At 49.5% G+C, this 143,702-nt stretch overlaps 1 protein-coding gene across 2 annotated transcripts; it reads right to left on the minus strand.

Moving 5' to 3' along the window:
- Positions 1-6,601: 6,601 nt before the first annotated feature.
- On the minus strand, positions 6,602-105,912 carry ITPKB (inositol-trisphosphate 3-kinase B). Of its 2 annotated transcripts, none has more exons than XM_057727911.1 (8): positions 105,642-105,912; positions 102,129-104,265; positions 22,365-22,464; positions 20,829-21,042; positions 16,248-16,452; positions 13,732-13,833; positions 12,060-12,131; positions 6,602-9,813 (listed from the first exon to the last, which is right to left on the minus strand). In XM_057727911.1, the coding sequence occupies exons 2-8, from the start codon at positions 104,031-104,033 to the stop codon at positions 9,598-9,600; spliced, it is 2,814 nt and encodes a 937-aa protein (XP_057583894.1). In that variant the 5' UTR covers positions 104,034-104,265; positions 105,642-105,912; the 3' UTR covers positions 6,602-9,597. The 2 variants fall into 2 exon arrangements, with proteins under 2 accessions (XP_057583894.1, XP_057583895.1); XM_057727912.1 differs by lacking the exon at positions 105,642-105,912 and adding an exon at positions 104,393-104,687.
- Positions 105,913-143,702: the final 37,790 nt, after the last annotated feature.

The following is a 143,702-nucleotide window of genomic DNA, read 5'->3' on the forward strand; positions in this document are numbered from 1 at the left end:
CATGGATAATAATACTAACTACGCCCTCAACTGGGTGTTGTAAGGATTAAGTGGGGTAATGGAAGTACTGTGCGCACCACCATTCCCTGCCCCCCCAAACGGTGAACCCTCTGTAATGGCTGTTGGTGATTCCTCCATCGTTGCCACGGCCACTGCATCCCTGTTAGTTAAGATGTAGCTAGGCTGGGAGAAGCCATGAAAGGAAGGGAACTTTATCTCCCCCAGGGCATTCCTGGGGGACAGGAGGGGAAGGAGTTTCGCTGAGCAGCCAGGCTCCCAGACCTGTAAGTTAAATGAATTCTCCACCCATCTTCCTTTGCTTCATGTACCTTGTAGTGCATGTGACTGTCCAGAAGGGGGCACCCTCCCCTGAAGTGGCCTTATTATTTCAGCACCCTCTGTAGGCTGCAGCACGTGTTCTCGAAAGCATGACTAAAATTGGGCATTTTTTCCCATTGAACTAAAACAGGGCTGCTGTCGACAGCAAATTGTCTCAGTAACACACTGTTTGTCCATGATTTGTGGAAACTATTTTTAAAATAACCCAAATACATGTTGCCACATTGCAAATAACAGAAGTGAGCATTGCAGGCCCGACTCCCACCCCCAAACTGCTTTACACACTCACAGGTTTGGGAGGTACAGGTCTGGAAGGTGGAGTTGGAAACGGTCTCTGAAGTTGGGTAGCCAGGAGCTCTGTTATGGACTGTCCGTGTCTCTCCCCACCCCATTCATACGTTGAAGCCCTAACCCCCACTGTGGCTGTATTTGGAAATGGGGCCTGGGAGGACCTGACAAAGGTTGAGTGAGGTCATAATGGTGGGGCCCTAATCAGATAGGGTGGTGCCCTTAGAAGAAGAGGAAGAGACACTGGAACTGACTCTCCCCAACCCAGCTGCTCTGATGTGTGAGGACACAGTGAGAAGGCAGCCACCTGCAAGCCAGCAAGGGCTCTCACCATAAACCAAGCCCTGCCAGACCTTCGTCCAGGACTTGGAGTCTCTGGAACTGGGAGAAAATAAATTTCTGTTGTTTAAGCCACCCAGCCTGTGACTTTTGGTTCTGAATTGAGACAGGTATCTATTGAAGGAAGCACTTCCCTTTCTTATATTATTATTGTTAGTATTCTATCCAGCTAGTTATTTTCTTCTTAAAAAAAAAAACCACAAGCCCTTACCTCTTGCTAAAGTGTGAAAGCCCTCTTCTCATGCAGCACTTTCCACTCCCTTCCTGACTTCTCTGTTGAACTTGTCATCTCAGGCCTGCACACGGCACACTGAAAGCCAGGAGCGGGCCATAGCTGTCTCAGTAAAGAGAGAAAAACGACACACGCACTGTTTCCTGATGTTTCTGAAAGCTAGGATGAGTTTTCTGTTTTTCCGTGGAAAGACATGTGAGTCAGCCCGTGAGTTGGCACATGAACTTGGCTCTGCACAGTCTGCTGCAGGTGGGGTGGGGGAAGCAGCGTGAATCTGAGTGTTGGTGTCACCGTGCTTTGTAGGCTGCACTTCCCTGCAGGGTTACACAGAATCTAGAACAAACAGCACCTCGTCAGGGAGCGCCTGATCCAGGATGCTCCCCTACTCCTGGCTGGCTGGAGACCAGCTCCAGTCTGTTGGTCTTGGGGGCTCTGCAGTTCAGCCTCAACCCCTAGGAGAAGGGCGTGCTTGGGATTAACATTCCCAGGGCCTGGTCAGGTTTATAGCCACCAAAACCAGGACTCATGACTTGACAACAGGCCATCCCAGCGATCCTGTGATGCAGCCAGGTGTTGCTTGGGAGGCTCAGTCATGCAGGGTCATGGAAAGATCTTGAGCTTTGGTTCAAAGCTTCGTCTGCTGTTTATCAGCTGTGTGATCTTAGATAAGTCACTCCCCCTCTCTCTGTGCCTCTTCTTTCTTGTGTACAAAATGGGATTAACTAAGTTCATTTCACGAAGTTTTTATAAGTTTTTGTGTAGCCTTAAGTCACCTGGTATGGTGCGTGACAGGTAGCAATTCTTCATCAGTGGTTACCATTATCCTGAGGAAGATTGGAGGACTTTTTGGTAAAGGGCCAGTTAATAAATATTTTAGGTTTTGCAGCTGTTCAGTCTCCGGCAACTACGCAGCTCTGCTGTTTGGTGGACAGCAGCCATCAGCAGTACATAAAGGAGCGGGCATGGTTGTTTCCGGTAAAGCTCTGCTTAAAAACAGATGGCCCGTAGTTTGAAGGTGGTGCCTGTTCAGAAGGCTGCATGGTTAAGGGAGGGGAAAGGAGGGGGTGCAGAGGCCAGGCAGGTCTCCAATGCACAGAGCTGTCCATGCAGTGAGGGAAGGGGGCCTGTGTCTCTAATGTATTATTAGGAAGGGCTAGTACAGTCCAATGGTTCTTAACCCAGGGCCCATATACCATCTGGGAATTTTTCAAGGGGCTTTGGGGGGTGTCTAGGAGTCCCTGAATTTTTATATACATTTGTTTGTGTTTATGCTCATGAACATTTTTCTCGGAAGAGGGTTCATAGCTCCCTCTAGATTATCTCAGGCATCTGTGATCCTCAAAGGTGAAAAACCACTGTGTTAAGCCTCATGACTCCCCAGATTTCAGTGAAGTACCCCAGGAGACCTTGGAGCCATGGCAGATGTGGGAGGAGAGGTCCCCTGGCTGAGGGGGCCACAGCTGCTTAGAGGCAGGCAGGGGTCTCCTGGTCCCTCCTTCAGAGGTCTTCCCCTAACTTCTGGGTCTCAAATTGGCTCAAAGAAGTTTTCCTGTTGATCCCTTGTCCTGAGACAGCATCCTTTTTACCAAGACAGCTGAGAGTTCTCCAGCCAACCCTCTGTAGACCCCCAGGGAGCTCTGTTATTTTCAACCTTTCTTACTTCCCCAGACCTGGCAGCACTGGGAGGCAGCTGGATATGACCCGCTTTCTGCTCAGTTGGGTAAGGGGATGAGGCCCTCAGTCAGGGAAATGCAAGAGGCAGAAGGGATGACCGGCCTGAGGGTGGGGGTCTGATGGGTGCTGCCCTGCAGGTATTTATGGAAAAATCTGATCAAACGTAGTTCCCACGGCACCCCAGGCCAGAGCAACTCAGCAAAGCCCTGTGCTGCCCCCACGGTCCCGGAGCCACATCACACCCCCTGCCCCCACCACACTGACCCACCGGGGACGGGCACCTGCGCATGGTCTGCTGGAGAGGCTGACGGGGCCCCCGCAGAGATGCCTGCCGATGACCGGTGGGAATGCACAGTCCGCCCTGTTCCCCAGGACCAACCCCCAACACGAGTGCGCAGGCCTCTCTGACGCGTCCCCTTGTGTTGATGTTGGCTTTGTCCCTGCCTCGCCGCCCCCCGCCCACCCCGCCCCCTCAGGGCCGCTCTTCCCCGCGATGCGCCAGCTCATAAGCTTTCACCTCGGGTTCTGGGTCTCAGGGAACCCAGTCAAGGCAGCTGGTGCCAGAAGTGGTCCTGGGAAGCAGCAGGGTGACTGACCTTCAGGTTCCCCACGACGCAGGACTGTCCTGGACAGCCGGTCCCCCTCGAAAGCAGAACACTGGGGGTGGGGGTGGAAAGCTGGCTTGCCCCGCCGTCTGGAGGCAGGGAGGCAGCCGTGTCCACGACCATGGCTCTCCCCCAGGGGCCAGTGGAGCGAGGGGTGGGTGGAAGGTGAGCAGGGGCAGGCCCCGGTCAGTGGCCGGGGTCTGTGAGCCGACTTAGTTCTGGAAGGGTCTGCGCTTTCCCATTGCACCAGCCACCCGTCTTCTGGGGTCTGCGCTAACAGTGCTGCCTGAGACCTGAAAGGCCACCCTGGGTCTCTGCTTAGAGAGGGGCTTATAGAGCCCATGAGGCGAAGGCGTTTGGGCCCCACGCCATCTCACCGTGAGTCCAGTGGGGCTACAGAGCCAGCCTGGCCCCCAGGCATATAACTGGAGTGGGTTTACTCTGCAGCGGATGGAACCGCATGTGGGCTCCTTAATTGGAATAGATTCTCCCAATGAAGCAGACAAACGTGAGCGGCTGCTTCAGGCTGTCTGGTGCAGACGCCCGGCCAGGCCAGCCCTGCGAGAACCACTGAGGGAGAGAGGCAGCAATCCTCCCTGCTGCTGGGACCAAGGTCAAACCCTTCTGAGGTGCTGGAGTGACGCAGAGCCCCACCCCCACCCCACCTCCGCCCAGGACGTGTGGGAACTGTAGGCAGCAGGCTCCCTGAGCTCCACTGGTTCACACACCAACTCTCCCTTCCCAGGGCAGGCAGGGTTTGACCAGCCACCTTGGCCACTGACGTTTGTCTGAAGCAGACAGAGAGACCCAAGAGCCCATTAACTGAGCCAGAGAACAGCTCTTCCCCATCCAGGGGCCCGTGCACCTTGGTGGTGCCCAGGTTCCTCTAAGGATCTCCCCATGGCCTGGGGTCTGGTCCTTTCTCTGTGGCCAGCGCCTCTAGGGGACGTGTGGGGTCCACCCCAGGTTAGCAGGATGAGGGGTGCAGACATTGAGAAGGCCTGGATGCTCTGGTTCCCTAACTGCAGTGCTGGAGAGGAGCTCCCATCCAGCAGGCAGCCCAAGTAACAGAGCAGGGAGGGGGTGGACAGAGGCACCAGCTCTGGAGGGTTGTAGTAGCATCTCCATCAGCCTGTGCCCTGGACACAGAAGGCTGAGCAGGGAAACCCGGGGGGACACAAGAGGCCGGTGTTTCATGGCCACAGGGTCTGCACACAGATTGGGGATGATCACAAAGCCCTGTGTGTCGGGGGGCGGGGTATGGGGGGAAGGGGGCAGCTAACCACAGCAGAAAGGATGGTGAGAAGAGGGAGTGACACTCATCCATTCCAGAAAGTACTTGTTGAGTGCCTTTACTGGTCAATTACTGGCAACGGCAAGATCTAGAGAAAGACACTGAGAATGGATGGCTGAAAGGGGTGCAGACAATATTGCAGGAGAGGACCGCGTCCAGAGAATCCACACCAGCTGGGAGCTGTTCTCCTGCCTAAGAAGAGGTGTCTGTGTGTCCAATTGCTGTGGTCACCCAGGGTGCTCAGGGACCCCACCAACATTCCCTAAGCACCTGTGCCTGGCACTGGGAGACGTCAAAAACAGTTAAAAGGTCCAGTCCCCACTCTCCGGGGCAGTGTCTCAATGGAGGAGACAGACCCCAAGTCCTGTAGTTGGTTTTTGAACACTGAGCAAGTGTGTGGGAGATGAAACAGCGCACTGAGCGTACGGCTAGGGTACGCTTGCTTTAGCTGGGGGTTCAGAGACCTCGCCAGAGAGGCAACATTTGAGCCAAGATCTAAACAATGGTATCTCTGTTCAGGCCCCACAGGGAGCAAAGCCTGATGGGGAGGCTTATTTCCTGCTGCTTTGTCAGACTGCAAGCCCCACTAAGATCAGCTGGTTATTTGCTCTCATAGGAACCTCGGGGAAGCCAGTCAGGCTGCATCTGTCAGTGAGGTGTGTGGTGAAGGGGCAGGGCGCTATCGACCTGTTCTCATCTCCCACTGGGGAAACATTTATACCATGGGGTGGGGTGGTTAAATCCCCCAGACTTCAGCGTTACATGGGCACGGGCCTGGGCACATCTCAGGGCTCTGGGCTGACAGAGAAGGAAGGACAGGAAGCAGTTCAGTGAACTTGTGTAGACAATGGTTGGAGCCCACAGAGCCAGCTGTGGGGACACTGTACGGGGCAGGGGGGGGGGGGGCACTGTAATGAGATACAGGTGTGAGAATCTGGGGAGAGCATAGTTATCACAGGATCATCTGGGGAGAGTAGTCTGGGCAGAAGGGACAGAAGGTGCAAAGGCACTGTGGCTTTTGTGTACTCCTGTCCTATGATTTTTCAAAATGATAAAGGAAGGATGCACCAGCCTCCAGATACAGAATTCTGAGTTCTGCAAATGACGCCACCAGCAATCCAGAGCTGGGAGAGGCCTGAAGGGAAGTGCATGGTGCATCCTTGATGTACTGCAGGGACTCTTGCTCTCAGCTATCCTCCTTGGCCAACCCAGCCACACAGCCATTCATTAGTCCACCAGACCCTCGCCAGGCAGCTACTATGCGCCAGGCCCGGTGCTCAGCGCCTGGGATGCCGGGCAAAGATAAGACAAGTTCTCTGCCCTCTAGACGCTCCCTAGGGAGGGAGGAAGACAGAATTGCTTTTGAAACCAGGCAAATTCTGGATCTGAATCCCTGCTTCCCAATTATCACCCAGGTCAAGGTATTTGTTCTAAGCCTCAGTTTCCCCATCTGCAGACATTACAGCTTTATTCACGGAGTTGAAACAGGGATGGAAGGGGACTACAGATGCGAGCACCCAGTGCCTCGCACAGAGTGAGGCTCTGCAAGCAAAGGCTGCTGGCAGCTCCGCCAGCCTGGGAGGGGAGCACTTTGTTGCTTTGTCCCTGAGCTATTATGTGTAAGCTGTCATGGAAAGAGTAGAAAAGAGTAATGTTGAAGAGTGTTTAAAATCCTTTGCAGATTAAAATGTTACCCAATCTGACCCCCACACCTGGAAGGTTGTCACAGCCCTAGTGGATCCTCCAATTTCCAAAGACTCCCCTCAACCCAGACACTCCTTGAGGGCTTGGGGTGAGAAAGGACCACACACAGACAGCACCCAGCACCGTGGTCTCCGGGGCCTTTATTCAGGAAGGTACAGAGCATCTGCAGTCTGGTTGACAGGAACTGTGCGAGGCTTTGTAACAGCTCAGTTTTCTCCAAAGGGGTGGCAGGGAGAGGGGTGCAGAGGGAAGGAGAATGCTCAGGGGAGTTCTCTCCTCCAGAAAAAGGCACTGGCCGGGGGTGAGCACCCTGCTTCTTCCCAAGCAAGGGCCTGGGTTATATACACATGAGGGTTGACCAGATGCAGAGACACACAAAGCTAAATACAGCTAGGCGTGGGAAGAGTCCATGGGGCAGGGGGTGGCCAGGGCTGCATCCGGGCTCTTGCCACTGGGCAGGAAAGGAAGTTCAGAAAGAAGGCAAAGCTTTAAAGGAGAAACAGAATCCAGCCTCTCAGACTTAGTGTTTTGTGCAATTAAAAAAATCTGACAAAATAAATATAACTTAAAAACTTCTTACATGACACTAAAGGCACATCTGGGACAAGCAGTTGAGAAACCGCCCTCCACTGCTGAGCAGTGCTGAACCCCAGGAACCCCGGGGCACCATGGGGACAGGGCAGAAAGGGCACCCACTCACCTGCGTGCGGGCGCGCATACCTCATCCCACCCTCCTGGCACCTGCACGGCCAGGACTCAGGGAGTCCCTGCCTGGTCCGGGCTGGCTGGGGAAGGTTTTCAGACCACCCAGACAAGGGCTCTAGGAAATCCCATTCCAGGATCCATCTATCCCGCTCGGACAACGGAGTGGGGGACAGAGGGGAGAAAGGGGTGGGAGAGAGTAGGTGTGCAGGAGAAACAGCACGGGAAACATAAAACCCCCAACCCCCTAAGTAACAGAATAACCCTAGAAAGATGCCACTTTCTACCATTCACATGTATACTGTAACCTAAAGCAAAGGATTGCCAGTAAGAGGCCCTATGGACCTCCTTTAATATACAAGTCACTTGCATATAAGCACATTATTTGCAAGCAACGGGTGCCTGCTTAAAGTGCTCGGAAAGTTTGTTCTCTGAAATTGGTTAAGCTGGTCCCCTGTAATTTTTCTTCGTGGCATTTACTTGCTTTAGCAACCTTTCTTCGTAGATAGAATGAGGGTCACTTGGCCAGCCCATAGTTGTAGAACTTTCACATCTGAATTCATGAGGTCCCTTCCCTGCAGAAAGCTGCAGCACAGACCCCCGGGGTCCCTTCTGACCCAGCTGACTACAGCTCCTAAGACCCCAAGCTGACTTTGGTGCTCCTGCGTTTCAGGGTCATGTGGTGTCACAAGGTCTCTCGTGCTCAGCCGGGCGGGGGTGTGACCTTTAGCAAGTCAGCCCACACAGGAGCTCACTGCTGTTCTGAACAAGAGCCAGGAAGTTTAAAAGTGATTTCCTTTTTTAAAATCTGTACTTATACATCCTCATGTGTCCCACCCTCCACCCCCACCAACCGTCAGTCACCCAGCATGAAAAGGGAAATGTACGTGTCACGTGGGCAAGTCAACAGTTCCCCCAGAGACCCTGGGGTGACAGGCGACAGCCCAGGTAGGCCTCTCTCTGGATTGGTCCTCCAGGCGCACACACCTGGGGACACATCATCTCCACGTGTCCCTGGAGCAGGGGGCCCAACCTCCGGCAGCAAAGGTGGGCACGAGGGGCACAGCTCCAAACGGCCACAGAGCTGAAGTTTTGTTCTTTAAAACTGACACAAAATTTACATTCTTCTCAATAATATAGAGCTACTTGCTTTACCATTAAAATAAAGCTTACAACGGGTTTCCTGTGAATCTTCAAGCAACCTAGAGACCCCAGGAAGAGATGCCTGGCACCCTCCACATACTCTGGAAGCTGCCCGCACCCCACTTGGGAAACGGGTCTCAGACCTTCAGGTTGTTAAGACTTATTTCAGGGGGAAAGTGACGTCAGTAAGCCAGCCTCTTGCTTCCTCCCTGTTCGGCACTGGCCTGAAGCTCGGCCCCGTAACTGCTGGGGACTCTGGACTTCATGAGAGCCCTGGTGTGCAGCAGGCAGACCACCTGGCACCAGGAGGTGAGAGGACAGGAGAGGAGTGTCTTCTGCAGGTTCTTTTTTCCCCTGAGGCTTCCTGGGCCCTGGCCCACTGCCACCCAGCCCTCAGGACCTTGCCACAGCAGGTGGGGAGTGGCAGGCACAAGTGGCTCTGGGGGTTGGGTGGCATCCCTGGAAGCTCAGGTTTGCAGAGTGTCCCTCTGAATTCATGGGCGAAAACCACAGATGGAAGAACACAGCTCCTGCCTGACTCCCCCTGGGAAGGCCAATGTCAGAGAGCACAGTCAAGTTGGATCTGGACTTCTGGCTCCTGGGTCTGTCCCAATGCTGGAGGGTTTAAATACTGGTTGGGTGGCATCCTGCTTTAGCAGCCCTACAAAGGCTACCACAGCATCTCTAGGAGTCCCTAGGCTGCTAAGCAGAGGGTACTTTATTCATGGCCGACATTCGGTTCCCAGTGGTTTTGTGCCCCAATTACCAGAAAGCCTGGCACCAGGCACCTATTTTTACAGCACCAGCCCATCCCCAGGCTGAGAGGATGGGGCAGAAATGGGCTGTGCCTAACAGTGGCGCCAATAGTACTGGCCACCAGGGGGCAGCAGGCCCCCGCAGGTAACCTGCCCTGAGGCTGGTTGGAGGGCTCTTCTGTTAGGGTCCCTTCTGCAGCTAGGAGCCCTACAGCTACCTGAGCCTCCCTCCAGACCTAAACCCAACTGGCCTCCCTGCAGGTGGCCAAGCCTGGGTTTGGGCATTGCTCTGCCAGTAGGAGAGCCTACTGACAAAGGAAGGTGGAAGCCCCGGCCTCAAGCCCCTCAGTTAGGAAGTAACTAGAAAAATCTCATCTCTTCTACGAAGTGTCTTGTAGTGCCATTCGGGAGGGTCAGTTCTGGGGCTTGCACCCAGGTAGAAGTGAAGGAAAAACTCAGAAGGAGAAGGAAAGCAAGGAGAGAAGAGGCCAGGGTGGCAGTGAGGGGGCGCAGAGGGTGACCTCAGGCGAGCGGGGTGCCCGGGCACATTTCCGTCAGGATGTCGATGAGGTTGTTTAGGCCCGAGAGGTAGCCATCCTCCCGGTTCCCCTCCTGCCACGGGATGTCGTGCTGCAGGGTCTGGCCCTCAGGCAGGGGCGTGGTTTTCCCAAAGTCGATCATCCACACCTTGGCCTGTTCCTTCTTGTCGTGGATGAAGAGGAGGGAGCTGCCGATGACCTGGAGGGGAGCGGGGAGGTGAGGTGGGGAAAGGCTGGGGCCCCGCCCTGCCCTGCCCTCCACACTGCAAACTGGCACCTGAGGGGGCTTGGAAAAGCCTGAGCCTCAGAGAAGTAGACAGAGCTTTGCTGAGGCAAGGCCCAGAGCCCGCAGCTCCGTCCTCCACCCTCGCCTGGGCAGCAGAGCCTGCCCGAGTGGCCGTGCCAGGGGCAGAGGACACGGGATCCAGAACAACGACCACCCTCTGTGTGGGCGGTGCCAGGGAGGAATATCCAAGATGGCAGACCCTGGCCCACCCCCAGCTCCAACCTGCACACTTCCCTCTAGTTCTAGACCACAGCTAACCTTGGGGCCTCACCCCATCCCTCAGCAATTCTGACTCCTCCCTAATACCCCAAGTGGGAGGCACACTCCTGTCTGCGGGGGAGCGCGCCAAGGACCGTGTCCAAAGGCACTCACAGCCCCCGAGGAGGGCAGGCAGTCAGGCCCAGGTCACCCCCAGCCCAGCAGCACATGCCCTGCACGTCTTGGGCAGACAAGGCCTCTGAGGCTGGTCTCTGCCCGTGGTCCCTGCCAGGTTCCGCGAGCACCAAGAGCCTCCTGCTGTGGCCAGGTGAGAGCACCTGCAAGTGCTTTCCCAGATATGAACACACACCCTAGCCCCCGGGTCACCTGTGTGAGGCCCGAAGGAGACACGGGGGTGTGGGGAGGGACTGAAGTGTCATGATAGCTCCCGGGGCCAGGCGCAGGGCAGGGAAGACCCCCTAGAAATGCTGAGCCCGGAGAAGGGCAGCTTTCTCTTCCCAGGTGGAAAAAAAGCAGAAGCCCCAGCTAATTCGGCCTCTTTCTAGACCTGAAGTTTCCAAGTGAAACTCCAGAAAGAGTACAGCAAAACAAATTTTCAGGAAATAATAGCAAGGTGCTGAAGAAGGGAGCGCAAAGCCAAGAGACGAAGCCCGGGGCCGCCAAGTGGGCAGCAGTGGGTCCTTCCGCCCACGCAGGGGGTCATGGCGGCTCTGCGGCCTCAGGGCCTTCCAGGCTTGGCCCCAGGCAGGCCTCCCGAGGAAGCAAGCCAGCTGGAGGAAGCAAGCCAGCTGGAGGAGGCTCTGCAGGCTGCACAAAGCTGGGAAGACCGAGACCCCAGGAGGAGCCAAGGACCCAGGGACACTGGGCTTCAGAGAGGACGAAAGAAGAGGGCATTTTGAGAATGGCCGGACCTAGTGCAGCTACACACAGAGCCAGCAGAACCTGCCCTCTGGGCGCCCCACTCCTTCCTCATGGGCACCTGGGCACATCTGTCAGGGCCACCACATACAGTGGGACAGCTGCACCCTGGTGGAGGGAAAAGTCAGGGATCAAATCCAAGCACAAGGCCGGCTGTCTGCCTGGAGAAAGGCGGGCCTGGCCCACCACCTCCCGGGAAGCAGCCCCTGCCCGGCTCCCTGGGACCAGCTTCTCTGGTTCCTCCTGCTGGACACACAGCCCTCTCTGGGGGAAGGGCTCCCTCCATACAAGAGCCCTCAGGGGCTGCCTTCGTGAAAGAGCTGCAAGTCCGCTGGGAGTGGTGGGATCCCTGCTTCCCACACACCAGCCACAGCAGGAACCATTCCAGGAGCTGCGGCGGTGTGTGTGTGAGTGCGTGTGTGAGCTTGCACGCACGTGGGCCTGGGAGCCCTGGGCTCCCCAGTGTCAGGATCTTATAAACCCCTCCAGGGAACTACTGACAGTCCTCAAATCCTCTCTCTCAGGTGTCTCCGCTCCTTGTGTGCTGCCGACTGCCCCGCAGATGAAGGCAGGAGCCCTGCTCCAGAGGGGCACCCAAAGACCTGCCTGCCCCTCCTGAAGATCTTGGGGTGGTGATGGGGGCCTCCCTGGCTACTCCAGCAGCTCAGAGACCCTTGGGTGTGGGGGACACAAGTCCTGCCACAGCCACTCGGAATGGATGAGCCTCGGTGGCTGGGAGGGAGAGGGAGAAGGAAAAGGGCACTGATCACAGCTCTCGGGCAGGACAGCCCTGAGCGGGCGTCCAAGGGAGCCTGGCACAGACAGCCGACATGGCTCCTGCGTGGAGCGAGGGGCTTGATCTGGCTACACACATCCTGAAAATGCCCCTCGGGCTCCGGGAGGAGCAAGCAGGTCTGCTCGTGTGGGGGGTAGGCCCACAGCTCAGGCGGGTGTGCCCAGGGGTCGTGGCGGACCACACGGAGCACAGCTCCTTGCCCCAAGGACAAAAGCCTAACACCTACCTCGTGGCACTTGAAGAAGGGAGAAACTTCCAGGGTGGCCCGAATGTCCTTCAGCCGGTCCCGGTAGGCGACCTGCAAACAGAAAGATGGCCAGATTTTTAAACATGTGGGTGTGCAGGGCGGATTTTAGGTGCTATTTGGCTCATTGGAGACACGGAGTGTCAGTGTGAGAGGGATCTTACACCCCGATTATTCCAACCTCCTCATCTAGAAACGAGGAAACTGAGGCCCAGAGAAGGCGGCGCAGCTGGGACCCCGATCCCATGCTCCCTCCACCCGGCACTGCTCTGTGACAGGAGACGCCGGGTGGGGGGACAGTTCCCGAACAGCCAGGCGGCCTCCAGGAGCCTCTCACACGGGGGTTGGGTCTGGGAACGCCAGCAGTGTGGGGGCAGCACCCCGTTGCCGTGGTGTGTGTCTTCCTGATGATACAAACTTCAGTGCCCTGAACTTTTGAAAAGGACAGAATAAGAGAGCCAGAGCCACAAATATCTCTGCCAGCGGCCTCTCCACAGAGCCGTGCTGGCCCTGGGGGTGCCCGCCCTCCCCAGGGGCGGCGAGGGGAGCCTGTCGCACACCAGCTCACAGGGTCCCTTGACGCCCACGTGCAGCAGGGCCAGCCTGGGGCCTAGCGCCAGGAATAATCCCTCTCGTCCGGGCGCAGGCAGCGCGAGTTCTGCAAAAAAGCTCTGCTGAGGAGCCGGAATCCTCCCCAGCAGGTGACCCAGGGACCCGAGGCATCAGCTACGGAAGATATAGGGTGCCTGCCCTGTGACTCAGCCCGGGCCAAGCCAAGGCTCTCCGCTGGAAAAGGCAGGGGGGAGACTCGCCAGTTCCAGCCGATGCCGAGTCTCCTTGGAGAAAGGCTGTCTGGGTCCAGCCCTCCCCACTCAGCATCCCAGGAGCCTGTGCCTCTCACGGGGGCTCCAGGGCCCATGTCCCTGGCGTGCCTGTGTCTCTGATTGTCATGGGGCGCCCTGTCCTTGGGGTGTGGGGGCTCAACGCACCCTACCTCAGCTGATCCCAGTGCTTAGAGCATCGGTCCAGCCTGCCTGCGGCAAATCAAGTCACTTTGTCATCAACTTCTGCCGCCCACACCTCCAGGCTCAGAAAGCCCATCAGTTCTTGCAGGGGAGGGTGATGTGACACCCACACCCCCAAACACACTTCCCTCGCTCGGGCTCAGCCTGGTGGAGGCCCAGCCAGGCCTAGAAGCGCAGAGAGCAGCAGGCTGCTGGCCCACCTCCCTCCCCTCTCTTAGCTGTGTGCCCTGGACCCCTCAGTCTCCTTATCTGTAAAATGGGGACAAGGATGCCAACAGGCTGCAGGGGGCTGCTGGGAGGGTTTGGTGGCACTTGGCACAATGCTTGGCCTGCAGCAAGTGCTAGAGGAGCACAGCATCAGAAAAGGCTGCTCTAAAGGGGATGGAGACATTTTTGGGAGCTGAGTTGCTTGGCTAAGGGGAAGAGTGAATGCATGTTCACCCGCCGCCAAGGGACTGACAACCACACCACCTCCCTCTCTACCTTCCACGGGGAAGTTTGGGGCCAGGGTTTTCTGCGTGGGCACCATGGCTCCGTCTTGGGTCTGGGCAAGAACCTCCAGAGAGGGTGCAGCGACCCCCGCCTGGAGACCGCACGGCCCAGCCCCATCGCGGGGGTACCCGACTCACCAGGATGTTCCGGTTTCCTTTAGTGAATTCTCTGAAGGCCTCGATCACCTGCTCCCTCGTTTTGGTCTTCTTGAAGTCCCGGTTCACAGAGCCATCTTCCTTCTGAGGAGGACGACACCCCGCCCAGGAGGCGGTCAGCAGAGGGCCCGGCCCGCAGGCAGGCACCGCACTCACCCTCCCAGTGCCTCAGAGCCGCAAGCCCAGGCTGACCCCTCGGCGGCGAGGTGCCCACATGCGGCACAAGGAGGCAGAAGCCCACCCGACAGGGTGCAGCGTGGTTAATCAGACGGCACGGCAGAGGGGAGCCTGTCCTGGGCCCTTGCTGAGGAGAACGTGGGGGTGGCACCAGCATCCCAGGCAGAGTGAATGGCATTAGGAAGGCCCGGAGGCCTGAGGGGCGCTTGGGCCAAGACTGGAGGTGCGAGGCTGCGGGAGCCGCCCGTCCTGAGGGTCCTGAGTGTGAGCAGCCAAGGGGGGTGCACGGGCCTCGGCGGCCACTAGGGGCCTGGCCCCTGGACCCGGGGTGCCTGAAGGTCCCTGCTGCCCAAGGACGCCCTCCCTCACCACAGGAGAGAGGCGCTCTTTGTCCCAAGTTCAGCTCCATCCCCTTTGTAATTTAAGGTCTCTTACTTAGCTTCCCTGAAAGCCTGCCCATCCTCCTCCCTGCCCCACTCAGTGCACGAAATGGCTCCACTTCCTGAGCCTGGTGCTACATCTGGTCCAGGCTATTCAGGCAGCACGTGCGGCTCAGTATCTCTAGGAGGAAATCTGTTCTTCAAGGACAAAGGGTGAGGGGCTTCCCTGGTGGCACAGTGGTTAAGAATCTGCCTGCTAGTGCAGGGGACATGGGTTCGATCCCTGGTCTGGGAAGATCCCACATGCTGTGGAGCAACTAAGCCCGTGTGCCACAACTACTGAGCCTGTGCTCGAGAGCCTGCAAGCCACAACTACTGAAGCCCACGCACTCTAGGGCCCGTGCTATGTGACAAGAGAAGCCACTGCACTGCAATAAAGAGTAGCCCCCACTCACCACAACTAGAGAAAGCCCCTGAGCAGCAACAAAGAAAAAAAAAAAGAAGACCCAAGGGTGAGAAAGGATGGTTCCACTAGGAGCCCCCAGACCAGGGTGGAGATGAACTAAAGCATGGGGGCTGCCTCTGCAAGAACGGGCAGGACCCTGGGCAGAGGGAGAGAGCTGAGAGCTGGGCCTTCCCCACAGGTGTTCTCTGCGGGGGCCTTTCCTGGACCAAGGGAGGGGAGAGGCGGGGGAGGGGGTGCTGGTGAAGGCAGCTGGCTTCTCTCAGAGCTGGGGGTCCCCAGCCGGAGAAGATGGGCTGTTGGCTGTTCTTGCAGTGGACAACGGACAGTGACCAGAAGATCCAGCTTGAGACGCAGAGACAGGTAAAGGGAAAAGCAGATTGTTTCAAACAGACCCAGAAGGGAAAAGCAGTAAGAGGAAGAGGATGAACATATAATTTGCTCTCACACTGGATGCAAAAAAATAGCAAAAGCTGATTTCAGAAGACAGGGGAGGGGCAAATGTCTTTTTCAGCTTGGAGCTCGTAAAGCAGCTGTCCTGGGGAAGGTGAAAACTTTCCCCCATTTGAAACCATCGGCAGCAAGGCACTGCCCTGCAGAAACTTCCACCCAATGCCATCTGCAAGGAGGCTATCCTGGCTTCTCAAGCTCATGAGTCAGGGCTCCCCACTGCCCAACTCTGGCTCGAGGGCTGGCCAACATGGGCCAAGAATGGACAGAGAACAGAAACCCAAGAGTGCTCAGGACTGTCCTCTGCTCGACAGGGACAGCTGCCTGAGACCAAGGGGCCAGAGCCTGCCAGCCCTGCTCCAGGGTGAAGTGCGTGTCTGAGCCGGCTCTCAGATCTAACAGCAAAGGAGGCATGTAGGAGCCTGGATCTAGGGAGGGCATTCTCAGGCCCTTTTCGGAAGGAGGAAGAGGGAAGAAGAGAGAATGAGGTGGCTCAGAAGCTGGGGGTGGCCTCGAGGCAGCCTCCCCAGTGGTGTTTGGGGACCCGGAGCAGCAGTGCCTAGTCCTGCCTAGACGGCTCAGATGTCAGAAGCAGCCGGCATGCTCCCTCCCTCGCCTGCACCTCACTGATTTTCGGACCCTGGGCAGAATGAGCCAGCTCCCAGCACTGGCATCCAGCGAGCTGCCTCCTGGGTGAGGTCGCAGTGTCGGGCACCGTCTGGGCTAAATGTAGGGTCTTTGGCAGAGGGCTCACTGCTGGGTGCGGCTAGAAGCCACCCCTGCTCCAAGGCCCCAGCCCCTACATGGCCATCCCACCCAGACCCAGACCAAGGAGTAGGCCAATTTCCCCAAATGTCTGTCCCTGGGGTTGGCTGCCCATGCCCTGGGCCCGTATGGGGAGGAATCTTACAGCCTCTGAAGGGTCCCGAGGGCAGTCAGGACCCCTGGGGTGAATGCTGGTGGAGCCCAAGGACCCAGTAGGAGCTGGGTAGCTCAGGCAGCCTCAGGCCACACCTGGCTGTCCTCACCTTGATGCCCTCGATCCTGAACCCAAGGGTGGCCGTGGAGCTGATGGTCTCCCTCCACTGCATGTACCGCGGCTTGGTCACAGCCCGCTGGGCTTTCTCCTCCTCGGTCGGGGCCTCTGGGTCCACCTCAATCATCTTCTGGTACATGTCCTTCCGGAGGCTGGGCTTCTTCCGGGCCTTGGTGAGCTCCTCCTCCAGGTAGGTCCTGTGAGGGATGGGAGGCCACATGAGGGCCGCTGGCTGCAGCGTGGCCCACGGGTGCCCTGCCCGAGGGCTGCAGTCAGCTTAGCCAAGTCAGGTTCATCAAGGACGGGCACACACGTTCGGTTGGGCTGGGCCTGGCTCTTGACTGAAGAGAGGGCAGGCTTGCCTAATGGGAGCAATTCATTCCAAGACCACTGGGAAAGGCCCGACGAAGCCCCAGGAGCTCTTCCTTCTAGGGGAAATGCACAGGACCGGCAGAGGAGGGAGGAGGACACAGGGCAGCTTGGCAGCTCAGCCTCCTGGGGTGAGGGTTGGGGAGGGGTCTGAGGGCAGGTTCACTCGGGGCCCAGCTGCCCCCCCTTGGCTACCTGGGACCCTTCCACAAAGCGAGGGCTTCGGAAGCCGGCCCTGTGTGGGTTGGGACGTGCGTCCTGTCTTCCCACCCCACCCTCCCTGGTGCTCCGGCAGCCCAAGGGGTCTCCCTGAGGAGGAATATCTTCAGGCCAGAAGGCAGCCTCTGCAGGGGCCTCAGTGCTGGAGGGAGAAGCCCATGACAGGGGAGAAAGCCTTGGGGCTCCTTTTTTCTCCCGAAGAGACATGCCGGGCTCTTCCTGCACCTTGGACACCAGGCCTCGAGAAACTGAGAACCAAAACCGCTCACCACCTTGCCCTCCCCTCATGGGAGGTGGGGCCTGCAGGCCAAACTGGCAGGGGTCCCCTAGAAACCAGCGGAGGTAACAGGCGTGGGGACAGTACAAGATCTGGGCAGCCCGAGACTGCCTGGCCCCAGGCCGCCTCCCTGACCCCCAACACCCGCGGGGTGAGTCACCCCTGCTGCACATCACAGACGCCCACCTCCTCCCTGCTCCTATTTTTAACTCCTCTTCTCCCCCACACCCGGCTCAGCTGCTGCCTGTGACCCTTCCTGAAACAGAAATCCACAGCGTCAGTTGAGTAGAGGGACGTTTTCTCCCTGGGCCTGCGTGGGTGGGAGTGGCCCACACGGTGGCCTGTGACAACAGGCCCGGCCTCCACTCTCCATCTGTCCCCTGGGAGCCTTGCTCTACCGCGACCCACCACACCTCCAACCTGCCAATGTGGGACCCAGAAGAGACTGGTCAAATCTAAATCCTTGATAAGTTTCCAGAACCACGGTACCAACTCTTACAAGAAAAAAGCAGATCCTTGGATTTGAACTTGGGTCCAATCATTTAGGACGTTCCAGTGGGTGATGGAGACCAGAAGGAGGTGATCTGCCCTTGGCTGTGCTTTTGCGCGCGTGCACACACACACTGCTGTATGCACGTCCATACACACACGTGCATGTACAAACACTACTGAATGCAGAGCCCGGTCAGCGATGATGAGAGCTTCAGGGCAGGCTGCGAGGCAGGATGCTTTTGCATGCATTTGTGTCATGCTGGCCTGCGTGTGTGTTTGTGTGTATTTGCGTGTGTGCTGTGGCGGGGGAAGAGTTTGCCATCCCAAATGCTCCTGAGCTCGCTGCAGGGGCCTGCAGGGTGGGTGGGTGGCTGCACTTCTGCAAAGACTTCTCAGTAGCTCCTTAAACAGGAAGCAGGCCTCAATGTCAAATCCCTTTCCACACGGGGCTTTCCCTCTGAAAAGGGCCCGTGCAACTCAGTCTGGGCAGAGCTGCTCACCCTCTGGGAGAGGAAAGGGGCCGGGAAGAGATGCCCACAAGGGTCACGAGCCAGGTGGCGGGGTCAGGGGTCCACGGGGAGAGGAGCCACACAGCCTCCCCCGCCCTGGTGTCCTGACACTGGCTGGACCCACCTCGCCCACCCCAGCGGGAAGGTCACACCTCCGTGTCCCGTGGGGGAGTAGTAGCCTGCTGGGTGAAGCCACAAGACTAAGTAAAGGGAGCGTCCCTCTCAGGAAGGCAGCCAGCCCACGGGGAGCCAACAGGTGACACGCCAAAGCCACCCACTCCCCCCACGCTCTCTCCAACCTGCTTCCACCAGGGCAGGGGTGCGACAGACAGCTCTGGCCTCCACCTGCCAGCCCTGGTCCCGAGGTCAGGAAGACACTTCTGATTCTCCACGGCAGGCCGCCTAGCACACAGAGGCACAGGCTCAAATCTAAGAAAAGCCCCCAGAGCAACATGAGCCTATGTCCACGTGGAACTGAGGTCCCGAGACACCCCCCGTCAGGGCTCGTTAGGACGCTACGGGTGCCTGCGTCACCTTCTCCTCGGGCCCCACGGTGGCTGAGGCTGGGTCTGCTGTCCAGCCCTTCCACCCATGGGACAAGTCTCCACCTCTCATGCCTGGCACTGAGGGTGTGTGGTGGCCCTGGGCTCTGACCTCTTCCCTCTGGCAAGCACAGAGCCCTTGGGAAGTGCCAAGCTGCAGCCCAGGCTCAACTGGCAGTCAGAGGCCTGGCGCAGACACCTGGCTAGGCGGCCCTGCTGAGTGCCTTAGCCTCTGGCGTCAAAGTCCTCCCGCGCAGACTCGACGGTAGCCCAGCACTCAGAGCACAGGAGGCACACCCCTGCCATCCTCAGGAGCCATGAGACAGGGAAGGTGGGGCTGGGTTAGGACTGGTTCTGGGAGAGCTACCTGCTTTCCTCCACATGGAATCAGGGCCTCCAGGCCCTGCCCAGGACTGGGTTAAACGTGTCCCAGCCTTGCTGCTCACTCTGGGTCCCTCCTGAGAGCCCTGGGGTGGAGTGGGACAGAGGCTCCAGGTGGCAGAGGGATGGGGCAGACGTGGTAAGAGGGGGGCTCCTGTCCCAGCAGCCTCCCGAGGAACCGACAGGCACACCAGCAGCCTTTTAGGACTGACCAGCCACGCGTTCTTCCCACGGGGTGTCCTGTTTTTGGCCACGGTCTGAATGAATATCAATCAGAATATTTATGTGCCTCCCCTTGAGATAACGCATCCTGGTGCATCACGGGAAGGTCTTCCGGGGACAGAAATAAGACCCTGGGGAAGAGCAGTGGCCAAGCAGTGGCTGGAGGGACACTCTGTCTCCTCCCTGTGGGCTGGAGATGGTGAGACCCCTGGATGGAGGGAGGGGGAGGCTGGGGACAGTGCAGAGAAAGAGTGGGATCTATACGTCCCCACCCCTCCGTCCCTGCCCTGGGGGCAACGCCAAGGGAACACAGCGGGTCAGCTTGCAGGGTCTGGTTTTACGACACAACTCCCAGGAGGAATGAGGAGGGAAGGAAAACTGACTGGCTTGGCCTGCTTCTCTCCTGGCCTCTGTCTCTCTTGTGTACATACACACGCACGCACACATACATACACACACACACACACACACCCCCCTCTTTCTCAATCTCCTGAGAAATAAAACTGCTTAAACCATCGCAGCAAATGCAGGCTCCAGCTGTGAGCGCCGCGTCTTGGAGCCTGCTCTCCCCGGTGGGAAGGCGGGCCAGATGGCGGAGGCCAGCATCTGGCCATCCCGTGTGGGCACCGCAGCCGGACGGCTCTCTGAGGCCTCAGAGGACTTCACCACCTGCTGCCCCGCCAGGGAAAAGGAGCTGCTGCTCCATGACTCCTGAGATGGAACGGTCAGAGTTTGAGAGAAGATAAGAAAACTGCTGCCAAAGCAGGGCCCAGAGCTCAAGGCAGCCAGGTCTCAGGTCCCCCCAGCTCTGCTCACGCCTGTCTCCTCCAGACCATTCCTCCTGTCTTCCTCCCTCTCAAGTCTTCTCTGGGCAGAGCCTGGGGCAGGCATGGGGGACCCAATCCCACACAGAGGCCCACGTACCCATCCGGCCCCGTGCACTGGGCGTCGGGCCACACAGCCACCAGGCTGGGGTTGCCACCACGCTCAGCCCAGAAGGCAGGGAGCCGGTGCCTGGTGTCAGGGCCTCTCACGCGCCTGGGCTCCCTCCCCCACCGCACCCTTACGGCAGGTGCAAGTCTTTCTGGCCAATCAACACGAACGGCTAACCAACCCCCTCTTCCCACTCACTGGCTTGGGGTCGAGGTGCGGGGGCGGGAGGGTGGGTTGAGAAGAGCCTCTCCTCCACCCTCCCCCTCACAGCCCACATAACAGGAAGCCGCCCCTCTGCTCCCCAAGCAATCCCACCTGACCAGAGGGGCAGTTCTCTCTGCCCTCTCCTTGGGGCGGCTCCACACCCACCAAGCTCTCCTCCTGGCCCCACCAGCTCCCAGCTCCTGTCCGCTCCCCGCCCCGGCTCACCAGAGAGGGGAAGGGGCCATCCCGGGCAAAGCCAGCACACACGTGCGATGACCAGGTGCGGTCCAACCAGACTCCCGGCCTGGCCTCGCCCACAGGGACAGCCCGGAAAGCCCGGCCTCCTGAAAGCCTGGAACGCCACGCTCAGGACCTGCCGCCCGGCCAGCTGGGCAGGGGCGCCCCATCCGAGGAGCCCGGCTCACCTGACGCCCATCTTGCAGTCCATCACACACGGCGCGTCGAAGTCGGCCAGCAGGTCGTCCATCTGGTTGTAGCGCTCCCCGTCCTTCACCACGTCCCCGTGGTAGGCGGGCACGAAGGGCTTCAGCACGTCGGCCATCAGCCGGTCCAGGCAGCGCTGCTCCGACTCACAGTGCTTCTTCAGAATCCTGCCGTTGGCAGCCGCCTTGAAGCTTCCTGCAGAGCAAGGTGGGAGGAGGCCCTGGGTCCCCAGCCTGGGCCCTCCCTGCTCTGACCCACCCCCACCCCACCAACACGCCCTCCGTCACAGGGCCCGGGCCTCTCGGGGACGCGGCGAGTCTTGCCAAGCGCTGGGCTGGAGGTGTGCCCGTGTCCCCGCTGGTGGACCAAGCCCTTTAAGGGGAGTGGGTGCGAGTCCCAGTACCCGCCATGCCCTGATGGCAACTCTGGGCTTGTTCCCTAACTTCCCAGACCCCAGGCTCCTCCTCTGAAGATGGAAGTACACCAGTGCTCACCCCTGGAGGGTGAGCAGGCTACGTGAGAGGTCTGTACCAGGACCTATTCACCCCTCTCCGTGTGACTACTACCCCCAACCCCACCATCAACCCTGCTTCCCAGCCACGAAAGTGTCTCTGGTCTCAGTGGAGGAGAAGTCCTGATAGAACCGGATTTAGTGCCAGGAGAGGGAGACCAGCTGAGAAGCAGGGATCCAAGGCTCTGTCCGCCTGGGCAGTGTTCCTTCTGAACCACTCCCTCAGGTAAGTATTGAGGAAAGGTGTCCATCCACCTGCCTTGGGCTGGGCCAACGTGGTTAAGGATATAAAAAAAAAAGACGTCAGACCCTGTGCTGGCCTGAAGTCCATGGGCGGCCACTGAAATGTCCCCTGAGGATGATGCATGCTGAAGGGCCACCACGAGTGGGTTAGACAGCTCTAGACATCCTCCCCTGTCACTGAGGGCCACCTGGAGACCTCATGGCTAGCCCAGGGCCTGGCCACGGCAGCCAGCACTCCACACCGTCTTACACTCGTGGAGGGACCTGCCTGCCTCTCCCACCAGCTACGAGCTCCTCTGGCACAGACACTACAGTGCCACTCATGCTGTCACCCTGAGGAGCCCGGCGACGCACACATACAACAGGGGAGCACTTGGCTTTGTCTCTTTGCCCGGGTGACAAATGGCGGGCAGGCTATAAAGACTGATGACTTCATCTCTTTTACTGAGTTAAAATAATGGAAGAGAGATTGAAAGAAAAAGATGGAAAGAGACAGAGACTGAGGGGGGATGTGTGTGATTTGTGAAGAGGTGGTACAGACTGTGGAGAGGGCAGTTGTCCGTGTGCATCTTCGAGGCAGTGTTAAGGCCCGTCTCTCAAGTGTGCCTGCGACTGCAGACCACGAAGTCTCTCAGGGAGCACCTGTTCAGATGCTTCATCTCCGGGAGCATCCAGGGCAAGCCCCCTCCCCCCCACCCCAAGCACTGGACGCCCCCCCAGAGATCGGACATCCCATCGGAACGTCTGGGAGAACCGTGGCTACCTGCGTGTCCTGCCAGCTGGATCCAGGGATACTTCTTCTTGAAAGACATGACAAAGGGAGACCAGTGCACCATGTTTTTTATTTTCCTCCATGATTTGCTCTGGAAACAAGCAAACAAAAAGCTCTACATTAGAAACAGAACTACTATTTTCTGGTTAAGATGAATTCAAAACCAGGTAACCTGCTGCCTGTGGCCACAAGACAAGAGCTGAGTGGCACGCCCACGGCACCAGCGGCTCCAAGGACTTCGCCTCCATCATCTATGTGGCATACATCTATAGCCTTTGCCTCATTCTACAAACAGGCTGAGAAAAACACCCAGAATCAAGGGGACAAGGATCTGACAGGCTCTGGGAACAGAGGAAGGGGCGGACAGAGTGTTCTCCATCCAGGGACCCATCTCACGCCACTTCCCCATCAGGGGACACCTAAACCCACGATGCCCTTCTTCGTGCCCCCTCTTGGGGCCTCAGTTTCCTCACATGTCTAGGAAAGGATAGACAGCTGGTCCCCCATGCTCTGTGGACTGGTGGACACTCTAGGACTCTGGAAAATGACCTCCTGCATCCCAACAGCAAGGGCCCCTCGGAGGAAGACTAGAGAGGCCACAATCACCCAGCTGCAGTGTGTCATCTCACACTGTATTTGCAGATGCGGCGGCAGCAGAGGCACCTCTTGCCTGCGAGAGGTTTGAGGAGACTTTAAAGGGAATTCCTTGGGACAGCAGTGCCTGCAAGGCTATGGTGCACACAGGGGTGAGCAAGCCCTCAGGACTCTCTCTGCACTGTACTTCTTCTCAGGTCATTGCTTAAGTAAAAACCGTGTGTGTGTGTGTGTGTGTGTGTGTGTTTGTGTGTGTGTGTGTGTGTGTGTGTGTGTGTGTGTGTGTGTGTGTGTGTGTGTGTGTGTGTGTAGGAGGAGCTCCTTGGGCAGAAAGGAGAACTAACATTTATTGAGCACTGTCTCATTTTATTTTCACAGCAAGCATGCAAGGTAATCATTGTTACTGTCATTTGCGAAACCGAGCCTCAGACAAGTAAGTGACAAAGCAGCACTTAAACCCTCACCTATACGACTGTTTTAAAAAAAATCCTTTTTATCCCCAGCAATAAACAGTTCTCTCTATAAAAATATCCCTAAGTTAACTTTAATAAGAACAGGCTGTAGACATGAAGATCAAGTGTCCCCATACGCAAGCCCCTGAAGGGGGTGATGAGAAGTGAACTAAGAAGGATTTCAAGTTCCTGAGAAGCGGAATCACAGACAATAAACCCCCAAGGCTCTGTGCCGGGAAGGAGAAGCTGGGAATTCTGCAGAAGAGGGAGGTAAGGAGTGGTCCTGCCTGGACAGTGGATCCCTGGAGGGGCGGCTCCTCATTCCCTGTCCTATAGCGTTCACCAGCGGCCACCCTGAGGATGCCGGGCCAACTCCAGCTGCTGGAACCCAAGGTCAAATCAAGGTTAAAGCAGTCTCCTTTGTTTTTTCCTCTCTGGTGAGACTCAGCTGCTTCTGTCATCAAGTTTTCAAGTTAAAATCTGTTTAAGGAGAAGAATTCTTCCCTACCGAACCTGCAATGTTTACCACATCCCAGAAACCCTCACTCTACCGCCAAGACCTAGTCTATCCTTAATAGAGGGCAGCGCTCTGCCAGGCCATGTGACAAAGGGCCAGCCTCACCGACAAGGGTGTTTTTCCTAGATCCTTCTGATGGAGATCACCAAAGAAGGCTAAAGGAGCGCCAGCGTTTCTTATCTAAGCACACAGAAGGCTGCATAAATACTCAGGGCAGACAATGCATGAGGGCAGCAATGCAAAAACCTCATTACACGAGATGACCAACCAAGTGATGGTTTGTTCAGCCCACGGGGAAGACGTTTAGGTGGATCCAGAAGAAAAGTGCACAGCCCGTCACCCCCTGCTGGTCTCACCCCTGCAACAGAGCTCAGAGGGGACGAGGGTCTGACAGGTTCAGAGTCAGGTAGGAGGCGGGGGAGGGCAGATTGTTCTCCATGCAGGGCGGACCCCGTCCCACACCACTCCTCCATCAGGGGGCGATTAAGCCCACGCTGCCCTTCTTCGTGCCCCCTCTCGGGGCCTCAGTTTCCTCATCTGTATAGGAAGGGATGGACAACTGGTCCCCCACGCTCTTTGGACTGGTAGACACTCTAGGATTCTGGAAAATGACCTCCTGCATCCCAACAGCAAGGGCCCCTCAGGGGAAGACTAGAGAGGCCATGATCACCCAGCTGCAGCGTGTCATCCATCTCACACTGTATTTGCAGATGCGGTGGCAGCAGACCCAGGGAGGATGTGTCCTGCTGCCAGGGTGGGGGTGGGGTCCTGCAAAGACTGATGCCTGCTGAGAAGACAGGCCGTCATGGAGGCTGACCCCACACAGGCAATCTGGGGGCAGACTCGAGGGAGCAGAAGGAGACTGCTGCAGGCAGCGGGGCCTGTGGGAACAGAGGCCCGGGACCAAGATTTGGAGCAGTCGGGCCAGATGTGCTGTGAATGGGAGCCAGAAGCAGTGGTTGATAAGGGTGAGCAGGAGAGGCCGGCCCTGGATGCTAGGCCGAGACCCTTGCACTAAGGGAGTGTGGTGTGGGGGAGGCAGGATGCCCTTGGCCTGAGTCCTGGCTATGTCCGCTCCTCCCTGACTGACCTTGGACAAGTTCCTGAACTTCCTCGAGGTCCTATTATCTTACCTGTAAAGTGGGAATGACTTTAGATAGATTCCTTTGAGGTAAAGTCTCATATACAGACGCATAGATTCCAGGAGGTAAAGCCATTAGAAGTTCATGGGCACAGGGGTATTTGTGGAAGAGTCTTAGTGGTCTGAGTTCAAGGAGGGGTGTCCCTGGAATCACCCCAGGAACAGTCAGTCCGGAGTCAAGTGGAGGTGTTGCCATGGTTACTGAAGAATTAAAGGCCACGGAGCCTGGGGCTGGACCAAACTCACCCTGTCAGGATGCAGCTCTCTGGGGACCCACAGGGACACACTGGGCAGTGGGCCTGGGACCCAGGAGGCAGGAGGGAACAGACGCCGGGTGAGAAGAGCCAGGCTTGAGTCTAGCAGGGTCATCTGAGCTCTGAAACCTCTAGGTCCCAGAAAGCTCTTCAGAGGTCCAGAAAGGAGAGGGATGCTCCAGGGCGGGGGTCCTCTGATGGCTCATGGGACCCAAGAGCCTCCCAACATGGCTGAGCTCTGAGTAAACGGGGCACTTTCCTGGGCAGCTTCTGCTTTCCCACACCTCCTCTACAAGGAAGCATTTCTGCACCATGAAAATGGGCCCCACTTGGCCAAGGCCAAAGAGTTCCCCCCTTCCAAGATGGAATATTCCACTGGGGCGGGTCTGCACACCAGGGGATTTCTCGACTGTGCTGGCAGCAGCCCGCAGGGGATTTTCCTGTGGTTTTTAAATAGCAGCACCCAGGCAGTGCCTAAGGTCGCTGCCAAACACTAAGCAGAAAAGCAGGTCCAGGTACAGGCCCAGGAAAGGAGGTTGCAGGGTGACCACTGTCCCTCACCCCCAGCCAATAGGAGCAGAGAGACACAAAAGGGCAGGAGATAACAGACAACTGATTCCCTTATGATGCCCAGGAGACCAAAGCACCCATTCAGGAAGCACCCACTCTAGGTAGAAGCTGTTTTCCAGGTGATGGGTCCCAGCGGGCCAGCTAGGCTAACAGTCTCCCTCCAGGCCCCTTGCTGGAGGAAGCCACAGTCCTCAGAAATGGATGTCAGTCCTCTTGCCCACCTAAGCCAGCCGACAAGGCAAGAAAGGAGGGCAGCCCTACAGCCTGGAAGAATTCCATCCAGAGGAATTGATCACCTTTCCTCTCCCGGGAGAGTCTCAATAGCCTCATTCACTTCTCTGGAATCAGACCACAGTCCCAGGTCTCGAATTTCTCAAGCTGAGCTTTGTCAGACACACAGGCAGCCTTCAAATGCCTTGAACATGGTGTGGCAAAGGGCACCTGGTCCCTCCCCAGGGCAGCGCTGCCTGCCAGCTGATTTCACTGGCCCCATTCCTCCATCACCTCCCAATCACCAGGAGCATCTGGACACCCTCTGCTGACCCTTCCCAGAACGCCCCCAAGGCCCCACATGCCTGACAGCCCCCCCCCCCCCCGGCCTCTCTGGGTGGCAGGGTCCTCATGTGTAAATAGCAAGCTCTATTCTGACACTAACTCACACGAAGATCTGGGACTGGCCTACCTAATGGATAAGCTGGGATGTTCTTCTTAAGTCTGCTGAGCATGACAGAGCAAAGGAATGGCTCTTAGAAACTCCCTGCAAGCTGGCATCAACTGTCATCTCACCCGGAGGGCTGATTTCCCTGGATGTGCAACAGGACGGACAGCTAACCTCCCCTAGCACTGGGCCTGGTGTGTGCCTTTGGGACGCATCACTTATGGGCTCTCACTATGTGATGAGAGCTGGACCGGGCTCTTCATGGCCTCGTTTCTTATCTTCAAACAACCTGGTGGTGGACAGGGGTATTTTCTCTGTAAGATGAAGAATCTTACAAGTTGAGTTGCTTTCCCAGTCATTCCATTCTCCTCCCTGCCAGCTCACCTTGGGAACCACAAACCAATTCACCAACTGCCATGCCAATCAACAGCAGGGCCCCTTTCAGCCCAGAGCACTCTGGACGGGGGGATGGGGACAGAAGATTGGGCAGGAAGGACAAAGAGATTTCTTCAAGGTGGTTCCCCTGGGTGGCCACGGGGAAGCTGGGCTGACAGGACACTCTGCGCGGGGGGAGGGGGTCTTTTGGCTGCTTCGTGGGCAGAGGAGCCCAGAGCCTTTGGGAGATGCTCCACAGCTGGCCACCCAAACCCCAGAGAGGTCCCATTCTGGGGGCTGGACAGGTGCCACTTCCAGCTTAACTCTCAGGGGACACTAGCCTCTCCCATGAGTCAGATGAGACCAAGCTAATCGCTCCTAGACTATAGCTGGAATTCTGTACTTCGGAGGTTTTTGGGCGGCACGTCACGGGAAAGGCAAGCGCCACAAAGCTGACTGCCTGTTGAGCACGGAAGGGGCAACAGGGTGGGCTGCAGACACCCGGCTCTCACCTTGATTCTGCTATGGGTGTAAGCCCACTGCAGACCAGGAGCGAGGTTTTTCAGGTAGCACCTGGGGTTTATGGGCTTGGTTTCGGTTTTGCTCTGTTTTCTACCTGCGTGCAGGGCAGGGCCTCCTGCTGCTGTTTGTTACAGCCCTGACCTCATTCCGTAAGAGGTGGGGTCTTATTCTCTTCTCCGGCTGCAAAGGAAAAGGTAGGGCCCTAATTCACTCAGAGAAGTTCAGAAGGATCCGAAAACAGCCAGACCTGGCAGTGTGGGGGAGGTGGGGTGGAGGTTGGTCCTTTAAGACTCAGAGTGGATGGAGATGTCTGGTGCTCTGAAGCTGCTCTGGCCAGTTCCCTCCCTTCATACCCGACTTGACAAGAGCTAAAATATTCAGAGAATGTGGAGAGGGATTTGTAGTAGGAGAAAAAAACCTAGCAGCAACAAAACCCCAACCCTCTTCAAGCTTGAGGTGACAGGAGCCACCTGGAAAGGGAGTTTCAGAATCTGGCAAACACCCACCCAGCCCTCTCCAGTCACTGGTGCCTTTGGGATGCTAGAAGCCTAACACGTTCTGTCTTAGCCTTTCCTCCTCCTCTTTGCCCAAAGACTTCTGGCCTCACAGCAGATGCAAATCTACCCCCTAGAGGCAGATACCAAGGTGTGGTGACCTCTCCACCCAGCACGCGGAGCCTCAGAGCGCTTGGGGCGGCCCTGGCGAGGAAGGCAGCATCTCATCCCGCTGGCCCGGACTCAAATCACCCAGAGCCCTTGAGAGCCCAGACCGGAAACAGTCCACCAGCTAGCAGGGGCCCAAGGGAGGAAGCCTGGGCAGCGTCTCTGATTCTGTGTTTATCTAAACCAGACTCCAAGCCTCCCAGTGATGCTAATGGCTCCTGGGTAAACGCCACCCTCTGGTTGGTTCCCCCAGCCAGTCATCCACCTCGTGCGGCAGGGAACACTGTCTTAAACAAATAAAAGGGCTAACAAACCAAAAAAAAAGAAAAAAGAAAAAAAAACAAACAAACAAATAAAAGGGCTAAATGGGATAACCTCAAAGCTGGGCCTTTGTCTTCCCTCAAACAGGCAAAAAGGACTGGTGGAGATGGGGAGGAGGTGGAGATGAGGAGGAGGAGGAGGAAGGCGGGGAAGCAAAGACCCAGAGCCCAGGCGGGGACGAGGCGGCCTCAGCCACCCCACCCATGGGGCGCTTTAGCTGTCGTCAGGATCAGCTGCATGATATACAGGGCCCAGAAAGGGTAGTGCCACGGGGGACAGATGCTCCTTTGCTGAAGGACCGCCTCACACTCTGTAGGATGCTTACAGGCCTAGCACCCCACCCCATCCACACACAGAGCTGTCTGCAGTTCACTAAACACACGTTCTCTCAGGCCTGTGAGATGCTACAGACAACTCCTGGCTCCAAGCACCCCTCCCCAGCCACTCTCAGACACGGCGAGGTTGACACTTTCTGCACCAGGGATTTTTTGCAAGCACAGGTGCAGAGGCAAAGGACTCCGGCTAACCCCTAGGTAGCTCAGAGACCCCGGAAGCCCTTTCTCTGCTTCAGCTGTCCCTCCTGGGTGTGCCCTGGGCACGCCTGCACCCCAGCTGTCCTCCGGGCAAGTATAACCCTCCCAAGAGCCAGGACCCACAGCACCTGGCCCCACCAGATACTTGGCAAATCCTTGCCGGGGGTCCCGGAGAAGCCTGCAGGCTGAGCCAAGTCCCACACAGCTCAGCAGGAGGGGGACCAAATCCAACGTCACCCTTCGGGAACCTGGTCAGAGACTCTCTAAGCAACTTGAAGTTCCAGGCCGCTGCGGGCTCTGCTCCCCTCCTCTCAGCCCCAGCAGTGCCTGGACTGTCTCAGAGAAGCAGGCCTCCTGAAGATTGCTCCTCAAAATCCCACTCTACCCAAGGCAGCTGGCCCTTCCTGCAGCTTCCCTTCCTGCTGGCTTTGCCAGGTCTGCCACTGTTTCTGCCCTGCAAATTCAGGCTGAAGCAACGTACCCGCCCCCTCTGTCTCGAGTCTGTCTAAAATCCTCTGCCTCTGAGGCAGGCCACAGGGTTGGATTCTGTTTCCAGAAGACAGCACAGGACCCAGGTTTTGGAGCTAGAATGATCCCTTACTCTGCCGCCTCCCTGGGCAGCTGTGAGCAAGCCTTTGAGCCTCTCCTACCTCAGTGTTCTCATCTATAAATTGGGCACGATAACATTTCACTCGCTCTGACACACACTTTACCTGATCAGTTCTAAGAGAACTGATGAGGTAATAACACACGTACACAGGTGCTCTGTATACTGTCTTTGGATAGGTGAACCTTAGATGTTCACTTTGTACTTCTGTGTCTGTTTTGTTTTGTTTTGTTTTTTCCAATTGAAACAGTTTTTTCCTCCAGGGCATAAGAAACTGGCAAAAATCCACTGGGCACTTCCAGAGGGTCAATCATTGCCAGTGGCAAGAAGGTGAGCTGATTGTGTGATTAACTGCTTACAAAGCTTCCCTTTGGATTTCTGTGGCAGCTGGGAACCCACAGGGCAGCTCCTGGGGCCTCTGTGCTCTGTGACTCAGGGAGAGCAGAGCTGGTCAGAGCCCAGGTGTCTCGAGACCAGTTTCTGGTTCAGAAGGTCAGTAAAGTTGCTAAAAGGAGAAAGAAGAGTTTCTCAAAGAATCCCATTTCACACATGTGGAACTCTGCTAGGCGCCAGTGATAAATAGGGAGACTGCTGAACGGATTTCATTTCATACAGAGGGTTTACACCCTCTTCTTAACCCCATTCCCACCTGAGTTGTTGTGGCAATATTCTACTCTTTCCTTTCCTCCAGCAATTCCCTTTTTATTTAAATAGATCACTTGGCTAACTTTTATTTTTAGATAATTATAAAAAGTCTCCTTTGTTTTTTTTTTTTGTTTTTTTTTTTGAGCAAAAGAGATGAAGGGAAATCTCTAAAATATCAGAAAGAGGAAATTATCTCTGGACCCCGTGACTCTCCAAAGCAATTCTGCCAGAATCCTTTGCCTCCTGTGTATATGCCTGTGAGTATGTGCTGGTTAGGGGTGATAACCTGGCTTGTCTGGGGAACGAAGCAGAGAATTCACATATTAAACGCCTAACATGTTGCTAGGTACTATGCTAATATTCCGTGTAATCCTCACTCACAACACTGATACACTTATCTCCACTCTGCAAATGATGAAACACGTTCAGAGAAGTTAAGTAACTTTCCCAAGGTCACACAGCTTCCTGGTTTGCTCCGAGGATTTTGTTTTGTTTCAGCCAACAGGATAACTGGGCCCCCATCATCTCTCCTCCAGTTAAAAAACAGCCTCAGATCAACAGCAAGTGCTTTGTCAAAAGAGTGACCTTTCACATGGGGCAGGCCTGAATAAAGACCTGCCTTGCCCTCCTTTCCAAGTCATTCCCAGAACAGCCTCACTCACACACACTTTGGGAAGGCACATTAACAAAGCGCTGAAAGTGGCCGAAGACACCCCTGCCCGGGAAGGTTCATTCTGTGTCAGTGCCTTTGTTCCACTCTTGCAGAAGTCAGAGTGCAAGGCATTGAGCTGTCCGTGTTTGGAAAAAATGCTTTTTTCTTCCTTCTTTTCTCCTTTCGGTCTTTCTGAAAAAGCAGTTTGGGTTTCCCTAGTGATCATTCTTTCCTCCACTGGGGAAAAGCCTGTGCTTCTCCCAGGCGGCAGAGGCAAGGCCGGCCAACGTTGTCCATTGTATTCGCCCTGGCACAGCCCTCCTGTGACGGCAGCTGGGTGCAAGCCCAGGCAGGTAGGGGCCCCTGGCTCAACGGCTCCGTCCTGGAGCCCTCGTTAGAAACCTGGCTGGGCCCGAAAGCGAAACCTGCGCGTGCCAAAGCGAGCTGGGAGCCTGGAGGGGAGGAGGGAAGGCCTTTCAAAGCCATGACAGCAAGGGTCGGGAAAATGAAGCCCAAGGACTTGGCAGGGCAGGTAGCTCTGGCTAAAAATACAAATCCGGATTTTAAGCCGAACCGTCTTTCCCTTTTAACAAGTAAGAAAACTCCCCTAAACACCAAATGCAAAACCACGTTTGGAGAAAGACCTGAGGAGTGCTGACTTTAATCCCTATCCCTCCCCAGCCCCCACCCCCACGTGATGGTCCCACAAGCTGGGTGGCTCAGCATACCTTCCACAGCGTCTGCGGCTGGCTGGCGCTGCTTTTCCTCACCTGTGGTGTGGAGCGCCCCGCTGCGGAGCGTGGGAATCACACAGAGAGGCGTAAGGTGGGAAAGCACCTCCCCCAGCAGCAGAGGCTGCGCTAGGGCAGCAGAAGGAGCCCCTGCAGGCCCAGACCCCGTGGCTACCGCGGGAGCGAGAGGCAGGAACCAGCTGCGTGTTCTCAGGGTGGGGGCCCCGTCCTCTCCACTCCCGATCGGATCAGACGGCTGCTCTGCTCCGGGTTTGGAGCGTAGGACCTGGTCAGGGCCCGGAGCTCCTGAAGCAAATGTTTAGCTCGGGCTGGCCCTTCCTGAGGGATGCCACCTTGGTGGGTCAACTCCCAGCAGCACATTCTGGCCAAAGCCAGGAGGAAAACCCTAAGCGGCTGCCCAGCTGTTCTCTCCTGAGCAGCTGCCTTCTTCCTGTTGCAAGCAGAGGCCCAGTTCCTGGGACAAGGGTAGCACCCAGATTGGCACACAGGGGTCCTCCCTTCTGGACACTCTCCCCACCCCCCATCATCCAGAATCTCTGGCAGAGGAAGCTGCCCAGGCCCAGCTGGCAAGGGCAGGTCCCACACCAAGAGCTCCCTGACCATCTACAGGTGGGATCAAGGCCCCACCAGGGACCCAGGGCCGCCCCAGACACTTGCCCACCCTCCTTTCCCACGATCACACTCTCGGACGCCCTCTCTGATCCCAGCCATCTTCTTGTCCCACACCTGTCCCATCCCCAGGTCCCTGCTCACACAGGTACTCTGCCTGCAGTGTTCTCCCTCCTCCTTTCCTTGATCCACTTCCCACCTGCTGCTCCAGCTGATGGTGCTGGAATCTGGGAGCTGACCCTACCTCCATAAAGCTTCTCAGACCAGCCACACACCATTCCAGGAATCCTCCCCCTAGCAGAATAGGCTTTGAGAGCTTTGCGATTCTTGTGTCCTGTATCGTGTCTCCATCTTCCTGGAGAACCGGGAATTTGTCCTAACGCTGCTGGACGCCCACCCCCCACGAGGCTGGACACAGAGTAGGAGGAGTACAATACTACCAGCCATGTGAGGGGTGAGAAAATTTTGCATGCCCAGCACACAGCAGGGGCTCAGGCCCTGCTACATCCCATCTCCTAGAAGCTGAAATACACCGAAACCAGCTCCTACATCTCTACACTCACATGCTTGAGACTGGATCTTTCCAGAGACACCTCAAGGGGGCATCCTTGTGGGGGTTTCCTGTCCATCTGCCTGTGGTTCACTGCACACCGCCGGGCTCCAGGACAGTGGGGCCCAGCCCTAGGGGCCCTTTCACATGCGCCCTGAGGGTCTGGAGGGTGCCCTTTCACTCTGGTTAGTCAACCCAGGAAAGAAAGCACTTCTACAAACGACTGTTCCAGATCCACCCTCATTCCCTCTTCCTGACTTTACAGGAGCTGGCAACCAAGGGGCTCACAATCTTGCCAAACCAGCCTTTTTTTTTGGTGGGGGGGGGGGGGTGGTACCCAGGAAAGGAGGTATCCTTCACCCAAAATGGAAATGCTCTGAATACTCCCTAGCAGGCAGGCCCAGCAAATGCTCCATCTCTGATCTAGAAGGTCACGGACTTGGCTCCTCCTTCCTCCTCCCTCCTGGACTTCATCCTCTTAAGAACTAAAAATAATGGAGAGCTAGAGGAAAGAGGCGAGAGAGGGGAAGCAGCTAAAAGCATAGGAAATGCTTTGGTGCTCAGAGGCCTAGCCTACCTCTCACACCAGGAGCCTGCCTGGGCCACTGGAGCAGAGGTTGAGGGGAGCCAACAATTGCAGGAAACAGGGAGTGGCCGGGGGGCTCGGGAAGAGCCTTGTGGGGTGCGGGGTGGCAGCCTCTAGCAGCTGACTTCCTAATGGACAAAGCTCAGAGGACAGAAAGGCTCAGCCTTTCCTCTGGGAAAGGGCATCCAGGGCCTTGCCCAGCGGGTGGGGGCCACCCCTGCGACAAACACCAGGTCCCTTTCCTCCTTTCGCCTCATCCACCCCTCCCCAGAGATTTTATTTTTACTTTGGTTAAAATGCAAACAACAAGGCCGAGTTACAGAGGGTGGAAATTCACTGACGGTCTTTACTGGTCAACAGAAAATTGGCGCCGAAGGCCTGGGACAGCTGAGCACTCCCAGTGCCCCTCCAGGGCCATTTCCTCACAGGGGCCAGTCAGGACACCCCCAGCCCCAACACACTTCCTCCAGCTCAATCCCTCCTTCTCAGACCCCCAGACATAAGGCCAGGCAGGCAGGGGGGTGGAGCCAATAGCCACGCAGGCTGTTGTGGGAATAAACAGGTGATACGTCTCAAGTGTTTACTACAGCTTGATACAATGCTAAGTGCTTGACAAGTATTAGGTATGCATAATATGAATATCTCAACCTGTCACACAGGTCATCTCATTAGCCCATTTTACAGATGGGGACACTGAGGCACAGAGAGATGAAGCAACTTGCCCAAGGTTCTACAAATGGCAAGTGGCAAAGCCAAGATATGAACCCAGGCAGTACGGCTCCAGGGTCCAAGCTCTCCATCACCCTGCTAGGCTACCGCATTGGTCACTTGTAACATGTAACCTTATAGCCGTTATGAACCCAGGTTTAGATCCTGTTATTCCTGGCTGGTGGTATTAGGCAAGTTACCAAACCTCTCTGAGCTTCAGTTTCTTCCTCTGTAAAATGGGAATACTACCTACCTGGCAGGCTTGTTTTCAGGATTAAAGGCTCTCTATGCAGCGCCTGCTACACGGACAGAAGCCCTCAGTAGAGGCGAGCACTGCAAACCTCTCATGTGTCCAGTCTGGTCTGTAAGCCGCCTGAGGACAGGAGCCTGCCTGTGGAATGAAGTTCACGGAGGGGGCTCTGTGACGGCAGCAGAGTCTGATCACCTCCTCCTCCATCCCAGCCCTGGCCCTCGGGGCCCACCTTTCCAGGAGGAAAGTGCGGAGGGTGAAGGCCCAGCTGGCAGGCAGTGGGTCCCCAGTAACAGGTCGATTCCTTGCCATGAAACAAACCCTGGAGGAGCTGGGGGCTGGCCTTAAACAGAGGCTTTCTGGAAGTCCAAAACGCCCAGGGGCCCTTCTAGGACAGGTGTGAGAGGCAGTGCAGAAGCAGGCAGCCTGACGCAGAAGCCACCAGTGCTTATTCCATTTCCTGCAGACCCTCCCTTCCCACCCCAGTCCTCCCCCAGAGACCCAAAGTCTGAAAGAAGTACCTCTGCCTGTTTCCAGGGAGACTCAACCAGGCAACAGGACCTATGGGCTCTGACAGGTGGCCCACATGGAAACAGACTTCTTCATCCCACACCGGACGATAACATTTAAAAAGCCAGGAATCTTGAAAGCAAGTTTTCTGCAAAATGTGGAAGAATCTAAAATGTTCTTTTCTCTGCCCCCAGCTCTCACAAGCACAGCCCTGCTTATGGAAACATGCTTCTCTTGTGTGAGCAGCTCTTGTATTTTCTCAGAGATTCCCTGAGACTGAAAATCTTCTGGTTATAAATTTAAGAACCGAAAGATCCCACTGTGTACACAGTGGAAGGGACAAGATTTCCTCAATCTCCAGCTTGCTAGAAATTTACTTCTCTAGGCCAAGAACATTCACAGACAAAATACTAACCTTTCTGAGAACCCAGAAAGCACTTGTAAGGGATTCGGTAAGGAGGTTTACTCTAGACTAACTCCAAAATCAAATTTTGGGGGAACTCCCACCAAAGGAATTTCTAACAAGGAAATTTTTCAGGAAGAGCTGTGAACACCACATGAGAACAAATCATGTGCAATATCAAATATTCAGCTATATTTAGAAAATAGTTCCAAGCAACACACATTGGTGCAATTCATTTTTCTGACAGATTACACTGATTTGCCTGTGGCCGAATGGCGCTCAGCAAACGGGAAGGCAGACTTGCAGCGGCTCAGAAACCCAGCTGCTGCAGCCCTGCGCACCAAAGGCTGAGACACAGTTCTGACTCTGGCTCTGAGTCACCCAGCCTCCCTCTCCTGATCAGGGCTGTTCAGGGCAGCGGCCTGTCTCAGTGAGGCAGTCATGCATCTGTTCACGTGTAGACTGCCGGAGGCACAGGAAACGGGTGGCCAAAAAGACACACCACCAGTGAACCCCCAAGTATGAGCAAGCCGTGTCAGCTCTCAAAAGCGCAGCTGTCCCCCGGGTCATCCTGACGTCTGTGTCGGTATGTGTGATTTTCATAAACAGATTGACTCATCGCCCATCGCCTGCATCTCTGTCAACTGGGGCCCTGAGTGCTTACTTAGCACTTTTCCGTGTAGCAGGAGCCTCCCGGGGCCCCGAGAAACAGGCAGCGAACTCAGCTCTCATTCCCTGAGCAGCATACAGGGCCCCAGCCAGGCTTGGGTCCCAATCAGGGAACAGACTTGGGGCTCCTGCCCCAACTCTTCTCCCTGGCAGCCTGCACATCCAACTGCAGGGCAGTCTCCCACACACTGGAAGCAAGGACACCCCACGACCGTTTCCTTCACTGTTTTGCTTTAGGCCAGAGTGCATTAACCTTTATTTTATATTGAGGTATCTGACAGCAGCTCTTGGGATAATTACACACCGGGACCGACCTTCACAACACTGAGGCGGGCATCTCCTGTGTTAGAGATGGCAAAGCCGGCTTCCGCTGCAGTTCCCCCCATCCTCTGCCTCAAATTAACAGAGAAGCTAACCCCCAACCCAGCGTCAGCACCTGCATACGGATGGTACCTTTTCTATCTAAGGTACACACCACCCTCTACCTCAAAGTTTGACCCACAAAGTCCCCCTCTTGCCTGCACGGCTTCTAGAATGCTTCTGGTTCTCTCAGGCGTGTTCCGTCCCCTTCCTCCTGAGTCAGGGGAAATGAAATGTTATGAAGAGATGCGAGTGGCTTGTCTGAAAAATGTATTCTGCGATGGCAGAGGCGGAGGAACGGGCTTAATGACTGAGGGTCCTTCCAGCCAGTGGCCCTGAACCAAAGGAACTGGAGAGACCCTTGGCGGACTGGGCTGCTCAAGACAGACTGGGCTTAGGTCTCGCCAAGCTCTGGGCCTCCAGGCACAGGGAAAAGCCAGGAGCTGAGTGAGTGCTCTGTCTGCCAACCTGTGGCGAGCACAAACCTCCTTTGCAATGCCGGGTGCTGGGAGTCCAGCAGCTAAGCTGGAAGCCCCGACAAGGCGTGAGAGCTGCCTTCCTGGGTGAACAGAGCCGCAGGGACTCAGTCCCAGAGAGAGGGACACTCCGGAGTCTCACGATGACCACGGCCCCGCTGCCGGCTCCGCCCCCACTCCCGGGTCTCTGGGGACAGCCCGCATTTAGGAATTGTAACATCACTTCTAGGGAACAGAACCAGCTGGCTGATTTATTCCCCTCCACTTTCAATGCTATTATTAGGGCACATCTGTCTCTGAGTGAGGTCACCAAGGAAAAACCTAAATGAAGAAAATATTTTCAAGCCGTCGTCATTTCAATCTTTGGAAAAGGAAGCAAGGTGATAAATCGCCAAAGAACCCCAGAATTCAGGGTGACCCAAGAGGAAAATGGAAAGTATCTGCCCTGGGAATGCAGGCGGCTGAGCTGTTTACACAGTGCTTGGCCAGCACGATGTGGATGGACTGGCAGCTCCTGGGACAGTTTCCTCCTTCCTTACTTCCCAAGCTTAGTTCTCCACGGCCATTTGCCAGGGAAGTCAGTTGGTGGAGTTCCCCTCAACCCTGAATCAGACCCAGAGGAGAGCCACTTAGTGACCAGATGATGCAGGGCCGAGGTTCCAGCCAGTGGCCAGCCGGCTTATTTTCTTTGGCAACGCCGTTGCTGTCGATGTTGTTCTAAATTAGTTGCCAACATTTGAAAATCGGGATATTCCACACAAAAATCCAGAATTCCAACTTTGTGTCAAATACTGGGCCCACGTTCCTGGTAGCGACTGTCTATGGGCTGGCGCTAAACTGCACACCCTGAGATGGGCCTTCCGTCCCATGTCACCAGGCCCTGTTCATATGCATCCCCTGTCTGGCCCCCAAAGGCATGCGATCTGAGCCCCTGGATGACAGACGAAGGGGATGGAGTGCCAAGGACAGCCTTAGGACCTCGACTGGCTGCTGCCACTGCCATGTAGCGTGGTCAAATCACCTACTGCCCTGAGCTCTGCTTCTCCATCTGCAGACAGCACACAGCCCCGCCCCCACCTCTCAGACTGTAGGGAGGATGACATGGGAAAACCAGGGGAGGGCTCTGAACACCTGCCCCTCCCCTCCAACAGGCAAGGTGAGACATGGCCATTTAGATCTAAAGGATAAAATAAAACTCTAAAAGAAAGTTGGCCTCTCTGATTAGATTAGTAACTGGGGGGGCGCGGAGGGGTCAAGAGGTGGCTCAGTGGTTGTTCATGGGAGCCGAAACAGAACCTGGGACTTCTGAACCACCCAACCGGGCCCTGCCGGCTCACCAGAGCGATGGGACATCGCTTGGTCACGGCGGAACAGGACAGGCTCTGATGGGCCCCTAATCAGAGCAGAATTTAGAACTTGGGGTGCCTGGCACTTGGGATTGCCAGCTGTGGCCCAGCTTTGGGGAGGAGACACTCACCATGGCATCTGCGGTGGGTCAGGAGGAAGCCTAAGGTCTCGGCCATGAAACTTAACACTCAAATGCTCGGGGAAAACCGGAGGGCCCCACAGCCTCTGAGTATTTCACAGGGCAGTCACCACACCAGAGACAAAGCCCCTGCCCATTCTCTCTCTTCCCCAAAACCTGCTGAAAATAAGCATGAGATGACAGACTCGATGGTAGAGGGCTAGCCACCAAGAGCCTTCTTCCAGACAAGCAGGGGTGTAAGTGATAAATGCCTGTCCCACATCCACCCTGAAGTCCTCCCAAAGGCAATGCACGAAGCACATGCTTTCTGCAGGGAAGGCGGGGGAGAAAGCGCTGTGAAACAAGAAGAGCAGGGAGCACCGGATGGGATCCCGTGGCACGTGTGCCTGTGGCCGGGGGCTGGGGACGCAGGGCCACCCAATCAGGTTGCCTCCCACAAAGCCAGAGGCGCTCAGAGGGCGGAGCCCCAGTGCCCACTGCTCCTGGGGTTACCAGCTCCTTCCCAGAGCATCCAGAGGGCGGGAGCCCCACTGCTTGTCCTCATACCCAACTGGTTTCCTGGTGGCTGGGGCTCAAGGGGCTCTGGGCAGAGTCCTGCTCCAATATCCACCCTTGTGGCCCCCACCCAGCAGGCCTGATGGAACTGGGTGGAACTGGGAGGATCACAACTTTGTGGGAAATCCTGGGATCGCCCCTCAGGGATGCTAAGGAGACTCTGGCCCTGCGTTTCCAGGACATCCAGGAGGTCACCAAAGGCCCCCGATTCTACCACCCTGACAACTCTCCCATCCCTATCCTCATCATCTCTTGCTCTTCCCATCTCTCGTGGATTAGACAGCTTTCCCTTTATCCAGGTGTCCCTCCTGCAGTCCCCTCTCCACACCTCCACCTTGGAGATCTTTCTTTCTTTCTTTTTTACAAATTTCTTTCTTTATTTATTTATTGCTTGCATTGGGTATTCATTGTTGTGCAAGGGCTTTTTCCAGTTGTGGTGAGCAGGGGCTACTCTTCATTGTGATGGGCGGGCTCCTCATTGCAGTGGCTTCTCTTGTTGCGGAGCACAGGTTCTAGGCGCTCGGGCTTCAATAGTTGCGGCACATGGGCTCAACAGTTGTGACGCACGGGCTTAGTTGCTCCACGGCACGTGGGATCTTCCTGGAGCAGGGATCGAACCTGTGTCCCCTGCACTGGCAGGCCGATTCTTAACCACTGCGCCACCTACGCTGGAGATCTTTCTAAAACGTAAAGCTCATCACACCAATTCCACCAGATCCCTCCTCGCTTTAAACCTTCAAAAGCTTCCCCAAAGCCTTCCGGACAAAGACCAAACTGCTTCAGATGGACCTCTCAAGAGCTCCTGCCCAGCCACGCCCCTTTGCCCCCTATGCTGAAGAAAAACTGACCTATCTGCCAAGACACGTCTGGCTGCTTCATACTGCTGAGCCTTTGGTGCTGCTCCCTCTGGCTGGAGAGCCTTCTCCTAACCTGCCCAGAGAGCTCTTCTCCATTCTCTCAAACCAGGCTCACTTATCACCTCCTCCTTGCCCTTCCCCAGACCCCACTTCCCCTTACCCAACACATGAAAAAGCTCATCGCTTCCTCCTCTGCAGAACTGCTCCTCCATACCCTGTATGTTCATTTGCTGCTCCCTTTAGAGTATATTCAAATCATCTGGTTGTACCACGGGTGTCACCCCCACTACAGTGAGCGATCCTTGAGGGCAGCGGACAGCTGAACGCCTAGGCCCTAGTACACTACTTCCCCAGGCTCAGGAAGCAATAAACGCCTGTTACGCTAAACTGTTGGGAGCCCGCTAGACTCAGAGCCTGGTTGCGAAGGCAGAAGGGAGACTTGCCCAGAATCCGCAGCCCTTACTGCAGAGTCTGGCCGAAGGCTGGTGTTCCTGAACCAGCAAGGGAACCTCACATACACCCAGAGGTTGAGAACCAGAGGCAGCGGCCTCTGAGGCCTGCATGAGGTCCCACCACCAGGGTCAGCCCTGGTGACCCCAGGGGAGAGCCCCAGACCCATGACCCAGGCAGGTACCCCTGGGTGGGCTCCCTGGCCTCCCCCCATCAGAGGCTGGTCATAACACCTGCTGGGTTGGCTTCCTCCCGCAGACCTAGGGCAGGGCTGGCCGGGGGGCTTGGACACATGAGGAAGGCAGAGCCCCCAAAGGCACACTGTGTGATACTCTGAACCCTGGAGCAAGAAGCCGTAGAGCTCAGGCCACCCTGTGCTGGTCCATCACTGCAGAGAATGCCCGGAGGGAAGGGACCCGCCCAGATCACAAGCTCGGCAGAGAAGAATCCAGGTCTCCCATGCCCAGGCCAAAGCTGGTTCCATAAGTGTATCACCTCCCTTTGTCATCCCTCCTCTCCAGAAGGGTCTGTCCTTACTGAGCGCAAACAGTCCAGCTGTGCTCTCTCCACGCTCCAGGGCCTCTCGGCCCTGTTCCGCCTGAAACAGCCTCCACGCACCTCTCCCGTCCGTGAAATCTGAAATCCAGTGGCCCCTGATGCCTGCTCCCCCTCGTTGTGCACCCTGCCACCCAGGATAGTTTGTACCCATTCAAATTCAACGACACGTACCAACCACCTCAACTATGTCCCAGGTTTAGTGCTGAGTCCACTACGGGGGATAAGCTTGGGCCTAAAAAACTATAGTAGAGGGTAGAAAATGCCGGTGATTTTACAGAGGCACAGATAAGGGCTACAGGAAGTTAGATCCTTTGAGAGACGGGAAATAAATGAAGGAAGCTTCAGGAAAAGCTTCAGGAAAAGGTGGCCTTTAACTTACATCTTGAAAAATAAGGACGATGAGTAGGGGGTATGTGTGTGTCTGGGGGAAGATTTCAGCCCTGGGAAAAGCATAAGTAAAGCAGAGAAACAAAAAGCACATGCAGAACAGCAAACAGCCCAGCTCAGCACCAAGGCGGGGCTATGGGGCAGTTTGCCTCAGAGGCAAGCAATTAAGAGGGTTAATTGTCTTCAGGGAATTTACAACAATAATAAAACCGAACAGCTTTTTATTATCACCACCAGCTGGCAATTCTGATTGAATATATTCCTAACCTAACATTTTGTCTAATTCCTCCAAGCCTCTTATCTAATTCTAAACAATTGCTTGCATTACTGTTTAATTTTAATAACATATGTAAGCTTCAAATTCAGGATATTACTTATCCTTTAATAAGTTTATTGTGTTCTACACAGAAGTTAATTCAGAGAACTCCTAGTTATAAAGTCAGCCCCAACACACACGGAGATTCAGCAACACACACTACGAGGGCAAGTTCACAGGATTCAGAATCATTCCAGCTCAATGTGGGGCACGGTTTGTGTCCTCAAATCCCATAGAACTACAGGGTCCTGAACTTCAAGAGCAGCTCAGAAATCAATGATGGTAGCAAAGGAAAGAGACAAAGAAACAGAACCTGGGCTGCTTCCACCCTGTCATTCTATAAGACCACGTGGAGTTTTTATTTATGTTTAAAAATTTTCAACGGCAGAGACATTTAATCGATCCCAAAGGAAGACAGATAGGACAGCATTACAGTTTCTGGATTTACTGTGAAATGGGAAAATGGTGAATTTCTGCCAAATATACCTTCATGTTTAAGAATTTTTTCTTTTTGTATATCTGTTGTTTCATTTGAAAGAAGCTTTTCAAAATTAAAATCAATAAAGAGTTCTCTACAGCCAACTACAAGGGAAGATAGACCAAGAAATCTGGCTCTGTCTACTGAACGTGAATATGCAAAGCAGGTCAGTTTTTACCAAGTCTCACAAATTTATGCAAAGCCCAGAGAAGCTATAATGTTATTATTCATTATAGCTACAGACCAATATGTAAATGCAAATTTTCCCTTTTTTCCAAAACATGCATTAACATATTTAACACGTATTAAATCCACTACTAATCCCCTGCCCCGCCAGACACACAGTTTGTATTTACTGGCATGATCATACACACAGCATTCAATAAGAGAAAAGTTTCACTGTCTGCAATTCTTTTCTGGCCATTTTCATTCTTTATCTCTTAATTATCACTGAAAATAACTCTGTCATACAGAAGAGAGGAGGGTTAAAAAAATCATTCATGCCAGGTGCCAAATATGCTAGATGTGCCACTGGTTCAGCTTCCTGACAAGGAGGTTTCAAGAGGAGAGCAGAAAGTGAGGCTTTGGGAAAGGAGAACCAAGCCAAGATCACCAAGGCCTGGACTGCCAGTCTGACGAACTTGGACTAGAGTCTCTAGGGAAATGGGGAGAAATGACAGAGGAAATTAACAAGAGCTTTGACTACCCCAAATGTAAGACTTCTAGGTATCAAAGGCAAAGAAACCCCCAAATCAAAGTCAAATAAACTGGAAAAAAATATTTTACAAAATACATTATGGTGGACGGCTTAACACATTTTGTACACAAAGAACTCAAAAAAGTGGGTGAAAAAAAACCTCTAAGATGCCAACAGATAACTTGGCAACGTACACAAAATTCAACAAACACATAATGAAAATAATATGATTTCCCTATTAAATTAGCAAAAAACAGAAAAATAATCAATACAAATGCTTGTGAGGAATGGGACATGGTGGAAGGCTGCTGGAGACATCCCAAGTGCCCAGGACCCTTGGTGAAATCAGCCCACGAATATGTTTCAAAGGCTATAAAAATGTCTGAACCTTTTATTAGTTATTTTACTTCTGGAAATCTACTTAAGGAAATACTCTAAAATATGGAAAAAATTACAAGCACAAGAATGTTAATTAGGCTATTGTTTATTTAACAATAGCATTGAAAATAACCCAAGATCCAACAATAGAAGAGTGATTAAATAGATTAGGGGTACGTCCTTGGGATTCATCATTCCATCCTGAACAATAAGAGTAAGAGGGACATATGGAAAATTTGGTATAATGTTAAATGGAGGAAAAAGCAAAATAGTCTATGACGAATGTGCATATTTAAAAGGCCAGGAGGAAATATACCAATTCATAGGAAGAGCTGCATTAGTATGCATTTTTGCATATTAAGTTTATACGGACTTCCCTAAACCTACTTAACTTTTGCTCTGATTTCTTAGCTATTATATTCTATTATACTACATATAAGTTTGTAAGCATCCTCAAATCCTTTTCGAATTAAGATGGAAAAGAAATAACCAATGAATGAATGAATCCACAGAATCAATAGATTTAGTTAAAATGGTAGGGTTATGATGATGGTAGGGTTATGGGTCCACTTTTGCTTTATTTTAAAAATGTCTGTGATACGGTTAGTTTGCTTTTACAATTTAAAAAAAAATGTACACATCACACTCACACACACACACACACACACACACACACAAAACAGGCGACATGAACACGCTACTCCCCTATCTCCTCCAGCACCTTTAGTGCTTCTCCTTGCATTTGATCTGAGAACACAGCCCCCTCCAAAGCGCCCCTTCATCTGAGGGAGAAGCAGCCTTCCTTCCCCTCTGGGTAGGCTCCTCAAGGTCCAGACTGAACACTGTTCCCTGAATGGGGACCCTATGGAACTCCAGAAGCCGAGGAACATTAGCGGAGGATAACAAACAGCTAGCATCACAAGGTGAGTAGCCTTTCCAATATTCAAAAAGCACAGGCAAGAAAAGGGGTGCTGAACAGAATCATGTGTGAAACCCTCCCACAGAAAAGAGATCAAGATTGTGCAAGTAAGGCTGTCAAATTCACCTTTGTACCCCTTGCTACAAACATGATGTCCAATCAAGAGCTCAATAAATGCTGCTTTGGACGAATATTTATAGAGTACCTTCCACTCGTAGCGTCCTAGGCACGGGGGATGCAGCAGTGAACACAGCAAAGCCCCTCCCCTCCAAGTGGAAAAAGGCATAAATATATAAATAGTACACTGTATAAATAAATACACAGTACATGGGATGGCAGCAAGTGTTTTGAAGAAATATAAAGGGAGGCGGAGGAAAGGGTGTGGCCGAGGGCAGGGGGAGGGCGTGCTATCTGGGCCGGCACTCAGGAAAGGCCTTCCTGCAGGAAGCGAAGGACTGAGCCCTGCAAGAGCCCTGGTCCTGGTTAAGGGAACAGCCAAGTACAGACGCCTGATGCAGGGTGTGCTGGGCAGACTGGAAGGCCAGCAAGAGCAACAAGGTGGCTGAATGGAGTGAGAAAGGGGGGGCGTGGAATGAAACCAGGTCCACTTAGGCAGAGCGCTTCAGGCTGCACTGAGGATCTTGGATTTTATGTGAGTGAGACGGGAAGGCACTGGAGGGTTTTGGGAGAGAAGTGTCATAATCAGGCTCACTCAGCCTGTGAAGAACAGACCTGGGGAATAGAGACCAGGTAGAGAAGAGAGATCAGTTTTGAGGCTGCTGTAATTGTCCAGGTAAGAGAGACAAGTGGATTTTAAAAAAAACCAACAGGTCTCTGCTTTGGACCGTAACTGCTGGTCTCTGGGTGTGAGAGCACAGTTCCTTCACATGCCCACTCTAGCCTGGAGGCGAGATCCCTGTTCAAAGAAGGTGCTTCCAAAGGTCTTGGCATCCTGGCAACAGGGAAGTGGGAAGGAATCTTGTGCCCGAGATAAGAGCCTGTCTGTGGGCTGGTAAGGGGTGCTACCCTGGGTGGGCCTCGGTGGGAGGTGGGACCTGGAAGGAATTCCACGTTTGATAGAGGTGCAACAACCTCACTCCAGTCTGCAGCTCCTAAGAGATGTGTGAACTTGGCAGGCAAACAGGCATAAGGTCGCCCTTGGTTTGTCCCCCAATTGCAGTGATTAGAAACACCCACTACGCCCAGAACACTGGCCCTTCCTAACCAGATCCTGATTCTGACAAGTGGAGAATATGCAGAACGTGCTTTGAACTGTTCCAAGTGTACGACAAGAATGTTCTTCTAGATATTGCTATTTTTTAAAACAGGGATGCATTGGAGAAATTGTGGAAACAGGATCAGTCTTGCTCAGGAGTGGGGATGATGTGAGGAAGGCCAACACAGAGGCCTCAGTCGGTCTAAACACAATCACAACAACCAGTGGCAGTACCAGTTCAGCCAACTCCCAACCTGTAGCCAGTCTCAACTCTTACCTATCAAGAGATCCTCCTAAATTCTTTAGATGTACAGAAATCTTTGATAGGTCTTCTGGAGCCTACAGAGTACAGACTATAGCATAGCTATAGATTGATATGTAACACACATCATATACATTAGATGTGTGTCATATATTTTTGTTTCTTGGCCTTTCAGGTTTATTCTCTACCTGCACAAAGTGCGAAATGTTACAAGCCTGTGTGCACTTTTAGTTCCTATATCTGGATTGTCCTGCAAACCTTCCAGAGTTGCAGGAAGCTCCTGCTTGTTCTGCTGAGAGATCTCTCCCAGATAGGCTCAGAGATCTGCTCTTTTACTGTTCTATTTAATAATGCATAAAGATTAAGCACAAACACACAAAGAGTGGCTTTACTTTTTTTTCCCCTTCTTTGGCTCTGTCACTGCATAACTGGAGAACAGAGTCAGGAGGTTTTATAGCCCATACTTGCCTCAAACTCCTGCACTTCCCGCTCTATCTCAGCTGCCACCCTCTAAAGGCAGGGGAGATCAGCTCTACAACACAAGCATCTTCTGGTGATGGGATTCCATGGTCTCCAAGGCTCTAAGAAAGACTGGGGTGGGTTCATAAGTTCTTGTAACCCCAAACCAGCAACTACAGGTATTTTTTTCAATATTAAAGTCTTTTTAAAATATCTAAAATCAACAGCCTCTCTTCAAACATTTTACTCACCCTTTACTGACCTTTTCCTTACATCCCCCACACCCTTTTAATCTCTCTGGAATCCCTATGTGCTTCCTTTTGTCATTACCCAACCACCAAGTCCTGCTCTTCTCCCCTTGCCGCTTTCAAAAAACCACTGCAGGGTCTGTTCCTTATCATTCCTCACGACCTGACCGTGGAGTCTGCAACCGACCCCGTGACGCAGTGTGTTCCCCTCACCCCCCACAATTAACGGCTCCGTACTCCTACTAATTTGACTCCAACCCTGTTCCCACCAAAATGAAGCAGGATGACAGAGCACCTCAGGAGACCGGCATCTGACCTCGTGTAAGTTTTCTGTACTCCAAAAACCCTACACCAGAGGGGAAGGAGACCTATCCTTCAGAGCCCTGTGTGTGTATTTAAAGACGAGAGGAAAAAACGGAACCCAATGAGGCTCTCAGAAGGGAATACGCTGCTGTAACCGGTGTTTACCACGTTCCATTGGGTGCTGAGGAGGAAGTGGTTACTGTAACCCCAAGGGGGAAATGCTTGCTTGAAACAGGAAAATGGAACTCTTACTACTTTCCACTAGCAGCGTGCAAGAAACCAGCCACACTTGGAAACGCTTGCACAGCACTCCCCACAGCTGAGTGTCTGAGACTCAGTCCTGTTACCCTGAACCCTAAAAAGCACAGATCAGGACCCAGATACAGGTCCACTTTTTTCCAGAAACATCTCAGCAGTGGAAAAATTCTCACTATCACTTCCCTTACCTCTAAGCAGATGGATGGCCAGGAGCCCCCGGGTGGCTGAGGGGAGGAGGAGGGGAAGAAGGCTGGATGGTGGATTGGAGAGAGCACTCAACTAAGCAAGAGTCGGAAGACCTGGGCTTTTGTCCCAGCTCTGCCACTTACTAGCTGTGGAACCTTGAGCAAATTACTCAACCTTCCTGCTTCTTGGTTTCTACTTCCTCTATGAAACAAGGATATTATTAACTGCTCTGCTCACATCCTTGGTTGTTGTGAGATTGATATGGAATAAGGCATAAAGGTGAAGGTTCTCTGGACACCCATGTGCTACGCCAATGCAGGCTGTTACCATCAACATGAATCAAGTCTTTACATAGCTTTCTTGAGCGCTGACCTCTGGCTCCTCCAGCTCATCCTCTCAGCTACATTTCCACTTGAGTACTTCCCCAACTCATCCTTCTGAGCCTTTTTGATTATCCTGCCCATAGTTCTGCAGAATTTCAGTAGAATACCCTATAGAGTCTGATCAGAGGAATCTAAGCAAAACCAAACAGAATAAGTGGGGAGAAATAAACAAAATTACCTGACCCCGGGCCCCTGCTCCCACATCCTCTACAATCAATCCAAAGACAAAGACCTCACCCTCAATGGCTAATTTGCCTGCTTGGAGGGTCAGAGTAGCCCCAGTTCTGAGTCATATTTTCCATTTATTAAAATGAACATCTGGCTGCTGCCTGATGCCTTTTGTGTACAGTCTTTTAACTCACGATTACCTGCAGGGCAATTCTGATGTGTAAAGCAATGCAGAAAGAAGAATCACGGACACCCCCACGCTAATCCACGCCACTGTGCATGGTGCAAAAGCAGGCTGGGCCTGGCACAGTGGAAGTCAGCCATCTTGGTTTACATGCAAATTCTAATGAAGAAAAGCCACAGCCAGCAGGTCCACACACTCACAAAGAAGAACTGTGAATTAATTTAATCCAAGAACACCCCCCCCCCCCCCCCCCCACGCCCCAGATCTTAGGTCCCAGGAACCATCCTGCTGTGGGAGGCAGACCAGTTAAGGAAAGCCTGAGCTCAGGGCCCTCTCTGCCCCTGTGTGACCTTGAGCAGGCCATTCAACCCTCCAAAACCTTGGCTTCCTCATCTGTGAAACAGGGATAATAACAAGACATGCCCTGCCTGGCTCCCAAGATTATTGTGACAACTAAGTGAGAAAACAGATGTGAAAGTGCTTTGCAGACCACAAAACATCATCCAAGTGCAAGGTATTATCTAGCAAAAGTGCTTGGAGAATAACCCCCAAATCTAGACGTGTTTTATTTTTATCTATTAATGGATGTGTATCCTACCTTGATTTTAAAAGAATTTAAGGTAGCTCCCTGGAGGGATGCTTAAACGATTTCTAAAGACGTTTATACATGCAAGTTACAGAAATCACCGACTAAATTGAGTAGTAGGCTTTGGGGATTTCTTTTTAATAGGAAAACTGTAGATCTTTTACTTTTCTTTTTTCACTCTAATTTCTGCTTTAGAGCCCGGAAAGGGACAACATAAGCATATTGTGTTGCCTTTTAGGTAGAACTATGCAGCGTAGCCTCCTCACATTCAATCCCCCCGCCCCCCCACTTCTTTCCCCAGCACCTGGGGCAGCAACTTGGCCAAACCTGCAACCCTCCCATCCCAGCCCCCAGCTGGGTTGGAAGTCTGAGGCTATTTGAAACTAGGTTTCCCTAGATCTCCAGGCCAAAGGCATCCCCATCACCCTTCCAGGAGGGTGTTGCCCTCAGGGAGGGACAGCAGGAGTTTCCAGGACACACAAAGGCTTATTCTGCTCACAAAGGCTATTTACCAAGTCAGCCCTGAAAGTTTGCCAGGATCACAGTGAAAGAGCAGAGCTGGGACAGCCTCCTGAATGCACTGCTTGGCAGATTTACCCCTCTCTATTATTAGCACCCAGGCAAGATGCCACCAGGCTGGGGAGAGACCTGTGCGTCAAGGTGGAGAAGGCAGGAAGAGGTGTGTGTGCAGGAGAGAAGCCTGAGGAGCTGTTTGAGGTGTGAGGGGGAGGGAGGGGGGTTAAGGCAGTCTCTGCTTCCTCCTCAGCTCTCTAACCTCATTTGAATCCCAGACAAGCCCAGCCCCAGGATCAGAAGGTCTGGAATTCAGACCCAGACCCACTCTGGCTGTGGCTCGAAGTGGGGGAGGCTAGCTCCCACCCATCTTCGGGGCCTGGATGGGAGTCACCAGTAGCCGCTGCCCACTCCCCTGAGCTCTGGGCTGTGCCGGAGGCTGCAAGACCGAGGGGCCTGCAGACACAGAGCGAGTGGGAAAGCTGGTGAACCCCTCTTTCCACGGCAAAAACACAACTTACTGCAGCCCTAATGAACATATGTTCCCACCACATAACAACTACCATTTTATTCATTTATTTTTATTGAACTATAGTTGATTTACAATGTTTCAGGTGTACAGCAGTGATTCAGTTGTACATATACATCTATTCTTTTTCAGACTTTTTTCCATTATAGGTTATTACAAGATATTGAATATAGTTCCCTGTGCTATACAGTAGGCCCTTGTTGTTTATTTTATATATAATAGTGTGTATCTGGGCTGTCTCAAAAGGCCCCAAGGTGTGGGGGTGGTTAGTTTTTATGGGCTGGATCATTTCATAGGCTAATGAGTGGGAGGGATTTCTAGGAACTAGGGCACCACCCACTTTCTGGCCTTTTATGATTGGCCACAGAACTGTCATGGCGCCTGAGGGTGTGTCATTTAGCATATACGAATGTATTACAAGGAGCATATAATGGGGCTTCAAGGTCTACTGGAAGTCAAATCTTCTGCCATCTTGGGCCTCGTAGGTTCTAACCAGTTTTTGTGGTATCCTGTTCTTCTCCATGGTTATCATTCTTTTAATGGTTGTGCCTGCCCCCTTCCTTCCAGTCTCACAGGTGTTCATTTTCAATATCATTACCAGTCCCAGTCAGACAGTAAAAGAGTGAATTATCTATTCAAAAAAGAGCTAGGCTGGGCTAAGGCTTTGGTTGGGTTTTCACATGGTCTTGACAAGCCTGTCCACAACAGGCTTACCCTAGGCTGCTCTCAGGAAAGAGGTTTCCTGTGTGAAGAGTGAGGCCTCCCAGGAAGTGACAACAAGGTGTCAATTAATACTCCCAGCACGAGAAACAGTGCAGGCACAGAGCAGATGCCAGGAAGAGGAGCATCCCCAACAGGCAGGCCCCAGTGGAGGTGCTAGTAACGGCGGAAGGGAGAATAGTGGCAGCCTACAGGACAGACAAGCAGGAGAAGGCACACAGCTGTCAGGACTTAGGCTAGAGGAGTTTGGGGCCGACTTCTTCATAGACCGTTTCATGTATCCCAGAGAAATGGGCACCTCTCTAAGACAGAGTCCTCTGCCTCTCTTTGTATCTATCTCCTTGCTTACGTTTTCTTCCAATGGGGACAGCATCTATTTAGAAAATCTCATTTTATTTCCATTTGTAAAAAGAAATTAGAGTGCATCAAAATTCCAAAGAAAACCATCCTTCTCTAATGTGACTGCCTACTTTCCCTCTGCCCTTCTCTGCCTTTCTTATTTTAAATTTCCAACCTGAAAACGAGTTGTCATATTCAGCGCTCTTGGAGTTTGGGGAGGTCTGCAGCTAATTTGGCAACACCAAGCAAGTCATGTCACTTCTGAGTCTCAGTCCACAAAATGGAAGGATTAACCACATAAACGCAAAAACAACAGCTGGCTCTGAAATTCCGTGGTCTTGGGATAATCTCAAAAAAGGCTGAATTGTGGTTACTGCCCTGCGTTAATATTCTGCTTCCCTTCTCAAGCGGTTTTTAAGAGAGAAAGCAGATAAGAGAGGAAAATTTCTACCTTATTGGAGTAACCCAAAAGAGTATACTTAAAATTGCATTCTGACAATATGAAAGCAATTTTTTTTAATGCTTAAAATTGTCTAACACGGTGAGTATAGATGATTTTCATTTCCTTATAGTTTTCTGGATTTATCCAATTGTCTACAACGGACGTACAGCGTTCTCAAGAAACTTCAAAGTTACTGTTCTATATTTTGCTGGAGACAGGGTTAAGAAAGCATCTGACTTCAGAAATCCCCCTCTTCACCACTGTGAACTGCCCTCACTTCCAACCAGGCAGAAACCTGAGAAGAGTTAAACTGATGTCAGGCGTGGGAGAAAGAGAAGTGCGAAAAGCCCCCAAGAAATCTGTTGTTTTCCAACTGATAGGGACACCTCGGCCTCGCGTAGGTGCCTCTAACCTGCTTACAGAGACCCCCTCCAAGCCTAAGACAGAGCTCTGAGCCTGCCGCCCTGCACCCAGCAGGGGGACTGAAGTTTAACCCAAATGTCAGAGGGCCGAGCCTCCAGGCCTCGCAACAACCACGTGACCACGGCCCCGCCCCTGCTTTTGAGAGTCGCGACACGAGGGCGGGGCGCAGAGCGGGGGGCGGGGCCGGAGCGCAGGGACCTGCGCATTGGGCTCACAAGCCGCCCGTATTATTGAGACCCCAAAAGAGCGCCACGCTTCTGGAAATTTAATTCGCATTTTCTTTGAGTTTTGAAAGGCAGCATCGAGGTTCTAACTCCCTTTTGGCCGCAAGGTGGAAGGCAGGAAAGCCCAAGGGCAGCTGAATACCCATAGGAGGAACAGAAACTCTTCCCCTAAAGAGTTAAGGCTGAATGCTTCAGGGTCCTTATCCAAGAACAGAGGATGGACGAGTTACTGGACAGGTGACTTTACCGTGATTAACTGTATTAAGTTATTCACGATTTGTATTAAAAAAGAAAATCAAAGTCTCACAATTTGGGGAGGAAGCAAAAAGGGGGCCTAGGCTTTTTAGGTTAGTTGGGATGCAACTCAAGCCAAAGAAAAGTCAGATCAAGGGAAATAAGCCAAGAACTGTTGTCCAGGAGACATTTTACATGCCTTCTCTCACCGCAGGGATTTATGCTGCCCTCTTGCCTTGAAGCCCACTGGACATAAGGGAGTTAGCCTGTCTCCGCAATAAACAGGGAAGAATGTTCCACCTCATGCTGGGTGAATGCAAGGCCACTCTCCACCCCAACACACACACACACACACACACACACACACACACACCCCTTGTGAATAAGCTAGGTAGGTGTGTTTCTTCATACGCTGAGAAAACATCCCCAAATAGGAAATGGTCAGCTTGTGAGGTGAAATCATTGTGCCTGACAGTTCCTTTGAGAGGTTCTGTCTTCTGAAACCAAAATTCACCAGGGATGGCAGAATTCTTAGTGCCACCTCCAGCGGCCTTTCAGCTGAACACCTTGGTCAGAAAATTAACCATCCTCTTCCTTTTACCATGTCAGACCTGGTGATCTTGAGAGAAGATCTAACACTGGGTGGTGGGCTGTTGCCCGTTCCCGTGGAGAAGCCAGAAGGCTCCTTTCTTCCCAGCCTGTGGATCCTGGCTAGACCAGCCCACCTACTCTCGAGAAGTTCTGCTTCACTTACCAATGGGTTGACCCGCAGGTTTACTATTGCAGAGCAGCAGACATCAAAGGGGGGCAGAGAAGGAAGGGGAAACAATTCACAGGCGTTCAGTATGCGTTCCGCACCTGGCACTGCGTGAGAGAGACTGTGTCCATTCTCTCAGGCTTATTGGCCACCGGGGCAAGGGCACAGAGTGGGTAAGTGTAGAAATTCTGATACATCCAGAGCCCAGATCTAACCCAGCTCTGCTAGATGTCAGGCTGCCTCCCTGCAATTGCCTGGGGCACCTACATCAAGGTAGAAGATTTGATTTAAAAATTAAATATAGCCTTTTATTTTAAAACTCAATTTGCATATTTTTGCATTGTACAGATTTGGATCTGTGCTCATCCTTTCCCACCTGCAACAACATTTACGTGCCTCAACCTGAGCGCTGAAAGAGGGAGTGAACGCAGCTCTACTATCTCGCCGTCTTTTTGGCATCCCTGCAGGACACAACTCTCCTGACAATTCCTCACCTCCCTCTTCAAGACAAATACCCGCATCCCCTTATCTGTCTTGAGAAGCCCAGACTGGGAGTTTCAGATGCTGCTTAAAAAGCTTATAGGGTGACTGACACCATTACATAAAAAGTCAGTGGCAGAGCTGTCTGGAAAGAGCGTAGCAGGCATGGAGGTGGGCCACCTAAAGGGCTGGCTGAAGGATTTCTCAGCCTCCTGAAGGCTCTCAGGCAGCTGCCACCATCTCACCTCTGTTACTCAAATGAGCGAGAGGCCTGATGAGTGAGTGCAGCCGTCCTTACCCTTGGCTGCACAGCATCACCTGGGAGCTTTACAACCATTGTTGCCTGGGTCCCACTCCCAGACTGTCTGACTTATTTGGTTTGGACTGCAGCGTGGCATCAGGATTAGTTCACGTTTCCCATGTGCAGCCTAGGGAAGAACTACTGGGCTAGTGTTTGATCATAGAGGCCCCAAAGAGCTGGGAAAACAGAAGTAACATTCAGCAAGCCATTCAGGGTTCTCGAGGACTTCTGTTGATCAGCAAGGTGTCAAAGGTGAGGTGGCAAGGTGGGGCATAGGTTTTGGAGCCAAGCAAGCAGAAATCTGAACCCGAGCTCCAGCACGTGGCCCACTGTGTGAGCTAGGCCAAGCCACTTAATGGTTCTGAGCCTTAGTTTCCTGGTCTGTAAAATGGGGGTGATAATAACAACACTTCCCTCACAGGGCTGTTTTAAGAACTAGCTGTACTAGGACATTGCCTGGCATGTACTAAGTCCTCAGTAGATGATGCCTGTGACTGTGAACAAACCGCTGGGGGTTCATTCGCACTTGGTATGAAGAGAAGAGATGCGATGGGCTGACAGCACCCTTCAGAGGGGCCCCCTTGAGTAAGTGAGATTCATACCTCTCTGGGGAGGAGCCCCATGAAGCTGGAAGTGGTGTGGGAGATAGGCAGGGCATCCCTCCAAGCCTCCAGGACACCTCCCACTTTGGTTCCCCATCTCCAGTCCCCTTTTCACTTCCAAGTTCAGGCTCAGGAGGAGGTGTATACTTAGGGGGAGAATCCAAGTGCATTTGGAACGTAGGCTACAGCTCTACCTCCCAAAGTGGGTGGCCATCACACTGGGTTGTGTCACCCTGGGTTATGTCACCCGAGGCAGCACTGCCCAGGACAGGTCTGTCTGCCCAAGGACCCAGGCCTCCTCCCTCCCTCCTACTTTACTCCATAATGCTCTGAGGGGAGCCAGGTCCCGAGGGGGGCAGCCATACCACTGCACCCTGTCACCTGTTCTGCACAAATGTGTGCAGACCTAGGTGGAAGAGACAGAGCTTGGGAGTCTGTGACAGGTGTCTCAAGGCAGAGAGGAAGGAGGGAACCCCACACTGGAACAACAGTTCCCCATTCATGCTCTGAGCAGCCCAGCATAAAAGACCCTGCTGCCAACATGATTATTTCTCCTTTTCCTCTCCTCTCTTTCCTCCACATCCACAGAGTTGATGGAGCTCTTTTGCATATATTATGTCATATGATACTCAAAACAGCCATGTGAGGCAGGTGATGCAGGGACAAATTACCCCCATTCACTAGCAAGAAGGCAGAAGCTCAGCAGAGCCCATGATTTGCTCAAGGTCACAGAACTCATCAGGGGCAGAATCAGGATTTGAAGCCATGTCTCTGTACTGAGAACCGATTTCTCTCCACCATGCTATGTCCCCTTGCCCCCTACCCATTTCAAAATCCCTCCGCGTGCTCCGTAGTGTTAAGTCAATTGTGAAATGGCGGGGGGCGGGGAGTGGTGAGGAGAGGGGGCTGGTTTGATTTTCAATTCCAAAACTGTAAGTTTGGGCAACCATCATTCCCTCTTTTCTATGCCTCTCTCCTATCCTCAATTGAGAAATTGCAAAGCCACCCACCCAAGGCCAGGTTAAAGGAAGACTTAAAAAAAACCAACCACCAAGTCCCTTACAAGGTCTATGCCCCAGAGCAGAGCTTTAATCTTACCAAACTTCATTTTAAAAAACTAAGGAAATGAGGATAGCGCAAGGTATTTTGCAAAGAGAGTTTATTAGTTGCTGGTCCGAAGCAAGAAATGTTAAGTTCCAGCCAAAGAACGCACAGATAGCCTGCTAATTCCCCAAGGCATGCTCCGTATTAACAAACCATCCGGCTTTCTGGGTCTCAGGGAAATGTCCAATACAAAGAGTAAATGAACTAGTAGAAAAACAGCCCCTGTACAGCTCCCAATTCTCACCTGCAGAACTCTCTCTCACCCTCAGCATGAAGTATTGATTTGGGGCTATTAGGAACAAAACCAAGGCGGATGAACTAGAACCAGTGCAAACATTACCAGAAGGGAATGTGGGAGAAGTGCAAACTCGCCCCCAGCCCCCAAAAAGCTCAGGGCAGGAGAAACTCCTGCTCATCTGTTACCAGGCCCTCGCCAACCAACCTGCCTGGCACAAAGCTTCCAGAAGGAGATGAGCACCAGCCAGGGAGCAGAGCAGCCAGCCCTTAGACCCCAACAACCTCCTTCCAAAGCCTGTGTGGAATGCCTACATTTGGATTCACAGAGCAGCCCTTCTATCAGTGAGTGCGAAGGGGTGGACAGAAGATAGCACCTTTTTTTTTTTTTTTTTAAACCCAAAAAGGGACACGCACAGGTACAGTCCATACAAACTCGAAATCACACTCTTCCCAGAACTGGGATCTCTAAGAGCCCTTCTCCTCAGGCAGAAAGTCCTTTCCACAATGGAGGAAGCCAGTGAAAGCCATTGGGAGGGCCAGCTACAGAGCTACAAATGAATGCATGTCGGAGTATCATTTGCCATTCAGGGAGAATCCGGAAGGTATGCAGCCATTCACATCTACAGGCAAGAAAACCCAGGCACAGGAATCTAAACAACTTGCCCAGAGGCGCACAGGTGGGTTCAGAGGCCACGGTACTGTCCTCTCCATCCTAGCACCCTGCCTCTTGCCCTCCGCTGCTCACACCCATGGGTCAGCATTCCTGGGGCAGCAGGATATACAACTCAGAATCAGACTGATCCACACACCCATCGAAACCAAGGTAGGGAATGAAGGAGGTAACCTTCCAGGTACAGGAGGAAGTCCTTCAACAGAAACAACACGGTCAGGGTTGCCTCTCTACACCTACATGTGTTGATGCCATTTTCAAAACTCCATGTGTCCTCTTGTCACCCACAGGACATTTTAATCTCCTAAGAGTGATGCCCGTCAAAATTCAGCTCCCGTTGAGCTCAATATTCAGTACACTCGGTGTAGACACTCCGGCTCTTCCCCACCCTTGTCCCCCAGTCCTGGGACACTGGCTCACTCACCATTTCCCGGTCCCGCAACCTTCTGTCAAGTCTCTTGGCTGCTGGATCTTTCGGCGTGGAATCTCACTTCCCTCCCTGTCTAGCCACTGATGTCCAGCTCACCAGTAAAGACATGGGTCCACTGTGCCCGAGTCCGAGTCCAGGAAGCCTTCACCGATGGCTCTGGGCTGGATGCTTCCCGGCATGCCCCACGGCCCTGCCCTCCCTCCCCCAGGCTCCTCATCTGATTGCACCTCTATGACCAGCTACACTTCCAGTTCCTCCAGGGCAGGCATTGGGTCTTGCTCAGCTGGAATGTTTAGCATGTAACAGGTGTTTATAAAATGACCTAATGAAAAGTCTAAACACACTGTAGAAGGAAAAAAAAATCCTCTTTTTTGGTTACAAAGTTCTAGATCTGGGGAAGTGAAATGGCTTGCTTCTGAGTGCCTGGGGCACTCAGAAGGACAGGGGACTGATAGGCAGTCTTCGGGAAAGGGCCTTCCCTGGGCAGATAAGTGTGGAGCAACACGGGAGCTGATGACGGGTGTAGGCAGCTGGACAAAGAGTTGGGGGAAGATGATGATACCCACTCCCAGTTAACAGGACAAGTTGCCACAGGAAAGGGAATCGCTCGTCCGGCGTGGTAGATAAGGCCCATGCCCACAGGACTCCCAGAGAATTTCAGGAGAACCCAAGGGAAAGCCTTGGGGACCAGCAGGCTTCCCAACTGGTTCTGTCTGCTGCAGGAGCCGGTGCAGGCGGGTGAGCAGGGGGCAGGTCACAGAAGCACCTGCCCTGAGACCAGCAGTGAGGCTCCGGCTGGCTGGAGAATATTCCCAATTCCTTAGCCACCCAGTGGGCCTACTTTCACTTCTGGGCATGCCTGATATTGACTGAAAAGGAGGTCATGGCTAGTTACCAAAGGATACGGAAAAATTCCCTCGGGTTCACAGAGATACCATTACTGGACTCAGATTTTTGCAGTTCAGAGCTGGGAATCTACCTCGGGCTTTGGGAAAATGGGGAAAATTCAAAAGGATCAGACTATTCAAGCCTCCTTACACCCCGTGGGAAAATATGACGCTCTTGCACCGTCCCTCCCCCAGCCTCCGAGAGTCCCGGCTTCCTCCAGCCTGAGCTGTGAGCGCTCTCCACCCAGCACCGACCAACCCAGCGCTAAAAGTGCCTGCCGCCCACCGATGATCCCTTCTGAAATGTAGTACTAGCTACGCACGGTGTTGGAAGGGACACCCAAAGGGTTTGGGTGTATGTCTCATCTTCCTAAGGGTTGTTCTGTACGCTAAGTATGCACGGGCCACCATGCCCGGGGCTACGTGTGACTGGTTTGTGGTGATGGGAGCGGCTGGAGCAGAGCAGGAGGTGCAGAAGGACACGTGGGGAGAAGAAAGGTGCTGCTCTGGAGGATCTTACCGGGTGGCAACAAAAGCCCCCGGAGGGCTCGCCTGGCTGGGTGCGCGGCCCAAACCTCTAAGGAGTGCTGCAGCCTTGGACCAACTCCTGCCTCACTGACACGGCACAGGTCATCTGCTGCTTTGGGTTTCCAGTTCTACAGTCTGTGAGCAAAAAGGAATACCTTAGAGAGGAATCTTTCTATAGTGTCATCTACACATGGGCTGAAGCAAGTTCAGGGTGGAGCAAAGTAAAGTCTGGTTAAGAGGAGAAGGCAGAAACAGGGCACAGGAATAGGAAGGAGAAATGCTGCCAAATATTTCGCCCATGAGATACAGAACCATAAATCATCTCTGAAGAGAGCTCTTTCAGAGTCACGAGTCTCCAGCTCCCATCCTTGGATGGAAACGAAAACCTCACCCACTGCCCACGGGGAGCTGCCAAAAGTGGGCCTAAAAAGGGGCCACCTAAGGATCTCAGGTGTCATCTGCTGTGGCCCATGTCCCCCACAACTCCCTGGTTTCTGTTCTCCAGCTCAGGGGTCAGCCCAGGAAACAGACTCTGACTTTTGTCCCAGGAAACAGCTTCCCCCACCATAAAGGAATGGAGCGAGCTCTGACACAGAGTCGGCTTCTGAGCTTGCTGACTTGAAGCCAGTGAAACTCAGGAGTTCCCTGAAATCCCAGTCCCAGCAGCGCCACTCACCTGGAGACACAGTGCCTCCTGCCCTCCCACAGCCCTGCCTGGAGCAGAGACAGGCAAGCAGATGCCAGTGGGGGCCCGGGCAGCTCCGTCATCACTCCTCACTTTCAAGGGCCCCTTACATGTGGGCCCTCTGCGAGGCAGTGGAGGCTGATGTCAAAAGACACCATCCTCACACGTCCTCAAGGAGGTCACCAGCTTCCGCGGGCATCTGGGGAGAGGGAAGAGCTGCTCCTGGGAACCAGGACCAGTCAAGGGTGTCTGCAACAACCTTTCCCCCCCTGGATTTTTTTCAACAAGAAACAGGAGAAAGCACCCAATCTTCCTAAGTTTTCCTTAGGATAAGGAAAAGTGGAAGTTTATATACCAGATCCACAAATTCAAGGCAAGGAAAAAACAAAATAACTGGGCTTAACCCGTCTGATAGAGTTAATAAGCACCGATCCCGAGCCCCTCTGAAATGACAAATCGGACTAGTGATATTACTGTAAAGAAGATCCCTGCAGCCCTGAGGTTCCCAGTAAAGAAGAGCACTCCCATAATCACCATAGCCCTATACGTGACAGGTGCCATACTGTGCAGAGCTGTTCCTGGAGACCCTGAATGTAAAACCCCGGCTCTGCCAGGACAGTCCCATTTGTTTAGGGTCTCCTGTAAAACACAGAGAAGAGCCACCCCATCCGGTTATATTTGGCATTAGGTGGTAATGGAGGCCATGAGGAGAAAGGAGGAAGGGAGGTCTCGTCACCAAAGCAACCCTGATGGCAGAGGCGCTGCTGGGCCCACAGCCCAGTACTACGAGGCCCATCACAATTAGCAGGCTGCTCAGAGCCACCGGATCTCAGAGTCCGTGCAACATCCCCACGTGTAGGAGCAGCCTGTCCAGCCCAGGACAGAGCTCTTACGCTAGAACTTTCTCCTCTGCTTTCCACCTGGCATCTGGAACCCCACCAACAATCCCTGCATCCTCCTCTCTGCTCAAGCCACAAACTGCCCACAGAGGCTGGTATGATTCATTGGTCAAACCAAAGACAGACACCCTTGGTGGCGGTGGAGGTGAGGGTGGTGGTGGTCTGGAAAGAATGATTTGAACCCTTTCTGTTCCCATCACCAATCCTTCAGCCCCCGCCTCCAACATGCAAGCCCTCCCCACTTTACTGACATCCAGATTCCACGCCACTAGCTTGGGACAGACTGAGTTTGTTCTCTGACTTCCTCAGGGTGTTTAACGACTCTTCATCAAAACAGCTCTCTCCAAGGAGAGATGTTTAGCTTTATGAAAATACCTAAAGCTATTGGGATATGCTTTCTTGCCAAGACATCTGACAACTGGCCTATTTTTAAAGTCCCAACCAATAATCTTTGAGAAGCGCCCTACACACAGACAAGGAGGTGATGACCAAAGAAGTAGTGAGACCAGTATCAGGTTTTTGTTTTTCAATCAAGCCAAAATCTTCCCAACCAAATAAACAATATTTTTTTCAAAGTGGTCTTCCTTAGGAGGCCCTGTCCTCATCCCACTGGTGCTGTGTTTGTTCCAAACACTTTTGGAAAGTCCCGTTGTAGCAGAGCCTTTGTTTTGAACATCGTCCAGCATAATGTTATAAGCACTGAACAAGCTGCACTGCTGTGAGACAGGCACTGTTTAGGCCTCGTGGAACCAAAGGTAAATACAAGGTCTGTCCCAGCAAGGTGCTCACTACCTGGTGGAGAAGGGAGGAGGATGGGATAAAAGATTTTGGGGGGAATGCATACCATAAGCCAGATACTGGGCTAACAGCTTTTGCTACGTTACCTTTAATACACACACCAAAAAAATGTCCTTTTAAATGCAAAGACTGAGACTGAGTGAGGTTCAGTGATTTAGCCAAAGTCACACAACCTGGGAATTACGAATGGGTGCTGGCCCCAGACTGCCCGGCTCCCAGCTGGGATCTCCCACCACTGAAGCACTGGCAGTTAAAGAGGCCATCCCAGTACAGGAGATGGGGTGGGGCTGGTCCAGAGAGGCTGCTCAGAGCAGGGAAACTTGATCTGGGTGCCCAGGACCCAGGGGAGGAGCTTGCCATGTGTGTCCCCTCTTGCATCAAAAGCTGGCCTCGCAGGCTCCTGTTTACCCTTTCATCAGGAGTCTTTGACAAGCCAGGTGGGCAGGGAGAGTTTCTCCAGATAGTAAAACAGGACTTTTATACCCTATTTAAGTAAATGTAGACAGACAGACGGACACCCAGACACATCCAGACGTGCCTCACTTGCTCACAGAGTACCATCCATGCAACTTGTCAACCTCACAAGGCAACAGGGAAAGCAGGCCTTCATGCCAACACATCAAAACTAGTTACTTATAATAGCCAAAAGATGGAAACCACCCAAGTATCCACTGATGGATGAATGCATGAACAAAATGTACTGTACACTTACAATGGAATATTATTCAGCCCCAAACCGGAAAGAAATTCTGACACGTGGATGAACCTTGAGGACATTATGCTAAGTGAAAAAAGCCAGTCACAAAAAGACAAATACTATATGACTCCACTGATATGAGGGACCTAGAGTGGTCCACTGCATAGAGACAGAAAGTGGAATGGTGCTTGCCAGGGGCTGGGAGAGAGGGGTGGGGAGTTAGTGTTTAATGGGTATGGAATTTCAGTTTGGGAAGATGAAACAGTTCTTGAGATGGATGGTTCTGGTGCTGGTTTCACAATGTGATTGTACTTAGTGCCACAGAAATGCACACTTAAAAATAGTTAAAATGATAAATTTTATGCTGGAGAGGATTTGGAGAAAACGGAACCCTCCTAGACTGTTGGTGGGAATGTAAACTGATGCAGTCACTATGAAAAACAGTATGGAGGTTCCTCAAAAAACTAAAAATAGAGTTACCATGTGACCCAGCAATCCCACTCCTGGGCATATATCTGGAGAAAACTATAATTTGAAAAGATACATGGACCCCGATGTGCATAGCAGCACTATTTACAATAGCCAAGACATGGAAGCAACTTAAATGTCCATTGATGCATGAATGGATAAAGAAGATGCAGTATATATATATATATACACACAATGGAATGCTGCTCAGCCATAAAAAAGAATTAAATAATGCCATTTCCAGCAATTTTGATGGACCCAGAGATTATCATACTAAGTGAAGTAAGTCAGACAGAGACAGACAAATATATCACTTATATGTGGAATCTAAAATATGACACAAATGGACTTATTTACAAAACAGAAACAGACTCACAGACATAGAAAACAAACTTATGGCTACCAAAGGGGAAAGGGAGTGGGGGAGGGATAAATTAGGATTTGGAATTAGCAGATACACACTACTACATATAAAATAAACAACAAGGTCCTACTGGATAGCACAGGGAACTATATTCAATATCTTGTAATAACCTATAATGAAAAAGAATATATGTGTATATATATGAATCACCTTGCTTTACACCAGAATGTAACACAACATTGTAAATCAACTATAATTTTTTTTAAAAGAGGTAAATTTTATGTATATTTTACCACACTTTAAAAAAAATTAGTTTATTGTCTTTGGGGGTGAGATGCATCATATTCTTTTCCTCAAATTAACCATAGGCACATTCATAACATCAGTTTCTTCTATTCTCTTCCCAACCTCAGGCTGTAAGGCTTCCAGTGACAGCAGGAGGTGGTGACCGAATGTGGCTGCATGCACAGTTAGCAGACATTCTAAAATCAGCCCCAGAAAAATCCCCCAAATGTATACAAATGCCTTAGCCCAAGCCTGAATCAACAGGAGGAAAGGGAGGACCTAGAATTAGCAGATACACACCCCCTCCCAATTTGCAAAACAATATTTTGGCTTGCGTATTTGGCCCAATATAGAGCCGAGCAATTAATTTTAACCAGGAACAATGAAAAGAGACTACTGGTACTAAGACTGATGTGTTAAGGAAAACTTTGTTCTCTGACCAATTTCAACTTTCCCTAATAAATAATAATGCTGTGATGCTCAGGAGTGTGTTCTGTCATCTCAACAGCTGTGCACTCTGCTTCCAAATGTTCCTTCTGTGTTGCCTCCATCTCTCCTCATTGAGTCTTTGTATATGATGGGTTCAATTTTAAACAACCCCAAACTAAAAATAAACACAGAAGAGCTCTGGGAGCAGCATTAGAGTATATCAGCCCTAATCCCCAAGGCAGGTTTCAGTGGGTCTGGGGAGGCCCAACCAAGACCCACCCAGAGTCCGTAGCAGGCACTCTTTGTTCTGGGCTCCCAGGTACCAGCTGGAGCCCAAATGGTGACTTATGAAGGCCCAGTAATGAGATATACAGCTCTGGGAAAATAAGAATAAAAACCTTGGGGTGGAATTAGTATTTATCTAGGGTCTACTATGTACCAGGTACTAGACCTTTATGTTTCTTAAGCTTTCACAATCCTATAATTGTTCAGTTTAATGAAGGAGAAGAAATTCAGCAATCGGCCCAAAAAGTAGAGCTAGAATTCAACTCCAAGTCATCTGACTCCACAGTTTACACTCTTTCCATTACGCTCAGCTGCCTCTCAGCATGACTTTTTAATTTTTTTAAATCTCACTTGACTGATTTCTAAGCTTTCCCAAGTTTTCTGTAGGCCCCAGCCCAGTCCAACTTTCCATTTGAGTAAAAAGAACATCATCCCAGCTGCTATGTCCCAAGTCACATGAAATGGCGGGAAGAGGTTTCATAAACACAAGTCCAAAAGCCTCTTTAAATAAATAGGAAACTGGAAATTATTTTTAAAGGAATAAGCTTCTACAGACAGCATCCCTATTCTGCAGCCCCTAATACTCAACAGAAACCAGGGCCAATCTCCACTCCACCTGGCCGCAAAGGAGCTGAGGCTGAACTTGGCCTCCAGAGACCCTGGGGGTCTGGGCCATGCTGGCTATTTCTGAGCCACCACTGTAAGGAAAAATCACATCACACCACCACCCGGCTGACCCCCAAAGAAAGAGCTGGAGGGCGCATAGCATTCCAAAGACACCTTCACCAGCAGAACTGTTAATGTCCAGAATATAAATACTCAGGTTTGAGGAACATGCCAACTTCTTAAGAAGTAGAAAGAGGAAAGAAAGAAAGAGAGAGAGAGAGAGAAAGGAAGGAAAGAAGGAAGGAAGGAAGGAAGGAAGGAAGGAAGGAAGGAAGGAAGGAAGGAAGGAAGGAGGGAACGAAAGAAAGAAAAGAAAGGAAGGGAAAGGAAGGAAGGAAGGAAGGAAGGAAGGAAGGAAGGAAGGAAGGAAGGAAGGGAGAGAAAGCAAGAGAAAGCAAGCAAGCGAGAGAAAGGCCAACGCACCATGCGACACTACATTGTGTAAGTGTTTTTGCCAATGTGAATGCTGTCTCTCATTTCTCCTTCTCCTTTTTTCCTAACATGCGCCAACAACCAGCAGACAATAAAATCTCAACATCTGGCCCTAGGTCCACGGCTTTAGTCTCCTGGCCCTGGAGCTGCTTCAGATACAACTGGAAAAGAGCTCGCTGGTCAAGGAACAAAGCAGGCATTTCGGTCCACTTTGCTGCTTTTGTCCGGGAACCAAAAGAGCCCTTCAAGGCAGCAATGTTACAACAGACCTTCTGGTCAACGGCTGGGAGCAGACAGCGCAGGGCTTTTCCAGAAGCTGGACTAAAGTGACTGCGGGGAATGGGAGGCCCAGGAGCCCAAAAGCAGAGCACAGAAGACACTGAGCTAAGACTGCCCTGGGCTCTTGGAAGGAGTCAGGCAGGCCAGTATATCACCCCTTCCCTCCTCTCCTGCCTTTTCCTGGCTGGTCTACACTGAACACCATCAAGCAATATTGAGAACATTTTTACACACAGAGATTAGGGAAACGCTTGTCTGAGTCATGGTTTTAAGAACTTAATTTCTAGACTTCAGAACCACTCCCTATGTGGGTCTAGAGACCACTGCCTGCTGCTCGGCCAACCTTTTTTATTATGACCCTTTGTGAGCAATCAAATTTACAGCACCCCCCAAATACATCCCTCACACACACATACACACACACACACACCTGAAACCAGAAATTTCACAAAAGAGTACTTGCCATTGCTTTGTGCGATGCACTCTGATCCTACTCTACTATATTCTAGTTCACTAAAACATGTTGGTTGTGACCATCTATACTGACCCCCACTGAAGGTCATGGTCTGTAGTTTTAAAACCACTGTGGTTCATAGGAGGCAGTCCTCTCATTCTGTTAATATCATGTGCTGACACCATGGGTCGGAGAGAAGGTCTACGTCAGGGGGCTGATGCGTATCTTATTCCCCTTTCCTGGATAACTCCAATTTCCCCACAAAGCCTCACGCATTTCTTTTAAGAAAATTCAAGTTATGCAAGGGCCCCAGCCACAGGGGACCTCCCAGCACACTCTGCTTACTATCCTTTTCTTCAGGGACAGCCCCAAACAACTCAACTGCGTGTTCACAGAACTGCTGCTAATAACCTGTAAGACAGCACCTCTGAGAAGGGTCAGAGGACTAAAGACAGGTCAATATTTGCCTAATGTCCTGCCAAACTGGATTCTGGAAGCTTCCGGCTAGCAAACAAAGGGCTGGATTATAGAACAAGTGATTTGTGAACATTTACAGAGAAAAGTAGAAATTGCTAACAGTCTAATGGATTCAGTAAGAAAAAAATCTCAACAAACCACTCTCATTTCTTCTTTGGATGCTGGCTACAAAACCAGGAAGAATGCCACAGAGAATGTGTTTGTATTTCATCAAGTGGCATGAAGAGACAGAGAAATAAAATCTGCAGGAGGGCTTCGCTGGTGGTGCAGTGGCTAGGAATCTGCCTGCCAATGCAGGGAGACACGGGTTTGAGCCCTGGTCTGGGAGGATCCCACATGCCGCAGAGCAATGAAGCCCGCGAGCCTAGGGCCCGTGCTCCGCAACAGGAGAAGCCACAGCGATGAGAAGCCCGAGCACCGCAATGAAGAGGGGCCCCCAGTCTCCGCAACTACAGAAAGCCCATCCGCAACAACGAAGATCCAATGCAGCCAATAAATAAAAAATAAAATAAGCAAATAAATTTTAAAAAAAACTGCACGAGAGTGTGGTTGAATAGTTTTGAAGCTGTTTGAACTACATCCTGGGGGCTATTGACAACAGACCTTCAGGAACCTTGAGGGATGCTTCTGTTAGGACCCCAGAGGGTTCCTTCCTGAGTCGAATCCCAGACAACCCCCTTATTGATCTCAATGACTTCTTCCAACCGGTGAATACAGCAGGATAGACTGGTCTGGAGTGCCCTCAATCCTAACTGACGAAAGGATGAAATGGACGCCCATCCTGCACGTCACAGTTTTACCAAGAACTTTCACATCTCTTATCTCACTTGAGCCTCCCAAGGGATCAGGACACGCATCTTGCAGCTGAAGAAACTCAGATTCAGCCATCAGGGTTTCTCAACCTCTGCCATGCTGACAGTTCGGACGGAGTAATTCTTTGTTCTGCTGTGCACGCAGGATGTCGAGTAGCATCCCTGACCTCTACCCATACGCTATCACGGGCACACCCCTCCCGTATAGTTGTGACCGACAAAAATGTTCCTAGGTCCAGAGTTAAAAAGTTGCCAGGGCTGTATATGCATTTAAGTCTCCTCATTCTTCCTACACGTGCAAAAGCGGAGAGGGATAGTGACTAGGATAAATCACAGAAATCAGGAGTCAGAATTATCTTGAGTGAGATGCTAGGCCAAAATTAATAATAAAAGAGAAGAGAGGTCCGTATTTTGGTGTTAAAGATACCCACTGTATCGTGAGGCTGCTGCTGGTGTAACAGCTGTTATATATGGCAGCCCAGGGGGCGGGGGCCAAGCTCCTGAGCAGCTGTGCAGGTGTCTCCTGCCCTCCAATCCGGCTCCACTGCCCCAGCACTGCCCTGTGGTCCTCTCTCCCCCACCCAACCACTGCAGCGGACCCTGAGACACTGCAGAGCCCCCACCGCCCCCTGGAGGACTTGCCTCTGCCCCATCCTTACCCAGCCATTCCAAGGAGTCCGGCATGCCGTAAAACTGGCAGACAGACGGCAAGAAGGAAGACAGGGGAAAGGAAGGGAGGTGGGGGAGGTGGCTAGGAGAAGAGGAGGGGAATGGAGAAACTATGGCAAGGCCCGCAACACCACTGTGGACCCCCAGGGTGGGGGCATCGAAGGAGGATGCAGGCGAGGAGAGGCTGGGGGAGAGGGAGAGAGGGCTCCAGGCCCAGGACCAAGAAGAAGAGAAGAGAAAAATGCAGAGCAGGGGAAAAGCCTCATGTCCCCTAGGCCTCCTCCTCAGCCTTCCAACTGTCATTTCCACTTTCATTTTTCCCTCGTCCCTCCAGCTCCTGCCTGCCCCTCACCCAGGACACCCAGCTTCGCCCACTACCCACTCACTAATGCCCCTACCTGGGAGTCTTTGGAATTCAATACCCTTGGTTAAACTCCTGGCTTTACCAATCACTAGCTGTATGATTTGGGCCAATTATTTAATCTCTCTAAGCCTTAGTTTCCCTATCTGTGAAATGGGGATAACAGTTTTGCTCATAGGTTTGCTACGGGATTAAATGAGAATTAAGTTGGCACACAGAAAGTGCTCCCGGTAGCTAGAATCAGATGTAACGGACAACCCTAGCAGGTAGATAGTAACCTTATTCTACTGCCCCGCATGCCACCTCCCACCTCTGCTGAGGCCACAGCTAAGAGAGGAAACGGTGGCGGGCCAGGCCCTGCCCTTTCTCCTCTGTTTCCTGAGAAAACCGTCTTCTAGTTGGAGCATTAGCTACTCCTATTTCTGAGGGTCCCTTCAGAGACAAAGTAACCACTAAGATGACCGACTTTCTCTGGAGAATTCTCTGCTGGCATTAGCAATGAGAAAAACAAACATGCCATGCCTTGACATCCAGTGAGGACTCTGCATATTTTCTCAGTGGTCATCATGTTTACTAAGGTCACAGAACCTCAGAGCTGAGGCACTGCAGAGGTGACATGGTACCAGCCTCCCCCTTAGGCTGGTGTGCCCCCGTAGGGACTGCAGAGGGCTCGGTGCAGCCTGTCCTCTCTCCCAGGAAACGCCCCCAGCATGGATCCCACTCAGGGATGCCACCTTCCTACATAAAGACAGGCAGAGTGTCCCTGATTAAAAAGAGGACATACCCTGATGTTCATTCACCAAGCCCTTTTGGCAACAAATCATACCAGGAACCGCTAAAGAAACTAGTTCACTTAGATGTGGAGTTATAATTATCGGAGAATAATACCATATAGTTCACCGAACCAGAAAACATGGGCAAGCGTCGATTACAAGTTGGCAGGTCCAGGAGGAAATCTACTGACTCAGGCTACGTGCCTGTCCCAAGGTGGTTAACCTTTCTGCATCTGTTTCCTTGGCTGAGAGATGGTGGAAATAATCATTGTGGGGTATGAGGAAGGCATGACGCATTTAAGGGCACGGTGCAGTGTTTGGCAAATATTCAACAGAGGTTAAATCTCTTCCCCCTTTCTCCACCAATAAGCAAATCTGAAAAGATCACAAATACACAGTGCAGCAAAGATGACAAGTAGAATCCCTGCCTTGGAGATGAGTGAGCACAGCAGACGGAGCCCTGGCACGAGCCAGCGAGGGCACTGGTTCCTATTCTCGGCACCAACGCTGCCCGGACTTCAGGTGGGGGATTCCTTTGGGCCAGTTCTCCAACTCTGCAAATGACGTCCAGCCGCTTCCACACTGAGGGAGAAGCTGAAATGGAGCACATCTCACATGGAGATGGGCTGCATGTGGTTCCCAGCACTCCGACTGGCACTCAAGCCACTTCTCAGCATGACAGTGGGGGCTGGAGGGGGGTGATGACAGGGGGAAGACACCAGCACCCCGCTCTAGGCGACGTGAGTGAGAGAGACAGAACTCTCAGCATCTCTGCACAGAACCCCGTGCTCTCCCAGTGAGGGCTGCCCCAGCAAGTCCACAGTTCTCAGGCTTCGCCTGGCACATGAGGCCCCAGCCATGCTCCAGGCCAGGGCCCTTAGGTAGGGCTGTTGGTTTCTCCTGGGAGACCTCGCAGAGATGGGTACAGGCCTGAGGGGTTAAGACGGAGGGGCAAGGGGCTCCCAAGCCTTCCTTTCCCAAGCAAACCCTCAAAGGGAAAAGTAACTGCCAAAACTGAACCCTAAAGGGAGGGCAGAATTTGGTGATGCAGCCAGTCCTCTGCTACATGTTATCTCCGCAAAAATGCCTTTCCGTGTGCATGAAGGCGGAAGCATCTCCTCAGAGACCATTCCGGGGAAAGGCCATGTCAGAGAGGGCAAGAGCTGCCCAGCAACACAGGTGCCTCTACAACATCTGGATGTAAAGCGCCCCAGAGAGGAGCGAACACCCTCGTGGGGCCGTACTGGTCACAGCTACCAGACCCAGAGGCACATCTTCACACTGCCCTCTCCAGACAGGTGGTGTGGCACTGGCCCACGGCAGGACAGCACCACAGGCTGAAGAGCAGCTTTCGGTTTGTCTGCCCAAATCTTGTTGTCTGTCAAATCTCGTTTTCTGTTCCCTAAATGTTATGGATGTGATTGGCAAGGGGCCAAGAAGAATCCCCCCACATGGGGCAGTCACCTAAGGGCAGAAGCTCTGTTGAATTTCTGTTTCTGCAGCACCCAGCATGGTGCCTGGCACAGGGAGGATGTTCAGGAAATCTCTGTTGCTGTGAAAAAATGGGAAAGGTCACTGATTTGTTAAGGGCGCTAAAGCAGCAGTCACAGCTCATTTCTGGACTGAACAGGGCTGACCTCAGGACAGAGGTGCATGGGCTGGGCTAGGGATGCTGAACGCATGGGTGATGAGAAACCTCTCTTAACCGAGACTGTGGATGCCCTGAGCTCATCAGAGGAGGAGCACCTTCCAGAATCATAAGGCTGGAAAGTGTGTGCCTTTTCATTTCATTTAGCCTCTCCCCAGATGCAGAGCAGGGCCCAACTAAACCACACCTGGAAAGCGAGATGCCCGGGGACGGGTACTGTTCACTCATGTTTGAATGGGTGATAACTCCGTAACTTCAGCAGCTGGACAAACGGAAAAGGCAGACTCCTCCTGCACGTGGCTGACCCCAAAGCTAGGGAGCCGCTGACAAAGGTCAGAGCGTCAGGAAGTGGAGAGGCATCATCCGCAGGGGGTTCTGGAAGGCTGCATTCTCCATGGGGCAACCCTCCCCCCACCAGGCCACGGAGCTCCAGCTCAGCCCTGCACCTGGCTTCTCCTCCCATCCTGCTGACTCAGCACGCACAGATCTGCTGGTGGGCGGCCAGCAAGAGCCCTGGGCAGCCACAGCTCCGCCACTCTGGTCATAGCTCAGGCCTCTCCAACCTGAGGCACTTACTTGCTTAAAATTAAGAAGGTTGAGCCTGGCAGCTTAAGAAAGAGCTGGAAAACTAGTATCAAACCAGGGTCATCTAGAAACTCAAACAAACTGCTGGGGAAGACCCAAGGAGGAGCTGGTGGGCAAGGACAATGCCTTGGGTTCCTTGAACTCTCCACGGCCCTGTGGCCTCCTCTCCCCACCAACCATCTTCCATAAAGAACAAACTTGACTTTCTAACACACTGATAATAAGGACCTATCAGCCCAAGAGAAAGGGCGAGGTCTCAGCCAAAGGGAAGTACTCAGTGGGCCGTTTGTTCAGTAGGAAAGCTGAATAAGCGGCCTCCTGGTCACAGTGGCACTGTGACAAAGCAAGGAAAGGTGCAAGGCCAGGACACCTAGAGGATGACCTCTGAGGGTCTCAACACCACCACCGGCTGCGGACAACACGGATTCCCTAGTCTGATAGCCTGTACTGATAGGCAGAGGAGAGCAGAGTGGTTCAGAGCCCAGACCCCAGAGCCAGGCTGCCTACGTTCACATGCTAGAATTTTCTCCGACACGTGAGAAGTTACTTAGCCTGTGTCCCAGTTTCGTCATCTGCAAAACAGATCTATGAACAGCCTTACCTCACAGGACGATTATGAGGCTTAAATAAGCCAAGGTATTGAAAGCACCAGGAACAATGCCTGGCACATATTAAGCCCACAACAGTTAACTATTATCACCTTTACTGTCAGGCTTCTGAGAGCGGTCCTTCCTCAGATATTCTCCATAGCACCCAGGGCAGCATGGCCTCATCAATGTACAACAAAAACAAAAACAGTTAGTCCCATTTACCAGGTGTGCACCACAGGGCCTCACATCGCTCTGTCCCCACATAAACCCCAGGCAGGAAGCATTTTCACAGAAGATACGCATCTTGCCTAAGATGATGCTAGTAACTGGCCGGGCTGGGACTGAAGCGCAGCCTCTGACTCCAGGGCCTGCTGCTTCTTCCCACAGGCAACACTGCCCGACTGCTGGCCACCACCTGCTCAGAACAGAGCGAGACTGCAGCAGAAGCCCAAACAGAAGTCAAGCAAGAGAGGAAGAGAATACAGAAAGAGACGCTGCGGACCTCAGAGGAAATTCACTACCTTGTAAAGGCCTGTGTCTTTCTCTGGACCCGAAGCTTGTCATCATTTGCCGCTTTCCTTTTGACTCTGGATTTCAGATTGCACAGGGCAATTACGGCATTACACAGGGCCTTCCGTTCTTCGTGTGAACACACTTCCAAGAACTTCAAATACTCTTGGCACTTTGATCAGAAGCCAGCCACACAGGGTCAGCGTGAGCTACAGGTGAGGCTCCCTGCTGTATTAGCTGGGAACTTCCTGCTTTTGGAAGTACCATTTCTATAGAACAGAAAGTACAATCCCAACAGAATTCCTGTAAGGCTCTGAGGACTCTAACATCTTCCAACAACAGCCCTACTTCAAAAACTTGACTTTCCCCGTTTTCTCTAAGGGCCTCATTTCTTAAGTGCCACAGAAACACAGGAGACCTGCTCAGTGAACTGGCAGCATGGCATGGAGTAGTGAGAGGTGGGGAGTCCTCCCACTGCTGACTGGGCTGAAATGAGCACACCTCAGGGACACGCACTAACCCACCTACTTGTGACGAGAAGCCTCCACATCAGGAACTGAATGCTTCTCACTGATCTCACAGCAACAGCACCATAAACACTCCCTACTTCTGCAGAACAACCAGTACCAAATAGCCATTTCCTGCTCACCAAGTGCTCCCTTATCAGAAATCTTCCTCCTCCTCCCTCCTCTAACACCCATGCACACACACTGAGAGGATCAGAAAAGGCAGGAAATGCTTGCTAAGACCAGAGAAAACACCAGAAAACAGAAAGAGACAAGAAAACTGCACCAGGTATTTGTTGAGCAGGGGAACTATTTCCCTAACAGAAAGATCAACTTGAGACTCCCTCTCTATCTCATCACAGTGAGGTACCAAGAATTACCTTCTGCTGGGCTGCCTGCACTCTTCCTAGGGTCTCACTGTATCTCTGTTAAAAAGGCAGGAAACAGCAGGCACTATGCCTAGAGAGAGATGAGCGGAGGCGACTACCCTTGCACAGTAAGAACAGAGATTTAATCCAAATCATTTGGCTCCAAGAAACCCATGGAACAACAACTCACAGTCTCGTTACCGGGCAGGTGGTAGGCAGATCCATGAACGGGGCGCCTTCACACGTCATCGGTCTAGAACTCTCTTAACATTAGAATGGGGTAAGAACAGGGAAACCCAGAGCAGGGAACCTGGGGCCATGTGCTAAGAGCAAGAAAGCAAATTTAAGGAAAGTCCATCACCAGGAGCCAACAGAGGCTTCATTTCAATAGGGGTTTCTTCAGTCCCTGGTGTGTTTTGTACTTCTCTATATAACTGTTCCTTGCCCCAGCTCCCCCCAATCTCAAGGAACCAGGAGTTAGAATAATTTCATTCCTTCCTCATTAAACATTTTTCCCTCCAGTAGATAATCTACACTGACCCTATCGAGGAAAAAAATCTGAGCTGGTGTAACTGCAGGAGGTGGTTTATTTTCACAACAGTAAAATATCTAAACCAAATATGCCCTGTGTTTCAGCAGCTTAAACATTGAGGTCTGACAAGGACCCAAGATTCCGCTTCGCTTGCCAAGGGCTAAGTGTGTATGTTTAAGTAGGAGAAAGTGATTATAAAGAAAAATGGGAGTGTCTGAGTGGGTGAAGGGGAAAGAGGTGCAGATATGGCTAGAGATATGAGATTGCACACACAGTCCTGTCGCCTAAGCATGAGAAAAAGCGAGGGCCAGCACCCCTGGGTGTGAAGGGCTGAGCCTCCCTTGAAACCGGCGAAGCCTGCACCGTGGACCCAGGGGACCCGGCCGGACTCCAGTTCCCACTAGAGCTGTTTACAATTAACCGACGGAGCCGCGGGCCTTCCGCCGTCGGCTCCGCTTCGCCCCGCCAGGGAGGTCGGAAGAGAGGCGGCTCTCGGAGGGGCTCGGCCGCCCCGCGGTTCCTCCTGGCGCCGGGCCCCAACCCCCCGCCCGCAGCGCGGGCTCCTCCCGGGCGCCCCGCCCGCCGCCCACGCGCGGAAGCCCGCGGCCTGGCGGGGGGCGCCGTCTCCCGGCATGCTCGGCGGCGGGGCGCGCGCCCGCGGCTGTCACGTGACGGCAGGGGCGAGCCCGCGCTTCTGCCCGCGGCGGCCGCGGCGAGGGGCAGGGGGCGGAAGATGCTCTCCTGCGCTTTTGCTTGGTGCCCTGGTGGTGGGGGCGGGGGGTCCGCCACGGCACCGTTTTGGAAGGTATCTCAGCGCCGCTAGTTGCCAGCTCCGTGGTCTTGCGGGAATGTATCGAAGTCTCGCTTTCCGCCTTTGTAAAATGAGTAGACTAGCTCTTTGGTAGAGATTTTGTGAGAACCGAAAGGGAAAATCTAGGTGTGCTGACCTAATTTCTTGTTAGCAATACCTTGTAATTGGTACTTTATGGCACGCTAAACAGGTTTTTCTTAAGTATTTGTACTGTTACTGTTTATACTACTCATGAGGTGAGCAGCCCCCGTTTTTCATACCGCCAAGTATGTTGAATTCGGCCTCGATTAAATTACCGAAGTTATCAGCTCTTATGTCTTCCCGTATCCCTCTCACCCCCCCCCCCCCCCCCCAGGAGCAACAGCTTTTGGTCTCACTGTTAGTTAACTTTGTGTAAGGGCTGATCCCAAAAAAACCCTCAAAGAAACAAAAACCTTCATTTCTTCAGAAAACACTGTGCCCAACTCCACGGACAGCTTACAAAGGGTACAGTTCTGCATCCAAAACCAGTAAACTTAAGCTTGTATTTCCCTAGACCTCAAACACGGAGAGGGTCAGGCTCTAATACTATTTGTTCACAGCCCAGAGAACTTTGGATAATTCATTCTTAGGCTGAATTCAATATACTTGGGAGTATGAAAAGCGGAGGCTGCTCAACTAAGAGTTTAGAGTAGAATAAACATTAACAGTACAAGCACTTAAGAAAAATCTATTTAGCATGCCATAAAATATCAGTTACAAGTTATTAACTTATTAAATTAGATCCCCAATGTAATTGTACATGACTAAAAAAGTAATAAAATGACTTATCTTTTTAAAAATTGTTATATAATCTAGGCTAGCGACCCCACCCCCTCCACAACAGCCAGCATAACTGGTCAAAGTTACGAGAATTTCCTGTATAAAACTTGTGTGTGCTGATGAAAATGTATGAGACTGGAGAAAAACCCAGCTAGTTTCTTTCCTGGGTCATCATGAATAATGGAATTGAGCAGGTAACAATGAAAACTGTCTTTGGGGGAGATTTTCTTGGGGAATGCAACATTTTCTCACTCTGGAGAAACAAACAGAAAGACCTTGACAAAAGCACTGGAGATAAAAATGACATGGGGAAAGAGAGTTTACAGTGGCTTGAAACAAAGCAGTGCATCATTTTGGCAACATTACAGCCAGGTTTTTCTCAGGGATCACTGGCTACTTAAACAGTAAGTGATGGACGTTCAACAATGCAGTGCCCGGTCTAGGAGTAAGACGCTTACGCCTCTGCAGCTGATACGGGAAAACCTGTGACTTCACACATTTTCAACTTCATTTGAAATCTTGTGCTGGAATGAACTTTCTTAAAGTTGTAGACTTTTGCACTGTGAAAAAAAACCCTCAAAACTTAGAACTGGAAGGGAGAGCTAGTGGCAAAATCGTTTGTGTGTTTTTTAGAAGAATCACAGCATTGCTCCTGCTTGGTTAAAAGTGTTAAACGTTCAGAGATGAGTTCCAGAATACACAGGAAACAAGGAAAGTACCAGTAACTATGGTAGAACCAGATCCATAGGTTCCCCACACTCAGGCCACTCTCCTACACAGCAAAATCACCCTAATATTTTGTAAAATATTCAGATGTTAATTCCTTTATCACTTGTCCCACATTTTACGGAAACATTCTAACAACCAGAGAGAGGGAAGAGATTCCAGAAACATAAAATCGGGGTTGAAGATTCCATTCTCTCGCTCCTGCCCCAAGTCCTGTCAACCTTCTGGGTGGAATCCGAATATTGAGAAGCAGCTGTGTGCACACATATGCACACATACCTGAAACCTCCGACCAGAAAGACTTGTATCTGTGACTGTCTCCATCCCATTGCAGGAGGCTGGGCTGGCCTGGACAGCTGGAGGCTCAGCGGGAGGCTGTGGGCATCTCCCCTCCAGCTAATACCAAATTACACTGGGACTTTCTCCTAACTGGAGAACAGATCTTTGAGGCCCAAGTCATTCCTTTCAGCTCCCTCTCAGGCAGGTCATTTGAGGAATTAGAAAAGTCCCTGGGAACTGAAGCAAAGCCTCTTAACCAAGCAAGTCCAGAGGTGCTGGGAAAGCACTCTGATCAACAGAAGATATTTTCCTCCCTCTCTTCCAACTCCCAGGGACCCGTCTGCTCACAAAAACATCAACACAACCAGCCTGTTCTCTCATGTCCCAAGCTGCTAAAGGTGAAGGGTCAGTAGGCAAAGGCTAATAGCGGCTGGGAGTTGCCAGGAACATCTGGGCAGATGTTCCCCTCCCCCTTCCTGTGATAGGAATGTCAAAAGCATTTGGAACCCATTTCCACCCCATAAACCCAAAAGATTTCAGTAGTTTCAGAGGCAGTATAAAATTGTGAAAGAATAAGATACAAGAAAAGAACATGGTATCACAAAGTTGAACTCAACCCTGGGAAATAACAAACACCACAAAACAGACAAACAAACAAAAAAACCAGACAGTAAAACCCTTCGGACTGGACAGCTGCTTCCTCCAAGTACGTACAAGAGACTCCCCTTTGCCCACTTCCAATCCCAGATTCCTTGACCAGAAACTTTCTGGAACTTGGCTTTTCTGAGCTAAAATGGGTCCTCAGAGATCAACAAGTCTTTGGGTTTTAAACCTGCAGACTCTGGACTGAAGTTGAGATGGGCTTCTAGCTGTACATGTCCTGAAAAAGCATGCAAAATGGTTTTTGAAATGTGCATTTTTCCAGGGAAAGGGTGCACTGCTTTCAACCACTTTCCAAAAGCAGAAGACCCAAAAAGGGGTTAAAAACCACCGACCTAATCCAACTCTTGGACTTCAAAGACTCAGAAACTCAACTGAGTGCCCCAGGTGACACAGCAAATTACAAGCTACCTTCTAAAGCTAGTTGGGCCCCTGGGAGGGGAGGACACCACATGTGCTAACAGGCTCTTTCCCTTTTTAATTACAAGGATTCTGAGAAGTCTCCAGCCGCCACTCTGTCTGGCTTTCTGGACCTGGGTGTGTCGGTCGCCATTCGGTTGCCAAGGTGTACAGATGGCCAGGGAATTGGGGGTGGCTGGATATGGACAGCTGCCAGCTAGCCAGCACCCAGGCACCAGCTCTCCACCAAATTGCTTCCTGGGAGTTCAAAAGGGGTTTTTCAAAAACCCCAGTCTCACAGTTCAATCCTCCAAGGATCTATCACAAAGGTTGGCTGCATAAGAAAAATCAGTAAAAACCACTGTCCTCAAGTACCGGACAGTGCCTATTTCCAGACCAGGGCAATTAAGAGCAATTTCACAGGGGGGAAAAAAGAGATCGATTATGATAAGTCGGAACGAAACCCTATTGCAAAATAAAGTATGATTTTCAGAGAAAACCGTGGGATAGAAAGACATCTGTAAATAACACAACTGATCGCTTACTGCTATTAACAAGGTCCGTTAATATTGCAATTCAATTACATGGTTGTTCAATGGCCATAAGCAGTCAGTTTGCACATGAATAATTAAAGGCCATCATCACAAGGAAACGTGTACAGTCTCACTTTAAAGAATTACAAATTAAAACTTTAAGGAAAAAAAAAATTTAAGGGACAATTAGACAATGCCAAACTAGAAAGAAAACCCAATGGTGGTAGGGAAGCTGGAGCATTTAGACCCTGCAGATAACCCTGAATTGGTTCAGTTTTTCAGTTTTTCCAGAGGGTAAGGTGGGAAGATGACATAGTCATATGTTCTTCTTGGGCTCTGACCAACAATACCACTAAGAGGAACATTTCCCCAAGTTAGTAACTAAAAGAGTAGAGAAAGGGTAATTCTTACAAAAATGTTCATTGCTGCCATATAGCAACAGCTACGGTAATGGTGTGACCATGTAAATTACGTAGAGGTTCAAAGCTGAGCCTCAGGAATCAGTCTGCAGTGCCTTGCTAGATACTCTGTGCCTCAGTTTCCTCATCTGAAAATGGGTTGCTATGAGTATTAAGTAAAATAATCATAAAACACACTTAGAACAGTGCCTGCTATACAAGTACTTGATAAAAGGCGCTATTATTATTATTATTTTATTTATTTTTGGCTGCATTGGGGTTGCTGCGCGAGGGCTTTCTCTAGTTGTGGTGAGCAGGGGCTACTGTTCATTGTGGGGTGAGGGCTTGTCACTGCGGTGGCTTCTCTTGTTGTGGCACACGGGCTCTAGGCTCGCAGGCTTCAGTAGTGGCAGCCTGCAGGCTTTAGGGTGCTCAGGCTTAGGAGTTGTGGCTTGAGGGCCGTAGACTGCAGGCTCAGTAGCTGCAGCACATGGGCTCAATAGTTGTGACATATGGGCCCTAGAGTGCTCAGGCTTCAGTAGTTGCACCGTGTGGGCTCAGCAGTTGTGGTGTGTAGGCTCTAGGGCGCTCGGCCTTCAATAGTTGTGGCTCGCGGGCTCTAGAGCAGAGGCTCCATAGTTGTGGCGCACGGACTTAGTTGCCCTGTGGCATGTGGGATCTTCTCGGACCAGTTATCCAACCCATGTCCCCTGCACTGGCAGCGGGATTCTTAACCACTGCACCACCAGGGAAATCGCTATTATTATTATATATTCACTTAAAATGACAAGCAGATGACCCCATGTCCATTCAGAAAATGAAAATGTGAGATGACATTAAAATGATAGAATCGAAAGATAAAAATATCAATACCATAATTGGATTACCAGTACGTATTGATAAAACAAAGCTATGCAGCTTATCAAAGCACACTTAGAATGAGTTAAGTCCTGCGTTTGATCATGGTCATCGTTAGTCTTTCTCTGCAATGTTTATGTTAAAAATCAAAAAGAACAAAGAAAATAGTCACCACTGCCTCAAACCCTTTGTAGGATGAGGCAGGGAACAGAGCGAGAGATCTGATGTTGTTTGGGTTCTCCATAGGTCCCAAAGGAAGCCAGCAAAACGTGTGCTGGGTGGAGCTTTCCATGAGTAAACACATACTAGCTGTTTTAAGTCACTTCCACGCCAGAGACCGACTTGGGCACAAGCCGGTGTCGCATCCTGGTCTGTGAGACAGGGGATATCTGCTGGCCGTCTTCTGAGAAAGATGCCTCAGACACAAGGAAGGGTCACCCCTTTTCCCTCCACACAGGACACCTGGACCTGCATCAGCTGTCCTGCCACCCTGAGAAGAGGGGTGTCACCGTGCTGTGGGGACAGGGCAGATGGATGCAAAGGACGTGAGTGGCTCTGCTGCTCTGATGAATTACCCAGCCCTGCAGCTGCCTGTACGGGGGCTAATTAATTAAGGTGAAATAATACATTTTCCTCACGCTTCACGCCAGCAGAGTTGCAGTTTCCTGATAGAGTTGCAGCGAGAGCATCTTAGCTAATGGGGCAGGAAGCCTCAGTAGCTTTCTGATGGAGGCCTGGCAGCCCCCTGGAAGCTCTGGGCACTATGGATCCTGCTAGGAGGCCTCACTGTAGCCTGTCTTGGGAGAGAGGTCAGGAGAGGTGGAAGAAGAAAAGGCACTGGCTTGTCTATCCCCATCCTATAAAAAGCCCTACCCAGGCATAAGGACAACTCCAGGTGGCACAGCAAGCAGGTGACAGCACTGGGCTGTGGAGCCCCCGATGTCTGGCCCCTTAAGAGGGGACCTGTAGAGGCCTCCTGGCCTCCAGCACTCATTTCTGGATTCACACACTTCACAAAGCCTGTGACAAAACTGCCCTCTGAAGCAGGGCTGCCAGGAAAAGTTCAGGACACCCAGTTGAGTCTGAGTCAGATAAAGAACAGTTAGCCTTTTAGTATAAGTATATCCCACATATGTGAGGCTTCCGTGCCTCTGCTCCAGCTTTCCCCTCTCCTCCAGGCACCAGACCAGGGACAAAGGCCTCTGCCTGCACAGTGGACATGGAGATGGACTCCCTGCCCCCCGGTCATCTTCTGGGCCGCCCTGGGTGTGTCTGGCCCAGTGGCAGGAGGATGGCCAGCGTCTGGCCTCACAAGGTCCCCAATGAGTCTAGGAAGGTCTGATGCGCATGCGATAATAACAGACAGGAAGTGGCTGATGCTTAAAATGCAGGGGTGGGGCAGGCGTTGCTGTGGTCCTGGGAGGTTTGGCAGCTATGCAGCAGGAGGTGGAGGATGTACGGGAGCACAGTGGCTCCTGGCCTCCAGCTTCCCCTAAGAACTTCATTGATGAGGCAGGGAGAGATTTCCCTGAGCCTGCCCTATCTGAATAGGACTCCCCCGACTCCGGCCAGCACTGGCCCACTGTCTACAGACTCACCTCATCTGTGGTCCTGTCGGCTGCACAGCCTCTCTCCAGCAGCCCATGTCTTACAGCACAATCCCCCAGGCCAAGGACAAGGTATGTGTAATTTGAGTGGTGTGACCCTATCTATACCTGCTCACAAACAATCCCTTAACACAGCTTGCCGATGAGAGTGGAGCCTCATTTCCTGGAACCTGGCACTTTATGGTTCCTGTCTGGTAACCCTCCAGCACTGGCCCAGAACTGGCACACAGTAAGTGCCTGTGAAGAAACAGCTCACTGACTAAGGAGGACTCGACCAACTGGCCAAAAACTCCAGCCACATTCCAGCGACAGACAGATTTCCCTTCCCAGCCTCTCTCTCCTCTTCCCGGGTCTGCTGCCTCCTGCAGAAGCTGCTGTGCCAACAGGTATCACTGGAAAAGTTTGGGGCTGGTGACCATGAGCTTATGAAGGACAGAGGGAGAAAACACATGGAATCTCCTTCATTCACAGAGATCCCTTTCCATTACTTGGTTTTGTCTTTTCTTTTCCCCCTTCCAGAAACAGGAAGGAAAACTAAACAGAAATTGCAGGTAAGAGGGCTGTATAATTGCAGGGCCCAGTGCAAAGTGAAAACAGCAGCACCTGTTGTTCAAAAAGCAGGGAAAAGGGTCAGGAAAGGCAGTAAAATATAAAACTTTTTCCTTTCTTCCACAGTCTCTCTTTCTCCACCTGACGTAGTTTTCATTCTCTGCTGTTTAGTATCTCTGCGCTAGTGCAGACCCTCAGGGGACCCCTCACCCTGCGATTCTGGCCACTCGAGGGGGCTACCAGGTCCCCTCCCACCAGCCTCCAGGTCAGAGGCAGGGAGGTCTCCTCTCCCCACAGGCCCACCTGCCGCAGGATGGGAGGACCCAAGGGATCACGATCCCACTGAGCTGTCGCTTTGTGGCGCTGTCAGCCTGGGGTGGGGATGGCCGCCACGCCCCACCTTGCAACACCAGTGGCACAAACCCTGGTCCTCCCTGACTCCTCCCCCAGGCCCTTGCTGGGCTGTCAGCAGTTGCTGGGGGGTAGCGAGAGGAGGCAGGTAGGGCCCCAACCCAAGGGACTCAGGCTCCATTGTCTCACAGGACTTCGTTTACAAAACAAGACTCAAAGACAGATTATTAAGAATTTCAAGACTGCAGAGCATTAAGCCCAAGCGTGGGGCCTTCGGAGGGAGCACGGGGCTGAGTGGCTGCACTGCTCACACACCCATGAAGCCGGTTCTGCGGTAATAGTGCTGATTAAGAGAAGATGGAATGAAAAGAAAACAGACACAAAAGATCCTCCAACTCACTGAGGGTGCCCAGTGCTCATAAACAGAATGAAAAACTAAACTTCATCGCTTTGAAAAAAATCAGGCCCATACCGGGCCCAAGCGCACATGGCGTTTCTCAGTCCAATACCCCACCCCTGTCTCCTCCCCACTGCCCCCAAAATCCTTTGGCTCTGATCGATGTCCTCCTGAGATGCCACCCACGTAAATAATTCCTCGTGGTGGTACCTAAGCAGAAACAGTACCTGGCCGGGCCCCAGGGGGGTCTGGAAGGAGGGTGCACAGTGGACCAGGGGGTTACTGCTGGCAAACAGTGCCCAAGGGCGGAAGACACTAGCTCGCCGGCAGCGTGCTGGGCAGTCCCAGACCACGAGACGGGGCCTACCCAGCACGCCAATGTCGCCCCAGTTAGAAAAACCATGCAGGGGACCAGCGCGTCACCAGAGCTTCAGTGGAAACCTGCCCATCTGGACCTCCTCTCCTTTGTCAGGGAGGCAACAACAGAACTCCCTCGGGAGTCCTGCCCATTGCCTCTTCCAGCGTGAGCTGAACCTGCTGGGGTGTCTGCCAGTGCTTAGCATCCCTTACTCGCCATGTCCGTCCCTGGCCCGGAGGCCCCACGTGAAGGGCAAGAAAAGAGAAAAAAGAGGGGTTTCACTGCAGGCTGGAGCCATTTTGGTCCCCAAGTCAGTTAGCAGGAGCTTACGTGTGAGGTTGGTTATTTTCTAGATGCCCTTGTTCCTCTCCACCCTCCTCCCAAGCAAGCCCTGCAGCAGGCTGCTCTAGGGGGAGGGTCCCTCGACCGCTGGGACTGGGAGGAGGGCTTCAGGAAATCTCCCTGCGGTGGCTACAGAGAGCCGCCAGGGTGGAAACTTAGCAAGAGTGAGATAATCGCTGAGTTTTATATATAGCACCTGTGTCTTCCGGAGACCTCAGAGCGGGGAAGGGCAGGTTTAACCACCTTCCACCTCCCCAGGGCTGGGCAGGGCTCACCGGGAAGCAGCCCTTCTCAGAGCCCCGCTGGGAAGGGTCAGGCCTTCGTGAGGGTCACAGCAGTCTGGGTCCCCTGCCCTCCTGATCACTGTGGGCACAGTGCCAATCTGAGGAGGAGTGAAGGGCAAGTGAGTGTTCAGAGCCTCCCCACACTAAGTGGGCAACTGAGAAAGACAGCAGAGGCAGCTAGGCTACGGGCCTCCTCTGCCCACACAGATCCCCACAGCCCGTGCGCTTGCAAACAGTTCCTGCTCAGCTGCCTGCAACCCGCCCACCTTACAGCTGAGAAAAGGCGTTGAAGGGACAGTGGTCCTGGTTGGGGAGCACTGGCCTGGGAGGAGGAGGCGCTGACCTGGCCCTGGCCCTGCACCCGGCAGGCCCACCTGCCTGTTCCCATCTGGTCCTGCACAACCTGCTGAAGGGCACTGTCGGTTCTGATGCTCTCAGAGAGAGGAAGACCAGGACAGGCTGGGGGTGTGAAAAACGTAAGGGAGCCGCGGCGCATCGTGGAGCGCCCTGGGGTAACTGACGGCAGAGGGAGGAAAGCCACGCAACCCCGGTTAGACAGCTGTCAGCAAACCATAGGACGGTCAGGGATGCTTCCCCCGCTGCACACCTGGCATCACAGCCCTCCCTCGGACACAGGCATCCCACACACACCTACAGCCGCGCACACGCCTACATGCACGCACACATGCACGCACACACACCCCAGTAAGACCCTAGAGGTGAGGAGACTGGACCTAGCTGGCTGTTCTTGGCTCTTCTGGTCTCCAGAGACCCCACCTCCTCCAAGTTCCCAGACTGTGACTAATCCTGTCTCCCTGTGAGTCAATGCCTGTGTGTCCCCCCACCCCCACCCCCACCATTTCTGTCCACCTCACTTGCCCTGTCTCCCTACACGCCACGGTGAGAAACAGTTTGGAAAGCGTGGAAACCAGGTTTGGAGAGAGCACTTCATTGGCGAGGGAAGTGGCCAACGATTGCTATTTTTATTTCTATTTTTTTAAGACCTCTGTGCCCCCTCTGCCTAGGGGTGACAAGGACTGCATCCTCCCCACAGGTTTCCGGTTTTTTCCCATTTTAGATCCACTGCAGCCAGCCTCTGTCTCTATCTCCTTGCTCCAGGGCCTGGGACAGAGGTGCGGTCTGAGTGAGTTTCCAGCAAGGAACATGCTCCTGGGTTATTTATAAGGCATTGGTTGAGACTTTCTAAAATCAGCCCAAATGCTCTCAGTGGCTCCTGCTCTCATCCAGGGCTTCCTTCCATCTCAGAACAGCCCCATAAATTTATGGTCCACAAAGGACACCATCTTGCTACTTGGCTTGGGCTTGATAGCTGTTTTGCTTACTACAGGAACAGCCGGGGAAAGCATCCTGGGTGTTGAGATAACTACCAGTGTCCTGAACAACTACACCCACTTCCATAAAACAACCTACTGCAACCAGGCCATATTTACTTGAATCCTTTCTCCCACTCTCACCCCCAATGTCCTAACTCTAAAATGAAGGTCTGTGACTTGGTCCTAACCCACAAGGTCCTCTCTGACATTCAGGGAATTAAAATTTTTTGGAATCTTGATAATCTAATTTTCTCTTTTTGCTCAGTAATTTCACACTGGCTTTGGTTATAGGCCATGACTGAAATCCAAGCTAGGAGGCCCTCAGAGAGAGGATGAAGTGTCCATGGTCGCACATCCCAGGTGTGGGCCTTTGACATCTGTGGTAGACACGAGTGCTGTCTCCAAAACATTTCCAGTTCTTCCCCCAGGCAAGCAGTAGGACTTGAATTCCCTGCCCCCTTAAAGCTGAGGACACGAGATTTGCTTGGCTAATTAAATATGAGCAGAAGGGACAGTTGCTGCTTCTGGGCTGAAGCTTTACGAGCCAGGATGGGATTCGCCACATTCTCGTCCCCTCCGTCCCAGTGCCCAGCAGTGCCGCAGACAGGGCTGCACCACCAGCCTGGGTCACAGAGTGAGGGCAACAAGCAGCAGAGCCCACAGCTGACCCAGATCAGGTAGGTGGCCTGAGCAAAAACCAGACCTTTGTTGTTTTAAGCCGCTGGTTGCGAGGCTGTTTGTTATACAACAAAGCCTAGCTCATCCTGGCTGATACAACAGCTCTGACTTAAAGTAAGAACTACATGGCTGCTGTGAACCCAGCTTGCCGCTAAGGAAACAAGAAAACAGCAAGAGAGGGAAGTGAAGGGTCCAGAGCCAACTGTCTGTCATCCCTTACACTTGCCTTGTCTTCTCATGCTTTCATGCTTGTGAGCATGTGGGTCCTTCTACTCGGAATATCCTCCCCTTTCTCTGCCTAAGTGAATTCCCCCAAAAGTGAACTGAAACAGCACCATCTCAGAGATTTCTCTTCCCAACAACCTCAGATAAGAGTGGCATCTGTCCTGCGCTTCCAACAGGACTCTGAATGGACTTATTCTAAACACACAGATAGTGTGCTAAGCACTTATCACCTGTGTAGGCAGTACAGCGCTGTGGTTACTTGCACAAGCTCTAGAGCAGTGGCTCAACCAGAGGTGATTTGCCCCTCGGGGGACATCTGGCAATGCCTGAAGATATTTTTAGCTGTCACAACCTGGGGGAGGTACTACTGGTCAGGGATGCTATTAAACACCCTACAGTGCACAGAAGAGCCCCCCAAACAAGCTGAAGTTGAGGAAACGTATTCTAGAGTAAGACTATTTGGATTCTTACTCTGACTCTTCTATTACTGTGATTTTAGGCGGGTCACTCAACTCTTCACTCAATACCACCCACATAATAAATAGGGACTTCCCTGGCAGCCAGTGGTAAAGATTCTATGCTTCCACTGTAGGGGGCGCAGTTTCGATCCCTGGTCAGGGAGCTAAGATCCCGCACTCTGTGCGGCGCTGAAATGAATAAATGCTTCATAGATGTTAGGTATTGTCATTTGACTCCTCTAGCGTCAACTGAAAATTTCTAGAGGGTAGGAACTAAGCTTCACTAATATACAGATTCCTACCTGCCAGCACAACTTGGATGCAGTCAGCACATAACAAATGTTTGTGGACTGTGTGAATAAAGAGTTAGTTCACCCTTCCCTGAAAGTTAGCTAATTGCAAATAGCAGATAAAACCCTCTGCCGGATCTCAAGAAGACAACGTCTGTGCATTTAGCAAAACCTCTGCTGGTTTAATGTCAAGTATTTTACTACTTCCAGTTCACTGCAAAGTACTCATGCAAGTATAGTAACTCTCATTAACCAGAATATTTAAGAAATGAGGTCAACACACACACCATCCTGGAAGAATGCAAGTTCATGGGAAATGAGTTTTGTAACAGTGATGCTATCTGGAGAAGTGACTTGAATCAAAATGAACTTCTCACCAATAGCCAGAATACGTTTTATTTATTCAACCTCAAACCAAGTGCAAATATCAAATTTTAATTTGAGCCAGGATGTAACGAGAGTTTTTTTTTTTTTCTTAACTCTATCAAACAAGTTCAAACCAGAAATAAACCTAGATTTTCAAAAAGTACCAAACCAGAAAAGCATTCTGAACAAAACCATGATGTGATTCAGCTCTATCTTTGGTCTTGGGCCCAATCAAAAGACCGCTAAAATGTGCTGGAATATTCTAATGGGCCACGGGGACTGTGTGGAAAGCCTGTAACCACCTACTTTCAGGAGACTATCTCCACTCCCCTGGCCACGCTCAAGGTACACGTGTAAAAATCCTCCGCTCTTTTTCCAAAACTCCTCTAAGCCTACATGGAAAACAATTCCTTCTTTGTGATAGATTGCTTGTACAAATTCACCAAAGGAGATTTTGCAAATATTATACTTCATTATACCAAGGCAGAAACAACCATGTCTTTTCATTTCTTATGACTCACTGACATGAAGATTAAGGATGCTTATTTCATGCACTGTAAAGTCCCATATACATCATTAGGCAGAAAAACAAAAATAAATACACTCTTAAGCAGATGTCCTCTACCCTGCTTCCCAGTGGAGACCAAACCCTCCATCAGGTCCTCAAACTGGTAGCAATTCCATTAAAACTCAAGACCACTTCCTGCCGCAACCCCCAGCCCCCCCCACCCCCCCACTCCCACCCCCAACACAGGCGGCAAAAGGCAAAAAAATCAACAACGCTGTCAAGCAGCCGAGGGTGAAAGGGTACGATTCAGTGCACTTTAAAAATTACTTCAGTCACCACTCTCCTCAGCAGTTTTAAATTATACACACACTTTCCTTTTTTTGTTTAATTAACATAAAAAGGGAAGCATTTCTAGGACCTTCAGTATGACCTTGTTGCAAAATAGCACAGGCCCCGCTGTAGAGACAGAGGGAAGGAGCATCTCGGGGAGGGCGACCTGCTGGGCCACAGCCTTCCAGGAGGCCCAGAGGGAGGCCAGGGAGGGGGCATGGAGACACTCGACAGTTCTTCCTTTGTTTTTCCTTTTATTTCCAGGCCCAACAACACCTTTCCTTAAATACAGCACCCATGAGTCAACCTCGGTGGGATCCTGAGGAGACAGAGCTGATGGTGTGTGGGTGCGCGCGCCCTGGGCCTCCTGTGCACTGTGGCCCCGCCAAGGAGGCGGCTGCTCTGGGTCACCACGCTATTTTGGAGTCAGAGAAGGTTGGGGCAGGAAGAGACTTCAGAGATGACCAACCACCCTCACCCAAAGCCCTGAGAGGGGAAGCTCATGCAAGGGTGGGGGACCGACGCCCAAGGCTTTTGACCCCTGTCCATGTTTTCACAGCATCTCTGTGGAACTTATTTTTTCTAAGCCTGGTCATTTCACCGCGGAGGATATACAGATGGCAGATAAGCGCACGGAAAGATGTCCAACATCATTAGGGGAAAACCAATTAAAACCACAACAAGATAGCCCTGCATAGCTATCGGATTGGCTAGAATAAAAAATAGGAACACCACCGTGTGCTGGCGAGGATTCAGAAAATGGGCATCACTGCTGGTGGGGAACGAACCAGGGCGCCGGCACTCTGGAAAGTTTGGCAGTTCCTTAAAAAACTTCATAAATATGCAACAGCTTAGGACCCAACAACTGCACTTCTGGACATTCAGCTCAGAAAAATGAACGCTCATGGTCACACAAAAACCTGTACGTGAAGGTTCACGGCAGCTCTATCTAAAGAGCCACGTACTGGAAACCACCTAGATGTCCCCTCATAAAAGTGAGACTTTCATGAGAGTCTCCGAAGGCCAAGCGGAGGCTGAGAATTCCAACTTGCACAAGCTAAGGGACCCCTGACTACCTTTGCTCTGTGGTGGCTTCTCACTGCCCCACGTGGCCCCTCCGTGGTGCTTACCGGAGGCCACCTTCACGTGGTGACAGTGCTGTGCTCCTCTCTAAGAAGATGCACAGCATCCTTGGAGCTCACACCCTCAGGTCTCAGCTCTGGCCACGGAGGCAACACACAGAAAAGTCTCTTCTTATAGGTCATGAGCCCCGAGGCAATCTTCTCTGGAAAGCCTGGGCCTCCTGGCCCCCTGCCCCTTTGGAATAAACTTCCTCCCTGTGCTCACTCGGTGTCTCCTAATTTAACTGAAGTCTGTACGCAGGTGATGCAACCTGCTGCATCCACCTCCAATTTAGGTGCTAATGTTGTGTTTGAAATATAAACCCAGGACAGGCTTTTATCTGTGCCACTTGAAAGAGGCCAAAATGCCTGGGGCTGCGCAGTATAACCGAATCCAGGAGCCCATGAAACGAAGAGGCCCGTGACGCCCCCTTTGGGCGGCCTGAGGAAACGGGAGATCAGTGCTCTGTACCTGCAGGGACCCCTGTCCTCCAGCAGTACTGCCCTCTCTCTCTTATGGAAAGAGGCAGGTGAGCCCCCAAGGGCCCCTGGGGCTGCAGGACAAATGCCTGATGCCCTCCCCTTCCCCCTTGGTGAAGGGCTCACTGCCCAGCTCTGTCTGAGCAATGAGAAGCTTTCATTTTTTATTGTCCTTTTGGTTTAGGAGTTCTTCACTTTTCCCCTCCACCGGGCCGGGGGCCGAGAGGCAGCTCCAGAAGCTCACTTCTGCTGTGGTTCCATCTACCGATCTGTGTTTCTGTACAAAGGCCCATTCATTTAGAAGGAGAAGAATTCTCTCTTAGTTCCACCCCTCTGAATAGAAAACTGATCTTGAACCAGACTAAAATGCTTCTCCAGGGCAACTCTCTTGCCCCCCAGATGTAATATGTCCATAGCAACAAGCAACCCTAGTTCCTCAACCATCTCCAAGGCCTGTGGTTCAGACCCCTCACCAGCCCAGCATCTTCCTCTGCACTCCATACAATTAGCCCCCAACTTCCTAAAGCATGGAGCCCAGAACCAAACTCAGCATCCCTCTGCACAGAGCTCCACCCCCTTCCTCTCTCCTCCAGGTGACACATGATGGAAGGAGCAGGGAGCTGGGAGACACTGATGAGTTCAAATCCCAGCCCTGCCACTGGCCAGGTGTGCCCCTGGGACTGCAACCTCATCTGCCTGATCCCCAGTCTGCTCGCTGTAAAAGGAGGAACATAATATATGCCTTGTAGAAACTGAATGAAGTAACTTATGGAACATGCCAGGCACAGAACAGATACTTCAGAAATCATAGCCACTGTTATTTTATTATTGTTGTACAGCCTAAGACTGCTTGGCATTTGTAACAGCTGCACCACCGGCTAATGCACACTGAATTTCGGTTAACATTATAACTCCCAGTGAATTTCACAAGAAATATGGCTGAGCTGAGTCCCCTCCATCCTATCCTTTGTGCAGTTGACTCTGTAAAACCTCTATTCAGGACTTACATTCTCTTTTATAATACCTGGTCATGGAGTCATACTGAACTATTTTCTGAAGTTACTGAACGCTTCTTTCCAAAGTCAGTGTCACATGTCTGCAAACCACCGTCGGAAGCCAGACCAATGATCCCCAGCAGTGTGCCACCTGGGACATTCAGGGCACTTCCCAGCAGGCTAACCCACATCAACCCTCAGGGCCAGCTCCCTTCCTCTGCATCTCCTGGTGAGACACTCCTGCCTTCCCCTGGGGATGTGGTATTTGAGGCCAATGGTGACAGACCAGAAAATCTAGGCCAGTCGAGAATGCCAAAGAAAGGATGCCAGGAAGAACCTCTGACCTGCAAGACGTTGTTCAGCTTCTCAGCATGAACCAGCAGCCCGCAGTAAGGCGGGAGGCAGCTCTCCGGAGGGAGCGGGCTGATTTTTAATGTACAGTGTGATACCGCAATGTAAACAGCATCCCAGACGCTGCTCCATATGGCCTTAGCCTGGGATGGAAACTAATTACCATCCTGTGTGTATTTCCAGGTCAGGGCAATAAGGGAGTTACTGTCCAGCCCACTCACCACTTGGACTGCCTCTGAGGTCAAGGCTGCCACATACTAACAAGTTCTTTTCGTGGTTTCATTTCTCCCAGATGTCAGCCCCTCCAACCCTGCAAAGGGCAGAAGGAGACTGGGGTTTGGGGGGATGTTAGCACAGGCCAGCCCTGAGACCCATCTCTCTAGACGGGTGTGTGGCCCAGTGATGTCACGTGAAGGACCCAACAGTTCGGGGCCTGGACACTCTGCCCAGATGCCTAGTGCCTATCTTGAGGCAGGAAGGTGAGTGTGGACCAGTGGCAGGCAGGAAAGATGCGAACCCCGAGGGCTCACAGCACTGACTGCCGCCCCATATTACAGCCAAGAAGGAAAGAGGGATTTCCACATCCCACATCGACTGTGCAGCAAAGTAGATGCCCGTGTCTGGCAGGAGGGGGTGTCCAAGACCGTGGTGATGTCTGGCCCCAGAACAGTCAGTGCTGCTCAGAGTGTGGGGAGGTGACACTTGTGGCCACACAGCCCCAGCTCCTGCCAGAGTCTGCACAGGCTCCCACAGGCCCCCCGAAGTGTGCTGGTATGCCTGGGTCAATCCAGCTGAGCCCAGCCGCCTGACTGCGTTCTCCCTCCGCACCGCCCTCCACCCTTCCAGCCCTCAGAACAGTTCAGCAGGCCGGTCTGCTAAGCCAGGACAACTGCTAAAAACAGCCATGTGGCTGGGAAGTGATGGGCTCTCCTCTGGGGTGTGCAAAGCAGACTGCAAAGACCACCAGCCTGAGCCTCAAGGCCTCGGTTGGGGTTGCAGTGGAAGAAAGCATCTATCTCTTTAATCTAAGAAAGATCCTGTCTTAATAAGCATGTGCCCAGCCCACTACCAGACACAGCACAGGGAAGCAATGAAGGTCAATTAAATCACATACAAGTTCAAAGACCTCCCTGGCAGGAAGAGCCACAGCTCTACAAAGTGATGATGTTTCTCATACACACACACACACACACACACACACACACACACACACACTCTTCACTGTCTCTCTTATGAGCAACGGTGACTCTAAAAGATGCACCAAGAAAGCAGAGGAGCGAGGGGAGGAAAAGAAGAGGTGGAGCCTTCCTCAACCCCAAAGGCTGGGCTGCCTGTGCCTGGGTGACCTCAGCCAGTTTCCACCTCCAAAACAGAATAAAAAGAGGCTGGTCCCAGGTAAGTAACCAAGCAGCTCTTGCCAAGCAGCTGAATATAATGTATTGTTTTTTAAACTTTAAGCTCTGAGCCCTGGTAACAAAGTGAGGCCTCTCGTGCAACTGAGAAAACATCTTGGAAAAATAAATCCTGCTGCCTATTTTGTCATCCTCCTTCACAACTAATTTCACTTTGGGATGAGGTGGCTGAAACCACTCAGTGAAGGCAAGTTAGTGTCACAACTGGGGAGGAGGGGTCAGAAGAGGGGCTACTTCTATACCTGCCTGTTCTGTGCCAGGTCCTTGAGCCGCAGAATCTCGGTTCATCTTCGCAACAGCCCAGGAGAGAGAGAGGAGTAAACAGGCTCAGAGGAGTGAAGTCCCTGCCAAGGTCTTGGATACAGTGAGAGTACGACTTCAGATATGGCTGGCCTGAGACCCCTCTCTGGCAGACCCTCTAACTTCCTTCCTATACCTACAACTAACATCAGCATCAAAGAGCCTCCAGGCTCCATTTTTTCTTCTATGGGAAGAAGGGCACCAGCAAACAATACTCCCTTGGGGACCCTCGTCACTTTCACCTAAACAAAGAGAATGGTGGACGAATGAGAGCACGGCTGACTCTAAGTCCTCACAGTTGCTCTTTGTTGAGCATTTAGCACATCCAGACACTGTGCCAGGCACTTCACACATGACCTCATTTAAGGCTCACAACCTTAAGGCTGGTATTATCAGCCCCACTGCACAGATGGTGAAACTGAGGTAAGACATTTCCCTAGGGTCACACAATCAGGAAGTGGCAGAGCTTAGGCTCAAACCCAGGACTGTCCTGACTTCACACCAGGGCTCTCTCCCTAGAAGGGTCTACACAACTCCCAGCTCAGCCCCCATTCTCCGCCCCCCAACCAAAGGCTCTTCCAAAGCTTCAGCCTCAGTAGACACTCACTGAGGAGAAGTCCCTCCCAAGTTTTCCTGACCATGTCCCTCTGGTCAACTGGGGTGTGGATAGAGGGTCTGCTGAGGCACCATTTTAGCCTCACAAGAGCACATTTACAGCATAGCCGTCCAAGCACTGCATCTCCTATCCGCTGTGTCACTTTGTGTGGAGTTCAGTGCAGGGCGTTAAGGTTTGCAGAGGAAGGGGGTGACCTCTTCCTTTCCAACCTCCCAGAGCCTTTGGATGCAGAAGAGTCCCTTTGCTTGACCACTTCTAACAGAGATAGCAAACCCCTCAAGGCCTTGACTGTCTTCAGTGGCTGTTGCCCAAATTCAATTCCTCTACTCCCTGTTCCACGACACGCACTGAAGCTTCCTGCATTTCCCATGCCAACACCAATTCATTATTTATTAACTCATATTTAATGAATGTGCTTGTTTAATGGCTAGACAACTTGTTCTTGAATTTCGCAAATCTCAAGTATGTCTGTTGGCATCCACTTTGCCTTAGAGGGCACATCCCCAAGGACAGGGATAGCATCAATTAAGCCATTCTCCTCAGCACAGGCATCTGCAGGCAGAAGCAGTAGATCAATGCCTGCTGTCTGGGCCGCCACGGGGGTGCCACCTCTGCCTCCCAAGGTGGGCAGCCACCAGAAGTGAGGTGCAACTCTGTGCAAGGGTTTCGGGATCTAGCCCAGGGCCCAGCCATACTTAGGAAGTGCCCAGGATAGATCCGCTGAATGCAATGCCTGCTTTAAAAACTCAAGACTTTGCTGAATTCCTCTCTTTCACTTTCCAGGACACAGAAGAGAAAAGCACAACGTGGTATTGGGAAAATCAATGCTCTTGGACTCTGGATGGAGTACAGTCTGCTCCCTCCAGCCTTTCCTCATGTCCATCCCATTCGCATCTCCCTGGACCAGTTAGCAAACCACAGGGGCATGAAGCTTTGTCCACATTCGGCACTGGCCTCGATGGTCACTTGGGCGGGAGGAGGCGCTCCTGAGCAGCTGGAGTAGAACTAGGATGTAATTCTGAATGTCTACTCATCCCTGCATCCCGGCCCCACTGCCACATCCATGCCAGAACTGGCTCTGCTGTGGACATAAACGTTGTTTCTGACAGAGTCCTTAGCAATTTCTCTTTCAGCAACACAGACATGGGAATATCTTGCACTGGTGCAGTGCTTGCCCTCGTCATCCTCTTTTGGGAAAGCTTTGAAAACAACATCATAGGGACTTCCCTGGTAGCACAGTGGTCAAGAATCCGCCTGCCAATGCAGGAGACAAGGGCTCGATCCCTGCTCTGGGAAGATCCCACATGCCGTGGAGCAACTAAGCCCGTGCGCCACAACTACTGAGCCTGCAGTCTAGGGCCTGAAAGCCACAACTAGTAAGTCCCGTGTGCCCTAGAGCCCGTGCGCCACAACTACTGAGCCTACACTTTAGAGCCTACGAGCCACAACTAGCGAAGCCCACATGCCTAGAGCCCGAGCTCCAAAACAAAGAGTAGTCCCCACCCTTGCTGCAACCAGAGAGAGCCCGCTGCAGCAACAAAGACCCAATGCAGCCAAAAAAATTTTTTTAAATAAATAAAAATAAAAACAATGTCATAGTTGTACACCTGAAACTAATATAAGGCAATATTACACATTAATTAAAAAAATAAAATAGATCATTGTTTATTAAGAAACAGTAAGTATATTTAGAGTGTGCATGACAGAAATAAACAAGTGAGTACTGTAAAAATAAAGAGATAACCTGGGGGAAAAGGCAACATCATAATGTTTATAATAAAAAAATTCAAGCGGGAAAGAATGCAGTCTCAAAATGACTCTATAAACACGATCTCATTTGAAATTCACAAAGACCATATTATGTAGGAAGATTATCGATACATCCATCTTTTTTTTTTTTTTTAAACTATAAATTTTTATTCAATATATTTTGGGGGGGGGTACACCAGGTTCAATCATCTGTTTTTATACACATATCCCCGTATTCCCTCCCCCCCTCGACTCCCCCCGCCTCGAGTCCCCCCCACCCTCCCCGCCCCAGTCCTCTAAGGCATCTTCCATCCTCGAGTTGGACTCCCTTTGTTATACAACAACTTCCCACTGACTATTTTACTGTTGGTAGTATATATATGTCTGTGCTACTCAATACACCCATCTTAAAGATGAGGACACCAAAGCCCAAAGAGGCACTTTGAATCTGAGAGTCCTCGTCTTTCCACACACTGCACTCCTAGATTATGCCCAGGAAAGTTCTCAGAGAAGGTCTTACATGTCCTAAATCACTGGAATTAGCAAGATGCTGAATGCTAATGTGTACTTAATGCTGTGACGATGAGGAGGACGATGGTGAAGAGGAGGAAAAAGTTTCAACGATCTCATACAGATTAAAATATCAATTACAACACATTCAGAATGTCCTCTACCTTAGCACATTTTTGTATCTGTAAGGATTTTCCAGTAGTTTCTCAAATCACTGTCTTCCCAACCTCCCAGCTTGAACATATGGCAACCAATTTTCCTACCCTTAGCTCAGCAACCTGGGTCTCAGGATCTGCTGTCCCAACAAAATCTCCTAGCCATTTCTTAAGCTACTGGCTGCAGCTGGATTTTCCACTTGACATTGTTAAGAGATTAAATTGTTTATCTCATTGTCATACACAGGCCTTTTCAGTTTCCTGCTAATAGATTCAGGTTAGATAAGGATTACAGAAGTGATACTCCCTGAGTTCCTCTCCATACCCCAGCCAGTAAGCTTTCCCCATAGTTCTGGGGTATATTTTATTAAACCTGTTCTTCAGATAGCTAACCTGCAAAAAGAAAATCTTACACGCCCATGCATAGCAGAGGATTGGCCAAACACCAGCTCCTACATGACTGTGGAAGGAGCACTTAACATGAGATCCTGTTGAATTATACATTTTACGACTCAGTCATCAATTGCCATAGAGAAGAAGAAAACAAATTGAGCTGAGCCTGGAAAGAATGTCAGCAAAATTGGAAAAACACTCTCTGGGAACCGCCTGGGGGTGCAGGGACCTCCCTGCTAACTGCTGGGGTCCCACCAACTCGCAGCATACCAAGAGAGATTGCAGGGTGAGCTGGTGGATGGCCAGTCACCAGGGAACCAAATCCCTCCATCCCGAGACACGCTGAAGACTCCCCACAGTGAATGAAAATATTGAGCGCTGCTAATATAAAATGTATTACAGCTTCTTCTTGGAAAACAATACAATCAGTTTATTCATTCTGGTTAAATGGATGGGGGTGGGGGGGCAGAATGCAGAAGCCCCATCAAGAGAAGTAAAGAAAGAAAACTGCTGTCACAGCCCCAAAAGCCCAAGGCCAGAGTACCTCATTCCTGCCCTTGGGTGCATTAAGACCAACTTTATAAACAGGAGCAAATGGCCCAGACCACCCACTCGGCAAGTTCTGCCTGGCCAAGGACAGGGCCTTACCCTGCATCATAATGCATATATCACCTCTGGGTTAGGTAAACCCAAATCTGAGTCACCAGGTCAATGGAAATGATCTCAATGCCTTTGTTTGAGATGCTGTATCATTTATTTTCCCTTTCCACCCAGAATCTTACCACAAAGGTAAAATGTTAGATTAACAGGATAACAGTGACCTTCAAGAGGGCAGAGTCTCTTCAGTTGAATATTCATCACCACCAGGTTGAATAAGAAGTTTTTTTCTACTTATTCTGAGATGGGAAAATAAAATCATATCCTCCCCCTCCACACTCCCTGCCCCCCTCCCATTAAATCATACATAACAGGGTTTGGAGGCGGGGACGAAGGGGAAGCTGGGATGAAGTGAGAGAGTAGCATAGACATATATATACACTACCAACTGTAAAATAGATAGCCAGTGGGAAGTTGCTGTATAACAAAAGGAGAGCAACTCGATGACGGGTGATGCCTTAGAGGGCCAGGACAGGGAGGGTGGGAGGGAGTCGCAGGAGGGAGGGGATACGGGGATATATGTATAAATGCAGCTGATTCACTTTGGTGTACCTCAAAAGCTGGTACAAGAGTGTAAAGCAATTATATTCCAGTAAAGAGCTTAAAAAAATCATACATGACTATGAACTGCAGAGGTCCACTCTGCTTGCTTACTGACTGTAGCGCCTACTTTTTGGTTACTTGTAAAACTTATCAGCTGGTTTGGAGCAAAATGGAAGTAACCATCTCAGGAAATAAAAAAATGTAGTATTGACTACGGGCCTGAAGAGATCCCTTTTGTTGAATGGATTTCCATTAAGTGATATCAAGTCAATAAAATGCCCAAATAAAGCTCAACGGAGGGGAAAGATCAGATCTCTACGAGTGAATTCTTCATGGAACTGTTGAGAAACACGCCAGACAAGTTAGTCAAAAGCCTGTGTGTTTGGTTTACCAGTGAAATGACTGTAAATCATCCCTCATCAGAAAAGGCCTGGAGGGCCCTGCCTTCCCGTGAGAAACATCAGAGTGGTCTCCCCTGCTCAGACACTCTGTGAGAAGGTGTCATCACCGCCCTTGTTCCCTGAGGCCTGTATTGGTCTTTGAGCCCCAATCCCATAACGGAACCAAAGGAAACTACACTAGGACCCAGAGACAGAAGGTAAGGCCAGCTGTCTTCTCAACGGTCCATGAAATACACTTCAGGAAGCTGTCGTGATCCCACAATAGCACGTGAATTCACAGGTAGCCTGTGAATACCGGTCTCTGAGAAATCAATTTCATTCCAGCATTTAAAAAAAAATTTTTTTTATTGGAATATGGCTGTTTTACAATGTTGTGTTAGCCTCCACTGCACAACAAAATGAAGCAGCCACACACATACAGGTATCCCCCTCCCTTTTGAACTTCCCTCCCATTTAGGTACCACAGCGCATTAGGTAGAGTTTCCTGTGCTGCACAGTATGTTCCCATCAGCTGTCTATTTTGTACACAGCATCAATAATGCATATGTGAGGCAGAATCATTTTCCAAGGATCGTACTGGGATGAAAGTGGCACCTAAACAAAATCCTAGAGTTGCTACCGAGCATTTCTTCCAAGGGGCCCAATGAATTTTCCAGACACTGCCTCATCAGTACTCAAGATGTCTCCCAACTCCACCTCCACTAACATTAATTGAGCCTCTACTATGTTCCAGGAGCCATTCGAGGCACTTTTATAAACAGGGCATCCCTGAACCCTCATCCCCCACACCGTGAGATCATGCCTACTCTCCCCATTTTTCAGAGGGCTTGCAGGCCATGTGCAGACTGGAATTTCACCCAGGTCTCCTCAACCCCGGTCCACCACTGCCTCCTGCCCCCATGGTGGAAAGGTCACAGAATAAGCAGTGAGCTTGCCTTCATTGTTCTTTTTCCCCTTTCTTTGTTCCTCATCTTCCAGATGACTCAACAGTTCTTTTATGGGTCGATAATGCAGCAGAGCTACTGTCTGTCATTCATTCATTCACCCATTCCTTTAACAAGCATTTCAAAAACACAACCTATGTTTAGCCAAGGTGGATCTCCACAGGTGAGAAAGGAGTTTATCCAGTAATGAAGTGTTTTAAGTGAAAAGAAGAATGTAAACGTGACTGTATTTAATACCCTCTGGCCTTGCTTTCCTCATCTGTAAAATGTGGATGCTGCAGGAAATGAACTCTAAAGCCTCTTCCAGACTCAGATGTATATTATGATAATTGTGTAGGTTATAGAAAAGATTTTATTTTTTAAATTCTCATGAGAGAGGCCTAACTTCCTAATGAGATCATGCTTATATTTATAATGTCTTTTAGCCCAATTCAGGAGACCTGAATTGTCTTTAAAATAATTCACCCCGGAAAAATGAATGACCAGATGTCTGGGGGAACCACAGCGAGATAGCTGATAGCAGAACTACAGCAAGTCGAGTTTGACCACAGGGTCATGGGTTAGCAGACTCTTCCATACCGCCAAGGTGGCCTCCACGGTCAAGCAGACTGGACCCACGGGTCTGAAGGAATGCTACAGTGCTGAATGTTTCCATGTGGTTGAGGCCACACAAGTACCACAGCCCTTAGTTAACTAAGTTAATAGTATGCAACAACAGGAGGGCACACAGTCACAGGAGAACTGGACATACAGAATCACAAATATCCCCATGAGACAATGGCAGCGGGCATTCCTGGCTTTTCATGTTACCAAAAAGTTCATGGTTGGGTTTGGTGTGACTTTGTAAACAATGAGCTCCCCGATTCATGAAAAATACATCATTCACAATGTCATTTCCACTCAGTCAGGAAAAAAATCGTTGCAAAGCATACCTGTCATGGACAGGAGGGCACAATGTGTATAACCTACAATGCCAAGACTTCATCTCTTACCAAAACCCATAGACCCTCCCACAACACAGGGTGGAAGGGTGTGTCCACAACACAGTTTAGAAGAGTTCATGAGTTAACCCCCAATCACTGATTACCTGAAGTCTACAAAGTTTTTTCGACCAAGATATAACATTCTTTCCATTAAATACGGTAAAATTCTACCTTTAGATAACTAAGTTGAAACCTGACAAAATAAAATAAGCCTAAACAATGTTATCAATGCTCCTAGGCATATAAATAAACTACAGGGAACTAATCTAATCTGTAACTGCATTTAACTGGTATGTGCCAACAAAATCAGAAAAGTGACTCGGTAGCAATTCGGCGCCAAAAACAAAAGTTCTGAAGATGCTTTATGTAACACCTGAAATACATTTCTCTAAAAGCAGAAACCAGCCAGTTTAATATGTTTTTCCTATTAAACCTAAAAGCCAGGTAAACCTTGAGCTGTGTTTTTGTGATGCCTAAACACCAATCCCTCTTTTTCTCTGTACCCCACCTTTATTGGAAAGGATTTTAAACTGGATGAATTACCTGTATCTTTGATAAAATAAGGTCTTTGAAATGATGTTTTGGCTCAGCCTAAACAAAACCTCAGTTTCCAAGCTTAACTATCTGAGGAGGCCGAAGCCCTTAGATAACAAGGCATTTTTCACTTTTCAGGTTAATGTGCTGGTATCCTACCAGCACAGTCTCTAATATCAATCTAAACATTAATGAGAATCTTGGGTATTGTACTGATTTATTTTGATGATACTTTTTTGATGTGAAATTACAAAGAACCATTCTTCCAGTTAAGAAAGATGAGAGGCAGATCAATTAATGGGACTTAAGGAAAACCACACAATGAAATGTGCCCAGTTTCAGCCTCAACTGCCTGAGGTCCACACCAAAGAAATCTTGTCACATTTCCAGACCCCCTGATACCGTACTTCACATATAGCAGGTTTCGAATCAAATGTCTGGAATTATATAGTCAGAGAGAGTTAGAACTCTACAGGCCCCCATGAGATCAGATCATCCTCACACAGAACGCAGGTTTTAAAAGGAATCTGAACCAGAGCTGCAGCCCTTGGGTCCCTTTACCTCTCTGAATCTTGGTTTCCTCCTCCCTAAACAGATCAGAATAATACCCAGAACTTCACATAAATGACTTGGGGTCCTTCCAGATCTGAAAGGTCCTGAGGCCTTTCCAGAAAGATCCTCACTGCACACCTGAGGGGGAAGGGTGCCACATCTTAAGAAAACAGCATATGCAACCTGAACTCAGTAACCCCATAAATCTGGGCCTTCAGTATTCTCTTCCAGAAAGGAATTTCCCACTTAAAAGTACTTACCACTAGATTCATTTTTTTTTTTAGTATCCCTTTAAGGGTTTTACATTTTAACTGGGTTTACCCTCAAATAAAAATTTCACACTTTAAAAAACCACATAAAACCATTTTAAACTGTTCATTTTTTTTAACCATGTATATTAGTTTTTTACTTAAAAAGAGACAACAAAACTAGTCAACACACAAAAAAGGTAAAGGAAACAGAATTCCAATGGCCCTGAAAAAATAGTAAGCACCAAGAAGGCAAGGATTTTGTATTGTATTTCTTGATGTGTCCCCCAGGTAACTAGGCTAGCAATTTGTTTTGGTTTTGGTACACGTGACTGATGTTACAATTTTGGAATAAATCAATAAAATCTATTTTTTAAAGTAAGATGAATACTTATTTTAATTTAGCACTTTAAACCTGGTGTTTCAACGGCCCAGTTACTTTTAAATGGAATAACAAAGGGAGGTCAAGCCCTGTTGATTAGTTTCTAGTTGTCTTCCAGAACAAGAGAGAAAACCATTCTTCCTCAGTGCAATTCGCTTCTGTTCAGATCTCAGAAAACAGTAAATGTGAACATGCCTGAATTTAAGCCACTGAATGCAAGGTGCACAATACAACTATTTCTGAGCAAATTTCAAACATCTGATCCTTTATAAACAGACACACAGGTGCAAAAACTTGGAACATTCTATTTCAGAGACAGGCATATCTGTCAGGCTCATCTGAAGCCTGAAGCCATAGGAAAGGCCTGAAGCACTTTGCATACAGCTCCTACCCATGGAAGCAAATGAGCAGAGGCGCTTCTCTTTCAGTAAAAAGGCCTCTGATAATTTGCATAATCTAAATGGCTAAATAAGTTTCAGAGTGCATTTCCAAACAACTTGCTTTTCACTTTGTTTTTAACTACAGGGACGTCTCTGAGTTCCCCTACCCTGATGCTGGGACTTCTTGCAGGGATGAGCAAGGAGGGAGGCCAGGCAGCAGGAGACCTTCACCCAGCAACCAGGTTTCAGGCTTTGCAGGGCTATCACCTCTGCCTGCACCCAACGTCACACACCATCATCCCTCCGCAGGAGCAAAGAACTGCCGCATGAGGCCTGACAGCTCTAAACTAACTGCGCAAAGACAGAGCAGCCCAGAAAAACGTTCTCAGTCATGGGGCTGAAGGTCAGGGGTTGGTTGTGTGACCAGAAGGCTGAACACACAGTTTCCAACCTGTGTGTGTGAGTGGGCTGCTGGGAGTATGTGTGTGAGGGTGAGGACGGGTGAGGACAGGTAACCCTGAGTGCCATGCAGCAGTGTAGACAGAAGAGGCACAGTCCAGAGAAGGGGACCAAGTATTAACATTGTAGAGCCTCAAACAGTGCCGGCTCGGGTTTTCTCTGTAAAACAATGAACAGCCCAGCTAAAAGGCCCAATCAATCAAGTTGTCTGGCCTTCCGTAGACAAAATATCAATCTCAGGTAATCAAGTGACTTTTGACCCAACGAGCAGATGTTTCAGTGTCACAGATAAGGCTCCACAGTAACAATCTGTACAAGAAAAAGAAAACTGAGCTTATCGTGCAAGCACTCAACCAAAAGCCCAAAAGTCCCTAGGATCCCATAATTTCCAGTTGGTTACCCACCCATCTCCCCCGACACACACTCCCCATCAGCCTGATGCGACCAGAGAGTGAGGCTGGCAGGGACTTTTTCCCTGGCCCTACTCTGTGGGTGTCTGAAATCTTGTTTAAAGGAGGGAGGTAGGCTGGACAACGGGCAGGCCTCATTTCCACCTCTGGACCCGTTTGCTACCTTGACACCACTCAACCCTCTGGTTTCTCAGCTGGCATCCCTCTGGCAAATGAAAAAAATTATCACCTGTCATTATTTATCTCCCCTTTAGCTCACTTCCAGACAAGAGCCCTTTTCAAACGTCAGGACACACAAAATAATTTGAGAGTCAGCCAATGGGAGCTGCTAATCCACCACTAGAAAGGGCAAATGGAAAGTTGGAGAACAAGTGAAAACAACTTGGCTGTGCCAGCTACACTCCAGGGTTTAAAAAGCCAAAGTGGGGAGTGGAACAGAGGACCATCTCATAGACCTTTAATTGTGGGCAAGAAGGCAGAGAAATCTGGGCCATACCTTCAGTGAGAAGCATTTTCCACCTACCCTTTACCACCATCCGTCCCCTTCCAGGTGAACCATCCCTCCTCTAAAGATGCTGTGCCCATGCCAGATGCCCTGTGCTGGCCACAAAATGCCAGGCTGACTGGGGCCAGATTTTGCATACACATTTGCCTCCGCATCATCAACAGAAAGCAGAGTCTCATGAAAAGAATTGCCTGGTCTTCAAAGATTCAGACTGTGATTTCTGAAGTGGGAGTCTGACAGAAGCACGCTTCGGAGTCCAAAATACCTTAGAGAAGAATGTAGAGTAGAAATAAAAAGTTCTCAGTTGCTGTGGTTTAAGTTACTGAGGTACAGTGAATAGTACTTGATATTCAAGATTAAATCGGAAGACTACCTACTACAATAAAATGCAGACTTTCCCCCAGGGTAGCACAAGAACCCCTCACACGCTGAGCTGAACGAGGAAATTCCCCAGACTCTGGAAAAGCTAAGAGAAAGTCCAGACCTTTTCAGAAGCGCTAGCTTCAACTCTTACGTCTTCCGTACAATGCTCTGATCCTCCGAAGAGTGAAAACAGCCTAGGACTGAGAAGAACTGTGTACAGAAATAAACCCCTGTCTACCGCCACAGCCAGAACAAGATGTCAGTGTGCTGAATCACAACAGATGCACTTGAAGATGTACTTGAAATGTACCTAGACCAGCCAACGAGCATATCCACGAGAAGGTATCTACCTATGGATATCACCCAGATGCTTATCTCAGGCAATTCAACCTAATATAATATTCTGTTATTAAAGAATCTGTCTGCTTAGCTCAAAGCATGATTTTCATTTTTATTCATACATCAAACTGTATCTTACTTTTGCTGGCCCCACAAACAGTGCAAGGTCCAGACAATTTACTGAGGCTAGGTGGTTCTTCACCCAAAAGACAGGCCACAACCACATCTACAGGTTTCAGGGCCCTGTCACAGAATCACATCACTCACTTTCCTGGCCTACTAGCAGAGCCTGAGTTAATTCGATGACATCCTTGTCAGTTTTCCTCTGCCTAAATGAATCAGGGAAGTGTTTCACCTGATCAGACAAAAGCTACACTCAGCAGCTCTGTTCACTATCTTTGGCGCTTAATCAGGAAGCTTTTGATAACACTCATGAATATTATCTTCCCTAGAAGTGAGTGGTGACCTACCAGAGGTACCTTTAAAAATCTCTTTTAAGATGTACATGGCAATAACAATGGAAGTGACTCCAATTCGCTGTCCAAGCTACAAAGTGCATGGCCAGTGCCTTAGGCATCTGCCCAGCAAACACACTTGGAGAGAACTGTAAGTTGTGACTGCCCCAGGGCCCTGGTCAGAGTCTTCCTGACTCAGTAGAAAGTAAGAAAAAGAGGCACATGGGCATGAAAGCAGCGCAAGTTCTAAAAAAAATCTCAGGGCAAGACATACCACTCTGGGCTTCTGCTGGTCCAGCGTATGCAGGAAGGCAGAGTTGGGGTCCAGGCAGCGCTCGGGGTCACTGGAGATGTCCTCCTCTGAGTCCTCATAGGAGGAGGAGAAGCCAGTGGAGGAGGCAGAGGAAGAGGACAGTTTCCTCAGCGGCAGGCTGCCCAGAGGGCTTCCCTGCACCTCCTCCAAGGCCCCATCCTCCTGGGCACCCATGTCTGTAATGATGACGGCAGGGATACTGCTTCGGCTGCAGGCCTCTCCCAGGGAAGGCTTGTCCTTCTGATCCGGGGAGAGCCGCTCTGGGCTGGGGTGGGCATCTCTGTCCTGAGGCTGGCTTCCCCAAGTCCCCTCAGATTGCACCCTTGTGCCACACGTCCAGGCCAGGCTAGCTTCTTCCATGGGGCCCAGCCAAACCCTGGAGCTCCCAGGCTGCACACCCACCCTGCCCTCAGGAAGGCACTGAGGTTCCTTCAGATCTTTTGCTGCTTTCCAACAGGGCAAAGGCGCCAGCATTCCGCCAGAGGGAATTCCCGCCGGCACCTCACAGGGCCCTGGCTGCGCTGGGCTGCTGCCCGCAAGCAAGCCCAACGTCGGAGACCCTTCATCCACTCCGTTGGAGCACAGAGGTGCCTCCCTGGCCCCACTCTGGGTCCCCTCAGGGCCTACAGAGCCCAGGTGTCCAGGCTGCCTGCACCAGCTCGCGGCCTCGGAGGGCTCCGCCGGAATTTGCGCTTTCACAGTCCTGTCCTCTGGCCTTTCCTCCGCTTCAGGCGCCCCGGAGCCCGGCCTGCCACCTGGCAGATTTCCTCTCCCCACCTTCCCAGGGGGCTCTCCACTGCCGGGCCCGCCCCTCTCTGGGGCTGGGCTTGTCTCACTGCCCAGAGACTGCCCCTGACTCTTGGCCAGGGCCTCCGGGGAAGGCACACCCCCAAGCTCACAGGCCCTCTCAGACGTCTCGATGCGGGAAGGGTCCTGGGGATGGCGTGGCCCCATGGATGTGGCTCTCGCTGCCACTTCTGTGGCTATCGTTAAGTTCACTCCGACCAGCCCCAACGAGGGAGCTTGGTAGTTGTGAGTTCCCAAAGGAGGAGACACCCTCTTGTCAACTTCCATAGCAACGGGTGAGCCACAGTGGGGTCTGGCCGGAACCCCCTTCTCCATTTTCACCGAAGCGCCTGAACCCTTAGCCCCTGATCCTGACGGGGCGGCAGGGCAGGGGAAAGGTCCTACTCCCCCCGTGTCCTTCGAGAGGCATACGCTGGGCGTCCCTCCTCTTCTCCCGGAGTCGGCCTCTGAAGTGTCCGGACATTGTTCCCCCCAGGACTTTGTCCTCCGCTCCTCGCTCTGGGCCAGGACCCTTCCTGGGGGCTGACTGATGCTGCGGAAGGGGCATGGGGAGGGCGAGCGAGCCCTGCCCAAACGCGGGCTGCGGGGCGCTTGAGTGGCGGAGCTCTGCGCCTGGATGTGCGCCTCGAACATGCCCACTTTCTGATTCACCTGCACATTCTGCAGCTCGCGCTGTAGGATTCGAAGCTTCCTCTTGGCCTCCTCTGGCCCCGGAGGGGAGAGGGTACCAGTGGTCCCCACCGGCTGCCCTTCCCCTCTTAGGCGACCCGCCCAACTCGGGCTCCCCACGCTGCTGCCGTCGCTGCTACTGTTCAGCCTGCGCCGGCCACTCCGCCAGCCCGGGGGGCTCCCGGGCTCCTCCGGCGAGAACGAGTCGGCTGGGGGGAACAGGAAAGAGGAGCCACTCCCGGGGCTGAAAACGCTGCCGGGGCTCAACACGGCCCTCCCCGGCGGCGGGGGCGTCTCGCTGCTGCTGGGCCCGGGGCCGCCGCCGCTCTTCGCCTGGTTGGCGCTATTCATGATCACCAGGCTGTTGAGCGCATAGCAGTACATAGCCATAGTACTGGGGCCGCCGCGCCGCCCGCCGCCGCCGCCGCCGCCGCCGCCGCCGCTCCCGTGCCGGCTCCGCCGCCGGCGCCTCCTCTTCCCGCGGCTCCCGGCTCCCGGCTCAGCCCCGCAGGCCCGGCGGCCGCGGCTCCGCGCGCAGATGGGGCGGCATGGCCTGGGCGGAGGGCGGAGGGCAAGACCGCGGGCTCAGCCCCCGCCCAGAGTTCCATAAACAACAGCGCCGCTGCGGAGACACAAGAAGAAAAGTCAGGACCCCAGAGGGCGGGCGTGGGGGACGGCTGGGGGGCTAGGATGGCCCCGGCCCGCGGAACCCCAATCTGTCGGGGATCGGGTGCCAGTGGATGTCTTACCTACAGGGACTGTGCGGCACGAAGAAGACACGGACCCCGGGAGGCCTCGGTTGCCAGCGCGGTTGTGGGTGTGCGTTTTCCGAGTGCGCTCCCACCCCTCGCCCCAGATTGTGATGCGCTTGAAAGTCCCTTCAAATTCCAAATGCTAAGAGCTGTCTCCAGAGCCACGCGGACGGGCGAGGGACGATGTGCAACTACTTGATTCCTAAGCGGGCTCTGTGCGGAGCGCGGCAGATTCCGAGCTGAGAGTGAGGGCACCCCCTCCACCGTCTCTGGGTGCCCTCGGCTTTGCCAACACTGGTTATATCGGGTATAACGGGGCAGCCCTCCCCCCCCCCCCCACTGCCGCCCCTTGGGCTTCAGGATCTCCTCCCTCCACCCTCTCTGGCTATCAGGGACCGACTCGGAGGGAGCCTGCGCTGGACCTGCCTTCCCCGGCCGCTGCCGGGGCCCGGGTCTGGGAAGACCCCTGCGTGCCTGCCCTTTACCTTCCTAACCCTGGCCTCGGTGCTGGGTCCCAGGCCTACGACGGCCTGCGCGCGCGGCGGGGCCGCAGCCTAGGCATTTTTCAGCACTGGCTTTGTCGCCAGTCCCCAAACAAGTGTGTTTTGTGAGTGTGGGCGCTGCGCGTGCCCTGTACCGGAACCAATGCTCGCCGCCCCCCCCACCCCATCGCCCCCCAAGGAGGGGTGTGTGTGTGTGTGTGTGTGTGTGTGTGTGTGTGTGTGTGTGTGTGTGTGTGTAAGCGCGCGGACAGAGAGTCCGCGCTCCGCACACCCTGTGCCCGAGGACGCGGCTGCCTCTGCTGCCTCCGGGACCCGCGCCCACTCCGAAGGACTCAGGGTGTGCGTGGCTGCAACCAGGCGGGAGCCGGGGCTCTGCAAACCTCCCGGGGCCCCTCTCTAAGCCCCGCGGCGGCGCGGCCGAGTGCAGGGCTTCTCCGCATCCTGGGCAGCCTCGCCGGGCGCCAAGGCGGCCGCCCGGCGGCCCAAGCCCGTGGACGCCCGCAGCGCGCCGGGGAGGCGGTGGGGAGCCCGGCGGCGGCCCGGAAGGCAAGCAGGAGAAACGCCGAAAACTCGCCACTCCCTCCTCTCCACGCCACCCTCCGCAATCAAACCCCCTCGCCCGGCTCCGCGGACCCCCTCTCTGCGCTTTTTCAGAACCCGGAACCCTCAGATTCGCTCCAGAGCCGAGAGCGAGGGGAAAGGGAGTTCGGAGGCGAGAGCCATTAAAAAGCCGCCAAACTTACCTGCAGTTTCTCAGACTCCCGGGTCCTGTGCAGACTACAGGGCCCGGGGACGCAGACCTCGTAGGAGAAAGATGGCTCTAAAAGTAAAAAACCTCGGAAATGGTTTCCTCGCTCCTTTTGGAAGACAAAAACAGGGGGAAGTGGGAAAGAAGAGGGAAAGCTCCTCGGCAGGGGCCGGCGATCCGAACCCAGGCGACGCCGGCCGGCCCTGCACGCCCTTCTGGGCCGTGGAGATACTACCCCTGTCAGTGTCTGCTCCTGGCTACTTCAGTGTTTGTTCAATGTGAGATTAAAAAAAAAAAAAAAAAAAAGTTGGGGCGGCGCGGGGGGAGGGTTGGGGGTGGAGGAGGGAGGAGGGAGAAAGGCGGGGGTTTGGGGGAGGAAAGCAGGAAGGAAGTTGTGAGCCTGTCTGGGGTTGAACTCAGCGGAACAAGTTTTTCTTTTCTTCTTTTTTTTTTTTTCTATTGCTTGGCAAGACCGAGGGAGGGAAACACTTAAAAAAAAAGTTTCCATTGTTAGCTAACAACAAAAAAAAAAACCTTTTAACTTCTGCGGGTTAAAGATATACGATCCATTTTCCACCCCCTCCATCGAGCCTCGCTGATGGCTAGCTTTATGAAACTTTTTTTGAAAAATGTTTTTAATAAAGTTTGTGCATTTTAAGCAAAGCGAATCATGGGGACCCTTTTAACATTTAAAACGGGCTAAAACGGTTTGTGTTCTTGTACACAAATATGCAAATTCGAAGAAGGTACTTTGTGAGCACCTCCTTGCAGAGTTGCAGATTTTTAAATGCATCACAGTTGTATTTTGGAAGACTGGTCGGGCTGTGAGCCGTTGATGGTTTTGCAGTGCAATTGCTAGTTGTATAAACACGCCTTTGCATTGCACATTTTTCTATTACTAAATGCTCACAGCAAATGTGACATTGGCATATTTTTGCACTTAATTCTCAAAGTTATTTTAAGAACAAGAATAGTCCTGGAACTAAGAAAGCCTGAGACCCCTTACTCAGTCTCCTGCAGCTGGATCATTTTCGAGAGACTTTTTGCCCCACCATCAGCAAATGCTATTGGGCAGGGATCTTACCCCATTTAAGCTCTGGTGCTGCAAGTGTGTTTTGCATAATTCCCTAAATCCTAAACTACAGCATTTAGTGGAAAAAGGGAAAACACAGCTGCCAGGCTCAGGAAATGTAAAACTCTAAAGCCTGAATCAGTCCTAATAGTCCTATTAGCTAAAATTTAGATGGAAATTTTGAGTTTGCTTGTGGCAAACCCATCTCTTGCTTGTTTAGGTAACAATATTGTTTAAGTGAGAAAAGCAGCCTGCTGCTCCATCAGGAAAAAACTCATGTTAAATCTGAAACCAAGAGATCTTCTAGCTAAGAATTCCCAAGAATGAGACACTGGTGAGTTCTACTTGTTTTTTAACATGCTATGTTGAAAAGTCTGAGCCTGATTCCTCTCCCACCCCCATGGGGCTAAATAAAAAGAGCCCACTGATTGACTTTGGTGTACCTCAAAAGCTGGTACAAGAGTGTAAAGCAATTATATTCCAATAAAGAGCCTAAAAAAAAAAAAAAAAAGAGCCCAGAGTTTATTTAGGCATTGACTCCGGACTTGGTCAGTTGCTAAGGCAGAGAAGCCAGCCCTACCCTTGCCCCTAATTCACTAGTGGCAAGAAACAGGAGCTGCCAGTTCCCAGGAGACCCAATCCGTGGAGTTTACTTCCATCACAGGAGACGCAAACACCTATGTCAGGTGTCATGTTGGAAACAACTAGAGGACCTAGCAATGCATACAGTGAACACAGAATTTTAGCTTTCCAGCCTCTGGGAACTCTCCTGTCACTTCACAGCAGGACATCATTGGCCACCCCTAGAACTGAGAAGTTCAGGCTTTCTGAATGTACAATCAGCCTGAAGAGTTCTTGCTCAAAGCAAAGCCAGCAACTGGTCAGGTGTGGTATGCAGAAGGGATTCCTGCCTTGGGCTGGTGGTAGAACTAAATGATAGCTCTAACAGTCTAAAATTCTAACTGTGCTACCAAGGCCAGCAGGGATTGGGGAAAAGATGGAGCAAAACCCATATCTGGAAGCCAGCATGGTTGGCTTGAATCTTGAAGCAGAATCTAGTTGCCTTCTGTGATTTTAAATGAACAAAAGAAAAAAATTATATAGCACATTATTATCCAGGCACTATTCTAAGCACATTATAAATATACATTTCGATCCTTATAAAAACCCCATTAGATACATACTGTTATTATCCCCATTTTATAAATGAAGAAATTAAAGCACAAAGCAGTAAGCAATTTGCTACATCTATTCAATATGTACTGGAAGTCCTAGTCAGAGAAATTAGATGAGAAAAAGAATTAAAAGGCATCCAAATTGGAAATGAAGAAGTAAAAACTGTATTTATTGACAACATGATTGCCTATGTAAACTATCCTATGGAGTCTACAAAGAAACTACTAGAACTAATAAGTGACTTTAACAAGTGTATTAGTTGCTAGGGCTGTTGTAACAAAGTACCCTAGACCGAGTGGCTTAGACAATAGAAATTTATTTTCTCACAATTTTGGAGGCAAGAAGTCTGAGATCAAGGTATTGGTAGGTTTGGTTTCTTTTAAGGTCTCTCTCCTTGGCTTTTAGATGGCCATCTTCCCCCTGGGTCTTCACATGGTCTTCTCTCTATGTGTGTCTATGTTCTAATTTCCTCCTCTTGTAAGGACATCAGTCATATTAGATTAGGACCCACCTAATTTTAACTAAATTACCTCTTTAAAGACCGTATCTCAAAATACAGTCACATTCTGAGGTACCAGGAATTAGGACTTCGACGTGTAAATTTTAGGGTACACAATTCAGCCCATAACAACAAGGTTGCTAGATACAAGACCAACATACCATAATCGAGTTGCTACATATTAGCGATAAACAATCAGAAATCAAAACTTAAAAAATAATATTTATAATAATATCAAAAACTATGAAATACATAAGGATAAACATGACAAAAGATGTGTAAAACCATAGAGTAAAAACTACAAAATACTACTGAGAAAAATTAAAGACCGAAATAAATGGAGAGAGATACCATGCTCATGAATTGGAGGACTCAATATTGTTAAGATGTCAAGTCTCCCCAAATTGATTTATAGAGCCAATGCAATCAAAATTAATATCCCAGCAAGTTTTTATTTTTGTAGAAGTTGACAAGCTGATTCTGAATTTCATTGAAAAATACAGCTTTGAAAAAGAACAAAGTGGAAGGACTAACACTATCTGATTTCAAGATTTATTGTAAAGCTACAATAATCAAGAACAAGTGGTATTAGCATAAAGTTAGACAAATAGATCAATGTGACAGAATATAGAGTCTAGAAATAGGCCAATATATATACATATGGACAATTGATTTTTTTTTTCCTTCTCTAGTTTCTTTAGGTGTAAGTTTAGATTGTTTATTTGGGATTTTTCTTGTTTCTTGAGGTAGGATTGTATTGCTATAAACTTCCCTCTTAGAACTGCTTTTGCTGCATCCCATAGGTTTTGGATCATTATGTTTTCATTGTCATTTGTCTCAAGGTATTTTTTGATTTCCTATCTGATTTCTTCAGCGATCTCTTGGTTATTTAGTAGCATATTGTTTAGCCTCCAAGTGTTTGTGTTTTTTACAGTTTTTTTTTTCCTGTAATTGATTTCTAATCTCACAGTGTTGTGGTTGGAAAAGATGCTTGATACGATTTCAGTTGTCTTAAATCTACCAAGACTTGATTTGTGATCCAAGATGTGATCTATCCCAGAGACTGTTCTGTGAGCACTTGAAAAGAAAGTATAATCTGCTGTTTTCAGATGGAATGTCCTATAAATATCAATTAAATCTATGTGGTCTACTGTGTCATTTAAATGGACAATTGATTTTTGATACAGGTGCAGAAAAGTGAAGAAAGGAATCTTGCCGAAAACAATGCTGGAACAATTGGATATCCATATCATATGCAAAAAAATAAAATAAAAAAGGAACTTCAATCCATATCTTGCACCATTTACAAAAATTAACTAAAAATGGCTCATAGAGCTAATTGTAAAAGCTAAAACCATAAAACTTTTATAAGAAAACATAAGAGAAAATCATTGGGACCTTCAGTTTAGCAACTTTCTTAGAGACAATACTGTAAGCATGGTCCACAGAAAATTTTGACAAATAGGAGAATATTAAAATTTAAAACTTCTGCTCTTCTGAAAAGAATGAAAAGTTACAGACTAGAAGAAAATGTATGCAAAATGTATATTTGATTAAAGACATATCTAGAATAGGTAAAGAACTCTTAAAGCAATAATAAGAGACCAACTCAGTAAAAAATGGGCAGAAGATTTGAGCAGGCACTGCATTAAAAGAGCTATAGGAGTGGCAAATATGCATATAAAAAGATGCTCAACATCATTAGTCAGTAGGGAAGTGCAAATTAAACCACAACTAAATACCATTACACACCTATTAGAATGGTTAAAAATGTGAAAACTTACTTGGTAAAAATGTGGGGCCACTGAGCTCTCATACACTGCTAGTAGAAATGTAAAATGATATAACCACTTTGGAAAACAGTTTGACAGTTTCTTAAGAAGTTAAACATATACCTGTCACGTGACCCACGCATTCCACTCCTAGGTATTTACTCTAGAGAAATGAAAGCATATGACTATACAGAGATATGTACACCAATGTTGATAGTAGCTTTATTTGGATTAGTCACAAACAGGAAATAACCCAAATGTCCATCAACATGTGAATGAATAAGCACATTGTGATGTGTCTATGCAGGGGAACACTTCATCAACAGAAAGAAATCAGCTAGTGATATACATACAACATGGGTGAGTCTCAACGTAATTATGCTGAGGGAAAGAAGCTAGACCAAAAAGAGCAGCTACTGTATCATTCCTCTTATAGGAAATTCTGGAAAACACAAACTAATCTATAATAACAGAAAGCAGGTAGGCTGCTGCCTAAAAATGGGGGGTTCTGGGGAGAAATGAGAGACAGGGAAGACAAAGGGGCACGAGGAAGCTTTTGGAGGTGACAGCTACGTTCACTATCTTGATTGTAAGGAAATGTATACCTCAGTGAAAACGTATCAAATTATACAGTGTTAAATATGCACACTTTATTGGACTGTATATCAATTGTAACTTAACAAATACTTTTTTAAACAATAGCCATGGACAGATACAGCCTTTGATAAGAATGTTATGGGCCCCCATCCTAGTGCCAAGCACAGTGCCTGATGTATACTATCCTCTTTGGGTAAAATATGAAGTCATTCATTCAGTAATTCACCCAAGAACTTCATGGGATAACTCTGTGTCCCTTCTCCCCGTCATATATAACTCTGTTATCTGCTGCACTGTAAAATCTTCAGTCTTTCTGTCTTCCTTTGTTTCCTCCTGCTTAGTGAACTCTTCAAGGGAAGGACCCTGATTTATTTATTTTTCTAGCCTTGGGTTTTAGCCCCACACAGAATGGATCTATACATGTTTTTATTTATTTATTTTTCGTATTTTTTTTTAACTTATGTATAGTTAATTGACAATGTTGTGCCAATCTTACATGCTTTTAAATTAAAAAAAAAAAATAGACAGGTCCATCAAGCAATCAAATCAATACGCAAAAGGACCAAGGAATCAGCATCATCAGGGAAATTGGCCCCTCTTATTTCCCAGACAGAAGGAAGTACTTGCCACCGCCATGCTTGGCTGCTTCGAGCTGGCAGTGGAGGCGGTGATGATGGAGGTATCCATCAGTCTTCCCCACCTCCTACACTCCTTGTTTGACATCTTAGTTCTAAAGTTCCCAAAACACCATTAGCCCAAAGCATGGCTGGGGTCAAGTCATGTCCTTAAGGGAGGTCACCACACCCTCTCCTGTCCAGTGCAGACCAAGGCCACAAACAAAGAAGCAGCTTCTTACTGACTTTCACCTCTGCCCTGGACCCTCTGACCCCTTCTGCGCTTGTTTTCCTCACCTTTCCCCTGATCTGGGTAGCGCAGTAGCTAATTCACTCATTCCTTCAGGTACTGGACTACTGAGTGGGAGCTGTGTGTCAGGCCTGCGGCAGCTACTGAACACAACATGATGAAGACAGTTCCTGCCCCCAGTCTAGGGAGAGACAAGGAAATGCCTCAAGAACAGGCTGTGCCCTTCTTTCTGCTGCTGCCAAGGAGGGAGGGAGGGAGACACAGCTTAGTGAGAGCTGAGGTTTTTATAGGCTCCTCCACTTACCATAGCTGTGTGTCCTTAGGCAAGTAACTGAAACTCTCTGAGCCTCAGTTTTGAGCTCTGTAAAATAGCAAGCATTATAGTACCCTCCCCCATAGTGTTCTTATGAAGATCTATTAGTTAATGCACAGTTAAGCACTCCAAAAGGCATGCTTTCTTAGAAAGTAACTCTCAACCCCTTAGCCTCTCACACCAAAAAGATCCAAGACACAGTGGGTCTAAGAATCCGCCTTACACAAAGCAGGTACTCAATAAACAGTTGCTTCTAGAATAAGATTCTTTAGTACCCAGAGACCCTTCCTTCCTATGTTGATGTTACTCCTATCTCCTGGTGGCAGCACCAAGGGTGGAGGGGTTTAAGCAGTTTCTCTTTGCTCTGTCTTGAGAAACTGAGCAGTTTCTCTTTGCTCTGTCTTGAGAAAGTCTGAGATCTAATGACATCTAGATTGGCTATGCCCACGTTCAGGCAAGTAAAAGTACGTGAGAGATGCCTGTTCCCAGCCCACGTCCCCTTCTAAGTGAATCTGCCTACCTGTTCCTGATTAGAAATGCTGGGTTATCAAAGGGCCATGCTGGGTCCACAGCTAATTAGACCAAGATGGACAAGGTTCCCAAAGACAGCTAGTCCACAGGCTGGCTAATGACCTGGCATGAGAATATGAGGCAGTCAGTTGGATTCTTTTCACGGGATTTTGGAATCCTTATTATAGGAACAAGCAGAAGGATCATGTGGTGAACTCGGAGCTAGTGAAGCATGTACAAGAGCTACCAGGGAGAAACCAGGAATGAGCAAAGGATTTCTGGGTAAGTGGGGAGTGCAGAACAGGTGTGGAAACAAGAGAAACCACAGCGCTGGATGAAAGCCAGGGAGAGAGAAAGGAGTTGCCTCACCGGCTGGTGGCATCCCAGACCCCATGCCCGTGAAGCTAGCAGGTTCTGTGTGTGCCCTTAGATATGTGAACGGTTGTGGCATTTCTATGAACAACCCCACGCTCCCCAGTTACCGAATACCTTACCTTACACATAAATGTTTATTCAAGATTAATTTGTTAATCTTCAAAAAAAACACTATTTAAAAAAAGACACACACACACACACACACACACACACTCTTGCTGCCTTCTGCACCTACTAATAGGCGACAGAATCTGGAAGAGCAAAATGCCAATAGCGCATGTTGTGATTCTAGGTTGATATGAAGAAGAAAAAGCTCATCTTGACCCCTCCCCCCAGTATTCCTGTTTTCCCGGGTACAGCCCTTAGCATCGGGGCTTCCCTGTGTTATGATAGCTTATTTTTTTATTTCTTCCATTCATTCATCAAACATTTACTAAACGCCCTTCACTACACACCTGTAATCTGCTCCCTTTGTCTCCTTCTCTCTGAGGCAGGAGATAATAATGCCTCAGTCCAGCTGCAGCTGCAGGGCCTGATGTTGAGAAGGGACTTAGATGTTTGTTGAATGATCAATGTCTCCACCTCCAGCAGGGGCAAAAAGCAAAAGGATTTTTTCTACCTTCTATTTTGAGGTGGTGCTGGAAAGGGAAAACCAAGCTCGTTGGAAATATTCCTGCAGCAAAGCATTAAGAGGTGGAACAATTATCTGGTTTCAAATAGACTTTTCAACCACTTGAATAACAGATTTCTGCACAGTTGGGTTGGCTCTGCTACAGATCTGATTCAAGCATGGACTGCAAAAGCTGTGGATCAGCCGTTATCTAAGCCAGTGGTTTATATATATAAATATATTTTTTTATTGTCTGCAAGCAACCATGAACTGATAAGAGATGGATTGAAAAGATGTGCTCCTGCTTTTCATATCTAATTGTAAACTTAGCCAACTTACTCAAGCCGAAATGTGGTGTCAAGACTTTGTTCAAACTTAAACCAACTTATTTATCAGTTTAAGATACTAGCTCTAGGGACTTCCCTGGTGGTGTGGTGGCTAAGACTCTGTGCTCCCAATGCAGGGGGCCCCAATTTGATTCCTGGTCAGGGAACTAGATCCCACATGGATGCCACAACTAAGAAGGCCATGTGCCACAACTAAGACCCAGGGCAACCAAATAAATAAATACATATATTTTTTTAAAGATAGGGGTTCAATGGTTTTGCACCACATACACCCCTTTTCCAGGGATCCCCTCCCCCTCACTGAGCCTCTTTGTGACTGAAAAGTCTGCTATTATTATAAAGCTTAAAAAATTAAGGGATGAAGAACAGCCTCAGCATCTGCAGACCTTCTGTGAAGCCTTCTCTAGGTAACTGGATTTGTGTGATATCTGTGGACCCTCTGGGACAAAGAGAAGTGATGAGAAAGAGCATGGAGGACATGTAAGTGACATGAAATTTATAAGACATTTCCTTTGAAGTTATAATATAGTCTGCCTTGGGTTTGAGGTGTATCAATCAGCAAGTCTCAGAGGGCCAGAGAGGGCCTTTGAGTCAAACCTGTCCCATCATCTAATATTTTAGGAAGAGGAAGGAAGTGTAAAGGTTACTTACAGAGTCTTTAAGGACACAGTCTCAGAAACGGTCACTGTGTAATGTTCTAATACAAAATAGACAGCTATCTCCAGCAGAAAGAGGAAGTTTCTTAGGCTTCCCATTTCTCCTGTCCCTCACCATGAAGGAACAGTATTAGCAACATGAGATCATATCTCTAGTGCTTGCAAACCACCGTCCATCAACAATGTAGGTATCTAGAGCTTCCCCTGTGTACCCACAAATGCAGCACATTTAGCTCTTGTTTGACCCCTGGGCACCTTGTTTCAGCCTGGGGTATTATTATTAATGCCATTTGTTCACTCATCAAACCATTTCTGAGTTTTCCCGGCAGGGAGCAGGGAAGGAAGGACAGAAGGAGGTATATGAAGAAGACTAGAAGTCTAGGAAGTTCTTCGGACTCACAGACCGGAAGGGGAGTCGAGCTTGAAAACAATGATAACTCAGTGTAATACGTGTTATAACACTTCATAGTACCAGGAGAGCACGGGGGCGGGCTGCCCTTGGGCTGGGGGGGAGGTGGGCAGGCTCCAGGAAAGGGCATTATTTGAGCTGGACCATAAAGGAACTCACCCGGCAAAGAAGACAGTGTCTTCTAGGCAGGGGCCCAGCGTATGCGAGGGCTCGGAGCCGTAGAGAAGCAGGTGCAGGAGTGGTGAGTGGGTGTGGCTGGAGCATAATGTGGGAGAGGGTCAACAGAGGGGGAGAAGAGCCTGGAACAGCAGTTTGGGGACGTGTAGTGGAGTTCCCTATGCTAGTAGTTTGGGCCTTTATTAAAAATAATAAGGGGCTCTGAGGAGTCTAAAGCAGAGAGCGACACAATTACAGTAGCATTTTAGACCAATCTCCTTGAGGCAATGTGGAAGATATGTTAGAGGGGAGACAGAGGCCGGTTTAGTGGGGCCACATTCCTAGAGCACTTGTGCTGGGTACTAGGACTTCAAAGATGAATAGAACGCCATCCGTGCGTTTTAGAAGCTTGCGATTGAGGGAGTATACCAGTTATTTGTTGCCATAAATATTATCAGAAACGCAGTGGCTTAAAACAACACATATTTATTATCCCAGAGTTTGTGTGCGATGCAGTGTGGCTTAGCTGGGTCCTCTGCTTAGGCCACAGTTAAGGTGTTGGTCAGGGCTGAGGTTTCATCTGAGGCTCAACTGGGGAAGGATCCTCTTCCAAGCTTATGTTGTTGACCATGGGATTCAGCTGCTTGCTAGCTCTGGCCAGAGGCAGCCCTCAGTTCTTTGCCATGTGGACTTCCTCAGCATGGCCACTGGCTTCATCAAAACATGAGAGCTGAGAAGGCAATACAGAGAGTCTGCTAACAAGCTAGAAGTGGTGATCTTATATAACATAATTACAGAAGCAAGAGCTCATCATCATCTCCATATTCTATTGCTTAGAAGAAAGTTCCAGATCCCACCCACACTTGAGGGGAAGGGATTACACAGGGGTATGAACACCTGTAGGCAGGAATACTTGGGGGCCACTTTAGAGTCTGTCTCCAGGGAGGGAGACAGATCTTAAACTATTTCAGAATAAGCAGGGAAAAATAAGTTAGGAGTACTCTTGGGGGGCTGTGAATCCAATGAGAGGTTATCTGGACCAATCTGGCAACTGTGGGGATGCTTCCTTGAAAAGCTCTATTAGGAAGCCGTTGCTATGGGCCTATGAGATGTCGAATATCTGAACTTTTCCTGATATTTTATTCTCATTACCCATAGGGTCCTTTGTTTTGAAAGTCTGTGATGGACACAGGTTGGGATTCCTGTTCTGCCATTCAGAGCTGTGTGAATTTGGAAGTTAGGTAGCCTCTCTGAGCATCAGCTTCCTAATTTGCAAAACCGGGATCCTGCTGTTTACCCTGCAGAGATCTTGAGGGATTAAATGAGATGGCATATATAGAAGAACCTGGCACCAGCCCTGCCACATCCAGGCTTAGCCAGTAACTAAGGCCAATAGTACAGACCCAGATGGGCATCAGGCCTTGTTCAAGGTCAAGCACAAAGCAAGCCCCAGCTATGAGAGATTCTGGGCCTTCTCCTGAGAGGGCTGTGATCAAGACTGTCACAGACACACCTACATCAAGGTCACCTCAATGGTAAAAGTAGGGGGCCCTTGCAGCTCATGGTGTGGACACTCCATCCATTTGGTAACTACCCGATAAATACCTGCCGACTGCCCTCTAGGATGTGGGCTCCAGGGCCACATCCTCCTCTCCAGATGCTCTGCCAGGGCCCTAAAATGGGCAGGTCCCCTCCACCCTTAAGATCCAGGATTCATTCGATGACATGGCACTGCCAGGCACAGAGGGGATGTGAAGCCAAGTGCAACCCAGTGGACTTAGAGATTGCAGAAACCCCCCAAGGTCGTTACATCTTTCTCTCCCTGAACAACCGTAATCAAAAGGACAAATGAGCTCCTACTGCCCCATCCCAGGTTGTAGAGTCCACAGCCTCTGACACTGAACTTGATTTCCATGTATCCCTCAGTTTTACTTGTCTATTACCTACTTAAATCTCTCTATTTATTCTTTTTTTTTTTGTCTGCGTTGGGTCTTCATTGCTGTGCACAGGCTTTCTCTAGTTGTGGCAAACGGGCTACTCTTTGTTGCAGAGTGCATCCTTCTCATTGTGGTGGCTTCTCTTGTTGAGGAGCAAGGGCCCTAGAGCACATGGGCTTCAGTAGCTGCAGCCCATGGGCTCAGTAGTTGTGGCACACGGGCTTAGTTGCTCCGTGGTATGTGGGATCTTCCTGGACACTGGAATTGAACCAGTGTCCCCTGCATTGGCAGGCAGATTCTTAACCATTGTGCCACCAGGGAAGTCCCTATTTACATTTTAAAAAAAATTTAATTTCTTTATTCGCGCTGGGTCTTATTTGCGGCTGGCAGCCTCCCTAGTTGCGGCATGTGAACTCTTAATTGCGGCATGCATGTGGGATCTACTTCCCTGACCAGACACTGAACCCTGGCCCCTGCATTGGGAGCATGGAGTCTTAACCACTGTGCCACCAGGGAAGCCCCCATTCCCCCCATTTACTCTTACATGCAATCCACAGACCAGCAGAAGAGAAAGCTTTGGATTGCTTTTTAAAATATTTATTATGTGCCTAGCTCTGCACTAAACTAAGATGCATGATGAAGGACGGAAAGCTGGGGTAAACAGGGGTGGCGTGGGGTGGGGAGCTCCCAACTAAGGCAGAGCTCAGAAGATGGAGCTGGGGACAGGCAATGAGCTTCTTCCTCAATCAGGTCTCCTGAGCACAACTTCAGCAGCTGTGATTCCAAAATGAGATATTCGAATATCCTGGAAATGGAGCTCTGGAGGAATATCCTCCAGAGGCATCCCGGGGCATAAATGGTCAGGTTGAACGCTTCCCATCCAGATTCTGCCTCTGTGTGGTGACATTGCCACCGTCTTGGATAGCTCACATCATGTGCAGGAAATCCATCTGAAGAAGACTTCAGAATGCCCAGATGCATAATAACTTCAAATATAGACATCTTTTCCAAAGACCACAGACACTCTGAAAAAGCACAAAGATGAATGACTTCAACTTGTGAGATGCAAAGGATGCTACATTGCTCCCGTTTGGGCAGCTAGATTGTGAGAGGTTAGGAAGGCTCATATGAGGCTACTGCTTTTCCAGTGGTCCCTCTGATCTCAGTGGTCACTGAATGTCCCCACCCTCTGCAGGTGCTGGTGCTATTGCTATGGTATATCATGGAGCAGGGCCCTGTAATAGTCAGGGTGTTTAATGGCAAGCAACAGACACTTGAGGTTAGCCTCTATAAGCAGAAGGTAAATTTAGAGTAGAGGATATTGGGAAGCTCATAAAATCCCCAAGGAAGCTGGAAAATCAGGCTTAGGAAGCAGAACAGGAAAGAGGGAGACACTGAGCCCAAGAACTAGTCCAGTGCCAGGCAGGGCAATGTCAACACAGCTGGTACTGCAGTGGGTTACTCCAGGATGTGGCCACCACTGCTGCCCCCATCACCATCAAGGTGGCTTCGCCAGGCTGCTGCTTCTCTGTGTCCAAGTCTGGTGGGTGTGTCTGACAGGCTGAGGGTGATCGTGAGTCTGTGCCCACTACAGGGAGGCTGGAATGAACACGTGGGGCTCAGAGGCTGGGCAGCTAAAAATGATCATTGTCCACTGGACCCCCGGGGTTTATTTCCAGGTCTCACAAAACCTTCTCTCTTTCAATAATTAAAAAGCAATTCCATGTAAAAAAGGAAGAAGACAAATTCATTCCGAATCATGCTATTGAGCAGTCAGATTCTACCCAGTGAGGATAGGGCAGCGAGCCAAACAGACACACTCCCTGCCCTTGGAAATGTTACACTTTTGTGGGAGTCAGGAGTGACAAACAAGTGTGTGTGTGTGTGTGTGTGTGTGTGTGTGTGTGTGTGTGTGTGTGTGTGCGATTGCTGAGTGCTATGGAGAATATTCAGGATAAGAGGGGCATGGGGAGTGTAGACGTGTTACTTTCTGAGCTGATCAGGGAAGACTGTCCCGCTAAGATGACGTCTGAGCAGAGAGCTGGAAGGAGGGAGGGGGAGAGTCAAGGGGCTTCCTGGGGGAGAGAGCATCACTGACAGAGAAGACAGCTCTAGCAAAGGACCTGAGGCAGGAGCACGCCTCAGGGAGGAACAACACAGCCACTGTGACTGGGGCACAGAGAGTGAGGGGTGAGTTGGAGGAAATAGAGCAGGGAGATGGGAGAGGTTTTACCCAGCACAAGGAGGGGCGCTGTTGGAAGGTTTTGAACAGAGAAGTGAAATTATCTGACACACATTTTAGAAGAAGCCCTCTGCTCTGGTGGAGAACAGACTATAGCAGAGCAAGAGTGCAGGAAGGGAGAGATTTAGAAGCGGTACCCGGTGGGAGGATGGTGGTGATGAGAAGGAGGCAGATTATGGATGTGCTTTGAAGTTAGGGTCATCAGGATTTGATGGATTGGCTGTTTCATACTTTCTCTTTCACGTAAACACACATATGCATACATGTATACATGTCTGTGCATATACACACATGGGGGGTGTGTGTGTTTAGGCGAAACAAGAAAACTCTAATTCTAATCAGAGTTATGTTCAAAAGTTAACATGGTAAAATAAAGATAAGAAAGAAAAGAGAGATCAGTTCAGTGTTTAAGCTGAGAATTGATTAGCACAAGCTCCCAGTCCCTTGCCACTGCGCGATAATAATCATAAGGATATTTAAATTGTTTGAGTGCTTACTGGGTTCCTGGCACTGTTCTAAGCACCTTATATATATATCATTTACATGTATTAATCATCTCATTATCACAGCTATGCCATAGGGTAGGTAATATATTATTTCCTCTTTAAAAGCAATGAAGTTGAGTAACAGAAAGATTAAATAAGTTAGATAAGGACCACTTAAAAGAAATGAAGTTTTGTCCATAGTGAAAGATGGAATAATTATTAAATAACCATGTAAACATATACATTCCTCACTGGGGCTCCACTGCTCATCTGTAAAATGAGAGTACTGGAAGGAATAATCGCTAAAGTCCTTTAGCTGTGACTATCTGTGAATCCTTCATTGCTAATAAAGAAAATATTGTCCTGTTTGCTTCCTTTGCATTATAAACATTAAAAAGGCAATGGACGTTTTCTCAATGCCTACAATCAGCATTTTAAGAGTAACGTGATTTCATGAAGTATTTGCTATTGCTTAAATAATTGCCATTGATAATAATTAGTTTCATGAATAGTGTGTCTTCATTTAGAAAAATTGTCCCTTTCACATATACAGAGCCAAATATTCTCCAGCATAGATGGAAAGTCAACAAAGGGCTAGAGTTCAAGGGATAGTTACTTGTGGCACCCCAAACCGTCCCATCCATCTGTCCATCTGTTCATTCATACAAAAAGTATTTACTGAGTTCCTATCATTTGCTGAATTGTTCACTGTAAGCTAAGATTTTAAAAGACAGCAGCATACTCAAGGCTGGACAGCGTAAAAGTATGGATTTTGGAGTCAGATGTGCCTGGTTTCAAATACTGGCTCAGCAATTACTGTGTAACTTTTGGACAAAGCAATAAACTTCTCTGAGCCTCAAATTTCTCATCTGGAAAATGGAGATTTAGTAATATCTACCTTTCCATGTTATTGTAAGGATTTGATGCTACATACGTAAAATGCATGTAGCCTGTGCGTGGCTTGGAGTAAACGCTCCGTAAATGGTGTTCCTTGGTGGTCACGTCTCCTGAGCAGCACTTCAATCCTTTGAATTCTTTGAACTCCAAGCCCAGCATCCTTGGGTGTGTTGTGGTCCCACACACTCCTGCAGGGCCTCCAGCCTGCTGCCACTGTACTTCATCTGGTCGCAGTCAAAGGTCCCTTCAGGCAAGCTCCCCACAGCAGAGGAAGCCAGGTGGAAGAATCCCAGAACAGGGTGGGGCTGGGAGCAGGAAGAAGAGCTAGAAGAGCCACAGAACCTGCTCTCTGTCACAACGTGCCTATTTAGTCTCTATTTTCCCAGCATAGAGTCTAATGTTAACATTTATTAAAAGGGGGAAGAAATGAGGTTTAAATTAGTAGTATTATTTCAACTTTTAAAAGCTGGTGAGGACAATAGGACTCAGAGAGGTTGACTGAATTGTCCAAGATCACAAGACCACACAGATATATTTGAACTCAGGTCTGTCTGAAACGAAAGCCTGTGCTCATTCTACTGCCCCACTGTGGTGGGTGGGGCCACCAGAAATAGAGCCTGAGACACCAGGGCACATCACTTCTCTATGAAGTGCTCACAAGAGAAAGGGGGTGAGGACGGGGAAGGATGCGAAAGGAAGGATGTAGTCTTAGCTGGAGACTCGGTAATTTCTTCAGCCTAGTCCCACGGGGAGCTCTAGAGCATGAATTACACCACAGAGTTTGTCCACCTTGAGGTAAGAAGGGAGCCAACTTTTTGTTCCTCTATGTGCCGCTGAATTATTGGCTTTGGGCGGCGGGGGAGGAGGGGGAGGAGCCTCCCAGGTGAAGCAGCTCCCTTTGCGCCAAGGGCAATTCTTTGAGGCATTAGCAGCCAGTCATCACAGCCACTGGAGACGGGCCCGTGTGCCCGGAGAAGGGATCTGGGTGAGCCCTCCACAGCATCCGTTTCATTCACTTTGCATCCCTAACCATCGACTGAATGAATCAATGAGCAAACATGCTTCCTCGGTAATAATACAGAAGTGGTAATGCGTACTTCAGGGGTCGTTAGGAAGTGTAAATGAGCTCATGTGCCTAAGCTAATTAGTCTAGCATTATGAGTGCATAATAAATAAGAATAATGATTAGCCACAGTATTAATTTAGCAATCAGCCAATTATGTTATTAATGATTATGATTTTATTTTTGTGACAATTGGCAATAACCCTTGCTCTGAAGTCTCAGCTAGTTGACTGAAGAAGGATGAAAATGTGTAAAACAGGAACTCCTGCCTGCCTGACAGAGCAACACCTTCTGGCTCAGATCTGCATGCGGCAGCTTAGTAACTAAAGCTCTTTGGAGTCCAAGGTGACTCCACTTCAACCCATGTTCCCCACAGTCCAGATCCTGTGAGGATGCCTAGGGAAGGTGCTGGTCAGCATGGCCTTAGGTGTGGCTCACAGAGATTGGACTCATGGCCCCAGCCCTAAATACGCTGCGGGATAGAGGGGGTGCAGGCAGGGGAGATGAGGTAGGCTGGGAGATGGTGGCAAGTGTCCCCAGCCCTGGGTCTCAGACTCAAGTAAGAGGAGAGCTGGCTCGATCCCAGCGGTGCTGCTTGTGCTGATGTCATTCTTTCCAGACTCGGAGTCGTCACTGAAGGTAAACCTTCTTGAGATCTTCCCTTATGTGGCACTCAGCGTTTCCTGCCTGGCACTTGTCTACCCTCACCACCCTTCACCCCGCTGATTAGAGTCTTAAAATGCCCAGTTCCTGCTGAATTTTCAGAACCTCAAATGACTCATACTGTGTACTTTAGTGAATGCAAAAAAGAAGAAAACCATTCCCAACGCAGTGGTTTCACTCTTTTGAGATTATGCAAATCTGCATTTTCTTTTTGTACCTTGGAAACACTTGCTGGCGGCTGAAGGATGGTAGAGAAGAATGGGGGAGAAGGTGAACCCTTGAGGAAGTCAAATTGGGCACAAACGTGATATACATCTGCATAATCGGTTTTTCTATTTCTAGAAACTTTCTCTAGGACCTGGAGCTCCATGAATTGGATTTCTTTGCCTCTGATCCCTCCCCCACCTTAAACACCAATAAGTTGTTCACTCCTTTGCCCCATTCTCTTCTCTAACTCCATGGCCTCAAACTCTACCTTTGCCGATGACACCTCAGACTGCTCACATCATCATTTCCCAAACGGCCTCGTATCTAAGGTAGCCCGATAAACTCAAACCGCAGCTCCAAGCTGAACCAGTATCTTCTCCTCCTTTTGTGGTCGCTCTCTCAGTTAAGGACCTAATGACACTACCCTCCAAGCTAGAAACCCTAGAGCCTTCAGTTTACCTTAAGGGACTGACTTGGCGTCTTACTCACTGCCCCTCACCCCACCTGAGTCATCAAACTTAATGCTACTTCAGCTTGTGACTCAAATCCACCCCTTCCTCTCCTTTTCTGTTTCCACTGCTCAGGTGCACATCATCCCTGCATGAAACTAAGGTGATAGCCTTCTAGGTGATTTCTTTGTTTCTCCATCCCTCCATCTGTCCATCAGTCTGTCCATTCTACACATGTTTGTTGAGCACCTACTATAAACCAAGCACTGTTTTCAGACCTAGGAACAGAGGGATAAACCAAATAAGATCCCTGTCCTTGTGGAATTTACGTTCCAGTGGGGTTACCAGATAACATTCAAGAAATAAAAGACTTCTGGACTAAGATGGCAGATTGAAACTTTCTCATACAGTTCTGTTCTGCCAATACCTCAAAAAATAGCCAAAAAAATAAAGTAAAAATAAGCAGAAGAAATTCACCAACAGCAATCAAATAAGGAAAGAGGCATACCCAGTACAATAAACTTCAAAAACTGTTAACCAAGAAAGGAAACAAAATTTGGGGGTAATGTAGAGAAGTCCAGCAAGGCTTGACTCCTAACGTGATCACTGCTGCCCTAGAAGCTGCAATGGAGAATCTGCAAAGTCCTGAGAATTCTCACTAATACCCCCAAAGCCGAGAGAAGCCAAGCATGTTGGTGTCCACATGCATTTCCTTCACCGACTGAAAAGTACTCGAAATGGCTGTTGGGGAGAAATGGGTAAAATAGGGGGAGTGAACAATGGGGCTGATTCTGACCAAAGTGAAGGCTTCAGGGCAACAAACCAAATTTGGGCAACAATGAAAGCCTGAGGGTCTACCCGCCAGGGAACAGTGTATACTATCCAACCCTGAGGATTAAATCCTGACACATCTCCAAAATCACAGCAGAAAGAGCAGAGCCCAGGCATTCCAACCACCAACACTCTGCCCACTGAGCTTCCCTGCTGGCGCCGCCACCCCGCAATTCCCTTGAGCCTCACAATGAAACAGAGAGAAAAACAAACTGATCTCAAATACAACAGGGAGAGGGTCAAGAAGTCACCCACACTCTATGAGAACAAATAGTGGTTCTCCATGTGTGAGCAAAATGAAAGAATAAGTGTGGCATCTATAAAACCATACTATAGAGTGAGGGTTGGGGAGAATCACCATGCAAAAGACCAGGAACCCAGATGAGAAGAAATCATACATCAAGCAAGAGAAGGAAATTCCTCCCAATTTCTTCATGCTATGCAGCTTAATTAGAGCACGAATCCAGTGAAACAAGAACTCAAAGCAACAGAAATTAGATGAAAAGGGAGATTTCAGATTTCAGGAAGCACGTAGAGGGCAATATTATTAGAATGAAAATATAAATTAGAAATAAGAACAGAATAAGAAGAAACAGAATAGATACTGTTGAAATTTGAATTATGATGCAGAGGGAAAGCTTAAGATAATCACAGTGAATGTTGATTGAGAAAGAAATAGGTATGGAAGAGAGAAAAAATGAGTAAATATAAAAATAACTGATGGCCCTTAAGTGGAGGGCCCAACACACAGGACAAAAGATGTATTCAAATGTGTAATCAAGTGAGTTTCCATGAAAGGAAGGGGCTAAATATACAATTAAGCAGAATATATTGTGTTCCTAGAAAACGTGATGTAGAATGTTATAAACCAACATATAGTCTAATGAAATTAGTGAACTTTGATGTTAAAGAAGAAATTCTTCAAGCATCTTGACAGAAAAAGCAAATCATTCCAGGGGAGCAAAAACCAGCAGCACTCAGCCCTCTTCACAAGCGGCATTCATGGCCAGGAGACAGTGGAGACAAAGCACTGAGCAAGGACAAGTTCAGCACCCCACCCAGTGGGAGTGGACATTTGTTTAACTGCTCTATTTGGCATTAGATTGTAAAGCTGAAAATGCACATCCCCTATAATCATACCCATTCCACCCTTGGATATATATCTTAAATTTTTATTTGCAATAAAAACTTGCAAATATACTAGGAAACAGGCATAAGAATGTTTGTAACAGTATTGCTCATTATAGAAAACAACTAGAAACAATCTGTCAATTGGCAACAGGATGGATACATTGTAGTATATTCATAAACTTGAATACTTTACTGCAGTGATAATAAATGCAGTACAACTACACACATGGATGTGATCAAATCTTAAGAAACATATGGCACATTTCATGTTAAAAACCAGTTATATATTACTTAAGGAAAATTTCATGATAAATCAATGAAGAAAATTTAAGATAATGATTTTCTCTGAGGGTCCTGGGGGGAGCTCAGCTTGGGGAGATGCCCAAAGGGAGCTTCACCAGTAGCAATAATGTACCTGCTATGAAGTTAGCTGATGAATTCATGCATGTTCACTTTATTATGATTATTTATAATATAGAGGTTACGCACATTCCTTAGTAGGTAGCAATATTTCATAAGAATAAAGGAAACAAAATTCTAGACATTTAAAAAATCAATTTATCGAAAAGTTTTTTTATTGAAGTGTAGTTGATTTACAATGCTATATGAGTTTCAGATGTATAGTGTAGTGATTCGGTATTTTTACAGATTATACTCCACTAAAAGTCATAAGGAGATAATGGATAATTCCCTGTGCTATATGATATATCCTTGTTGATTATCTATTTTATACACAGTAGTTTGTACCTCTTAATTCTCTACCCTTAATTTGTCCCTCTTCCCTTTGGTAACCACTAGTTTGTTTTCTATATCTGTGAGTCTGTTTCTGTTTTGCATATACATTTGTTTGTATTATTTTTTAGGTTCCACAAATAAGTGATATCATATAGTATTTGTCTTTCTCTCTTTGACTTATTTCACTAAGCATAATGTTCTCTAGGTCCATCCAAGTTGCTGCAAATGGCAGAATTTCATTCTTTTTAATGGTTGAGTAATATTCCACTGTGTATATATATACATATATATATACCACATCTTTATCCATTCACCTATTGATTGGTACTTGGGGTTGTTTCCACATTTTGGCTATCGTGAATAGTACCGCTATGAACACCGGGGTGCATGTATCTTTTTGAATCAGCGTTTTCATTTTTTCCAGCTATATACCCAGGAGTAGGATTGCTGGATCATATGGTAGTTCTATTTTTAGCTTTTTGAGGAACCTCCATACTGATTTCCATAGTGGCTGCACCAATTTACATTCCCACCAACAGTGTGCAAGGGTTCCCTTTTCTCTACATCCTCACCAACATTTGTTAGTTGTAGACTTTTTGATGGTAAGCATTCTCACAGGTGTGAGATGATGTCTCATTGCTGTTTGACATTTTTTAAGATTTTTTTAGTCCCTAGGAAAATAATTAAGGAAGAAAATAGAGCACTAAAAATAAAAAATATATATATAGTACTATAAAGAAAGCATGACTAAGAAAATGATACCCAGATAAGATGCCATTTTAGTATAAAGACAAAAGGCAGACATTCTCAAACTTGAAAGATCTCAGGGATGTAGCACCTATCGCTCTTTTTTGGACAAACAAAACAAAACAATTTGTTACAAAATCAAACCTGTAGGGGAATGAATCAAATGAAGAACTCAAGAATCGAGATCATTTTAAAAATTACATTAGGGAATTGGGGAGAATATTGAATCTATTAAAATATTGTTAAAAAGAAAAGAAAGGGGTGAAATTATGGCTACAAAACCAGAACAGACATGTTATACACTTGGACAATATAATAATAATAATCATAATCAAAATAGCAATTTTCTACTGAAAATCAGGGATGGGCTTTTGTATCTGGCCATCTTGGAGTAACTGATATTGGATATACTGTCCTGATTAAATGACTATAAAAATGGGCAAAACAGGTAAGACAACTGTTTCCAGGAACTGGACCACGAGCAACACAGGGCTGTTATCCTTGAGAGCTGGGATACACACAGGTAACCCACATCCCTCCCAACTTCCTACTTCTGGGAGTACTTTCTGAACCACAACAAGGAGATGCAGGGAGAGGTGGTATTGCTGAAGTGAGGAAGAAGAACTGAAGCCCCTGGAATTTGTGGGGTAGGAAAGTGGAGAAAAGGGAGCCCAGGAGTTTTGAGTGTGGTGGTCCTTGGCTGAGGGATGGACAAGGGGCTGCGAGGCTGAGAGGCTGCAAGCTGCCTGAAGACCCCAGAAGCCAAGCATTACCGAGAGCTGCTGGCCTTCCCCAGAGCCAGAGTAGATGAGCCCTGCCAAGCACCTGGGGCGCCCAGATGGACCCCGGAAAGGAAGAAACACCAAGAGAAGATGATGGGGCACATGACATAAAGTCAGGCACAGTCTAAAGTCTGTGCTAGCGAAAGAGATACTGATTGCAATGGCAAAATCAAAATCATGCAAGGAGATAAAATATTTTCATGTTTACATAGGAAATGAGCTTACATGAAGCAACATGGACCTCCAGCCCAACTTGAATATGGTTTTGGATGCACTTTTAACAATTCAACCTGTGTCAACACAAAATGAAAGATCTTTTTCTACCTCTGGAATATTTGTCATGGAATAAAGATCAAGACCATTATTTAGGGCCATTGATACCTTCTGTGTTTAAATATTTCATTTTAACAACAACTTTCAGTATTTGTGATAATATCTTTCAATTTTAATGACCTTTATTTGGTATTTATTTTTTTATTTTTGTATAACTTTTAATGTTTTCTACTGTCAAATGTCAATATCAAGTAGAGGTTATTTGTGTTATTGAAATACACAATCGACAAGCACTATATATTTCTTCATAACAATAGTAAATTATACATTTATTATGTCTTTTTAAAACTGGAAAACCTCTGAAACATTTATTATAACCCTACCAGAGAAACATGATTCATGATTTATTTTTATGGTCACCCATTATTATTTGAAAACAACTACATAAAGTGCTATAAAAATATAGAATAATTCATGATTTAGAGGGAAATCTCAAGAATTCCTGGGAATTATGATTTGTTACTGAATCTCAAAGACTGTTACTGTTTTTGCCTGATGAACTCCTATATGTTCTTCAAACTTAAGCTCATATATCCCCTCTTTTTAAAAACTTTCTATAATTGGAAAAAAGACACCTTTCTGTATTAGCCAAGGCTGATGGTCACAAATGTCAGAAATTCAATACAATCTAGCTTAGGCAAAGGGGTACTTTATTGGCTCATGTAATGGAGTGGTTGTAGCTTCAGGCTCAACTGGATCCAGAGGTTCAGAACACCAGGACTGCTCTCTCTGTCTCTGTCTCTCTATCTCTGTCTCTCTGTCTCTGTCTCTCTGTCTCTCCTTCGCTCCAAGATTTTCCATGACTTAGGTTCAATTTCTCTCCACCTAAATTTACAGATGGTCACTGGGAACTCCAGGCATGCATTATCCCTAAAGCTCAGGATCCCAGACAAAGAGACAATGAATGCTTTTCTAATAGGTTTGGTAAAAGTCTTCAGTAACTGATTGTCCCTGTGCCACACGTTCATCCTTGAGCAATGATTGTCATCAGGGAGACAGATATTCTGATTGGCCAGACCTGAGTCACCTGCCCTCATCATCCTACCTGACTACATGGAATGAATTCCCCATGAGCAAGGTGGTTTCCCTTACCTGAAGAAGGAAGGGATGCGATGCTGGGTACACAGAAGCCACAGAGCTCCACCTTACCGTCCATTCTTCTTTCCCACCCCAGAAAGCATCAGTACCTCCCTGTCTGTACTCCCATAACTTTTATTGCTTCCTGTGTTGTGCTACTTCTCACAGTGGGCTCTGCTTCTGCGCATGTCCATCCCCACAGTGCACTCTTCAAGGAGCTGGTCTCATTCCTCTTGGCATTCCGGCGCCTGGCTCATGCCTGGCATGTAGTAGATACTCCATAGCTAATGTTTACTGGAAAGTATTGTGTGTTAGGTATAGTCCAGCGTTCTATATGAATTTGTTTACTCTTCACAGAAATACTATGAGGTAGATATTATTATCCCCCAAATAAATATTTATAGAATAAGATAACAAAGATAAGTCACGATTTAAGGAAGTTGCAAACTGAACCCCACCAGAGCACTCAAGAGCTATCACAGTTGGAAGGACGTGGTGCTGTCAAAGGGAACTACTGTCTCGTGGGTATTTCCCTGAAGGTAGCCAGTCTGACTGCATAACAAGGGTGGGATGACCTCCACCAAAGAGGCTGGGCCGGTGCCAATGACTGGGGCCCTGAGGCAGCGGGAAACCTGCCAGTCACCTACTGCCACCCCCGCTCCCCCAGAACATCATAAAATATATGGGTTCCCCCCGAGGACAGCAAATAAAAGGACAACTGCCTTTTGGAATAAATAATCCTGATACTGGACGTCATCCAAGACACACAGAAGGAATCCCTCTGGCAAATAAATCGAGGAGTTGCAAAGAAAGAGGAACCTTAAAAATCAGCTAAGACTATGCTTTTATTTTCAAGATGAGGAAACAGAGGCCTGCAGAGGTTAAAGAAATTGTCCAAGGTCACACAGGTAGTTAGTATGGAAACTAGAAACTGGAAGTAGAACCCAGGTCACTTTCTGTGTCCCCTGAAGTTTCACATGTGCTGAGTCTCTCCGCAGATGATTTACAGCCCCAACTTTAACACCTGGGCAGATGGCGTTTTGTCTTTCGTTTCTTATAGACGTGCTCTGGAGGAGCCTTGGTTTGGGGCTAATCTGAGGTGGGAGCCCCAGGGCACAGTTCTGTTGCCTGGAACCTTCCATGCTCAGGGTGGACCCAGTCTTGGTCCCACTGGAGAAGTCCTCCAGGGCTGGACGGTGACGTGCATTGATTTCTCGTTCCCATCAGCAGAACAAACAGCCCTCTCAGGATCCTTTCCCTGCTGTGGCCATCACGACCCTGCCTTTTCTGACCGCCTCCACTTCTGGCTTCCAGTCTGCCAGGGTGGGTTTTTTCAACCCCGCGACGACGTTTAGCTCTATTATTGGGGAGTTTCTAGCTTGATTCAGCGCTGTTGCTATCTCTTGCTCTGAGGTTTGGGATGAGGCCTGATCAGAATACCACAATATCCGCTAGGCTGAGCTGCTGCTCCTTTTGAATGCAGACTCGAAAACACCCCTAAAACTGTCAATCTCCATAGTAACAGGCCCACCCCAATGAGTGCAGGCCCCGCAGCAAAAGTACAAATGGAGCTCCACATACTCTGTGTCTAAACAGTCGAAAGCGATAAAGGAAACCAATAAACTGTTAAATAAAACATACTCCATCCGCCTACCTTGACAAATTTTTCTAACAACAAAATGTTAAAATATGTGTAAAGTTATGACTCCTATATGATTGCAAGTCAACAAAATATCAAAGACATCTAAATTTTATTATATATAAAAATAAATGTATTTAAAATAGATATTTATGTATCATTTATAATTCTATATAAATATAAATTTATTTACTAGGATATGTCTGGCCTTCAGTTGCTAGGCTGGCAATATCTAGATGAGTAACAAAATAAAGTTATACATAATTCACATTTTATCATATTATTTATTCCATAAAATTCATTGTTCTTATCTTTATTTTAGCAACATTATTAATTATGGTATTGTAATAAAGATATTTGGATAATTTGTTTTCCATTAACAACAATGATCTAAAGAATTAAATAATAAAAGCAATCATACTCAAAGTATATATTTCCAAATATTTTCACAAAAATGTAAAGAAAATGCAGTAGATTAAGTAGATTAAAATCATACATGCTTTTATTGGGGTTGGGGGGGGTGCCGTGCAGCATGTGGGATCTTAGTTCCCCGACCAGGGATCCAACCTGTGCCACCTGCATTGGGAGTGCAGAGTTTTAACCACTGGACCACCAGGGAAGTCCCTACGCTTTCTCAAAAGTTATTTTTCTTTAAGAATACTTAAACTTGTCTGTTAAAGTTAAAAGCCAAATTATAAGTTAATGAATATAAACATTTTGATCAAAATTATTTAAAGATGAAATTTTAAATTTACTTTATTGAAGGTTTAATTCGATCTTATTACTTTTTTTATAAAAATAAAAGTGTTTGCATTCTGGCATCCCATGTCCAACTAGCTAATATACTGTAAAAAATTAGTATCTTACGTCACACAGGTTAAATCTAGATCACATACAGTTGTCCTTCTTTATGCATGGATTCAGTACTTAAGAATTCACCTACTTGCTAAAATTTATTTGTAATCCCCAAATCAATATTTGCAGGGCTTTTTAGGTCATTTGGGGACTATGGTGAAAAATTTGAGCCACGTGACACACACGTTCCCAGCTGAAGTGGAACAAGGGACACCCTGCCTTGCTTCATACTGTAAACAAGCATCCTTTTTGTGGTCTATTTAGAGCCACCCTTTTCAAATTTGTGTGCTTTTCGGGGTGACTTTGCTGTTCAGAGTGTCCCCCTGCATAGTGCTGCAGTGCTATCTAGTGTCCTAAGTCCAAGAAGCTGTGCCGGGCCTATGAAGGAGATACGTGTGTTACACATGCTTTGTTCAAGCATGAGTTACAGCACTGGTGCCCATGAGTTCAATGTCAATGAATCAGCAATATTTATTAAATAGGGTGTTTTTAAACAAGAACACAAATAAAACAAGGTTAGGTATAGATCAATTGACAAAAATGTTGTGACCGGAGGCTCACAGGAACCTAATCCTGTATTTCTTGTAGGAACAGTGGTTCAGTATCCATTAATTCAGTGTTTGTGGTGAGCTTATAGAACATAACTACTTCGAATAATAAGAATTGACTGTATATCTAAATCTAAGAGTGATGTTTAACATTGCAACGTATTCCAAGGCTGGCACGTGCAACTGCTGCAGACAACTGCACTCCTTAGGGCCTCCGGAACTGCAAGTGGGAATCCAAGGATGAGTAAGAAATGCACGTTCGATCCCACTGGGAAATGATGCTTCATTGTACAAAGATCCATTGCATTCGTGCTGAGAAGAGGACTTAACAAATTAATTAATTTGTCTTTTATCTAAATTCTTCCACTGCTTAAATCTTTCCACACTCCAAAAACAATGCCCATCTCCAAAGCTGGCAGTGATACAACCCACAAACTATATGGCATTCAGAGGTTGTCACTTTTTGTTTTGAAAATAGGGGGCAAGAGATGTAGAGAAGCATTTTTCTTGGGCCTGAATGGTGTTAGTTAATAGTGTGAATGTTTAGGGTTACCAATCTCAATGTACTTGCATTGAGCACCAGATCCTGGCAACAAAGCCATCTGTGTGTGATTTGATACATTTATTTCTGGTGCACGTGTGTGATGTGCAGAGCCCTGAAGGCCCAGGCCCAAGGCAGAGCAAAGCACTTATGGAGGCTTCTAGAGGCAACCTGAGTTCTGCCCAGGAGGCGTCCAAACCAAACACGGCATCGATACGGCTCTTCATGCACTCTTTTATCATAGTCCAACTCCGCATGCTCTGAAGTTCCAGTAGGAGAGTGAAACGCTGTATGTGAGTTCTCCCAGAATAATGGGCTTGTGTTAAATTGTCATCCCTGTCCATGTTTCATAAGAGGAAGTTTCTTTATTCTTTTGGAGAAGAGACAAAAGATAGTTCTTTTTGGTCATCCAGTCTATGTATTTAAAAATCCAGTGTATTTTTAAATAAAATGTGCCTTGCTTGGTACACAATCCTTTGTACGAGCTCTTTGCCCCAAATTTTAGAAGATCAGGGTTTCCAGGAGGTGCTGTTCTGCCACTCTGTAACGTTTCCCTCATCTTCCCTCGTTCTCCTTTTTCCTCCTGTTCATCGGGGCTTAGCATCTAAGACTGCCTGTCACTAGCTGTGTGACCTTTGGAAAGTCCTGTTGGGGAACTGTTGACTGAAACCTTGGCCAGGCATGATGATAACTTCTTGCCTGAGTTGTCTTACAACAGGAGGTCCCGATAAAGAATGCAATGCTGTCACCAGAAACTAACTGGGAGAATTCGGGTGAGGCCAAAAGGGCATCCTACCAACCTCCCAGAATCCTTCTCGCTGGAATCCATCTCGGCTAAGGGATGCAGACACTACCAGGAAGGACCCTAAGTCAGACCAAATACGGGCCAAGCAAGATGATTGGCCAGAGACAACCCAGAAGCTAACCCCATCACCATAAAACCTGAGACTGCGAGCCACACAGCAGAGCAGTTCTCCTGGGGTCCCTTACCCTGCTGCTCTCCTCCCAGGCGCCCTTTCCCAATAAAGCCTTTTGCTTTGTCAGTAGGTGTGTCTCCTTGGACGATTCATTTCCGAGTGTTAGACAAGAGCCCCCTCTTGGGTCCTGGAAGGGTTCCACCTTTCAGCAGCAGTCCCTCTGTGCCTCCATTTCCACGTTGACAGAATGGGGACACTTGTGCCCACCACCAGCAGAGAGTTGCTGTCACATCCCCTCTGCCACGTGTTGAGGGCTGCACGGAGCAGGATACCTGGTCGCAGTCATCATTCTTGTTATTGTGGCAGGAGGATTTGACTAATCCCTCCACACCCCTCCGTCAAAAGAATTTCGTTGAACTTGGAGCCCTTCCCAGGGTAACAAAGCAGGGAGTCATTAGCATTGCTCTTTTATGACCCAGGTAGGCCCCTGGGTGGAGCAAGAAGAAACCGAAGCGGATCCTCCCTGTGACGCGCTTTCATTGACAACGAGGGCTGTTCAGGCACTTTCTGGACTAAGAAAATAATTCGTCTTAAATATGGTGTTGGACAATAAAAATGAAACATGCGAACAAATGAAAAAATGAACAGGAGTTTTCATCGAAGAGCTTCTGTAGATTTTGGACCCACCTCTCATGTGTGGGAATTCCAACAGGGAATTTCCAACCACAGCACCCACATCCACGCTCACCCGGGGTGGGCAGCTGGCCTCACGCCTCTCCTTGAGGAGGAGGGCCACGTGCCCATGCAGCCGCAGAGCCTGGGGGGACAGGGGACAGAGATCTGAGGTGTGTTGGGGAAAGGGTGAGGAAGCACCCAGGGAACCAGACAGATTCCACTCAGGGTGGAGCGGGGCGGGGTGGGGGGGGGAGGTGAGGCTGAAGATTTGGAGGGAGACACTGGGAGAAAGAAGCTGTGGGGAAAGGAGCAGGAATCTGGGACAAGCGTGAGGACGGGGGCTCTGGGAACTCACGTAATTGACAGGGAGCTAGAGAACCAGGCTTGGACAGATCCAAATAAGACACAGTCTAATCAAGGTCCCCCAGGAGCCATCTGTTTAGGCCACTGTTGCCCTCCTCACCACGCACATTTATTATTAACCTCCGGACCCCAGACATTCCCCGGCATCCTACAAGGTGCTGCAGCCCTGGAATCGCCGCCACCCCAGCTCTGGGCTGCAGGGTCCACCACCGCTGTGCTGAGGACCCTGACTGACTCTGTGTCTTAGTGTCCCTCCCTCAAGACTCTTAAGTCCAGCCTCAGAGCATCTGCCTGATTGTTTAGGCCTCGTGCCCACACTTCCCTCTCACCAGGGTGGGATTCTCCCAACCGAGGGCTGTTTGGCAGGTGGGTGACCGAAACAACACGCGTTCCTCACAGGCCCCCAGCTTTACTGCAAAGTGACAGAATCTATTAGCACCTCTAAATTAAAAATCATTAGTCAGAAGGGAATTGGTACGTCTCAGAAGAACAGGAAATAGAAAATTAGAAGGCAAGCGTTGGTTGTGTCGCTTTGCCTGCCTGATTTTCAGAGATTTATTGAGGTCCTTGTCCCTACCAGGCACTACGTTAAGCACAAGGGCTGTGTCCCAGCTCTTGTTCTCAAGGAGCTTGCATTTAGACGAGGAGAGAGAAATAAGCAGGCACTTTGCTAACTGGGAGATGGCTGGGATGACCCAGGAAAGCTCAGGAGCTGTGGGAAAGCTGAGGGTAGACTCCTATCCTGCCAGGGGTGGGGACCTCCTGAGGAGGAGGTGTCTAAAGGCCAGCGATGGCCTTAGGGCAGGGAGGGGGCGTTGCAGAGCCAAGGCACTGCCTGGTCTGGATGAAAGGACAGCCTCTGACTCCAGCCAACACGCGCTCAGAGCACTCACTGGAGCAGAATTTTTAGCCGAAATCACTCTCAATGGAAAAGAATGGTGTACTGAACTAATATGCCTGCTATCGGTGAGGGATTGGGGACCGGCAGGACACAGTATAATCGTCAGGCCAGTCTTAAAGGCAGGAAGGGAAGATGTGATTACTTAGATAGTGGGTGCACGTAACAACAACAATAGAATTTGAGAGCCGTCATTATCAGCTCTATGTGACCCAAAGTCCCTTTTTCTAACAAATAGTTTATATCTCCTGGAAAGGAATAAATGCATAATATAACCTACATACACACATTTTTTTTTTTTAAAAAAGCAATATCAGGCCCTAACTAGGTCATAGAGGTCACATGGAGGAAGAAAAAAGGAATATATTTATAAAAAAGTAATATGTAATTCAATATGTGAACTTTTGGGCACAGCTACTCTAGAAGATAGAGTGAGATGCTGGCATCTGCACTTCGAACCTCCATGAATGTGACCAGGACAAACGCAGGCTGATATAGGTCTATGGGTCTGGGGAGGCAAACATCACAGGTAGCCTGGCCTGAAGTGAGGAGTGACTCTCAGTGAAGTTCTGAGTAGTGAATCCCCAGTCTTCCCTGGAAACTCTGGCATATTCCAAACTGTGAAAAAAGTGCTCTGGGTTTGTACATGAAACAGACTTAGGTTCTAAGCTCAATTAATCATAATCAGATATATCGGGTCCCCTCCGACACACCTTGGTGTATTAGTTTCCTATGGTTGTTGTAACACGTTACAAACTTAGTGGTTTAAAATAACACAAATTTATTCTCTTACAAGTCTAGAAGCCAGAAGTCTAAAACCAAGTTCTGTGCTAAAGTCAAGACGGTACAAAGGCTGGTTCCTTCTTGAAGCTCTGAAAGAAAAAACCACACCCTTACCTTTTTCAGCTTCTCAAGGCCACCTGCTTTTGGCCCCTTCCTCCACCTTCAGAGCACATCACTCCAATCTCTGTTTCATCATCACGTGGCCTTTTTCTCTGACTTTGACTTCTCCCGTGTCCTTCTTATAAGGAGTGTTGTGACCACAGCAGGCCTGACTCGATAATCCAGGGTAGTCTTTCCGCCTGGAGAAACTTAGTCACATCTGTAAAGTCCCTGTTGCTGCGCTGTGACATTCACAGGCTCTGGGGATTAGGACGTGGACATACCTGGGGGCTAGTGTTCTGCCTCCTAGACATTGACTCCAGCTCTTGCTGCAGTATGCAGTCCCATGCAGACTTCCACCTCCGGGAAAGAGGCTTGCCTCAAGTGCACCCCAAGCATGTTGGCTTCCTGCCTCAGGCTTCTGGACGTCAGCGCCTGCACAGCTAGGAAGTAGAGGCGAGTGTAGCCTCTGAGACACTCCTGGCCAACAAGGAACCATGGAGAGATGCCTCTCATTCTTCACATGGGATTGAGCCCTGGTTGCTATTAGTTTTTTCTCTTTCCTTGCTTCACTGTGTATTAGTCAGGGTTCTCTAGAGAAACAGAATCAATAGGAGAATATATATGTGTGTGTGTATATATATCTATATAATTATATAATATATAATTATGTAATATATACTAGAATATACATTATTTTATATTATATAATATTATATAATAGACTATATATTAAATATATATATATAGAGAGAGAGAGATTATTTATTATAAGGAATTTATGGTGGCTGAGATGTTTCAAGGTCTGCAGTCTGTAACCTGTACCCCTGGGGGAGTCAGTGGTGTAGTTCCATCCGAGTCCGAAGGCTGAGAAGCAGGAGAGCTGATGGTGTTTCAGGTTGAATCCAAGTCCAAAAGGGGCAGAAGACCAATGTCCCAGCTCAAAGATAAGCAGAAAGAAAGTTGGACTCAACCAGCTTAGCCTTTTGTTCTCTTCAGGCCTTCAACAGATGAAGTGCGGCCCACCCATGTGGGGGAGGGCAATGTGCTGTCCTCAGTCACCCCACTCAGGCATTAATGGCATCCAGAAGCACCCTCACACACACACTCAGGATAGTGTTTAACCAAATATCTGGCCCCGCCAGGCTGACACATAAAATTAACCATCACATTCTCTTTTCTTCCTGAAATCAGCTCCTAAATAAACCACACATAAGCCTATACTTCAAGATCTGCTTTGGGGGCTCAAACTAAAAGAGCAGGATTTTTACCAATATTGATGTCTGATAAGACACACACAGGCCTTGCAGGACAATAGACAGTTCTCTGCTGAGTGTAATAGTCTATACGTTGCAGAATATCTAGCATTCCTGGAACCTACAAACTAAATGCCAGTAACACCTAACATCCCCAAACACTATGACAACAAAAAGGGCCTTATACATTTCCAAGATGCCCCGAGGGGTGGTGTTACCCACTTACTCCACAAACTGAGAACCATTTGTCTGGAGGATGTGAGCTTCAGGCACGGCTTGATTAGGACTCTAGACGTGTTTTCCAGTATTTTCTCAGCTCTGCCCTTCCCTGTGTGCCCGCTTAATCATCAACGGGCCTTCCTTTTGGAGGTAAGTTTGCTGTTTGTGGATGTGTTTCAGGAACATATCTACTGACTACAGAGGCCAGAAGAAGTGAGAACACTCGGTCCCCATGTTTCCTGGGAGATTCCTGAGATCCATGCTGAATGGGTCAGACGAAGTCACTTTTCTGCCCCAACTGATGCTTTACTTGGAGTGTGAAATTTTTAATGGGTTTGGGGGGGGTGGGAGGAGGTGTTCATCATGTTTCAGTGTAGATTGGGAACTGTGGGTGGAGTCAGTCTCCCTGAGGGACATGGGGTGTGTGTGGCTGATGCTGTGATAAAATTTTGAGCATTGATAGGAGGGGAAAAGATGCTGGATGGGGAAGCAACAAAGGTACACAATAGGGAAGGCGGCACATCCACGGAAATGCAAGTTGTTTGGTGTGGCTGTGGTGTGGGGAAGAGGAGTGAGCAGATAATAGACCATTTAATTTAGTGAATGTAATCAGTCCCCCTTGTTTCTCAGCCATGTTTCCCAAGCAAAGTCCCAGTGACACTTTCACTTCCCACAGCACTAACCCATTGACTAGGAATGCTCTGACTGGTCCTCCCAGTGACTGTATCGCTCACTTTGATTCAGGGCACTTGGATCTATACATCAGTCTCTGTGAGCCGGGTTAGTGTTAATTGGCCCTTGAAAAAACAGGCACCCTCATTGTAAGTGACATGAGATTTCTGAGCCTGAATGATTGAACCTGACCTGTGGCAAATGTGCCAAGTTAACTGTGACCCCAGGAGGCCTCCTGCTATATACTCAAACTCACACCACCCATCACATCCCTGGAGGCAGGGAGCCTATTAACAAATAGGGGAGGGGAAGGCTGGCCCAGCCTGTGTCTGGGTGCCTGTGAAGGGCCTGGAACAAGCCCTGATTTCTCAGGAGCAAGTTGGCCTGAGAAGCTCTGGTCCTCATCATGCATCCATGCCACAGTGCCTGCAATAAACCATCTAGCTGTCTTTACCCCTAAGCCGGAACCAGTGGGGTCATCAACCTATCTCTCAGTCTCTTAAAAACAAGAGTTCTCTCCCAGGCACCTATAACAACACCAGGAAGCTTCTGGGGAAGAAAAGACTGGTCAGTGCCGTGAAATCCATCAATGGCCGTCTTCATAATTTGAAGGCTCTCAGGACGCAAAGCCATCACCTGCCTCCCTGCCTCTGGCAGAGGCAGTGCAGAGCAGACTCCTTCCCCAAGCCCAGCAGCCGAGACAGCCTCCCCCCAGTTGTGATAAGGGCTCCAGCGACTCTGAGGACCGGCCAGGGACCCAGGGACAGCATTGCCCCTCAGACTTCATGCTCTCACAAGATGAGGTTCAGATTTCTCCATTTCACTCTTCAGAAGCTCAGCTGCCCAGACAGTGGAAAGTTTGATTCCATTTCCTTCAGCTTCCTGTCCATCTCATCCCGAAGAAGGTGCTACGGATTATCTCAACAGTGTCAGGATGTGAAATAAATTTTCATGCAAGCAAAAGGCCAAAAACCCCAGGGCTGAGGGTGGGGTGTGGGGATCGGAGAGAGAAAGGAGAGGGAAGTGGAAAGTCTGAGGCTGACATTTTGCAGACCAAAGAAGCATCGTTTGCTCTTTTCCGGCCCTAAGAGTCAAAACTCCCTGAAAGGACCGCTCTCCTCTTGCCTACTGTGGAGATGCGGTTTGGGCTGGAGGAGCACTGTTCCCAGTGAACAGAGGTGGGCAGCCGGCTCTCTCCCTCTGTTCCTTTGGGAGGCATTCAGCGCTGTCTGCGGCCCTCGATCCCCTCCCTGCCACGGATTACACTGTTTTAGATTCACAAAACCTTGTGGGGTTTATTGCCGTTTTGAGGGCCCATCTCCTTATTTGGTCTTTGGAAGAGGAGTTTTCCTGCAGCTTCACAGCCCTCCCATTGTTCTTGCACAAGAAGGAGGCTATGATTGAGGGGATAACAGACTCATTGAAGCAAAGTCATGAGATGGGCGTGTGTGTCCTGCCTCTGTCCTTGTGTTGTCCAGCACAGTCACTCATGTGAACACAGGGACAACTCCTCTCATGGGAAGGGGGCTTTGGAGCCTCAGAGTTTGTCCTGTTAACGTGTTGCTCACATCAGGGGAGGCAGGGTGGTGGCAACGGGAGACTTGTGTGGTCGGACACATTTGGGTTCAACTCTCAGCGCCTCACCTGTCAGCTGTGTGCCCCAGGACAGTCATTTAACTTCTCTGAGCCTCGGTTTCTTCACCTGCAAAACCAGATGAAGAACACTGCGCAGGGTGGATGGCCAATGAAACACGGCAGTTTGGAGAGGGGGCACGAGGGAGAGGCTAGGCAGAGAGCGAGCGTGTATGTGAGTTGTGAGTGTCTGAGAGTGTGTGTGTGTCAGTGTCTGAGTGAGTGTGTGTGTGTGTGTGTGTGTGTGTGTTGGGAGGCATGGTATCCTCCATGAAGTCCAGCTGAAAGTTTGTGTGAATCCCTGTGTGTCAGAAACTTTTCTAAAACTCCACGCATTTATTGCCCATTTTGTGAAGCTGAGGATCTTATCTTAAATTTACTTTTTTTTAGGTGTCAGAGGAAACCACCCTGTGCAGATGGATGAGTGTTTTCATATCTAGGCTATGTTAGACGGCTTCAGTCTCCATGGTTTTCGCCCCTCCTCCTTCACCTTTCCAGACCGAGGGGTCCTTTTTCCCAAAGGTAAGCCCGTGCTCATCAGCATCTTTCAAAGTTGACTCCCCTCCATGTCAGAGTGGAAAGGCCAGGAGAGAGAGTCTAGCCAAGAAGAGAGGCCCTTCTGTCTGGGAGTGGAGGTGAGACTTCTGTGCTACTGTCTAGAAACAAACTGCAAGCACATAGGGGTGGTGAAGATACAGAATCTATTCTCGCTTTCTTCCAGGGTGACAGCTAAACTCTATTTCCCCACCTCTCTTGCAGTTAGTATGCTCATAAGATGAAGTTCTTGCTAATAGAATTTAAGCAGAAGTAATGTGTGTGACTCTTGGTAGGCATTAAGACAGTAGGCTTTACTCCTGCATGATTTTTCTCTTTCCACCAGCTGGACAGTTGGAACTTGCAGCAACTAAGCTTTGACATGCAGATGACAACAATGTCTCAGTGATGACACAGCAATGACTAGGAAAGAACCTGGGTCTTCTTTTTTCTAAATTAATTTTTATTGGAGTATAATTGATTTACAGTGTTGTGCTAGTTTCTTCTGTACAGCAAGGTGAATCAATTATATATATATATATATATATATATATATATATATATATATATATATCTCCACTCTTTTTTAGATTCTTTTCCTGTACAGGTTGTTACAGAATATTGAGTAGAGTTCCCTGTGCTATACAGTAGGTCCTTATTAGTTATCTGTTTTATATATAGTAGTGTGTATATGTCAATCCCAATCTCCCAATTTATCCCTCCCCGCCCCCAGCTTTCCTCCTTGGTAATCATAAGTTTGTTTTCTACATCTGTGACTCTATTTCTGTTTTGTAAATAGGTTCATTTGGACCATTTTTCTTTGAATGATCACGCAGGACAAAACTGCCCACCAGTCTAGAATGCTCACCTTAAACTGTACAGGAGAGAGATTTAAACATATTTACTCTTTTTATTTTTTCAATTTTTCAATTTTTTTTTAATTTTTAAATTTTTAGAAATTTTCTTGTGATACATCCTACCCTCTCACAGCTATACTGCCTCTCCCCTCCTCCTCACTGGTAACTACAAGTTTGCTCTCTGTATCTGCGAGTCTGCTTCTGTTTTTGTTATATTCACTAGTTTGTTGTATTTTTTAGATTTCACATGTAAGTGATATCATACAGTATTTGTCTTTCTCTGTCTGACTTATTTCAGTTAGCACAATGCCCTCCAAATCCATCCACGTTGCTGCAAATGGCAAAATTTCATTCTTTTTTAAGGCTGAGTAGTATTCCATTGTACATATGTACTGTGTCTTCTTTACCCATTCATCTGTTTAAGGACACTTAGGTTGCTTCCATATCTTGGCTATTGTAAATAATGCTGCTATGAACACTGGGGTCCATGTATCCTTTCGATTTGGTGTTTTTGTTTTTTTCGGATATATATGCAGGAGTGGAATTGCTGGATCATATGGTAGTTCTATTTTTAGTTTTTTGAGAAACCTCCATACTGTTTTCCACAGTGGCTGCACCAATTTACATTCCCACCAGCAGTTTTTGAGGGTTTCCTTTTCTCTACACATATTTGTTCTTTAAGCCACTGACATCTTGGGGCCTCTGCCTCTTGCCTCCACCCTAACTAACGCACATAAGAAAGCTCCGCTTCCCCTTTCTCTCCTAGAGGCAGGGGAGAGGCACAGGCTCTGGGCTATTGATGGCCACAGTTTGTTTTCGATGCAAAGAGAATAAGCTGTGTAGCAGAAAAAGTTGCAAAAGATTCAAAAGTGCTTTGAACCATATTCATTTGTCCATTCATTCATTCAGCCCACAAACATTGCCTAAGAGCCTCTGTGTGTAAGAAGTAGAATGCTGCCCGCCTCCATTCCGAACATTCTCTGCCCACCCTACACCCACCGTGTCCAGGATGCCATCTTCCCAGATTTACAGGAAGCAGGATTCATGGAGAAGAAATGGAAATTCCTGCTCAAATGCTTTGTTGCATGGGCAGCAGATGGAGAACAACAAGGGTGGAGTGTTGGATGGAGAAAGGCACTCTCTGTCCTCGGTAGCAGTGTCATTCCTGCTCTTACAGAATTGCAATTGTTCACTTCCATTTATTCGCCATCAGATTTATTCCTGACACACAAATCTCCTTCCCACCCAGGTCTTTGTCTTTCACTGTGTTTGTTGTCAATGGCAACTGTTTAAAGGAGGTGAGGGGTAGATCTGACCACAGGGACTGGGTGTGCCCTGACAATGAACATTTCCCAGCCACATCATCTGACTTCTAGTCTCTGGAATTCAGGTTCCTCATCTGTAAAATGGGGATAAGCTTTTCTCTCTTGATGGCCTTCCATAAGCGAAAATTTGGGAAGCAAACATGGAGTAGAATTATAATGAGTTTCTCTGAACCCTACCATTTACACCCCAGGGGCACTTGAGTGCACTAGACACTGCCAAACTGATGTGAGCTGACATGGTGACCCCAAGTGAACCTCTGTCCCCTCCATATAGGACTTTGTCTGTAACTTCCCAGATCTGCAGATATTTCCTTTTACAGGTGCCTTGCCCAAAGTAAAGGTCCATCAGCAGATGAATGGATAAACAAATTCTGTTATATACATAGGATGGGATATTTTTCAGCCATAAAGAGAGAAAACTAATACTTGCTACACTGTGGATGAATCTTGAAAACATTATGCTAAGTGAAAGAAGCTAGACACGAAAGGTCACATATTATTTGATTCCTTTTACATAAAATATTCAAAAGAGATAAATCCATAGACACATAACACAGATTGGTAGTTGCCAGGGGCTGGTGGGGGGGAGGGGAGATGAGGAGAAACTGGGTGTGGGGTTTTACTTGGGAGTGGTGGAAATAGTTTGGAGCTAGTTAGAAATGGTGCCTGTGTGGCCTTGTAAATGATTGGATACCACTGAATTGTTCACTTTAAAAAAGGCTAATTTTTTAAATTGTGAATTTCACCTCAATAATTTTTTTTAATTAAGGAAGACAACTAAATGACAGTGTTTCACAATGGAACCTCAGCAGTGGCTTCCTGAGGATGAGTTATTTGTTAAGCTCTCTGAGAAGACCTCTTCCATTCTCTCCACTCAAAGCCTGTAGCACTCTAAATCCTCCTGCGGTTATCATTTCTCTGATGCAACAAAGGTCTGCTTCAGGACTTGGCTCACTTCACCCACTGGTTGCCCACCTCAGCTTCTGTGTCCATGCTTGCGGCAGCTTCGGTCAGAACACTCTGAAATGTATACATCATCATACGTTCTACAAATATTGGGATGGCCATCCCAGGAAAATTAGACCCAGATTTCCAGGCTGGATTCAAAAAAGTGAAGGCTGTATGTGTGACTGTGTCAGGATGCACACTAAAATATTAATAGCGGGATTGGATTCTGGGATTGGATATAGGAATTTTAATTTCCTTTTTTGTGTTTACCTAGATATTTAAAAATAATTCTACAATAAATGTGATTTGTTTATGTAATTTTAAAGAAAATATTCACTTAAAGACGTAGTATGTACACTG

Source organism: Hippopotamus amphibius, chromosome 3, assembly GCF_030028045.1.
Source record: "Hippopotamus amphibius kiboko isolate mHipAmp2 chromosome 3, mHipAmp2.hap2, whole genome shotgun sequence".
Taxonomy (NCBI): Eukaryota; Metazoa; Chordata; class Mammalia; order Artiodactyla; family Hippopotamidae; genus Hippopotamus; species Hippopotamus amphibius.

Coding starts and splice junctions, on each gene's coding strand:
- ITPKB (XM_057727911.1), bottom strand. CDS start 104,033: ATGGCTATGTACTGCTATGCGCTCAACAGCCTGGTGATCATGAATAGC. Junction 21,043..22,364: donor CCAGCTGGCAGGACACGCAG/GTAGCCACGGTT, acceptor CTTGCTCTGCAG/GAAGCTTCAAGGCGGCTGCC. Junction 16,453..20,828: donor GACTGCAAGATGGGCGTCAG/GTGAGCCGGGCT, acceptor CATCCCTCACAG/GACCTACCTGGAGGAGGAGC.